General features: G+C 45.8%; 1 protein-coding gene across 1 annotated transcript; it reads right to left on the minus strand.

The window, feature by feature from the left end:
- Positions 1-82195: 82195 nt before the first annotated feature.
- Positions 82196-119870, minus strand: OLFM4 (olfactomedin 4). The gene is made up of 5 exons (XM_048494540.1): positions 119766-119870; positions 114928-115080; positions 104984-105196; positions 102684-102840; positions 82196-83854 (listed from the first exon to the last, which is right to left on the minus strand). Exons 1-5 carry the CDS (start codon positions 119859-119861, stop codon positions 83049-83051), a joined length of 1425 nt encoding a protein of 474 aa, XP_048350497.1. The 5' UTR covers positions 119862-119870; the 3' UTR covers positions 82196-83048.
- Between the last annotated feature and the right edge of the window lie 24309 nt (positions 119871-144179).

Consider the following 144179-nt stretch of genomic DNA (forward strand, 5'->3'; position numbering starts at 1 on the left):
GGACCAATTTTTATGGATGCAAAAAATACAAACGTCACACAATCATCATAGTTCATACCTCTTTCACGTGATACCATGTGTGTTCAAACCCCATTGGTCAGATCTGTCTTTGGTCACAGTAAGACAGCCCCTTATTCTACGTCAAACACTACATGCTGTTAGTGCGTGCTGTCTCTCTGTGCATATACAAAGGGCAACAATAAAGGTAGCTTGTTGTCTTCAAAAAAAACTTGTTATTCTTGGTTTACTCCCAGAGAGAGAGCTATGCCTCTAGGGCATGCAGGCTAACATATTTTTGGATCATAAACCTTTCTTTACCATTTAGAAATGATTTAACTTCAAATGATTTACAAATATTGATTCTAACAACAATTATACCTTTGATTCTAAGACAATAGAATTATGATCAAATACTAATACATGTGAATCACTTATTTATCATTTCTGTGTTCATTCCTTATTTAATTAATCACATTGATTTTGCTATCCCTTATTGCTGGCCCTAACCCACAAAAACAAGGTAATAAAATTTATATGGCTTCTGTCATATAGTAACCTGTAGTTACAAGATTCCAAAGATGTTATCTGTAGTTGCCTGCATTTTCACTAGCAAGCTGGTAATATGCAGGCTTGCTGGTCACTTACACAGAGCCATTTTGATTCATCAATCCTTGGTTCAGGCACTTGATTAAATACAAATTTTATACATTCTGGCCCATCTCCACACTATGAGTAATCCCATGTTACTATGAGTAATCCCATGTTCACACAGAGAAATTATTGGCCATATCCACACAAGTCCTCTGAAGATGCCACAGATGCAGGGGAAACGTCAGGAGAAAATGCTACTAGGCCATACAGCCTGGAAACCACACAACATCCCTGTTATATCATGATTTAAAAAACAAACAGTATACTCTAAAGCATTTTAAGTTGCTAGCTGCATTTTGGGTAGCTCTTGATAATGAAGTTCTTAGTTCATGCTTAGTTCATGCTTCAGTTCATGCTTTTAAAATATGTTTTTCATCACTGTTTTGATATGTTTGTTTAAGAGAAACAGTTAAAAGGTATTTGGTAACTTTTCTCCTTTTATTTTTGAAATATGTATGGATGCCCTGAGGAAACCCAATGTGAAATGCATGAAGTTATTAACATACTAGAATGAAATTTTCTTCCCATGGCACCGTTGTTCTTTCTCTGTCTCTCTATATAGAATAACAGCCTTCCCCAAAATTGTAAGTCAGGTATGGGCTTGGTATCGGACTGTGTAAACTGTGTAAACCGACAATATCTACAACTACCTGCTGTTCAGCATATGGAAACAAAGCCTGCATCTCCTGCAGGGAACACAAGCTGGCTGTTTATTAAGGGCAGGTGCCTTAGCTTACACAGTTTACACAGACCCATGTTGTCACAGAGAAGTTATTGGCCATTTCCACACAAGTCATTGAAAATGTTTGCAAAATGTCTGCAATTAGACTATATCTGGGAACAAGTGACACTTGATATTTTCAGTATATTATCCAAAAATAAGTCGCGGCAAGATAAACAGAATGAAATTTTGAAGATATGGATAATATACATGGACTGGATGAAAGAAGCTCAAGTCGAAGAAATACGGGAGAAGAGGCTACAGAGAATGAACTTACTGCTGTTTGTGTGACAAAACTATGAAGAAGAAGTAGTGGAGGGAGAAAAGGGGGGGAAAGTATCGTTTGAAAATGTATGAAGAAGGAAAATACTATAAACTGTAAAATTCAAATGATACAATAATTTTTTTTAAAAAAAAAAAGCAAAATGTCTACAAAACATTTTCAATCTCCCCCTCCCCTTTGTTCACACTCATCTCCACGAAATGATACCTGCTGCCATTGTGAGTTTGTTCTGGGTTGTTGTTATTTTTGACGTCTCCGTGGATTCAATACTTCATGCTGTGATTCATCACAGCTTGTGTAATCAGAGCTTCAAAGAAGTAACCCTCCAATTTTTAAAAACAAACCAACCCAGAACCAATGAAATAAATAGGTGAGACAGTCAGCACGAGCTCAGAAAATGGCACCAAGAAGTAAGTCTGAGTACCGCGGAGAAGCGTGAGAAATATTTTAAAAAGAGATGAACAACAAATGAAAACGGTGTGAAAACATTTCAACAAAAGAATCGCTTAAGAAGATGATGCAAATGAAACATTTTCAGGCTGAAAATAAAATGTTTTTTGGGGGGGAAACCATGCAGAATTCCGTGGAGGAAATGTTTTATTTCCTGCCTCAAAACATTTTACTTTGGTTGTGCGGAAAGGGCCGTGTCTCCCCTTGCTGCTCATTTTGCTGCCTAGAAAAAAATGAAACGCGACAGAGAAAGCAAAATGAATGGTCTGATCAGAAAGTCTGACCCCAGCTTTTAGGATTCGACATGTTTACTACCATATTTAGAGACTGGAAGTTTAGCTCTGATCTTGATTAATAAAGTTTTAAGATGGGAACATGAGATTTCTGCCATATTATGAAGTGATACTATTTTCTTCCCCTGGCATTGTCAGAGGGATGGTATCTGGGTGACAAAAGTGCATTCCTAACACTCTGTAACTGATTGACATAACAAACCAATGCTGCTTTGAGATATATGTAACCACTGCCATATGGGCATTCTTTCCTTGATCTTTACTTTATGGCTTCACACACTTTGTGGGAAACTAGGCCTAAAAGGGACAAAAAATGTCAGCTTCACCAGAACTGGCTTTCGCCAAGTTTGGTGCTTGTATGCCTCATCAATAAACACTGCTGACTGATATTCCCGAGTCCGTTTATTGGCTTGACCAAACAGGTATACAATACAATATTTATGCCAGAAAAAAACAACTCCTTAAATTAACCCAACAGCTCCTTAAATTTGTTTATAAACAATAATAATTTAATATCCATCTCTCTCTTTATATTGGAAACATCTCATTGGATTTTAAGATTCACACATCAGAGTGATCTTTTATGAATCCTTTGTATTTGAATTTCAATCCTGGGAGAGAACATCATTTTACAAAATTCACATCACCAGCTTTGTCTCCATGAACACTAGACAAAAATCAAAGTAGACACTTTATTTCCATTACTTTAGCACATGTATACTGCTATCAGTCAGCTAGAAAGATGTATATTGCATAACCACACGGCTGTGGTATGAACGTCAAACGAACCGTTCAGGAATATTTGAAGCGCAGGCTGACTGACTAGAGTATTGTCAAGTTATGAGTCCCACAGAGCAAAGCACACATCCATAAATAAGGGCATTCTAAATCCCTCTGCCAATCTGAATGTGTCTGACAAATGATTTTAGGACTGGAGAATTCAAAAAACTCTTTGAGTGTGATATTTGCCTGCAGTATTCTTCTGGGATTCGCTGTCAATGACATTTCTCAAGCATCTGCCACTGAAATTAAAGGCCAGGACGTTCAATCTCTTTGAGCAACCATGTTGCACTTACCTGTAACTGTTTGTTCGTCGAGTGGTCCTCTGTGCAGGCACACATGGGACAGCGCTTGCATGGGCCAGCCACGGAGACTTTGAGGTAGCTATTTTGGTGTGTTAGCCAACCAGAGGGTGCTCCCCTCCCTCCAGTCATGTGCCTGGCCAATGGATTTTCCCACCCAGAGTCATGTGACCAAGGGGAGAGGTGCACTCTCTCCCTCCAGTTCTCCCATTGCTGCTGTGTGGAGCCATCACTCATGCTCTTCAAGGAAAGGAGTTAAGAAAAAATGGTCAATGGGACAGGAGTAGGCCTCCAGCCCTTCGGATGCTACCCAAGTGGCAAGCCTAACTCATTGCTGAATAAGATTTTGGGGTACAGGGCTTCCTAAAGGCAACTCATTCTGCCACAAGCTCATCCGGTCAGCCGGGCATGTTGTGATAAGCCAGGCCATGAGGTGAAGAGAGGAAACATCATAATAGCAAATCTGCTTGATGCTCCGGAGGTCAGGGTTCAGAGGAAGATGCACCTGCATCCCCTGAACAAGGTCCACAAGGGAATGAAGCAGAGCCAGATAGCAGGCCCAAAGCAGGTCAGACAGGGCAATCAGTATGAGAGAGGCGTTGCTCGGCATGGCCTTGGCAATCACCTGATAGCAATAGTGTCAGGGAGATTGTATCTAGGGCTCATTCCGCACATGCAGAATAATGCACCTTCAAACTGCTTTCAGTGCTCTTTGAAGCTGTGCGGAATAGCAAAATCCACTTGCAAACAGTTGTGAAAGTGGTTTGAAAACGCATCATTTTGCGTGTGCGGAAGGGGCCTAGGTGATTGAGATGCATTCCTAACTCAATGTAACTGCTATAAGATATATGTAACCACTGCCATACTGGAACATTCTTTCCTTGATCTTTATCTCATGGCTTCACACACTTGGTAGATAAGTAGGCTGTCCACTGACACTTTGGTCTCATGAGAACTGGGATTGTTTCCATTATCTTGGGGGGCAAGATGCCAGGAGGCTCTCTATCTCTTTAAAAAATGTTTTATTAATCAAGCAAGATCAAACAGGTACTAACAGGTATAAGAAAGAAAGAAAGAAACAAAGAAAAGAAGAAACAAAGAAAGAAAGAAAGAAAGAAAGAAAGAAAGAGAGAAACAAAGAAAGGAAGGAAGGAAGAAAAAAAGAAAGAAAGGAAGGAAGGAAGGAAGAAAGGAAGGAAGGAAGGAAGGAAGGAAGGAAGGAAGGAAGGAAGGAAGGAAGGCAGGCAGGCAGGCAGGCAGGCAGGCAGGCAGGCAGGCAGACAGACAGACAGACAGACAGACAGACTATGGTGTGCTGACAGCATTGTTTCATGCAGTTAGTACTGTATGGGTAGTAGTCTGAATCATTGTGTTCAATGAATTCATTAAGGTCCCAAAGGTCTAGGATGGACCATTCTCCATCATCCTTCTCATGCACCAGGAACAGTGTGAATAGGAGAAAAAAAAAACTTCTCCTGGGAAGCAGGGTCAACCTTACTGATATCACCTTTGGGCTCAAACGCCCAATGCAGAGGTGTAGCGCCAATGGGATGGGACAGGGCGCAATGCACCGTGCACATGCCCCTGCAAAGGCGTGGTGGGGCATGGTGAGAGCAGGGCGGACGGGGCTTGGAGGGGCGCAGGGCATACACGCGCACTGGGCGCACTTCCCCCTCGCTTCGTCCCTGGCCCGATGCCAAGGCATCGGATCCAGGGGAGATTGGATGAACTCTGGAGAACAAAAAAGGCAGAGAACTGAAGTACAGTTATGTAACAAATGAAACAACCTGCCATCAAACTGAAGGAATTCACCAACATTGGGTACAGGTAGTCAAACAGGTGGCCTTTCTACTGATCAAGGAAGTTTTCTCTGGAGACCCATTCTGTCTATTGTCCACGCCCCTGGGCTGGTATGTGCTCTCTTTATACCAAGGTGGCCCAGGACTAAGCCAGTTCCCCAATCATTGGGCATACTGAGGGAAGAAACCATCCTGAAACAGCTTCTCAGGATGGTATCTCTGACCAGAATTGTACCTGAAACAGTACACATTTTTATTGCATTGTACTCCCATGCAAATGAATTGCATGGAACACTGAGGGTCTTGAAGGGATGTGCACGTCTGGATGTGACCCACCAGCTCAGGGAAGCATGGATGAGAATTGTGATATGGAATAAATTTCAGTGCACATCTTAATTAGTCATGCACACACAAAAAACTTCTTTCCATGCATGACTCTCCTTTACTAGAGCAAAGCAGAATTGTTTACTTTACTGCAACCATTTTTAAAATTTTAAAAATAGACTTTAGAGTCCTTGACCTTACAGCACCTCTGCCTATCAACATAAACAATCCTGAACTAGACAGACTCCGTCATGATAAGACAATCTCAGAAGTTGATAGGATGGCTTGTATAGGCTAGGTATAAATTGCTAGGCATAGATTTGTTTGTTTATTCTTTGATTTATATGTCATCTTTCCTTGTGGCAGGCGCGGGGCAGCTTATACCCAGTTTAAAACCCCAATTACAGTCCTTAATAGTGCCATAAACACATTCTAACTAAAGGGAATGAAGGCAACTGGGAAGGGAATGGGAGAAGAAAGTTAAAAGGAATAGGGACAGATCTGATGGAAAATGCCATTGGTGTCCTAGAATAGCCTGGTGGAATAGCTACCTGTGGAACTGAGACAAATCCCACAAGGTCTAGATCTCATTTGACAGAGTATTCCACTACACTGGAGCCAGAGCTAAAAATCCTCTGGCTCTGGTCAAGGACAGCCAGATATCTTTTGGGGCAGGGATCACCAACAAGTTGTTATCCATGGAGCAGAGTGCTCTCCTGGGGGTGTATGATAGCGTCATAACCATTGGTATATTATGGAACCGGCTACATCTGCCAAAAGATGGCTTGGATCCAACCAGCTTTTCCACTGGTGAGAAAGAGATCCAGAGGTCCCCTTTGAAGACCAAGACAACTGTAATCACACCGACATGGGGTAGAAAATGTTGACAGAGAGAAATTTTTCTCTCTTTCTCACAATACTAGAACCAGGGGGCATTCATTGAAAATGCTGGGGGGAAGAATTAGGACTAATAAAAGGAAACACTTCTTCACGCAACGTGTGATTGGTGTTTGGAATATGCTGCCACAGGAGGTGGTGATGGCCACTAACCTGGATAGCTTTAAAAGGGGCTTGGACAGATTTGTGGAGGAGAAGTCAATTTATGGCTACCAATCTTGATCCTCTTTGATCTGAGATTGCAAATGCCTTAACAGACCAGGTGATCGGGAGCAACAGCCGCAGAAGGCCATTGCGTTCACATCCTACATGTGAGCTCCCAAAGGCACCTGGTGGGCCACTGCGAGTAGCAGAGAGCTGGACTAGATGGACTTTGGTCTGATCCAGCTGGCTTGTTCTTATGTTCTTATGTTCTTAAAAGCCATGTGGGACAGAGGTCTGTAGTAAAGAGGGGAACAAGATGAGACTGGGTGTGGTGGGAGGGAGGAATGGCTGGATCCAATCCACTCTTCCCAGTCGTGTCTCTGTTGAACCCAAATATTTAAGCTTGTGCATTAAATACATCCAACACTCCAAAAATATTAAAGATTTGACATCATCTTCTTTGAATATTATAAAATCCCTTTCTTCAAGAAGAAGTATCTTACTCTTAGTGTGTGGTATACCAGTGTAAGTCCACTGGCATTGCTAGAAATATCGCTATGAAAGGAGTTCTGTGCATACTGTCAGGATGGGCCCCTTGGCTCATCCCCCCTCCCCCTTCTAGCCTTCCAGGAAACAAAATGCAGCCACAGCTCTCCAAGGTGTGGCCAAGCCCTGTCTTTTATAATGTTAACTCTGTATTTAAATGTTGGTATTCTTCCCTTTGTTATCTTACTGTAACTGTAACCGGCAAGGGGCGGGCCAAGGGCAGCAGGGATTTAAGGTCTTGTTCTTTCTATATTCCTCAGAATTCATCTATCTCTCACATGCTTCAGTTCTCAATAGAGTCTTACGAGGTTTTTTTTAGAAAAACTACAGGTCGCTTTTTTGGGGGACTGTGGTCTCACACATACAACCTGTAGCAATGAGGATCTGAAATCAATGGGCTTCATTTGGGGAAACCCCTGCAAAGGACTGCACAGGTATGTTATTATTTTATTATGTCCAGTAATTGTTTCTGCATCCTTTTAGTGGCAGCAGATTACGCAGTATAAATCAAGTGAGCACATTACAAACATATTTTGGGCAGCAGGTATTTTGATCATCTGTATTTTAATCCAAATAAGGCTACAACGCTTCTGAGAAAAGACATTTGCTTACCTGATATCATTTATGAATGCACAGACATCAAGAGGGGCTAAAGGAACATGTGATGCTTCTCCACCAGTTAGGGTTCCCAACTTCAGTTTGGGAAATTCCTGAACATTTGAAAGGAGGAGCTTGCAGAAGGCAGAGTTTGGGGAGGTAGGGGAACTCAGAGGGGATGTCATGTCATAGAGTCCACCTCCCAAAGCTGCCATTTTCTCCAGCGAAACTGACCTCTGTAAGACTGGAGATCAGTTGTAATTCTGGGAAAACTCCAGGCTTATATGAGGCTATTTCTCCAATGCAGAGGTGTATCTTTGGGGGTCAGGGGGGTCTTGCGACCAGGCGCCATGTGCCTATGTCACATGGGGTGCATTTGCCTGCCCTCAGCCCCACCCACGCCAGATAGAAGGGCTGCACAATAAAGTGAGCCATGCTTCCGCCAAAGCCTCTGATGCCTGACTGCCTTTCCTCCTTGACTCCAACCCCTCTTAAGTGCAGCAAAGGCTTGGGCAGATTCTTGGCACCTCCATTGTGGAGACCTGTGTTTCAGCACTTACAGGGAAGTGCTGAGTGGTACTGGGATGGGGAGGGTTAAAAAAATCTCTTCAGCTGACCCAGCTCATGCGTGACAAAATCCATCAGCCCATGTTACTGATCGATTCAAAATGGAGCTCCTGCTAACCAAAATTAGTTTCTGACTAGGAGAGATATGTCTTGCAGAAGATGCTCAGATCCTACTGGCTAGAGATGACCCAAGACCTGATAAATCTGTGGCTAAATTTCTATTCTCTGCAATCAAAATGCAGGCTGAGTTCATGTCCATTGTATAAATACTTGTCTTCTAACCATTATAGTGCCATTCCTGGGGGAGGGGAGTGTTGTGGAGTTCATGTGACTTCACCACCAGCATCAGTGCCAGTCCAGACAACATAAGCGGCACCTATATCATCAAGAGGGACACTTAATTTTGGCAGCAGGACACCTGGGCACACAGGAATGCTGCCGCTGTGCCAGCCAGCAATGACACCAATGGAGCATTCCTGGGGCATTCCTGGGGCCAGAGCCAGCTTTAGTCAGCTTCCTGTGGGCCTCCAGCCTGGGAATGCCCCCTTTTGCTGCCAGCAAAAATGCCAGCCTAGCTGATGCACAACAGTGAGTCCCCAGCAGCCTTGAAACTGTCATGAGCCAGCCCCTGGGTACCTACCAGGACACAGAGGACTCTGAGGCAGAATTTGAGGACACAGAGCAGCCAGAGGGGCTGCTCCAGAGGAAGACTTGGCAGCAGAGCCAACTCCCAGCCCTTCCCTGCTTGATGACGTGCAGGTGGAGGATCCTGTAGATCCTTCTAGGGAACCCAGTGATGAGCCAGCTGTGCACAGGAGTCTAAAGCAGAGGTAGCTGCTTCAGAAGCAAAGAAGGAGTGCTCGTCTGGCAGCAAGTTATGGGAGAACAGAAGTCTCTGCATCTGATGAGGATTAACTCCTTGCAGAATCCCAAACCCCTTGAACAAGGCTCTATATAAACCTCGCTGTGAGCTTGCTTCTGTCTGGGTGCAACAAGTGTGTTTCCTGTTGCTTCTGTGTGCCTGGTCTACTGCTGAGCTCCAGTCTGTTTGCCTGATCTCCTGTGCCGTGACCTGTTGGACTGTGACCTGACTATGCCTTGTCTGCCGCCTGCCTTGACCTGTTGGACTGTGACCTGACTACACCTTGCCTGCTGCCTGCCTTGGCCCATTGGACTGTCTTCTGGCCACGCTCTTGTCTGCTGTTCTGTCCTGCGGGACTGGACCTGACCACACCCTGCCTGCCTGCCTGCCTGCCTGCCTGCCTGCCTGCCTGCCTGCCTGCCTGCCTGCCTGCCTGCCTGCAGCACAGAAACTGTGCCACCCCCTGTGGACATTGCTGTAAAACTCCTAGTTATTTTCAAAGGATTTTTACAGGTATAAGGTTGATGCACCAATGGGTTGTAACCTTGTCTTAGCATCACATGACCTTCATTCTTGAACAAAGCTGTTTGGGTTGCTCTTCTGAAAGTTTTTTTAAGCCTACCCTCATCTGCTGACACAGAAATCTGACCAAAAATTGGTTGATTCTACACACACTGCACTAAGAACTTCCAGATTAAATAGATCACACAAACGGAGAAGAAGAGAATGATTACTAACCACAGTTTGAATTCCAATTGGGATGGGAACCTACATAACAGGTGCTTGAGTAATCTGGTCCATCAGTTTAGCCTAGATTTTAGAATATTATATTTCAGCATTTGTGGTTCCACATAGTCATTCGTTTGGGAATCACCACAAATTGTTCATTCTATTTTTATGGTGGGTCTAGAGGATATCTGGTCAGACTATTGTCTTTCAGCATTTTCTCCACTGTTGAACATCTTTTTTCCAGATCTAGAATGTTGCCATTTTTCATTACAAACATAATTTCTATTCGAGTCAAAGCTTTGATGAGTGATCTCAGAGTTAGTGGTGCAAAGTGCCACCCAGTCACAGCTGATTTATGGTGACTCTGTAGGGTTTTCAAGATCTTCAGTTGTAGTTTGCCATTTCCTGCCTCTGTGTAGCAACCCTGGATTTCCTGGTGGTCCCCCACCCAAGGATTAACCACAGATGACCCTGCCTAACTTCCAAGATCTAATGAGATTGAGCTAGCCTTGGCCATCCAAATCAGGGTAGATAAGTAGAGGTGGTTTGCCTTTGCTTGCTTCTGCATAGCAACCCTGGACTTCCTTTGTGGTCTCCCATCCAAGGATTAACCATGGCTGACCCTGCCTAACTTCCAAGATCTAATGAGATTGAGCTAGCCTTGGCCATCCAAGTCAGGGCAGATGAGCAGAGGTGGTTTGCCATTGTCTGCTTCTGCATAGCAACCCTGGACTTCCTTTGTGGTCTCTGATTAACCATGGCTGACCCTGCCTAACTTCCAAGATCTCATGAGATTGAGCTAGCCTTGGCCATCCAAGTCAGGGCAGATGAGCAGAGGTGGTTTGCCTTTGCTCGCTTCTGCATAGCAACCCTGGACTTCCTTTGTGGTCCCCCACCCAAGGATTAACCATGGCTGACCCTGCCTGACTTCCAAGATCTAATGAGATTGAGCTAGCCTTGGCCATCCAAATCAGGGCAGATGAGCAGAGGTGGTTAGCCATTGCCTGCTTCTACATAGCAACCCTGGACTTCCTTTGTGGTCTCCCACCCAAGGATTAACCATGGCTGACCCTGCCTAACTTCCAAGATCTGATGAGATTGAGCTAGCCTTGGCCATCCAAGTCAGGGCAGATGAGCAGAGGTGGTTTGCCTTTGCTTGCTTCTGCATAGCAACCCTGGATTTCCTTTGTGGTCTCCCACCCAAGGATTAACCATGGCTGACCCTGCCTAACTTCCAAGATCCAGTCAGACTGAGTTAGCCTGGGCCTTGTTTTCATCACAACACTTTAAACAGAAAGTAATTGATTAAGGACCAAGGAGAATGGTAATTAATTAAGCAATATGGAGAACTGAACCTGTTCTAAACAACAGAGGTAATGAGGATTTAATGGTGAAGGTTAAATCCTCATTGTCTCTGTTGCTTTCAAATGACTTCTGATTCTTTGGAGTGCTTAACTGATTACCTTCTTTTTAATTGTGGTACTCCACAGACCTAAATGTATTCCTTTTGGCAAAGGGGAGGTGTGGAATGGGAAGTTTGAATTATTGCATTTCTTCTGACTGCAAAGTGGGCTTGTTTTATTTCTCAGGGTAGTAATTGCACAATTGGAAGAGAGGTGGCCTGCTATCGCCCGACCTCGCCAGATCTTGGAAGCTAAGCAGGGTTTGGCCACTAAGCAGTGGTGATGGCCACTAACCTGGATAGCTTTAAAAGGGGCTTGGACAGATTTATGGAGGAGAAGTCGATCTATGGCTACCAATCTTGATCCTCCTTGATCTCAGATTGCAAATGCCTTAGCAGACCAGGTGCTCAGGAGCAGCAGCAGCAGAAGGCCATTGCTTTCACATCCTGCTCATGAGCTCCCAAAGGCACCTGGTGGGCCACTGTGAGTAGCAGAGTGCTGGACTAGATGGACTCTGGTCTGATCCAGCAGGCTAGTTCTTATGTTCTTATGTTCTTAGGGTTGGTTCTTGAGGAGAGACCACCAGGGAAGATTCTGCAGAGGAAGGAAATGGCACATCACCTCTGCTTCTTACTTGCCTTGAAAGCCCCTGGCTTGAGTCGCCTTAAGTTGGCTGACTTGACCAGACTTTACACACACACAACTGCACAGTGCCAACTGGAAAACAATATTTGCTGCAAAGGCAAAAAAAAATGAGTTGTGAAAACCTCCCCCTCCACCTGCTCAGCTAAACGAGCCACCCTAAAATTCAGTGACCCCAAACTCTGAAGATAGTTTCAGAGGTTAGCCATGTTGATCTGACATAGAACAGATAGAATTCTGCCCACAGATGACAACTCTGCCCCTTGAGTATCAGTCACAAGACCACGCGATTCAGTTGCAAAAAGGCAAATGGTTGAAAAATCAGTGAAAGTTTATTAAAGAGCTCTTAACAGTTAAGCTTAACTGGGTCCAGGACCCTGTTTCACAGCAATACATTTGGTTATATAGTGGTACGTCAGCAAGCAGCATTGGATTAATGATTGGTTAATTGATATTTCACCTCCTCCTTCCTCCTGCCTACGTCTTGTCTAAATTTGGATGGGGTTCACCTTACACAGAGACGAACAAGCTTTCCAGGGTATAAAATGTCAAGATTTAAAACTTGACGTCCGATGGAAAAAAATATTTGATTTTCAAAAACTTATTACTTCCAAATTTGTTGTGCCACCGCACTCAAATCAAGCAGCCCAAAAAGCTGCTGAAAAATCAGTTTTAAATTACTGGGGGAAGTGAGATGATTATAAAGTGCCATCGAGTAGCAGCCAACTTATGACAACCCTGTTGGGATTTCGAGGCAAGAGACATTCAAATGTGGTGGTAGGTCCTTGCCCATCAACAGATGTTTACAGAGAATCTAGTATCATTTTAATTCCTCATGCAGCTCAATGCGGAATGGCCACAGAACAGCTGCGCATTCTGCAGCTCGCGTGTTCTGCTGCTAAATTCTAAATGGCACCAAGAAATGTTCCCATTTTGCTCAGTACCGGACCCACGTGACTGAATTAATTATTTATCGTCATCGTCATTATTATTTCTCCTGGGGACTTCTCAGCTTGAATTGCCGAGGCAAAAAACAAGCAGCCCAGCGCCTACACTCAATTACAAAATCCTGCCGGTGCTCAGCTAAAATATAAATTCACTGAGTTGGTAGAATGGGCATCAATCAAAACCAAATTGCTTTGGGGAGGCTGAATGACTCGCTGAATTAGGGATGTGATAGAGATTCTTTCACCGTTGCCCTAGGTCGCTAATTGGAATCCATCTCAGATTAGTCAAAGTGACCTGAATTTTGGAACAGGAGCAAGTGAAGGCTGGCTGGTGATCTTTAAGGAATTAGTAGGCAGTCCAACGGGGCCTTGCAGTTAAATGCCAGTTGGAACACTCGTTGCAAAGTTTTGTAGGAGAGGTTTTAACACTGCCTGAACTGTAACAGGCTAAAACAGGCCGGCCTAACTGTCCCATCAATCAGAGAAACTCATTTGGTGGGTACATGAGAGTGGGCCTTTTCAGTAGCAGTCCCACATATATGGAACAACCTCCCCAGGGAGGGTCCCAGAGGTGGGATCCAGCAGGTTCTCACAGGTTCCCGAGAGTAGGTTACTAATTATTTGTGTGTGCCGAGAGGGGGTTACTAATTGGTGATTTTGCCAAGTGATTTTTGACTTAGTTATGCCCCTCCTCTCAGCAGTAGCGCGCAGAACTTGAAGCAGTCTAGCAGGAGTGCATTGAATCCCACCGGCGCAGTGCATTGCGCCATGCTGGCAGGGGCTGATGGGAATTGTAGTCCATAACATCTGGAGTGCCAAAGGTTCACCACCATGGTTCTAGTCCCTCCTGGAGGATGATTTCCCTACTCATAGCAGAGGTTTCTTGAGGTCACAGGGGGGCTTGCTGGAGAAAGGGGTGCAGTGGGTAAGATTTGCTTCTGTGATTTCCTTCCACTCATGCTTGGCCAGGTCCAGCCCACAGCCTTCAGGGGTATGAAGAGAGCTTATTCCTTATTCATTTTCCTTATCCATCGTGTTTGTCTCTGGCCAAATAGGTTTGGGGGGGATTTTTTGAAGCACTCTAAAATCTGTCCACCTAGAGATGACAGCGGAAGAAAGATAAGCGAAGACACCACAAGCAACGATCATTCCGTTGTCAGGTTCTGAAAAAAAACCTGCCAACTGTCTCCATCCTTCCTGCTCCAAACTGTGATTTGTAAATGCTATTGCTTCACTACAGAAATCAGAAGAGAGCTTGTTTGAAATGGAATGAACATTCTAGCCATGCAGGTGTTAACATCTGAATTACAAATATGTAGAAATGTAACAGATGTTGAAAGGTGTTTGTGTCACTTCTGTGCTATTGAACTCACAGAGATTAAATCAGCTTTGGTTCAAATGCCTCGCTTTGGAATTGGCGGACTGGATTCAGAGCAGTTTCGGGAGGAAAACTGAGAGCTAACACAATCTGTTAGCTTGGAATGTTTGCCATTTTGTCCTTCATTTGCATTCTCATCTAGAAGCCATAGATCAGGCCAGAGTCAACAATTATCTGTTGGGAGTCCTCAGAGGGTACAGCCAATGCTGTTAGAAGTAGGTGCTAAAAGATATGAATGAGTCCACCACGGGGCTTATAGTCACTGGTACTTCACTAGCTCCTTTTTCTAGGGCAGTGGTCGCGAATTTATGGTACGCATGCCAGTGTTGGCACTCAGAGCCCTCTCTGTGGGCACGCATGCACAGAGTTCATCATGCGGGGGAGGGGCAGAAAATCACACACACACACACACACACACACACACATTTAGGCTGGCCTGGACCGCTGGGCATGACATGCGCTCACCACAGCAAACAGGGAGGACTCGGCTGGTGGGCCTGGTGTCTGTGCTCCGAGTGGCTGTTGCCGGGGGCAGAGGCAGAGGAGGCAGAGATGCTAGAGAGGCACAGAGCAGTGTGCGCAGGACTTGCTGGAGGCTAGAGCAGCCTGGCCCCTGCTCAAGCAGGTGGGGTGGAGGCAGAGGGGTAGGGCGGAGGTGCTGGAGCAGCGCAGGGCAGAGCGGCGGGTGCACACAGGACCTGCTGGAAGCTGGAGCAGGCCGGCTGCTGCTGCTCGAGGGGTTGAACAAACAAAACATGTGCCTTTCCAAACACTGGGGAAACACTCAGACCCAAGTTTTTTGCCGATTGCCTGGGCAGATCAAGCCTAGGGTGAAGGAACCGAGATCCATTTAGGATTTTTTAAAAAGCACACCAAGGTCTTTGCTAGAACTGCTCTTATTTTTCTGTTCCTGTTGCATTTTTGTGGGAAGTCAAGTGCTGTGATGACATGTGAAGGAAAAACTGCAGATCAGATGGCTGCTACGCCAATTTACCTTTCCTGAATTTATCCCACCCTTTGCACAGCAATCTTGCTTAAGATTGCCTTCCTTGACTGCCTTTTTACTTCTATTTTGTGGTGGGCAGTTTATTGGGTTTCGGAAAGTGAAAGTTGTACTTCCCTCTCCCCGCCAGGCCCCCTGTGTGATAATAGTGTAATTATTTTAAGGAGATTATTAGCATTAAACCTAAGACCTAGTTTTGGGGAAGCAGTGTAGGTAACCCTGTTAAGCACTATTAAACCCCACTGATTTTCATGGGAAGAACTAAAGCACAATCTTTTACCTGGGAGTAAGCTCGGTTGCTAGAAATGGGGCTAGCTTCTGAGTAAACTCTCCTAGGTTCATGATTTACCCGTTAGAAGTGTTGCATGGTTGCTTCACCAAGCTTACTCCTGAGTAATGTGTGCCTCAGAGCCAACCATTTTTTCTAAACTAAAACCTCAGTATTCAGGCTAAATTGCTGTGTTGGCACTTTGGGATAAATAAGTGGGTTTTGGGTTGCAGTTTGGGCACTCGGTCTTGAATAGGTTCGCCATCACTGTTCTAGGGCATTCTCAAGTCCCAAGGAGCAATAGGTGGAAATCAGCAACACTTTACATGTAAATGCTGATGCCTTCATTTGTTTGTTTGTAGAAAAGGCTCTGGTCCACCCTTACACTGTTTTATTGTGTAGGCCTGTGCTGAATGTAGGTCTGTGCTGGTCAAAGGGCTCTGGGCCAAACCTGACTAGCAGATAGCAGATGTTTAGATATGGCTTGGTTCCCAGCTGTCAGTAGTTTGCATGATAAACAAAGGCTTATGGGAAATGCATTGGAAGAACCACCATGACTTACAGAGGGATGGAAATGACTGTGCTAATCAGAGGTGTAATAAGGGTGTGGCAAGTCAGGGCTCTTGCCCTGGGCACCAGTTGAGCAGAGGCGTATGAAGGGGAAATGGTGCCTGGAGACAAGCCTTCTCCGGGTGCCCCCCCCATGTGCCTTGGGGCGGGGCTCAGAGCCCCACCCCCACTCCCGGTCTTCTGCCCTCCCTAGAGCCTGGGGAGAGCAGAAGCCATTGCCAGCCTCCAGAGATGTGCAATTAAAAGCATGGGGAGCGGGGGTCTGGGTCGTGGCCCCAAGCCCTCTCCCAGTAGCAGGAATTGGGGTGGAACCACATCTTTAAGCCCCATCCCCACCCCCTCCCCACCTTCTGTCCTCCCCAGAGCCTGGGGAGAGCAGAAGCCACTGCCAACCTCCGGAGACGTGCTTTTAAAAGCACAGAGGCTGGGGGTGGGGCTTGAGGACTGGGCCACGCCCCACCCCCTCCCTTCAGGGGGCAGTGCTCATGGTAGGGCCACTCTCTCAAGCCCCACCCCCAGTCTCTGTGTTTTAAAAGCACGTCTCTGGAGGCTGGCAGTGGCTTCTGCTCTCCACAGGATCTGGGGAGGACAGAAGGTGGGGAGGAGGTGGGACTCAGGGGTGAGAGGGCCTGTGCCCCCCCCCCTGAGTACCTGGAGGCCTGCTCCTGCTCTCCCCAGGGCCTGGGAAGGGCAGAAGCCAGCTCATGGTCTTCAGGCTCCCTTGGCCCTGTCCAAGTCATTGCTCCCACGATGTGGACGAGGTCGAGGGGGCCTAAAGATCATGGCCCTGCTCTCATTGATGATGACATGGGGGGGCCGAGGGAGCTTGAAGACGACGAGGCAGCAGGATGTCTGCTGCCTTGTCATCTTCCCGAAGTCATCTGGTCACGTGTGGAGCTGATTTTGCGCTCGCCCCCACGAGACCAGATTGGTTGCGCCCAGGGATAGGGGTAACCCCTTGTCCCCAGGCAGATACGCTACTGGAGGTGAGGGTCCAGGAAAAGCCTGGGGGCGCCCCAGTCTACTCCCAGCTGCTTGCCTCATTGTGCACTGCCTCCGCTTGCCTCGCACTAAATTAAAGGAAACTAAAGCAGCCTTACGGCTTCAGTGGCCATGGTATGTGCCATGTTTCTTTCCTCTCGCACTGCCGCCACAGCCAGAAGACAGCTTTAATTTCCTTTAATTTAGTGTGAGGCGAGTGGCCAGGAGGCAGGGGAGGAGGGAAAAGGCCATGTGTGTGTGTGTTTCCCTTCCTGGCCTTTGCTCTGCCCCCCCGATCTCCTCTCAGTCACTTGCCATGCTGTCATCTCCTGGCCCAGACTCTAACTAAAAGAACTCAGCTTGGCTTCTGAGGAGTCCTGAGTCCTTTTAGCTTCCTGCCTGCCCCCCAACTCTGCTGCACTGGGCAGGGCGAGAGGGGGCACAATTTCCCAGTGCTTGCCCTGGGTGCCATTTTAGGTAGCTACACCCCTGGTGCTAACAAAAGGGGGAATAAAGAAGATGAGAAGAATACCAAAGACAGTATTTTTGGACTGCAAGACATCTGGCAAGCTGTGAAGTCTGTGAGGTGGGAGCCAATTCTACTGATAATGGGCGACTGCTGGTTATTGGAAGGAGAGATGTGACTGAGCTGAAGTGAGTCATAACTGGGAAAAGTTAACCACTTTCTTCCTAAGAGTTGATTCACTTTCAGAAAAAAAGGAGTAGAAATCATAGTGAGCTAAACCTAAGCTCCTCAGAGGCGGTGTTGGGTCCTGCACCCTAGTCAAGAGCTGTCCAGAGGTGGGATCCAGCAGGTTCTCACAGGTTCCCGAGAGTAGGTTACTAATTATTTGTGTGTGCCGAGAGGGGGTTACTAATTGGTGATTTTGCCACGTGATTTTTGCCTTAGTTACGCCCCTCCTCTCAGCAGTAGCGCGCAGAACTTGAAGCTGTCTAGCAGGAGGTGCACCAGCGTGCGTGGCAGCCTGCGCCTGTGTGCATTCGTTTCCCGCCCAAGGACCGGCGCAGCGGCTGCGTCCTTGCCACAGCCCTGCCCAGGAATGCCCCACCCCAGAATGCCCAGCCACGCCCCCGTCGTGCCCCGCCCATCCCCACTGGCGCTACCCCACAATTTGAATCCCACCACCTTGGGAAGCTGTTACTAAAATTTTTGGATCCCACCATTGGAGCTGTCCCAGTTTTTTGTCTGGCAGGAAAGGGGAACAATGAGGCAAGGATGAAGATTCCCTATGTGGCCTTTGTAGGAAGAGTTCCTGCCTGCTGAAGAGGACACCTGGGGCCTCTTGGATCACACGCAAGGCCTAGAGCTTCCGGAAGGATTCACTGTGCTTATGACTTGGACAGGGTGGATTGTGAATAATAGCACACTCTCCTTCTAGAAGACTGTAACTTGTACTAGTTCTTAATGAGCCATTTTGACATTTTACTTGGATCCTGGAATGTTCTTTGTGTTAATTACATTATATTGGAATCTCTGAAACAACCTTACCATTATGAGGCAGTTGAAAACTACATTTGCTTATGTTTTCTAGGAGTCCTGAATTGTAAATTTGGGTTCTTATTTTTTTAATGTATTTAATGTATTTTATCTGTGTTCTAATGAATGTATTTTATCTGTGTTCTAATGAAGGTCTCAGTTTCTACAGCCTGTTGCTGGACCTCCAGAGGAACTGGTTGGTCATTGTGCGAGACAGGAGGCTGGACTAGATGTAGCACCGTGGTGGCGAACCTTTGGCACTCCAGATGTTATGGACTACAATTCCCATCAGCCCCTGCCAGCATGGACAATTGGTCATGCTGGCAGAGGCTGATGGGAATTGTAGTCCATAACATCTGGAGTGCCAAAGGTTCGCCATCACTGATTCTAGCATGCTCTTCTCATGTTCTTACATAAGGCTGCTATCCTAAGGGCACTTTCCTGGGAGTAAGCACCAATGGCTAACATGAGACTTCTGAGCAGACTTGCCTTCTAAATAATTTTTTCACTGAAGTGCTCCATGACAAAGTGGTGTTTCAATCAGCTGCTCCCCTCTTTAGGTAAGAGCTGGAGGGGGAACGAATTTGTACCTTTTAATCAGCTGCTTCCAGTAGCTGAATCGGTGCTTTCCTGAATACTCTGGGGTGCTTCCGAAGCGGCGTTCCTAATCATCTTGCTCTCTGATAATGTGAAGTGGGGCCTCTGTGGTTTGCACTCACATATTTCGGCAGCCGAGTGCTTTGCTGTACTTGCATTCAATTCATGCTGTTTTGTAATTAGCACCTTTTGATTAAGTAAATGTTAGTTGACTATTCAGAATCTGAGTGTCTATCCTTAATTTTGCTGACCCCCCCAAAACCTAAACTGTAATAACCATATTAGTGGAGCATGCAGCTGGTTTCCCTCTATCTGGTTTGTTTTGGTCAAGCAAAACGAAAATGGCCTGGCACCCACGACACAACCAAATTACCCTCATTGCCCCTCCCACCTACGCTTTGGAAACTGATTGGCTGAAAGTTGCAATTATTGACAGCTCTGCTGTGGTTGAACTTTCTGCATTTTAAGTAGATACGCTCCTGAAGAGGAAAGAGCACTCTTCACCAACTGGACTGAAGCACTCTGGTACCCCAGCTACCCCACCTTGTCTTGTTTACCGGGAGAAAAGGGGAAGGGCAGCAACCACGCTCGAAGACTCATCTAGTGTTTTTCCAAGAAGAGATCTTTTTAGGACTCTGCCCCAGACTTGGTTTTAAGCACACACAGTGGTGTGTCTGCCTTCTGCAAAGGGCTGTGAAGAGGTCTCTGCTATAAGACAAGGATTAGTGAACCAGTGTTCATCTTTTGGGAAATGTGTTCACAAGTCTACCACTCATCTTTACAGGTCAAAAGAAAACACTATCCAGAAGCCCTAAAATATCTCTGTATCTAATTCCTAACTGTGTCCCCAGCCTGTGGATGCATACATCTGCAGATAGAGGTGCAGTCTGTATTTTTAAAAAAAAACAGTTTTAGGTCTAGGTCTGATTAGTAGATCACAGAGATGTTGATAGACTTTAGGTGAAAACAGACTAGCATATAGCTGATATGTGTGTAGGCTTGTGGTAATCTGCATATTTAGCAAAGGCTCATGGGGTATGCTGTTGAAATTATCATCATAGGTCAATTCCCCACTGCGGATTAGATGTGTGCTCGTCACACAAAATATCCAGGTTTCCAGCAGAACTCCCCACTGCACCAGCGCCGAACACGCTTTCATCCTGTTTCTGGTGCCCGCCCCCCAGCTCGTGTTCTTTTAGAATCTGGAAGAAAGTAGACCTTTTCAAAAAAACGCGTGGGCAATTTGGAGCAGTGGGGAAGTTGGGGGGGCAAATCCAGATTCATTTTTCCCGTTTCTGGTAGTGATGTGGAACCTCCCATCCAATGAGAACGCAGTGGGCTGTGCACAATGTGCGTGCAGCCTTTTTTTTTTCACGGACTGGAGATACACGTTTTGACTGATTGACTGAGTAGAAGACAATATAAAGCAGTGCTACACATCGTATCCACGTGGATCCGACTACATGGAGGTGCACGGAGGAGGTTACAGAGGGCACACTGGCCCTCAACAGATGTTTCTGCAGAGTTAGGAGACCCCTCAGTCCTACAGAAAAATCTGAAATTTAAAAGGAGGGTTACATCCCCCAAATCTTGCCATGTTGGCTACTGGACCACATCAGCCCATGTTGGCAGCAGACTCCAGGAGCAGCTCCCAGGCTACCCACAGCTGCAGCTGCTATGCTGGGGCCTCTCCAGGCTTTTAGGTAAGTGAGTGGGGGAGAGATGGGATTCCTCCCCTTGTAAGTTGACAAGAGAGCAGGGGGGGGGAGGGAGGGAGGGGGGGAGGGAGGAAGGGAGGGAGGAGGAGGAGGCCTCAACATGCTTGCCTGGAGCAACACCAAGTGAGCTGGCAAGGAGAAAACCTGGAGGCACAGTGTGGGGATGGGATTCCCACTGGCAAGATTCACAGGCCCCACTTGTACCACTAATTATTCATAGTGCCTAGATACAAAGAACCACACAGCTAGGTCCAAGTGCCCAAGAGCAGTTTAATCCCTTCCCAAGTTAGAGTTGTCAACCTCCAGGTAGGTTCTAGAGAACTTCTGGAATTACAACTGATGTCTAGGCTACAAAGATCTTTTATCCTGGAGGAAATAGCAGCTTCAAAGGATGGGCTCTATACAGTGGTGTAGCACCAAGGAGACAGGGGGGGCGTGACGCACCAGATGCACGCCAGTCCTGGGGGGTTCCAGGGGCGAAGCGGGGGCACAGGGCGCACGCGTGCCCCAGATACAATTCCCCCTCATTACGGCCCTGGTTCTATAGCATTATACTGTCTGAGGTTCCTGCCCTCCCCAGGCTCCACCCCCCAAATGTCCAGATGGCCACACCCTCTCCCCAAGTGTATGTTAAAAAACTGTTTTGAAATAGATAGGAATTTTATATGCAGTTTACTACATGGCTGGGGAAAGCATGAAACTAACAGCAAAAATTCCAATGGGCCTCCCCCACAATGAAGTTTGGTGTAATATAGTTCATGCATATTGCTATGCACATTTTGAAAACGGTACATATTCATTACCCATAGCCTGACCAGAACAGGAAAAGTGCAGGAAGAGAATATTAACAGTTGAGGTCTTCAGGAAGAGACAGTCAACTTCACTGATAGTAAAATTCAGTAACTGCAACAATTTGCAACTGGTAAGATCCTTACTGGCTGAATGGAGTCAGGAGAGGGGATCCAAAATGGAGGCTCCCACCCACCCACACACACACACACACACTCATGGGGTCTGGTAACCCTGACTCACATACCTGTTGATTCCCCCTTCCTTTCCCAAAACTCTACCCGGCCTAACCCGTCATCAAATCTCCAGGACTTCCCTCATCAGAGTTTGCAACGCTATGCTAATCCTTTTACTAAGGCCAACTAAAATAATCCCACAAGCCTACAAGTTCTCCAGAGCTCAGGTTCAATAGAGGGAGATGTTTCTACTGACTATTTTATATGGCCAGAGAGCTCTTTTGCACCATGCAATATTAGAAGGAGGAGGAGGAGGAGTTTGGATTTATACCCCACCTTTCTCTCCTGTAAGGAGTTTCAAAGCAGCTTACAAACTCATTTCCCTTCCTCTCCACACAATAGACACCCTGTGAGGCAGGTGGGGTTGAGAGAGTTCCAAAGAACCGTGACTAGCCCAAGGATCCTTGAAGAACCTTATCTTACACACTGCTAGTTTGTCAGAGTGACAAAGATTTTTTTTAAGTATTGCAGAGAGTTAGCCTACCCAGTCTCTTCTGGGTGAATGGAAGATAATGGAGGCCCAGACCAGCGACGGTGAACCTATGGCACACGTGTCAAAGGTGACCCACCACAACATTTTGGGAGGCACGCCAGCATTCACCAACACTCGACAAGAATTATTCTCTCTGTGGTTGAATCATTTTTAAATTATAATACAAAGCACCACACATAATTAGGCTGTATTTTTAAAATTAAATGAATATGAAAATAATTGTTTCTGTTTTGTTCAGGGCAGGGGGATGACACACCAGCAGAGTCAAGTTAGACATTTTCCAGATTTTTGACAAGCTAAGTCCAAAAGGTTTGCCATCACTGGCCTAGACCAGGTGGTGGCCAACCTATGGTGCTCCAGATGTTCATGGACTACAATTGCCATCAGTCCCGGCCAGCATGGCCACTTGGCCATGCTGGCAGGGGCTGATGGTAATTGTAGTCCATGAATATCTGGAGCACCATAGGTTGGCCACCCCTAGCCTAGACAAAACATCTCAAGCTTCCTCCAACAGGAGGGAGCCAATCACGAGGCAATGAAGGCGTCCCATTTCATGACTGCCGCTCTCCCAATGGCCTCCCTCTTGATCCCGGCATCTAGGAGTCTCTTTGCATTTCCAGTGATGTAGCTCAATTTATACCAAGCTGGCATTATTCTGTGGTATCTTCCACTGAAAGGCCACCCCAGCTGGAGGGAGCAGCTGGTTGAGACTACAGAGCCCTTTCTCTGTCCTGTCACAGTGGTGATACGCAAATTCTCCTCTGCGTTGAGCCTTGTAGAGAGAAGAGAGCTTCAAAGTTGTCGCATTGTTCTCAGTGGAATTGGAATCAGAAGAGACTGCGGCACCTGTGAAGAATGATGGGTGAGAACCCCAGGCATGACAAGCTGACAGGTGAGGAAAAGTTGCCAATCAAGCAAGCCTTTCATTTTAATTTTTTCTCCATCGTGCCAGAAGCCTCTGGTTTCCATGCAGGAGCAACGAGGATTGTATTTCTGTGACAACCGCAACTTCTGCCTGTGTGGAGAACCTCTGTCTTGGCCTTCAGACAGAGGAAAGGGAGCAGAAATACACCTAACCTTGCCTTTCTTCCTCACTTAGATTTCAGGCATGAAGACAAGCTCCAGAGTCTTTTTCTTGTCCTTGGCTGGAGGGTTTCCATCCCTTGAAATGCTGCTTCCTGCCCAATATTCACTTCCGGGTTCCTTACTCGCTCCCTCCTGACAGCCCTCTCATAACCAGGAACTATGTCTCTGTTGCCAGAGAAGGGGACTCTGTTTCCCTCCCAGTCTGAACTGTAGGTTTCCATCCTCCTGTTTATAGCTGGAGATCTCCTTGGATTACAACTGATCTCCAAACAGAGATCAGTTACTCTGGGGGAAATGGCTACTTTGGAAGGCGCACTGTATGGCCTCAGCTCCCATTGAAGTCTCTCCCTCTTCACATGCCTCATTTACATTCCATGCCCGAAATATCCAGGTATTTCCCAGACCATGGCTGGCAACCCTGGCTCCATGGCATTAGAGCTCCTTCTCATCCCCAGACTCTGCCCTCCCTAAGCATGGCCCCCAAATCCCCAAGGCTTTCAATAGCTGCAGTTGGTGATCTTAATGGCCTTCTCTGGCAAAAGGCCTGCAGGATCCTGCCATGTTCACAAATGTTAGCACAATGAATCCTGGGGTGCAGACAGTGACGTATCTGCCTAGGGACAAGGGGTAGCCTTGTCCCCAGGCGCCACTCTTCTAGTCACGTGGAGGACGCAAAATCGGGCCCCCACCTGACCAGGAAGTCCTGCTGTCTCATCGTTTTCGCATGCCTTGACCCCGTCTGAGGCACGCAAAAAACGACAAGGCAGCAGGACTTCCTGATGCCTCCAAGAGCCCTCAATCCCACCCTGGACTCCCCCCTCCCTTCCTTCCCCCCCTGCCGGCTGGGCTCCCAACCTCAGAGTCGTTCTTTTATAAGCACTGAGGCCGGGGGTGGGGCTTGGGTAGCAGGAAGTCCCACCCCTTCCTGCTCCCCAAGCCCCACTCCTTGGCCTCAGTGCTTATAAAGAAGGTCTCCGAGCTGGACTGCAGTCTCTTCTGGCCTGCCCGGAGGGGAGGTCAGAAGAGACTGCAGGCTGCTGGCTGGGAGCCCAGCCGGCAGGGGGAGTCTGTGTGGGGGGGAGGTGGGCACTCTAGACCTTGCCCATGTCCATGGTGACATGGGCGGGGTCGAGGGCAGTGGAGGTGGAGCCTGGGGCATCAGGGGGCAGAGCTATGGTGGTGGGGGGCAGAGCCTGGGGGTGGCAGAGCCTGGGGGGCGTCCTAGAGACAATTTGTCTCCGGGCGCCATTTACCCCTGGTACGCTTCTGGGTGCAGATGAGCTCTTGTCCACGTGCTCCGGCTCCACATGAGGAAAGGTATCCATCTAAATCAGACGCACAGATGGCAAAGGTACCTTGTCTAATGTCCATGCACACCAGCATCTAACCCAAAGCAGACCTGGGCAATTCTGTCTGCAAAGCAAGTAGCAAATTGATCGCAGTGGGCCACTGTCTGGTCAGAATCCTGTTCCCTCAGGCTGGTGTAAAAGTCCCCAAACCGAATGAAGCAGATCAGTTGTTTTTTTCACCAGCATCACTGCCACAGAATGGGCTCTAATATCAGGTCTGTGCTTTGCTCGACCAGCAACAGTAAGAGTTTATTTTCTAATCTTCCTCCCAGATTCCTTCTGACTCCAACTAATGCACACATACAAAAGTGAGGGCTCCCAACACTCATGGGGGAGGATCCCATTTCCCTTCCACATTACAGCTCCAGGCCGCATCACCTACTTTTATCCTTCACCCCCCCCCCCCACACACACACACACAGCTCTTCTTTTGACATGACCAGGGGCTGCTACCAGACCCCACCTTCCTCATTTTGGGCCCCCTCCCCTTGTGTTGTTCAACCAGCTGTCAGGAGTCCTCAACCAAATGATAAGTGCATTTCTGCAAAATCCTTTTTTAAAAAAATGGAATTTAAACCCCTTGTTTTAGTTTGCAGATTTTTCTGCAAACTTGAGGAGTGTTGCAAGTCTGAAAAAACATCTGTTGGGATCAGAGATCCCCTATCTGTGGATATCTGAAAGCAAAGTATCTGAAAGCAAAGGTGGGAATTATATATATTGTGCAGTGAAGTTGCTGCTGATTTATGGTGACCCTAGAGGGGTTTCAAGGCAAGAGACATTCACAGGTGGTTTGCCATTTCCTACGTCTGCATCATGACTCTGGACTATCCTGGTGGTCTCCCATCCAAGTTCAAACTAGGACCAACCCTACTTAGCTTCTGAGAGTACCTGGGGTACCCTGATCAGGTCCAACGAAATCACCCTCCATAAATAGTGATGGGCTGTACTTAAAAGCATGCACTATGATAAAGCCAGAAGCCTCATTCATCACTGAAAATGTGCTCTCTCTCTCTCTCTCTCTCTCTCTCTCTCTCTCTCTCTCTCTCTCTCTCTCTCTGATCCTCAGATTATGGAGATGAGGGGATGAACGTACATCAGTAAGATTCCCTGCAGAGATAGCTTTTCACTGTTTTCAGTAAAAGAAAGATCAAAGACGAAGTGGCTAATTAACATACCAAAGGAGACAAAAAAAAACCCCGAGAGCTTTATCGTCGTTGCAATCCGATAATAAACAGCCAAGTACAAAAAAAGATTATTTGATAATGACATAGAGTATTGAAAGCCTTTGAAATACCAGCTTCTGGAAAAAATATTTTTGGAAGGGAGAAAAAAATATCTTTAATTATACAGAATAATGCCAAAACACTGGGGAGCAGCTCTCAGTCCCTGGGAGAGCTTGCTTGTAAAACAACTTTGCACATCATGAACGCCAGCCTAGATTGCCTTCGTCTTGTTTTCTTTTCTTTTTTTTAAGGAAACAACAAAATACTTCAAATTCCTTCTTGAATAAACATTCTGCTTTTTCATATGCCAAAAATTAAACACAAGAGGGGTTCCCTCCCCCTATTTTTGTTGGGGAGAAAGAATCCCAACACCCTTTCTCAGATCAGCCTTTACTCAGAAAATCTGATGATCTTGGGTGCTGTGTGGTTTCCGGGCTGTATGGCCATGTTCTAGCAGCATTCTCTCCTGACGTTTCGCCTGCATCTGTGGCTGGCATCTTCAGAGGATCTGATGTTGGGAAAGCAAGTGGAGTATATATACCTGTTGAAGTGTTCAGGGCCAGGACCCACCCTGGACACTCCAACAGGTATATATACTCCACTTGCTTTCCCAACATCGAATCTCTGAAGATGCTCAACCAGGCTCGAAAAAATGCTGCTAATTAAACCATACAGCCAAAGCTACCACAGCACCCAATGTTCAACCCGTGAAAGCCTTTGACAATACATTAAATCTGATGATCGATACATTTTTGGAGTTTTAAGTTAACAACAAGAAAGCTGGACAACTTTTGGGGAAACTGAGTAAATTTCCTTTTTCTCCTCAGGGACGGAGATCAAATTTGGGCTGGCAGCACCAAATATTTGGTAACTGGAGTGTACAGGTAGGTTTATATAGGGCTTTAAAGGCATCTTGAATTAAGTGTGGAAACAAATTGGAAGCCAGTATAAACAAAGTAATGCTGACCCTGCTACGACCGACTCCTGTTCACGCTCCGGCTACAGCACTCGGTATCACATGTAGCCCCAAATCTTCAAGGGCTGCCCCACATGGCAGCAATTCGACTTCAGTTAAAATAGAACAGAACAGAAGGGCATAACCCAGCCAAGGGTAAGAACTTGTAACATACTTCACTTCCTTTTGCTGAAACTGATAGGATTTAAAATGTGTTAGCAACTCAAGTTTCTAGCAACAATAAGCTTGAAAGTTGCCTGGGTGATGCCAAATGAATGTCAAAAACCAAAGCAACGACTGGCTGAAATATCTCGCAGTCAGCAGGCAAGGCTACAGTCAGGGGTGAGATCCAAAAATTTTAATAACAGGTTCCGATGGTGGTGGGATTCAAACAGTGGTGCCGCTGCACACACACACCTCCAGCCCCTATGGGGAAGGAAGGTTGCTTTAGTAACCCCTTCTCGGCACTCAGAAAAAATTAGTAACCACTTCTAGAGAAGTGGTGAGAACTGGTTGGATCCCACCTCTGGCTACAGTGCCTCATAGAGCGCCTCTGGGTTCCTCCCCAAAAGAAAATTGATGGCATAAAGTCCACCCTCTGGTACTGCAGTTGTCTTTTCCTAATGCTAGAGCCAGGCCATACCTGGAGGTTGAAAGCCCTATTGAGGATCTTGTTTTGTCTCCAGTTCCTTTGGGGGGGAAGCGGGATGTACAATGTGGTGGCCAAATCATAAGTCCGTGGTGGTGAACCCTTGGCACTCCAGATGTTATGGACTACAATTCCCATCAGCCCCTGCCAGCACGGTCAATTGGCCATGCTGGCAGGGGCTGATGGGAATTGTAGTCCATAACATCTGGAGTGCCAAAGGTTCGCCACCAATGTCATAGGTGGTGCACATGCGTAGACATCCAGAATTATTTGGACTCCCGGGGCCCCAGGCAACCTGGGTGGAGATTTGGAGATTATTCCAAAAGAATAACGGTGAAATGTGAAAGGTATAATTGAAAGGATGCATATCAATTTCTGATAACTTTGGTGACATATTAAATATTCTACTGAAAAGGGGGTTTACGGGGAAATAGATTATTAATCACACTAAGAAAGATGATAATATGCCATTACAACTTCTATTTTTTTATACTAGTAACCATTTATTAGTGCTTTTATCTATTTCAGATGATTAGAATTTACATCAATAAATGCCTTTACTCGCTATTGTTTTTTGAAAAAAAACAATTACATAATATTATACACATAAATGTGTTTCCTCTCTTAGACTTTAGAACAGATAGTAACTATGATTTGATTCTTTTTTTGCTGTTCTATTAATTTTTATCTATAAAAAGGTTTCCGGGTGGAGCCTGGGGAGGAATGGGGCTTCAGTGGGGCACAAAACTACAGAGTCTACCTTTCAAATCATTCATTTTCTCCAGCGGAACTGATTTCTGTAGTCTGGAGAGCAGCTGTAATCCCCTCCCACTCTCCCCTCTCCTTCTTCCCAGGGTGAGTGGGCCACAACCAGACACCGGGCCCCTCCACCTCCCCTCACTCCCCCTTCTCCCCAGGGTGGATGGGCAAGGACCAGATGATGGCCCCCCTTCCCCTCTCCCTGGAGGCTGGCATCCCTAGCTATCTGGGGGGAAATGGCTGCCTTAGAGGGTGGACTTTACGGTATTAGATGCCACTGAGGTCCCTCCCCAAACCCTTGCCTTCCCCAGACTTCACACACACACACACATCCCAAACCTCCAGGAATCTCCCAATTTCAAGTTGGCAGCCCTAGTGCGGGGGGGCGGGGGGGGAGGGTGGCAGGCCAACCATTGGCTGCAGGAAGTGCTGTTTATGTCTTAATCTATTTACCTCGGCTATGCCTCACCTTTCTCCCCATCGGGGATCCAAAGCAGCTTAGTTCCCTTCTGCTGTGCTCGCTTCCTCTCTTATTCTTTGGTGTGGGGGGAAGGGACCCTGGGACCAATCCTCAGATAAGTGGCTGTAATGGAACTACATATGAAACTTAAAGTGATTTAGGAGGCTTAGCTTTTAAGTAGCTGGGCCAGAGAGTGAATGGATTAGGAAGGCAGAACGCTGGAGGCACATCTGAATGTTATTCCTAGGCAACCGTTTGCAGCCATTTGCCTCCCTCCTTTAATTTGCATTGCATGTTATCTTTTTTCTCTCCCTCCCGTATTCACTATCTCTCCTCAGCTCCGTTTGATTCACTGTATAAGCAGTCTCCATGAAGTGAGTCTGCCTTCTGTTTCAAGGACTGGTTCCTATCAGATCCCTCGTGGGTCCTGACTTCATTGTCTGCGCAACTTGAGTATTGCCACTCCTCAAAAAAGTTGAATAATCCTAGCTGAAATACAGAGTTGGCATGCCCCACTGGTTCACGGTCACCCAAGGTGGGCAAAATAGACCACCAATTAAGACACCTTGACATTCAGTCAGCCCACGGAGATAGGACTCCCCTCCCCGGGTTTTGAAATTTCTGGCGATTTTGGGAGTGGCGCTTGGGGAAGGAAAAGACCTCAGAAGAGTATAATGCTGTGGCGTTCACCCTTCAAAGCAGCCATTTTATCTAGAGTAGGCGTGGACAATCTAGGGTGTTCCAGATGTTCATGGACTACAATTCCCATCAGCCCCTGCCAACATGATGGGAATTGTAGTCCATCAACATCTGGCGCATCATAGGTTTGTTGCCCCTGATCTAGGGGAACTGTACTCTGCACAGCAGTGTAATTTGTGGGGGGACTGTACTTCCCAGGAGACCTTGTGAGCCCCAAGGTCTCCCTGGGAACTGTAGTTCCTCAGGCCGTTTTTACTGCAAACAGGCCTTTTGCAGCCTGAAAAAGTTCTGAAAAAGGAAAGGAACTTCAAAAAGGTAAGGTGATGGTGAAGTGTGGAGGCGCAGCGGAGGGGCAGGGGAAATAGAGGGAGGAGGGGGCCACAGCGGGGCGATTTTCTGCACCCCCAGGCGTGCGCCCGATGCACAGCGCACCCCCCGTCCCCTTGTAGCTTCGCGACTGTTCTTTGACAACTGGCCCTACAAATAATTTTGTTAACTCACCATCCCCATACTAAAAGCTGAACTAAGATTCATTTCTGGCTTTCTCGCCACTTCTGCTTTGTTTCAAACCCTTCCCTCTGTCTTCGTGCTTCCCTTCCTGCCACATTTCATCTTTCAAGGGCTCGTCTTTCCAACCTTGAAGTCAGGAGGTGTTTAAAATGCACATCATTCCTCATTAATCCAGTCACGGCCCAGCTCAACTGCCACTAATTTTGATTCCGTTTTTTCTTTTTTTGCAAGCGTTGAAAAGCTCTGATGTCATTGTACATAATCATGGGAGGTTACGTCTACCCTTTTTAATTTGCTTCCTCAAATAAGAATGAATTATTTATCGTGCAAGAATGGCATGCTTTGCCTCCCTTTTTTTAGAGTTATTTTTGCTTCGCAGCTCATTTCCTTTTAATTGTTTGAGCGAGTCTTTCGTGAAATTTTCTTGAGCCGTTGGAGATTCTTTGGAAAGATCACATTGCTCAGAAAAGCTTCAAAGCGAGTCTGGCTTCCCGTGAAAAGGGACATCATCTAAGGCACACTCTGTTCCGAAGTCCGCCTGGAAGCAGTTGCTGATCTACGTTCTGCCTGTGGCTTATCTCTAATTAGCTGGATTGTTTTCCTAGGAGTCTGCGGGGGGGGGGAGGGGGGTGCAATTAAAAATTAAGGAGGCAGAGAAAAGCCCTAGGCATGGCTTAAGAAAATAGCCAGAAGATCTCCTCCAGCTTTCTCTGCCTCTCTTTGGGAACATCTTCGTACCCAAGTTTGTGCGTGTCTACTTTTCAAGAGATGAGTACTTGAACGAAACTTTCCTAATCCATTTCTTCACAAAAGATTTTGTTGCGCGTTGTTTAATAAATGTAATAGGAAAATCATTGATTTAATCCAGGGGGTGGCCAACCTATGGTGCTCTAGGTGTTCATTCCCCTACAATTCCCATCAGCCAATTGGCTGCTGGCAAGGGCTGATGGGAATTGCAGTCCATGAACATCTGGAGCACCATAGGTTGGCCACCCCTAGTTTAATCTAATTGTGCTTGCTTTGATGGGCAAGATCTAGGGATGCTAGTACTGGGGATCCACAGGAATTACAGCTCATCTCCAGAGATCATTTCCTCTGGGGAAAATGGATGCTTTCCTGTGTGGCACGATGGCATTTTACTCCACTGAGAGGACCTGTCCTCACCAGGCCCCATATCCAAATCACCAGGCGTTTCCCACCTGGATCGAACAACCCTATTAACCCCCAACCCCTGCTGGTAGCCTGGGGGGATGTGGTAACTCTAGTACAGGGGTCTCCAAACTATGGCCCTCCAGATGTTCATAGACTACAATTCCCATGAGCCCTACCACTTGGCCATGCTGGCAGGGGCTGATGGGAATTGTAGTCCATGAACATCTGGAGGGCCATAGTTTGAAGACCCCTGCTCTAGTAAGACCATCAGAAGACAAGAAGAGCCCTGCTGGATCGGAACTCAGGACCTATGTAGGCCAGCATCCTGACTCACACAGTGGCTGACTGGAGTTCCAACAGCAGGGCATGGAGGCCAAGGCCTTCCCTTCACGTTTCCTCTGGCACTGGTGTTCAGAGTGCGGAGGTTCCACTTAATCACCATGGCTAGTAGCCCCTGATAGGCCTATCCTCTATGAATGTGCCTTTTAAAGCTGTCTATGGCTATAGCCATGGCTACGTCCCCTGGCAGCACATTTCACATTGTAACCACCTGCTGTGTAAAGAAGTGTTTCCTGTCTTCCAAGATTTTGGGGAGAGGTCTTTAAGCCAAAAGTTCCTCCTAACAGGAGAGGCCAGGGATCGAACTCGTGCTCTGCAAGCAAGTCATAACCGCTTCCACAGAATGAGTTAACCAATCACGCAAGAGTCTTTCCCTGTATCTGAACCATTCACCTGCCGTAGGTTTTTATGTGTTCCAACTGGAGGAGTAATTTATAGATGCCGGAAAAGCTTTCCGCATTTTCCACTGTTCCAAGACACTGCAAGGGTTTCTCCGACTCAGAATTAGGCCAGCAGGCCCAAATGAAGCCAGGGCCTTCAGGTCCCTCCACAGATGTGAATTAGTGAGGCATTCCACCCAGCCAGAGGATAATAGTCACTAATGACTTCAGACAAGAGCCAGATTTGAACAAGCTTCCTTTAAACACTGTGCAAATGCTTTCTACTTCTTCCCTAATCCCATCAGCCATCAAGCCTGCTCCAGTTCAGTTCTGATTTAGATCCCTTTTAATTAATTGTTTCCTGTATAGACTTTGTCTTGATTTAAGAGAACTGACATTGAATGTTAATTAAGAATCGCTGGAGCTTGAAAACATGCGCTGCATATTTAAATCAGCATGCCTCGTCAGCTGGATTTACACAACCAGTCTGCCGGGCGTGCGATCTTGTGCGGAGCTCCACAAATCTGTGTCCCGCTTCCCTCTCCTAGTGGACAAAAAAAGGCTGTCGGGTTGTCACGACGTGGCTGAAATACAACTTAGCAGAAATCAGATATTGACTTTGAACTTTGGCTTTAAAACCTGATTTGGTGAGAGAATTTTCGATTTCATGAGCAGTCGCCTGATGATAAGAATGTCAGAATTTAGGAAGAGCCCTGCTAGGTTAATCCCATGGTCCACTCAGTCCAGCATCCTGTCTGGCTCGGTGGCCAACCGTTTCCTTTGGAGGGCCAACAACAGGTCTCATGTGCTGTGGGAGAGGCAGGGTGCAGCAGTGCGGGAGAGGGCTCTCATGCCTGGGAGAGGCCAGGCATGCCAGCAGGGGAGGGGCCTCGTGCACCACAGGAGAGGCTGGGTGCACTGACATGACCTCCTAGTGAGGGATTGTGAGGGATTGTGCCGGCGCCCGAGGCCGGACCCAGAGGCCTCTCCCCCGCTGGGTATCTGCAATGGCACCCTGCCCCCCCACTCCATGCAGGCCGGCTTCTGCCCTGGGGAGGACAGGAGACGACCTGCAGGGAGGTAGGGAGGCTCAGACGAGCTCTGCAGCAGCAGGTCAGCACAGGAGCCAGCCAGCCAGCCTGCCACTATGATGCCCATCTGAACCAACCCCAAGCGCAGGGGGAGCCAGGGGAGTGTCCGGAGCAGGTGTTGTCCCCGGGCAGCATTTCACCCCGATACGCCTCTGGTGGGTGCATAACTTTTTGTGGGTGGGTCTAGTGGTCTAGAGCAGCATTTCCCAAACTTTTTTTTCGCACGGCCCCACTGTTTTAATACCTCTCCCCTGTGACCCCCTAAAATTTTTATTATCTGCACACGGCGGCATCAGGGAGGCTCCCCAGGGTTCTGCTTTTGCCACCACCTCCCTCACGGCACCAGCATCTGCCGTCAGCTGCAGCTCCGGCCCTGGCCCCTTTCTGGGTGGTTGACTGCTGGGGAGGAACCCTGAAGCTGCTGTATCATCCTGGCTTGTCCGGCTCCAGGTGGGTGGTGCCCTCCAAGCCAGGGCCGGGGGGTAGAGGTGGATTTGGCCCCTAGCCCGGATATTAGAGTGCCCAACATTTTGCTTTCCTTTGGCTGAGTGCTGGGTCCCACGACCCACCACCTGCTAGAATGCTTGGTCTAGAGTTCAGAAGCAGTGGAGCTGAGATGAGCCACCAAGTGTAATGCACGTGTTCCCCAACACCCGGGTCAGGGCACCCACATGACCTCACTCTTAACCATATCTCACGGTACCCCTGCCGCCACCCTCCACCTTCCCCTCCCATTGCCCCTGCCTTTCTGGGTGGTTGACTGCTGGGGAGGAACCCTGAAGCTGCTGTATCATCCTGGCTTGTCCGGCTCCAGGTGGGTGGTGCCCTCCAAGCAAGGACGGGGGTGGGGTGGTTGGCCCCAGCCCCGGATATTAGGTGCCCCAGCATTTTGCTTTCATGGCCCAGTGCTGGGTCACGACCCACCATTTGGGGAATGCTGGTCTAGAGGTTAAGAGCAGTGGAGCTGAATGAGCCACCATAGTGTAATGCAGTGTTCCCCAACCTTTTCGAGGTCAGGGTACCCATGACCTCACTCTTCATATCTCACGGTACCCCTGCCGCCACCCTCCACCTTCCCCTCCCATTGCCCCTGCTTGCCACACCCCCACCTTCCCCTCCCCAGGGGTGAAGGGAAGCACTGAGGGCCTGCTGACCTTGTGGGCCAGCTCCATGTCCTTGCAAGCGCCGGTGGGGGACACCACAAAAATGAGGGGGGAGGGGCAGTAGTGTTGCCGCGGTACCCCTGGGACATGCTCACGGCACCCCAGGGTACCACGGTACCCTGGTTGAGAATGGCTGGTGTAATGGTTAAGAGCAGCAGACTCTGATCTGGAAAACCAGGTTCAATCCCTCACTCCTGCTCATGAAGCCTGCTGGGTGCCCTTGCGCCACTCACAGTTTTCTCAGAAATCTCTCAGTCCACACAGAGGAAGGCTATAGCAAACCTCCTCTTTCACCTACCTTGGCTTGAAAAGCCTGTGGGGTCGCCATAAGTCAGCTGTGACTTGATGACATACGCATGTGTTTTTGCAACCACAGTCCTCTTCCTTTTGAGCAAATAGGGTACATCTTCCCATTTCCTGGGCAGTTTGGATGGAGAAGCTGGATAAAGCCAATAACGTGACCAGAGTCTTTCGTATAAGTGACTAGTAAAGATGAGGTCTGATTTGAGTGCAGAGCTTGGGTCATTGATTGTGACATAAATTCTATCCCAGAAGGGTTCATCTCTTTAAGACAGGGGTCTTCAAACTATGGCCCTCCAGATGTTCATGGACTACAATTCCCATCAGCCCCTGCCAGCATGACCAAGTGGCAGGGGGCTGATGAAACCAACAATCCATGAACTGAAAGAACCCTATGAATTTTAGATCTAAGATGTGTCTGGTTTTAAATGGGATTTTATTGTGCTGCAAATCCTGAAGATATGGCAACATGTAAGATGAAAGAAGTACAATGAAAGACGAACAAATATAACCAAATGACCACTCATCAGAGCTCTGTCCCTAATTAGGTTATTTGAACAGTCATGATATGTTAAAGTCCATGGAGCAAATGGCTTCCAGTCTTGCCAAACCTTCCACGTCCAGGGTCCAAAGAACCACAAGTCGTGCCTCACTCCCAAAGAGCCTTCCAGCCTCTGTTTCTCAAACAACTGCCTCCAATTTTTCATGACGAATTAGTTTTTGGACCTGCGGGGAGAGTCAGCGACAATATGCTATGCCGGGAAGGGTCTGCTATTCAAAGGGAAAAGGCAGGCCCAGATTCTTGGGGACAGATTTGAAGTAAGTCTTTCAGTCCTGGCCCCTATGTGGAAAAAAGCCATGAGATTTATTTTTATTTCATTGTATACCCCACTTCTCCTCAACCAAAGTGGACACAAAAAGTAAATTAGTGTAGTGATTAAGAGCAGGTGGATTCTAACCTGGCAAACCAGGTTTGATTCCCCACTCCTCCACCTGAACCTACGTTCCTGCTTGGTGACCTTGGGCTATTCACAGTTCTTTCAAACTCTCTCAGCCTCACCTACCTCACACGGCAGTGGTGTACGGCCTATAGGACCATGGGGTCACCCATGTACCTGGGCCAGTGGCATAGCACCAATGGAGCGGGGGTGCAATGCCCTGGGCGGAGCCACGGCGGAGGTGTGGCCAGGATGCAGAGGGGGCGTGGTGGGGTGTTCTGGGGCAGAGGTGAGAGGCACCCCAAGTGGAGTTTCCCCTCGTTCCGCCAGTGGGGAGGTGCTTCTGAGCCACCTGTTGGATATTATCAACAGCTCTCTTGAGCAAGGAGCTTTCCCAGGTCGGCTTAAAGAGGCAGTGGTCTGCCCACTCCTGAAAAGACCGTTGTTATATCCTGAGGATCCGGCCAATTACCGCCCAGTTTCTAATCTACCGTTCCTGGGTAAGGTAATTGAGCGAGTGGTAGTGGAGCAGCTCCAGCGATTTCTGGATGAAGCACACATGTTGGATCCCTTCCAGTCTGGGTTCCGGGTTGGCCATGGGACCGGAAGCGGTGCCTAATTTACCGTCATGGACAGAGCCACTGAGTTTCCACTTGCACAGAGGTGGAGTTGGCGCTGCTGGTGCTGTTAGATCTCACCCGCGGCGTTAGACGCGAAAGGTAGGAATCCGCGACCTTTTGGTCCATCGCCTCGCTGATACTGGGGTCTGCGGGTCAGCCTTGGATTGGCTGACCTCATTTCTGTGAGACCGGGGACAGCAGGTGAAATTGGGGGGGTGAGAACTCCAGGCGCTACCCCATTGAATGTGGGGTGCTGCAGGGAGCGATCCTCTCCCCGATGCTTTTTAATATCTACATGCGCCCCCTGGCAAGTTTAGTCCGGAGTTTCGGGCTGCAGTGCCATCAGTACGCTGATGACACCAAGCTCGTGTTCACAATGGAGGGCAGCACATCTGTGGCCCCTGGAGCTCTCCAGTGTTGTTTGGAGGCCGTGGCTGGTTGGTTGAGAGCAAGTCGGTTGAAGCTAAACCCTGCAAAGACGGAAGTCCTGTGGTTGGGACGAGGGGAGAGACCGGTAGACTTTTGCTTGCCGTCGCTAGATGGCAAGGCCTTACAACTAACCTCAACAGTTAAGAGCTTGGACGTGACTTTGGACCCTACATTATCGATGGAGGGCCAGGTCACTCAAACTGCCCGAATCACTTTTTATCATCTGCGGCAGGCACGACAATTGGCCCCGTATCTGTCCCGTTCTGACCTGGCCACAGTGATTCATGCAACGGTCACCTCTAGGCTGGACTATTGTAACATGCTCTACACTGGCCTGCCTCTGTCGGTGATCCAGAAATTGAAACTCGTTCAACATGCGGCAGCCAGACTACTTACAGGAACAGCTAATTGGGACCAGATTACTCTGGTCCTATACCATCTACACTGGCTGCCCATTGAGTTCCGGGCCACAAGGACCTGAAGTGCTCGTCTTGACCTTTAAGGCCATCAGCGGCATTGGGCCTACATATCTGAGGGATTGCATCTCCCCTTACTACCCTATTAGGGCGTTCTGCTCTATGGAGGAGCACCTACTGGAAATCCCTGGCCCAAAAAAGATCCGGCTGGCCTCAACAAGGGCCAGGGCTTTTACTGCCCTGGCCCCTACCTGGTGGAACAGGCTCCCTAAGGAGACCAGGGCCCTGCAAGACCTTCAGAGTTTCCGCAGGGCCTGCAAAACGGACCTGTTCCACCAGGCTTTTGGCCAGCCGGGATGACCATCTGACCCTCATACCACCTAGGTCTCCCGTGGGCGGGAATGGGGTTGGAATAAGTCGCCATCTGCAAATTTTAAATTGTTTAAATTCTGTGAATTTAATATTGTTAGTAAATTGTTTTTATATTTGTATAAAATTTTATATTTGTATAAACCGCCCGGGGGAGGGCGGTTTAAAAATGGAATGAATGAACGAAACAAACAAATACAGCAGATTCTATTTATCCTTAAATCTTTCTAGTTTTATCCTTTTCCAAGAGGTTATAGATTTCACTAGCTTTAAAAAAAGGTAGGTTATACATTTCACTAGCTTAAAAATGTCTCAAGGTGGCCAAGGCCCTTATTGTGCTGTTTAAAAACATGCAATTTCTTTTGGGATTTTATTTTTTGGTCATTTCCATTCATCCTTTCAGTTACTTCTAGTTTACGTGTGATTTCATTCAACCAGCAGGTGCTAGCACTTTTTGGTCAATAGCAAAGTGACAATGGATTCAGAATCATCAGCATGGATTTACAGTTCCAGGTCTCATTTTTGGCACCGTGAACAACTTGATGCCCTCGTGAGATTGGTATTCCAAGCACAAGCAGGAGTGAATGGTTAGATTAAAAGGATTGTTTTTGCCTGTCTAGAATTAACTTCCTCCAATAGAGTAAAACAGTAGCTCACTCCAATACAGTAAAACCAAATTTGATGCTTGTACCGTCCGAGCATCAAGGGGCAGCAGAGTTCAAGCCCATTGCAACCAGCAGTCAGGGAAATTGTGCTTTCTGGGAATATGCATCAGCCAGAACTGAGTTCTGAAACATTATTGCAGAAGAACAGCCATGTAAGTTTGCCATGATCCTGAATAAAAACTCCTTGGGGTCAAAGTAATCAAAGTAATGGAAAGGACAGCAGGAAAATTGGATATTGAATTCAGGACTGAGAAGACAGTACCTGGCATTTATAGAGGATATCACCCAAATGAGGAAAATTGATATTAAATACCAGATTTTATAAAGAGCATCTTTTTCTTCCTTCATGTGATTTGTGGCTCCAGGAGAGACTGCATTTTGTTGAGTGGGATAAATTACTTTATCGTTTTCAGAGTAATAGACAAAAGTACTTTTAAATTTAAAAATACCTTTTAAATTTAAACAGAAATTAGATCTGCCTTTTTTTGAAACTTTACGCTTTAAGGCAACAGTTTTTCCAGCAGTTCGTCCCTTTTGAATTTTTAACTCGTTTTTATTTATTTAAATAATGTATTAGCTGCCTTTCTGTCCTTCATGGTGACTTACAATATAAGTAAATTTAAAAAAAACACCTGGAGACCACAATTTAAAGTCACCAATTAGGACGTCCACAAATAAAAGTAAATTAAGGGCAGAAAGACAAATCCTGGGACTGAATGACTCAATAAAAGAAATGCAGTCCTAAATAAAATTGTCTTCAACTGCCTCCTGAATAGGCCAGACACACCTTCCTAGGAGTTTCTCCCATGGGAGTTTCTGCCACCAAATATGCCTCCTTTTGTGTGCCCACCAGGCGAATGTCTTCCTCCCAATCCGGAATTGATGCCTGGATCTCCCCATTTCTAGCCCCCTCATTCTAAACCTCTGCACGACATCTGTGGGGAACATTTGGTGCCTCACGCGCTTTTCCGTGGGCATTCCTAGCGATTTGGAGTTACTCCCCACATAGCAACAGGAACAATTCCTGGAGATTTGGGGGGTGCGGCTGGGGAACACAGGTGTTGAGTAGGGGAGAGACCTCAGTGGGGTATAATGCTATAAAGTCCACCCCCAAAAGTAGTCATTTTTCTCCGAGGGAATTGTTCTCTGTTGTCTAAAGGTGTGATTTTGGGAGATCTTCAGGCACCATCTGGAGGTTGGCAAACCTAGCAGCTATGGCAAGCCACAGGAAGCAAATGGGGACATACCCTTTAGTATGCTGACCCTTTATTTGTCAGCATCAAGAACCTGTGATGACCTGTTCACATTTCAATTCTTCCCTGGTTTTTGCCACGGGACTTTGGGAGAGGACCGGGACAGGTGGCCACGTGGGAACCCCTGCTATTAACTTTCTCCCCTCTGGGCTGGCTAGCAGTTGATCTTATCGTTGGTTCCACTTTAAAGTCTCTACACTGCTAGAGCACATTGTTAGTGATTTCACCCTGCTGGGATTCCATAGATGGTAGTTACAGGGATGTCTGGGGAAGGAATATTAACCAAGAAATGTTGTATTGGAAGTCAGTTCCAGCAAAAGCTGGCTTGTATCTGCTCACAGGGTTCCTATTCAATAAACCAGTGTCTGCATCCAGGAGTCTGGTTATTGCAGGGAGGTCTACAAAACTTGCCAGTCAAGAAACATGATTAGGATTTGTCACATACTCAGCCTCCATGATGACAGATCACCTGAGAAGAGCATCAGTGCTACCCTTTGTGAGGCCGTGTGACTCAGAAAGCCATTCTAGAAAGCAAAATGTCACACATTGTAATGGTCTGAAGTACCTTAATCTGATATAGAAGTTGCTGTTTAAAAGAAAGGTCACATCCAAAGAAAAGGAAGGAACGGAAGGAAACTCCTTGCTGTGAAAAAGCAACAATTCAAACTATTCTGTTTATCCCTCTATAAAATACAACAGACTGGAAAATTATTAGCATAAAAACCACAGGACATGTCTTATGAAAGTACTTTGCACATTTAACATCATCATCTCTGCATACATTACAATATTTTAGCAGAAAACGCCTGCTAGCTAGTTAGAAGGGAAATGCAAATGGAAGAAAACATCTGTTCCCATGACCGGCAATTCTCTCCGACCAAGTGCTTCTTTGCACCCCTGATGTAAATGACAGGAAGGAAATCACGCACGGCCCCGCCAAGCATGGCCAGATTCCAAAAGGGTGTTTTGGTGAACAAGACGCATGAAGTAGTACATTTATCATGCCTCTTTGATTTACATATGACATTTGCTTCATTTACAAGCAACATTTTTTTTTTCCTGCAGAAAAAGGCAGCTCTGAAAAGCCGGCAAGCATCTGCATGAGTCAGACTACCCCAGGTTATTTCCCCATGACAGTAATTTCACCCAGGGGAGCGCCTCGCCACTACATGAACAAACAGTGTCTGGATTTCAAAATTAGCTGCACCTTTTCTTCAGAAGATGTGTTAGGCCTTTTGATATTCTTTCAGAATACGCATTCCACACTGAAAATACAAGATATTTGTGCAAAGAAAAGGGTGACAAATGAGGAAGAAGACAACACAAATCAGATGACAAGGGAGTCCATGTCCCAGGGTTTCAAATGCAACCATGATACCATTCAAGAAACATGCCTTCTGAAAGCTGTCCTTCGTCACAAGAGCATGCCAGTAAGACATTAAGGTCTTAATGCCCATGCCTCGGCTATATCACTTGAGACAATGGTCATTTCCCCAATCACCTTTTGTTGCGCAGTAGTTGCGGCAAATAAACCGGGGGCCTGCTGCATTCCCCACTACCTAAGCAGCAGCAATACAGCAACCCCGACTCTGCCGCTCTCTGTTCTCCTCAGTGCACATCATTTCTCCCCCTGGATGGTCGAGCAACATTTCTGAAAACCCAGTGGTGACCGCAGGGGAGAGGGAGGCAGTGGGGAAGCCGGGGGTCACTGCAGGTTTGAATTCCCCACCACACATGGTGACGTGGACCAATTAGGGCACTGCGGGGGGTGCGCAATGCGCACGCAGCATTTCCTTCTGCCATTTTTTTAACCAGGAAATCAGTCATCTGCGCGTCGCTTCGAGTGCACACGGACACAGCTTATTTTCATTGTTCATTCAGAACATTCATTGTTCATTCATAACACTGGGTTTGGCCATTGTCATAAGTCGCCTTTGGCTTCTGGCGACATCCATCTCAATGGATGAAGGAAATGGTTGCTACAAGGTTCCCTTCCATGGATGAGGCCACGTCCCTTGTCTTTCGAGAGGTGGGACAGAATCATTTGGGAGGGACCGCCACTTCCTCACCGGGATCAGCTGCTGGCATTTTCCTAAAAATCCCACAAAAATGGTTGCAGCATGCATAATATTGATATAAGGAATACCAATATTACATTTAAAGAGCTAAACCCTCCCTCCCCGCCCCCCGATGGCAACTTTCATTCTTGGCTTGGATGGAGGAGCAACCCAAAAGAGCAGGCAGACAAGCCACACAAGCTGCACAGCGGGCAGTGGAGCACCTCCTCACTTGTAAACAAGAAAATGTGAGGAGACATTCATCTCATGAAATGGAGGAGAAAGGAAAGCGGGCACTTCCGTGTTCCGCAAATTTTCGCTCCGCAGTTCAACAGCCAATCAGAAACCATTTTTAAAGGGAAAAAAGGCATTGTTTCAGTTTGCGATGACAACTGTGCGTGTCAACGTTTAATCAACGATTTCAGGTGTGTTTTTTTAACCAAGTTCCGCCCACAAACCGGAGCTCCAGCCAATCGGAACAGAGAAGCGCCCTGCCAATGACCACTGAACGTGCAGTTGTGGGGAATGCTGCGTGTCATGAAGCTCGCGGCTGCCGTGAGGTTTACAACAAGGACAAGCTGCGGTGGGGAGTCAGACCTCGTGCTCAAAAGCACTGATTCAAAGGAGCACGGTTTGGCTCAACCTTATTTTTTAAAGTGGGGAAACGACCAATGAGACTTTATTCCCTGCCTGGTTGTAGAAAATGAGAGGCTAAAGAAATGGGGGCTGTGCCAGCCTTCTCCTGTATAAACTGGTTTTCTACACAGAAGAAAAGGTGTAGGATATGAAGCAACCTGAGCAGGGAAACCGGTTGAAGCTGCCATAGTGCAGGCACACAACTGTTCAACATGGAGTCCAATGTGTATAAAATTTTACTGAGATGCTCCAGTGAAGGGTTTGACTCGCATATAAACAAGCTTTTCAATCCTGGCAAGTTTGAATACCAACAGCATTTATGTTGAAGTCTAAGGCATCCCTGAACTGGACTACCATAACAAAACAAGACAGAGACAGTGTTGTTGGAAGTGGGTAAAATAAATGTGTAAGGAGTGGTGAAAGAGATTTAGAAAGGGAAGAGCAGAACCACCTTTGCCCAAATGAATCTTCAGGACTTCAGGATCCCAGGAACACAGAACTCGTGAAGGTAAAATACAAAACCTTGCCTGATCATCCAGGAGGCTTCCACAACCCTCTCCTTGCCCACTCTGATTGGACCTGAGTGATGGGAGAGAAATGTGAAAAGAAGGTCTGTTGGATCGTTGGAAGCTTAATTGGAGATATGGCCAATGGCCTCTAGTGGTTACAGCAGGAAATCCTGAACCTTTTCAGCCTGTGCACATTTTTGGAATTCAGACAAAGCTTTGATGATGCAGCCACAAAATGGCTGCCACAAAATGGCTACCACATGACGCAGAGCCAACCACAAAATGGCTGCCACAGCTTACATTCAGTCACACAGTAAAGATCTTTGTGATGTGGTAGCAGTGATGGCCAACCATTTTTTTAAAAATCTACACAGCCAAGGACATAGGAAAGGGGGGGTTCATGGGCCCCCCCACCCGCCCCTCTCCCTCCCTCCCTCCCTCCCTCCCTCCCTCATCCCTACGGGCTGGGCTCCCAGCTGGCAGTCCCTCCTTCCCTCCCCTCTGGGGAGAAGAGACTGCTGTCCCCGGCCTCAGAGAGCTGCTTTTATAAGCACTGAGGTCAGGGGACAGGGATTGGGAGGTGTGGCTATGTCCCCACCCACCCCTGGGGGTGTGGCCATGCATCCCAAGCCCCACCCCCAGCCTCAGTGCTTATAAAAGCCCCACTCCCAGCCTCAGTGCTTATAAAAGCAGCTCTCTGAGGCCGGGGACAGCAGTCTCTTCTTCCAGGAGGGGAGGGAAGAAGGGACTGCCGGCTGCCGGCTGGGAGCTTAGCTGGGGGGGGGGGCAGGCAGGGGCAGGGGAGACTGCCATCCCCAGCCTCAGAGAGCTGCTTTATTATTATTAATTTGTTTGTTTGTTTGTTTGTTTAATATGGCGCCCACCCCTGGAGGGCTCTGGGCGGTGTACAAGATAAAATGACATAACATAGCAGGAAGAGCACAACAGGAAGAGCACTGAGGCCGGGGGCGGAGCTTGGGGAGGTGTGACCATGCCCCCAGGCATGGGTGGGGCATGACTATGCCCCCGAACCCACCCCATAAAAAATCTATAGCTACATCCCTGTGCACAGCCAATCAAATCTCCAATGGCCAATCAGAAGCATTCTGGACAAAAGCCCCAACCTGGCCTCGCCCACTTTCTAAAAACAATTGGTAGGCACCAGGAAAGGTGTTGGTGGGTGCTATGGAGCCCTTGGGCACCACGTTGGGAACCCCAGCCTAGCTGATCTTCAGCCTCTCATCGCCAGTTGTCCCTGGAATTATCCATGGAAATGCCCAGAATCCCTGCTTTGCTGTGAAGCTCACTTGGGTGATCTTGGGCCAGACTCTTTTGTTCATGTTCACCTGCCTCCCAGAGTAATTTTGTGATGATAAAATAAGGGGAAAGAGGACCAGGAGGAAGAAAAGCAGGGTTTCACAAAGCCAATCAAGTAAATAAATGTTTTTGTGAGGAGCTATATTGAAGTCTATCTCTGAATCTATAAAAAGTGCCTCAGAAATTCTGAACCTGTGGAAGTCGAAGCACATTCCCAGAACAACTCCATGAATATAATAAAAGGGTCCCGTCCCCCCCACACACCAGCAAGAGCTCTAATTCAACATGACAGTTATTTGAATATTTTCTCCGCAAAATATTGCTGTTCATTATCCACTTTGACATCAAGTTGGTGCTGTATGTCTGGCCTGGAAAAAAACAAAATAAAACATTACCCAGCCACATGACTGAAATAGCAAATCTCATCCAGGGCACGCTGCAGGCAGTCCTCTTTTCTCACACGGAGCCCCAACTATATTCTTGTCCTAATTTTTTCCCCCCACTGTGGTCTAGTGAATGGCTGATGGCTAATATGTCACATCAAATATGATTTCCTCTTTCCTTGTCTAACATTTTATTGCAAAAGAATTAGAGCAGGGCTTATACAATATCAAATTTCAAACTGTGTCAGCATTCCTTTATTAAACTCCTATTTTATAGGTCTATTAATTGAAGGGAGAGGAACAGCTAACAGTAATCTCACTGGTAAAAACTGTAGGTTGAATGATCAGGGTTGGCAAATATTTGTCTTTGTAAGACAAAGTGACTTTGGAACTTTCAGATTATACAATGTGGCATGCAGAAATGGAGCTACCAGGGGCCGGGGTGTGCACGTTGCACTGGGCACGCGCCTGGGGGTGGAAAATCACACACACACACACCCCGCAGCTCTCTCACACACACATACATCTCATTCTGGCGTAGTGAAACAATGCGGGGTTGAGGTGGCCGGTTATTTCAGGCTCGGTTCGGTGGGAACTATACTTCCCAGGAGACCTCGCGAGCCCCTGGGTCTCATGGGAAGTGTAGTTCCCACAAGGTCATTTTCAGCCTGAGGGGAACAGGCCACTTGTCCAGCCTGCACTAAGGTATGGGATGAAGGGGCGGGGCACCGCAGACGGGGGTGGGGCAGAAAACACAGAATGCACATTGGGCACACTCTGGCCCAGCTGTGCCTCTGATGGGATGCAACTGTTGTTGGTACTGAAAAACCGAGTTTTAGACCTAGGTCTGATTAATAGATCACAGATGTTTTGGAATCACTTCTCAGCATTATGGCTAAGATCAAGTGTACTTTAGATATCTTTGTAGACTTTAGACCAGAACAGACTAGCAGAAACTTGATATGTGTATAGGCTTTTGTTAATTTTCATATTTTAAAAAAGGCTCATGGGTATGATGTTGAAATGATCACCATAACACTTCAAGGTGGTCTAAAGTAGGACTGGGCTAGCTAAAAGAGCAAGAGGTTGTTAATTGAGAATCTCTGACTGCAGTCTCCTCAGATGGGCAAAGCCTGTTTTATAAGCTTTGGAGATGAAAAAGGACAGAACAGAAAGAGCCGCGTTTGTTAGCTGGAAGAACAGAACTATCTTCCATGAGAACTGCAGAGCCTGGAAAGAGCTGAGCAACCCTTCTTCAGAGCAGAAGTAACTGGAAAGAGGAAAGAGTAGAATTTGCCAGAGCTGAAGCACCCTATAGGACACAGCTGTCCCACCTTGTCTTGCCAGGAGAAAAGGGCAACTGCTTCTAGGGCAACAACTAAGCTGGAAGACTCATCTGGTGTCTTGCCAGGAAGACTTCCTGCTGTGGCAAGAATTTTTTTTATTTTTCTGTAGGCATGGTCTCAGGTAGGACATGCAGTGTCATCTGCAAGGGAGCGTGAAGAGGACTTTGCTACACCATAGTGGTTAGAGAACCAGTGTGGATATCTTTGGGAATGTTTTCACAAATGCTTTTTGTTGTAGTTTATCACATTTGCTTTTTATTTTGAGTTGATTAGAATTACTTTAGACTTTGAACCCAGACCTTGGGCACTCAAGACTTCTCAGCAGCTTCAACTCTCAAAATCCAGCATTAAACTTCATCTCCCAGTCAGGGCTTCTGTGTATCAAGGAGATGCTTGATTGCAGGGGGATCTCACATCCAGACCTCATCATTTTTTTTCCTGTTTTCACTTCTTTCTGAGTGACAGTGCCGGAATTCAGTCACCATCATGAAGTAGCACGTTTCTCATGGAGTGCAATGAGTGATAGGCCACAAAGTCAGTATCCCACATTCTTATGAGCTAGGGTGGGAAATTCTTGGAGAGTTGGGGGGTGGAGCATGGGAAAGGCAAGGTTCAGGGAGGGAAGGGACATAAAACAGGGTATAATACCATAGAATCCACTCTCCAAGGCAGCCATTTTATCTATGGGGAGTTGTTGTCTGGAGAAAAGGCTGCCACCCAGGTACCCCCTGGCAACGGCAGTGAGTGGGAGGATAGAGTTGCCAAGTCCAGGGTGGGAAACTCCTGTAGATTTAGAGACAGAGCTAGGGAAGACTGGGAATTCAATGGGGTACAATGCCACAGAAGCCACCCTCCAAAACATCCATTTTCTTCAGGGAAACTGATCTCAGTAGTCTGGATATCAGCTGTAATTCCAGGAGAACATCAGATTCCATCTGAAGGACAACAACCCTAATTTATGGGGGTAACATCACTGAAAATTCATTACTACTACTACAGCAGTCATCCAGAGATCCATAGAAAACAACATGGAGTTATTTGGTTGTTGTGGGTTTTCCGGGCTGTGTGGCCATGGTCTGGTAGATCTTGTACCTAACATTTCACCTGCATCTGTGGCTGGCATCTTCAGAGGTGTATCACAGAGAGAAGTGTGTTACGCACTGTGTCCAGTGAGAAGGGAACATTTAGTGGGATATATATGTCCTGTGTCTGGTTCCGATTTGTGGATGACACTTTTACAATCTGGACAGTTACTATGTCAGACTACACAGGGAGACTATTGAAAACCACAAACACCAAGACAACTTCAACAAACAGGAAGATACTCTGAGAATTAACAAAGCTTGGCTACCAGTACTTAAAAACACTAGAATCAAAGGCCAAGGGCATGATAGGTTCATGGACAATGAACTCCGCCAAGACACAGGATTTGTATTCACTAATACTGTTGCTACTGCAGGGAATGCAAATGTAAATAGACTGAAAACCCCACCCACAATATAATGCAGCCAACCACACCTTTGCATAGCAAGTTCCACCCAAAATACTTACTGAACACCCTGGGACATGAACAATATGTACCCCACTAAACATTCCCTTCTCACTGGACACAGTGTGTAACACACTTCTCTCTGTGATATACCTCTGATGATACCGGCAACAGATGCAGGCGAAACATTAGGAACAAGATCTACCAGACCACGGCCACACAGCCTGGAAAACCCACCACAATATGACCATGAATCAGGCCGTGAAAGCCTTCGAGAATACGTGGAGTTTTGTTTAAGAATGCAAGATCAAAGTCCCACAAGACTTCAATACATTAAGGGAGGGGGGGCTTCATTTCCCCTTGAATGCAGATGTTGAACTGGAATATTGGTTAATTGGTAATTAACAAAATAGCCAATTTATCTGCTGATGAAACATCGAAGTTTGCCTTTCAAGTAGATTAAAAGTAATTCAAATATAAGTGTTTCATCAGCATATGAAGCTGTACCGCTAAACTAATTCTCTATTAATTACTTGCAAATGAGTTATTTTTTTTCTGTCTGAAGCCTCAACAAATACTCTTAATGAATTAACTTATAATGAAAGTCTTTTAAAAAGCAAATCAGATACCAGTTTAGCATTCTTCAGCGGTTTGTCCCTCCTATCCCTTTTAGAGGAAAAAGTTGGACTGGGGAAGAGAGAGGTCACTCAATGGGGCTTTCCCCACTACAGAAGGGAGCTAAGGTCGACTCGGTTCCCTTCAGTGGAGGGCAATTCCAGGCTGTCCCCACAGCAACTGAGTCGGCCCCCTGGAACCGAGCTAAGTAGGCGGGATCATCTTGGCGCCTGTTTCGCTCCTCGATCGTGATTGGTGCTTGTGTTACGGTGGGAAATGGGAGCGTTCTTTTTTTTCCCCAATTTTTCCAGTTTACAATTTACAGTTAAATGCCTGCCACAACTCTTCCGTTCTGCGCATGCCACAAAAGCGGCTCGTGATTGGTTGAATGGATGAGGTGTCGTTTAGATGCTTCCCCACTTCGAAGCTTTGAAGCAGTATCAACCTTGTTCCGGCAGAAAAGTGTAGTTCATAACTGCAACAAGGATGTCGCAGTTCTGAGAGGGGGGGGGGGACTGAGACAAAACAATGTTGAGCTCGGTGGCAGTGGGGATTCACTGAGGCGAACCTAGGTAGAAACCAGTTCAACTCTGTCAGTGGGGAAAGCCCCTTTGTTGTATCTTCCTTTTGCCATCAGTTTGAAGATGCACAGGTTTTCATAACTATCTTGCTCCAAGGAAAGCTCTTCCTTTTCATTTAGGTGGGAGACTTTAGAGTTCAAATCAGTCGGAATTATTCTCATTCCACCATTTATTTTAAGGAGTTCACTTTATCTGCAGCATAAATAATCCTGTCACAGAAAGACCAGAAGAATGTCTCCTTTGCGAGGAGTGCTGCCATCTCCAGGTTGGGAAATACCTGCGGGCAGCGACTGGAGTCCATGGAAACAATCTGGGTTGCTTTCGTGCCTTTGCATCTCTCTTTTTAAAAAAATTCTGCAACTCATGCATAGCTGCGCAGGCATATAGAAATTAAGCCCCGCATATGTGCAACATGCAAAAGTTTTTTTTTTAAAGAAAAGAAAAAGGGACCTCCTTGCAGCAGCAGGGCAATAGTGAACATGTTGCTGTAGATTGGTCATTCTCTTGCTGCCCCAGGGAGAAAACACGCCTGGGCGACTTTTTGTGCCCTCAGAAAATCCCTCAGAGAATCTGCCCACAACCTGCTGGGTGACCTGCACGGAACGACAGGCAGGCAAATTCTCCCTGATGGTGGATGGTGCAAAACTTACAGTGAACAGGGGGAAGGGGGAGGGGGAAATAAAGTGTCTCCTGCCCGGCATCTTCTGCAACCCAGGATTTGCAAAAACATCGCTGATCTGATTTTCAAAAATCTTGGGTTAAGGGAAATAAAATTTGTGCAAAGACACCCCCCCCCCCAAAAAACCCCTCAGTTTGTATTGCTCCCTACACCCATTATATTTGCCCTGTGAGGAATCCACCTTTGCCTCCTGGAGACCAGTTAAAATAGTGAGAGATCTCCAGTCACCATTTGGAGATTGGTAACCCTAAGTTTTATCCACCACACAGCACTGCCCCTAAGTCTGTGGTGGCGAACCTTTGGCACTCCAGATCTTATGGACTACAATTCCCATCAGCCCCTGCCAGCATGGCCAATTGGGGGGGCTGATGGGATTTGTAGTCCATAAGATCTGGAGTGCCAAAGGTTCGCCACCACTGCCCTAAGTTATTGCTTCACCCACCCGAGAGCTAAAAGTGCGCCCCTTTAGACCGGATCATGGCTCTATGCTGCTGATCCACATAATTATCATTCAGTCAACAGCAGCTGCTTCACACCGTTATAAAATTTTGGAACACTTGAAATCCATTTATTTGAGACTAGAACACCCTGAAGCATAGCATTGCCACAATTCTATTAGGATATGTGAATGATTATTAAAAATAGAAAAAATACATCAAAAACAAATAATGTTTCCTACTCCCACAAGCTAGAAGACAAATTACTAAAACCTGAGAAACGCCCTCAGATGTCCCCATGAAGAAGTGATTTGGAAAAATTTCAGAGACTCAAGTATAAGATAAAATCCCTTCACTATTCAAGGAAACACAAAGTTTTTCATGTAATAAAAGTAACAAAATATATCCTAATAGAAGCCAGAGAGTGGCTCCTGTTTCTGACTTAAATTTAGCAATTTGGTGCCTTCCGGAGAGGTTGAAATCTATTTATACTTATCAGTCTTGGAAAAGAGAGTTGCAAAATTAACAAAGTAACCACAGACTTATAAAAACAGCTGAATTTTTTGCATCTTCATTCAAAAAGTTATCCAATGCTTTCATTTACCCAATAAGTTCTGTTCCCTTTTATTCAATTCGTAGAATACCAACAATGTGGTAGTTACAGGACAATTGTGTATATCGCCTACTGAGAGCATTCTATTTTTCTATTGTTAAAAATTTAAGATTAAAATTAACCAGGTGTGTGTGTGTGTGTGTGTGTGTGTGTATATAAACCTTCAATGGCATAATTAAAACAACAACAGCAAGATAACAACAATGGCAACACCAGCATGATAAATACGATCTCCAATACAGTTATGACCATTTGCTACTAACAGAGCACAAAAATTTAGCCAACGCTACCAATACTCTTTCAGATCCACAATCCAACATGGTTACCACAATTGATAGATCAGTATAATCAATGGGGGTTCTTAGCCATGGGTTTAGATATTTATTTCTAGCTAAGCTATGTAACGGGCAATATAATATCACGTGTTGGATCAGTTCTTCTTTGGCTGAGCTACAGGGACAAAGTCTTTCGTTAAAGGGCACTTTCTGTATTCTACCCTGAGTGGTAGCTGAAGGGAGAATATTGCACCTGGCAAGAGTTAGAGCTCATCGCAATTTGGGTTCTAAAACGAAATGGAAATATCTGGCCATGGTGTACGGTTTTAACGGTATGCCCAAGTGCAAGGGTGAGCAACGTTTATTTGCCTGCTGCATCAGGTAGCTATACTCGAGATCAAATAGTCTCTTTTTGATGGTCAGCTTTAACTCATTGGCATTCAGTAGGGCCAGTGCATCCAATGATAGACCCAGTTCATAAATTTTCGCCTCAACAAAGGACCATCATTCAGTTTTGGTTATAAGAGAAAGAGCCTGATAAGTGAAACTCTAATCGCAGTTGTTAAAGCACAATTGTATCCAAAATTGGAAAATCATGCACCATGCTCTTGTATGGAGTAAGTGTTGGCCCACCTCCAAACAAACCGCAGCATGTGGGACCAAATGAGGTAAGCCAAGTGTGCTATAGAGAAAGCATGATTGAACTCTTTCCATGTCACAGCTCCATGCTTGTATCCACAGTGGGATTCCGTATAGTAGTTGCCTGGTGATTTTAGCATTAAATGCCTTAATGGCTGCAGGTACAAATTCATGGCCTTTGGTGCGAAAATAGCGACTGATGGCCTTGCAACTAAGTTTGCTTGAGTCAATAGCCAATTTCCTTTGGGTAACCCAAGAGGAATTGTAATTAAAGTGGAGACCCAAGTATTTAAAATGTTTTACCTGTTCAAGATGTTCATTGTTTATTGGCCAACTGAATGGTCTGCAGGACCATTATTTTTGACTTTGCAAAATTAAGCATCAGGTAATTATGACTACAATATTCAACACATCGTGCCAGTAAACATTTCAAGCCAGCTTTTGTACGGGAGAGTAATATGGCGTCATCAGCATAGAAAAGTAAGGGTATGTTCATATGATTTAAAGTAGGGCAGTGAGAGGAATCCTCCAGCAGAAAGGGAGCCAGATCGCTTAAAAAGAGATTAAATAGGGTCAGGGTCAAAATTACCAGATGTCTAGCTATTGTATCCCAGCCCATTCAAAGTGCCTTTGGAAAAGTTCTTGGAAGACTCCTCGGTATCAATATATCAAAATACTGCTGCAACCTATGAAAAAGGTTTTGTTTAATCTGAAAATGGCATCTGTTTGCAGCCTAACTCAGTTTGGAGCAGGGGTGGAGCAAGGGGGAACAGCACTCGGGGTGTGCGCGCACCCTGCATCCCTGCTTCAGCACCACCTACCCCAGAACGCCCCAGCCATGCCCCGTGGGTACTATGCTACTGGTTTGGAGACCCAATTAAAATAAATGCAGAAGACCAGCAAAGAACATTTACAATCAGGTGGACCAACAACTTCCTGCCAGCGGCAAACACACTACTTGCAGTGAATCAACAACCTGGAAGTTAATCTTTCAAAGAGCCCTTCCAGATTGCAAGCTCTCTGATGACGCGAGTGTTGTGAGACTGGGAATTCTGTCCTCAATGGTACCACTGCCGCTCTCATAAAAACAATTGCTACTACATGAGGTAGCTATAATCCACAATTGTTCCTATCAAACTTTATGTAAAACTACATCGGGGTCAGTTCCCAAAGTAGTATCTATAGCTGATATGATGCCCGGCAATGCTTTTTCTGGTGCTTCCAGGAAGGTAGGGCTTTTGAAAGGCTGTGTGGATAAAAACACATCCTGTTAAACAAAGCTTCTTCCTGGAATGTTGAAGAATTACTATTAGAGTTACACCCTTGTTCCCTGATATTTTGTGGTTGGCTCCGCTTCCCATGGCAGCCATCTTGTGATTGTGCCCACTGCCATGTGTACAAGTTCCAAAGGTACTCAACAAGCTAAAAAAGTTTGGAGACCCCCGATCTACATCTTTCACTCATGTACTTCAGGTGGATTGCAAGGTTATATACCATACAAATGTCCCCCACCCTGATGGAAGACTTTGCTAGCACACCATGTGACACAATATGACCAATCCATGGTGCCTTGCAGAAATCCTTGCAGCATGGCATGACTAACTTCTCTTGGTCAGCTGGGAGAACATTTCAATGACCCAACCATCCCATCCCATCCTATGCTTTTTCCAAACCACATCAGCCTTGTACTGATTCCGTGGGAGCTGATTCCGTGGGAAAGATCCTGTACTCAACAAGTGACTAAAATGTGGAATTTGCTGCCAGAGGATATCATGAGGTAGCTATAATCCAGGCAAAAACAGATTTAAAAGGGGATTAGAGAGACTACACAACATTCAAAGGCCTCTATGCCCTGTTTTTGGCCGTCCAGAGGAACTGCTTGACCACTGCATGAGACAGGACCCTGAGCTAGTGTAACCTCAGCTTGTGGGTTCTGTGGGGCAGAACCTGGAATGAGTTTGCAACAACAAAATTTTAAAAACAAAATGGTTTACTTTCTTAACATATAACATCAACATTTAACATCACATTTCAAGGTCCTGTTCAGGTTGCATTTTCAAGTCCTTATATTTACAGTCTTGTAATGCCAAGTCCATTTCTTCTTTGCAAGTGGGTTGGCTCCTTTAGACTCCAAGGGCTTGATGAACAGGCTTCAACATGATGAAGGTTTCCAGGAGAACTCTCACCCATTACAACCATAAAAAGAAACCCTTAACAAGGTGTTAAGGGCTTATAGAAATCAAGGTCCGAGTCTAGTAGCCTTGTCTCCTCCAACTACATGAGGTCTGCTGCCTCGTTCTGCTCTGAGTCTCCACCCCTTACTGGGTCAACCCATTCTGAGCATGGGGGTTACACTAGATGATGACCAATGGTCTGATCCAGCAGAGCACTTCTCAACCATTGTGGGAGGGCTATTCACAGGTAAGTGGCTTTCACGTGGCTGGAAGAATCATTAAATGCACCACTGTGAATGGAGGATGTAGGTGTTGCTTAGAGCACTGGGGCCATGAAAGAAAGTTCTAGCCACAATAATACATTAACTGGCCCTCAGTCTGGGCCATGCAATATTTGTTCCGCATTGCTCTGACTTTCACCTTAAGCCCCACGTAGCTTTCTGTCCACATGTAACAAGCTGTTCACAGTCAGCAATAAGTGAGCAATTCCTCGTGCATTTAAAGCCATCTGTCTTGCCCATCGCTTGGAGTCCTGCAGAGCACCTGCTCCAATATCCTTCCATGTCTGATCTGGTGGACTCTATCTTCATAACTTCTTTTAATATTTCACTTTCTAGTATAGGCTGCTCTTCCGGGTGACTCACAAGGCTTTCTGGGGGGGCTCTATTACTGTGTGCTTTTTTTATACTCTGCAGAGAAACTGTTATCACTCGTGGTTGCTAAGAGAACATTTTAAAGACTCTCTGCATCCCTTTACTGCTTTAAAGAATGTGATTTTAAAAAAAGAAAAAAGAAACACACCACCACTATTTGGTCTAAAGGGTCCAAGCCACTGTATGAGAAATGAAAACCTTCTATGAGAAGCATCGAATTGCCTTTAATGAGCTCAGAGTGAGATGGCAAATTAAAAACCCTATGTTGGGAGAGACTATTAGAAGCAATTTGGCATTTATTGAACGGCAGATGGTGATTAAAAGCATAAAACCGAGAGTGTCACAGTAAGAAGAAAAATAACCTGATCGTTCCATTTTCCAAAATTTAACATTTCAGTGCTGGTGCTGCGAGGTACCCAGGAGGAGCGAAGGAAACACCAGGGCTTCCCTCTTCCTGGTAACCAACCTCCAGCTGCAGCCTGGAGTTCTCCCAGAAGTGCATGTTGTCTCCAGATTACAGAGAGCTCCACAGGGCAGGGTCAGCCGCTCCCTCTCTCCACAGACTCCCCCTTCCTCAGGCTCTGCCCCCAAATCTCTTGGAAATGGCCCGCCTGGAAGGGCCAGCCCTATCTCCTGCTAAAAAAAGATAATGAGTTATCAAGTAGTAACCAGAGGTGGGATCCAGCAGGTTCTCACAGGTTCCCAAGAGTAGGTTACTAATTATTTGTGTGTGCCGAGAGGGGGTTACTAATTGAGGTGATTTTTTTGCCGGTTTAAGCTGCTGATTTTTTTTTTTTGCCTTAAGTTATGCCCCCTCCTCTCCAGCAGTAGCCATGGGAACTCTTGGAAGCAGGTGTCTAGCAGGAGGTGCACCGGCGTGCGTGGCAGCCTGTGCCTGCGTGCATTCATTTCCCACCCAAGGACCAGCGCAGCAGCTGTGTCCTTACCACAGCCCTGCCCAGGAGTGCCCCGCCCCCAGAATGCCCAGCCACACCCCCATCGTGCCCCGCCCAGCCCCATTGGCGCTACGCCACAGTTTGAATCCCACCACCATGGAAACCTGCTACTAAAATTTTTGGATCCCACCACTGCCTGTACCATGTCTATCACTTGACCCACATATTCCCTCCCTGGCTACAGACCTATATATTTACTTTAGTTACACCCAACCCACCCACCTCCGAAGGGGACCAAAGGCAGCTTACATCATTCTCCTTCGTGTGATAGCACATCTCACAATGGTTGCCACCAGAGTCAGCGCTGAATGGAATACCTCCCTCCTCACACCTCCTAGGAAGAAGGAAACCCTGAAGGGGGTGGAGTTACACACTGACTAAGGAAAGTTCAGGTGCCTACCAGTCCCTCCTTAACCCTTGAGTCCCCAAGGGCCAGGTTCAACGTCTAGGACGATAATTCTCATACACTGAAAATGTAAATCCAATTTATTAAAATATGACAGAAAGCACTTGTGAAAAGATTCCCCAAAGAATGACCACTGGTTCAGTGGGCTTTGTCTTATAGTAGAGCTCTCTTCACAGTCCTTTGCAGAAGACGACACTGTGTGTTGTTCTTCAGTACAAATCTGGAACAGAGTCCCCAAAAATCCTTCTTGCCACACCAGGAACTTCTTCCTAGAAAGACACTGGATGAGTCTTGGAGCTTTGTGGTTGCTCTAAGTAGAGCAGTTGCCCTTTTCTTCTGGCCAAACAAGGTGGGGCAGTTTCGTATTAAGATCCTGCTTTAGACCATCTTTTCTTGTTATGGTGATCATTTCAAAAGCATCCCCCATGAGCCTCTGTCAAATACGCAAATTGACACAAGCCCATGTGTAACCTCAGCTTGTGGGTTCTGTGGGGCAGAACCTGGAATGAGTTTGCAACAACAATTTTTAAAAACAAAATGGTTTACTTTCTTAACACATAACATATAACATCAACATTTAACATTTAACATCACATTTCAAGGTCCTGTTCAGGTTGCATTTTCAAGTCCTTATATTTACAGTCTACTGATATTGCCAAGTCCAATTCTTCTTTGCAAGTGGGCTGGCTCCTGAAGACTCCAAGGGCTTGGTGAACAGGATTCAACATGATGAAGGTTTCCAGGAGAACTCTCACCCATTACAACCCACAAAAAGAAGCCCTGAAACAATAAACTCCAACATTTAGAACATAGCAAAAACAAACAACTACCTTCCCACTAGTTCCCAACAACATTGCAGTTACCTTAACCAGGTGTTAAGGACTTATAGAAATCAAGGTCCGAGTCTGGTAGCCTTGTCTCCTCCAAACTACATGAGCTCTGCAGCCTCTTGCTGCTTTGAGTCTCCACCCCTTACTGGGTCAACCCATTCTGAGCATGGGGGTTACACATGCACATGTCAGCTAGTCTGTTCTGGCCTAAAATTTAGCAAAGATCTGTGCTCTACTAATCAGACCTAGGCTTAAAACTCTTTGTTTTTCAGAACAGACTGAACTTCTGAGGCTCCAGTGAAAAATCCCTTCCTATAAAGGAGAGAGAGCCCTGCCTTTCAAAGGCCACGCCCACTTACTGAAAAGCTCAGTCGGTGCCAAGTACCAAGTGCTCATGGGCACCATGTTGGAGAACCCTCTTCTAAATAAATGAAAATAAATACAATCACCAAGCAGGGTACTGCACGTGAAGTGCTGCAGGTGCTCAAAGGAAGAGCGTAAGAGTTAAGGGCTATCATTGCTGTTGCAGAATAACAACCCTACCCAAAAAGAAAAAAAGAAAATCCAGGTCTCTGCAAAGTTAGAAACACCCCCGCAATAAACCCCAGGTGCTTGCAAAGTTAGAAACCAGAAAGGCAATTAAATGAGGAGAAGGCGGGGCTGGGGGAGAAAGAGAGGAGCGTTTTTACTTTCCTCTCTCCTTCAGGAGTGCAGATGACGTGGCCCTTAGACTGAGGTACCCCTGATGGTCTCTTACAGCTGGAACAACTGCAATGCCGTGAGTATTCCTGGAGGACTCGGGGCCTTTCATCAAGGCTGTACTGATTTTAAGTAAGTCACACCAGAGCTGAAGTATTCTCAAGGCGGGGGAGCATAAAAAACCGGAGCAGCAATTTGCTAGCCTTAATCACTTCTGAAATCTGTGCCGAATGGCTCTCTGGATGTGTGGAGAGACATTTCCCAGGCGCTTGTGCGTGGCAATGGAAGCCTTTGTCATTAACATCCTGTTTTTCAATTTTCTCTGCAGCCCTGTTTGCGAGAGGAGTGGCTCTTCGGCGAGAGCTGCCAGCCCTCCCCAAAAAGGGCAAAAGGAAGAAAACTTCTGGACAAAATTGGATCGGCAGAACTGATGGTGCACTGGATGGAAACAAGTGTTACAACAGGTAAATGAAAAGGCAGTTAGGGAGGCTGGCGTCAGCTTGTTGTAGGGGTCAAGAGCAGGTGGACTCGAGTCTGGAGAACAGGGTTCGATTCCCCACTCCACCACATGAGCAGGGGACTCTAATCTGGTGAGCTGGATTTGTTGCCCTGCCCCTCCACGTGAAGCCTAGTGGATGATCTCGGGCTGGCCACAACTCTCTCCAAATTCTCTCAGCCTTGCCTGCCTCACAAGGTGCCTGCTGTGAGAAGGGGAAAGGAAGGGATTTGGAAGTGGCTTGAAGACTCCTTATGATTGAGGAAAGTGGTGTTAATAAGTCAGGAGTTAATAAATCAGGAGTTAATAAATCCAGACTCTCCTTCTTCCTAACAACTTCACACTAATATCAAATTGGTCATACTATAGTACTGCTATATATGTTAACTTCCATCCTGTACTGTAACACATGAATCCCTGGACTGTCAGCAGATGCTAGCACGGCCAGCTCTGAATTGGGAATTGCCTAGGGATGCCAGCCTCCAGGTGGAACTTGGGGACCCCCCAGAATCACAGCTCCTCTGCAGACTACAGAGATCAGGTCTCCTGAAGAAAATGGCTGCTTTGGGGGGGGGTGGACAGTGAGGCTTTGGAGCCCACTGAGGTCTCTATCCTCCCCGGACTCCATTCTTAAATTGCCAGGGGTTTCTCAACCTGGATCCGGCATCCCTGTCCCTTGCTGGTAGCCAGGGGGAACTTGGCCACCTTAATTCCAAACCCTTCTGGAGTGCCTGGCTTTAAAACCAATGCCATCTGCAAGCATGCAGTAGATGAGAGCAGCAGCCAAGTAGTTAATGCTGAAGCCGAGGAAAACGGACTCGAGAAAATTCCAGCCCTCCCCCCAAATAAAAATAAAATTGCCAGTTTGTACCTGGCTCTTTCACAATGCGGTGTTCATTTGTGGCCGCATTGTGCTATCCATCCGAGTGCATTCTCCGAGGTCTCAGCTGTGCGACTCCTATTAATTTTAATAGAAGCCGGGAGAGTAAAATGCTGAGCGAAGCACTTTGAAAATGCGCTCCATTCTCGGGAATGTGTTGTTCTGCTTTGTGCCGTGGGACAGCTTTAGAAAACAGGACAGAATGCTCCAGCTTTTCAATTGCTCTGCGCTTTCGTGCCACCTGCAAACAGTGCAGGTCCAGGGCTGCTGGTATATACCACTTGAGGACAATAGACTTAATGACCGAGCGAATGACTTCAGAATTGATTGACTTGGAACTGACAAAAATCAGGAGATACTCATGCTATGACATCTGCATGTGTATAGGAAACCCAGAAAAGGAAAACTTGGGCAGTGGAAACTCTAACAATGCACTCTCGAGTAACCCCGTACTCATCACTATGATTAGTGTGGCTTAACAGCCTGATAGACAGTGGCTGAACAGGTAATTCAGTGGGAATAAAGATGATTGACTTGCCAGATGAGTTGGCCTTTCCACATTCAGTCTGTAGGAGGCACCATAGCATAACTTCACCCACCAATTCACTCTGGTTCACACATGCCTGCATGTACATTTAGGGCTGACCTAATTTGCTGTGGGTTTGATTTTCATTGTAATGTTGCTGTGGGTTTTGGAGGGGGGTGTGATCATCCATTCTATTGCACATTCTTTTCACAGCCATATTTCCCGGATATGCTCCAGACCTAATGTTTGCCAGCTCTGGTTTGAGAAATACCTGGAGCCTGGGGAGCAGGCGATTTAGGGAGGGGAGGGACCTTCACAAGGCTATAGCGCCATAAAGCCCACCCTACAAAGCAGCCATTTTCTCCAATTGAGCTGATGTCTACCATCTGGAAACCAATTGTAATTCCAGGAGATCTCCAGCCACCACCTGGAGGTTGGCAGCCCGATTCAGACCTTTTGTTTGTTTAATTGAAAGGGTTCCACTGCATTATGCCACCAGTAAGGGATTATGTAGTGAATATGATTCTGTCACATAAAGGCAAACAGAACTTTCCCATTTCCTTCATCTTGAACTGGAGGGAGGAGAAGAAAATACTGACTGCCTGGGTTGAGGGGGGGAAGAGTGATGGAAGTTATACCCCCAAACCTTGTTTGTCTCTAAGGTACCACTGGACTCAAATCCAGCTGTCCTACTGCAAACAAACATAGCTACCTTCTGAAACTATCAAACATTTGTTATTCGCTTGTTCAGGAGGGGTCATGGTCTACCAAGCTACTATCAGCACAGAACAGATCTGGGACTTTCCGGAGAGGCTGTGGGTGGTCTTTGACTTGGTTTTGAGATCTTTCCTTGAGGTTTTTAGTCTTCAGTGATTTCAGTGTCTCTGCCAAGACCCCTTTCCTTGAATAAGTCATAAGTCTAGGGCTTCTATGAAGGCCTAGGGGCTTCTCTATAACATCCTGATGCCCACACCTGTTCTTCATATTCTTGATTAGCCTTCTTTTCTGATGTAAGCTTGCTCTGGTCCATAGGTGTCAAACTCGTGGCCCTCCAGATGTTGTGGACTACAGTTCCCAGCATCCCCTGCCAGCATCATGCTGGCAGGGGGGATGCTAGAGAAACTATACTCCTCTTTATCTGGAGAACTTCTAGACTTGACACCTGTGCTCTGGTGGATGTGAGTCATTTAGATGGTCTGCTCTTAAAGTTTGACTGTCAGATGCCAACCAGTTTATCTCTTCAGTCCTTAAGGGAAGAGAAACAAGAATATATCAGAACCAGTGAAGCCAACTACCAAGCCATCTTATCTGCGCAGTTCCTTACACAAGGGAAGCTCTTCCCTTCTTCCCAAGTCTGAAAGACGTTTGAGGCACATGGTGTGGGAAGTAAAGGACTCTGTGCTGTCTCTTAGCCTCCAACTCTAGAGGAGGAGGACTGTCAAGATAAAATCTATCTTCAAGGAATTTTCCAGCTTAGTTCACTGTTCCTTGACTCTTCAGGTGTTAACCACACACTAGTCAAGACATCTTCTCAAATGGGTCAATTAGCTCACATGATTCAGCTGTGAATCTGGGGTGGGGGGGGGGACACTCACTCGTATCATGTATACTGCCCAGTGATTGGTAGAAAAGGTCCTCCTACCCCTGCTTGCTATGCAGAAAACATTTGCATTATGCTCTGGAAATTCTTTGCCTTATGAACCAACGACACTGTGTTAGGACTCCAATGAGCAAGACTGTCAGTTTTGTTATTTTGTTATGCATTTCACTGGCTTGTTTTAACATCTTTCTTAAATTTCTTTAATAACAGCTTTGGCTTTATGAAATGCGTTACTCAGAGAGTTACTGGCACCAAACCCAGTTAAACTTGGCTATGTTACTACACCAAGAAAGGGCCATGGATCATAAAGATTCAGAGTGATTGATAAGCCAGGACTTGTGACCCCTTCTTCTCTACTGATCTGATTACCCCTTTGATGGGTAGATTGTTGTGCTCAGGGAATCTTACTTCCAACTACCACCTTCTCTCTCTCTCTGTCTCCATCTTGCAACCATGAGGACAGGATGTGCTTTCTTGCATTTCCATACCCCCTCCCCTCCCCCCACCCTTCCCCCCACCACCACCACCCTACTTAGTTAGTTAGGTTAGGATGCTGTCTCTGCTCTATCCTGCCTAGAATGCCGTTCCTTAAACAATAAAGGACTCTCATTCATTTGCTAAGGTACAAGAAGAGCTCCGTTTGACCTTATTTCCTCAAGCAGGTGGCCAAGGTATATGCTGGACTGCACAGGTGCCTGGCACAATCTGGGCCTTTCCCCATTCTCTTTGATCCCCCCTATGCCACGCACTTCTCTCAGCGCGCGGCATCCCTGGCGCGCGCCTGGGCGTCCCCACGACCAGCTCTGCGTGGGAGTCATCAAAAGGCGCCGTTAAGAAGAGCACCAGGGATGCCGCACGCTGAGGAGGCACGACAGCGACAGCGTCGGGGCAGCTGCGCTGTCACTGCCCCTGTCATGGGGAGTGCTGGGGACCTAAGCTGCTCTCCTCCAAGTAGCACGGGGCTTAAAGGTAAAGAGGTGAGGAAGGCCTCTCTGTTAATCCTGTTCTGTCCCAAGGCTCACCGAAGGTCCCTCTTCTCTTCCCACCCAAGGGCTGGCTCATAATGCTTTTTTTCTCCACAAGTGTGGCTCACACAACAATCAGTTTTTAAGCACCCTATCAAACATATTTTGCTCCTGTTCATCAAAAGGACCCCGTGGGAAAAAGTGGTCAGCTTGCAGTTCTGTAGTCAAAGCTGTGCTCACGACCAGAGTTCGATCCTGAGAGAAGTCGATTTCAGGTCACCGGCACAAGCCTGACTCAGCCTTCCATCTTTCTGAGGCTGGTAAAGTGAGTACCCTGCTTGCTGGGGGTAAAGTGTAGACGACTGGGGAAGGCCATGACAAACCGCCCTGTAAACACTGTCAGCTTAGTAAACTTCAGGATGTGATGTCACCCCTTTAGAAATCTTTAGAGGAAATCACAGAGTCTGGCCTTTGGTGCAGTTGTGGCTTTGGGTGAATTTTCTCCTGCCTGTAGCTATGTGATAGGAATGGGAAATGTCTTCTGACTGGGGCACCGGATGCTTGCAAAGGGGCCTGACTACCTTTGCCTTTTATGACTGTTGTGTAGGGAAGAAAACATATTGGGTATACCTATCTCTGAGATCAAGCTTGATCCTCCTTGATCTCAGATTGCAAATGCCTTAGCAGACCAGGTGCTCAGGAGCAGCAGCAGCAGAAGGCCATTGCTTTCACATCCTGCACGTGAGCTCCCAAAGGCACCTGGTGGGCCACTATGAGTAGCAGAGTGCTGGACTAGATGGACTCTGGTCTGATCCAGCAGGCTAGTTCTTCTGTTCTTATGTTCTTAAGCTAGTATTTGGACAGCAGGTGCAAGTGTAGGATATAGGGTTGCCAGCTCTGGGATGAGAAATACCTTGAGATTTGGGTGGGTGGAGCCTCAGGAGGGCAGGGTTTGGGAAGTGGAGGGACCTCAAAGAATCTACTTTCCACAGTTTCTCCTTTGGGAATGATCTGTGTAATGTGGAACTCATTTGTAATTCTGAGAGATTCCCAGGATAAACATGAAAATTGGCAATCTTAAATATTGCCAGTGGTCGACCAGACGTGTTTCAGTCGCGCTTGGCTCCAAAGGTTGTTTTCCTGCATTGATCTTCTCTGCTAGTTGCACCATAAGAAGTCCCTGGACTTCATAAAACACTCACATTCAGGAAAAGAAAGAAATGTGTTATCTCCGGGAGCTGGAAAACAGGTCCTTGCTCACGCACATTGTAGATTTAAGGATGAACTTATGAAATTTAAACATCACATTATGCGAATGTAGCTATTGAAAATGCAATTTCCAGCAGAATGTTTACACAGTTGTCTGGGAGCACATTGTGCGCAGTCTGGAGACATTTCCCATTCTGCTCACGTAGCTACAGACAGGAGAAAATTCACCCAAAGCCACAAATGTCGCAAAGGCCAGACTTTGTGATTTTCTCTGAAGCGAGGGTCTGCTGACTGAGCGGTGGATGGGCCAGCTGGTCTAGGGATCCAGGCCAAAAAGAGGAAGGGGACACCCAGTTACTGCACACCTCCACCCCAAATTCTTCCTCCTCCCTTGCTCTCTAGCCATGGCTGCCCAATAGAGTTGCCAACTCTGGGTTAGGAAATTCCTGGAGGCATAAGGATGTGGATGGTGCAGTCTGGGAAAGGGAGGAAGTTCAGCAAGGCTGTGATGCCATAAAGTCCATCCTCTGAACCTGCCATTTTCTCCAGAGGAAATGATGACCTGTCACCAGGGATCCGTTGTAATTCTGAGAGCACTCCACGCCCCACCTGGAGATTGGCAACCCAACACCCAGCCTCCCATGTCCTCAGAAGTCGAGGGGGGAAAGGCATTCCAAGTCCTCCTCCTCCTCCCTTCTAAGTTTCCTCCTTATCCATTTCAGCTGCTGGGCTTCCAGTGGAAAAATCCAGAGATTGGAGGAACAAAATGGTTGCCACAACCCTCCCCGCCCCGCCCCCCAAACTAAGAGTTAGACCTAGCTATCTGCTAGGTCTAATTAGTAGATCACAGATATTTTGATAAGGACTTTGGGCCAGAAAAACTAGCAGATAGCTGATATGTGTAAAGACTTGTGGTTATCTGCATATTTAGCAAAGGCTTGTGGGTTATGATGATGAAACAATCACCATGACACCAAAAGGTGGTCTAAAGTCGGACTGGGTTTGCTAGGAGAGCAAGAGGTGGTTGATTGAGAATCACTGAAGGCAGCCTTCTCTGAAGGGCAAAGGTGGTTCTGCAAGCTTTGGTGCCGAAAAAGGGCAGGACAGAAAGAGCTGAATTTGTTGGCTGGAAGACCTGAACTACCTGCCATGAGAACTGCAGTGCTTGGAAAGAGCTGAGCAACCCTTCCTCAGAGTAGCAGTGACTGGAGAGAGGAAACAGCAGCATTTGCCAGAGTCACACTCTTCAACCACTGTACTGAGGATCCCTATAGTACACAGCTGCCCCACTTGGTCTTGGCTGGAGAAAAGGGCAACTGCTCCTAGGGCAACCACCAAGCTGGAAGACTCATCCAATGTCTTTCCAGGAATAGTTCCTGCTGTGACAATAAGGATTGGGGTGGGGGGACGGTGGCAACTCTGTTCCAGACTAGGTCTCAAGTAGAACACTTAGTGCTATCTCTACCTTCTGCAAAGGACTGTGAACAGGATTCTGCTATAAGACAATGGTTCATCTTTTGGGGAATGTTGTCACAAATGCTTTCTGTTGTATTTTAATAAATTGGATTTATATTTTGAGTTTATTAGAATTACTTTGGACCTTGGGGACTCAAAGGCTTGCATTTATATTTGCCGGTATTACTGATGGTGGTAGTGATAATGAGTTATTACTTCATTCCCTTCAGTTAGTATTGATAATTGAAGCACCATAGCATGTAGATTGAAACTGGTTTGTTTAATTGATATTTTAGTGTTGTAAGCCACCCTGACTCTGTTTATGGGGAAGAGCAGCCTAGAAATAGAATTATAAATTGATTAAATGAATAAATCCTGGACTGTGGTGACAGACCCTTGTGCTGTGGTAATGGCTGCTGCCAAAGTGACCTACCTATTTAAAAATCTGCACAGACAGTCAAAAGTCTTGCCCGGTAAAATCCCCATGGGGCCCTACCCACTTTATCAAAACTAGGAAGCTTGTCAGAGAACACCATTGCACCCACAGGCACCACGTTAGGTTGATTTGGCCCAGATTTATCTTTTCTGGACATGTAATTGACATTCCAGTGGGCTGCCTCCACTTCTTTATTCACAGAATTAGAAAGGGGAAAGGGATAGCTGCAGTCATGAAAAGTGGACCTTGGATCTTGTCTACCTCATGCTGGGGGCCATCAAATGATTAATTGCAAGGTAGTTCTTCAAGGTGCCTGTGCTCCTTTCTTTCTCTGCTGTTGAATACTATTGTAGCTTCAGGCCTCAAAAATGCTTTGAGGTGTTTTTGTTCCTCTCACGACCCCCAAGTCTAATCTGCCCAGTCAAAGGTCACTTAAACCTGGGGTTCTGTATGGTTGTGTCAGGGGGATGTTATCTAAGTGATTAAGATGCATACCTAATTTTACATAACTGATTGAAATAACAACCCAATGCTGCTCTGAGACAGATGTAAGCAGGCAGCTATATGTAACCACTACCATCTGTGCATTTATAAACTTCCCCTGCGGAGCCCTGCAGGGATGAGGGGACATGCCCCCATGGCCATGGCAACTCCTCGGAGGTTGGAGGGCAGGAGGCGTATCCCCTCATCTCTGCAGAACTCCGCAGGGAAAGGGAAGTTTACAAAACAGAGGTGCCTAAAAGCAGTGCCTCCAACCCAATGCCATTCACTTGGCCCCGGGTGCAAAGACTCGCTAGTTTAGTGAGTCAGGGAAACACCGTTTTCCCACTGGTTGAGGGGAGAAAGCATGGTGCTGCCTCGATTCAGAGGCGGCAGCCATGCAAAGTTCTCCCCCCAACCAATGATTTCACCTGCCTTGCACCGGTGTTTTTGGCCTGTGCGGAGTGAGCCTAGGACCTGAATTGGCCCAGGCTAAACCTGATATTGTCAGAACTCAGAAGCTGAGCAGGGTTGGCCCTGGTTAGTGTTTGGATGGGCTACCTCCAAGGAACACCAGAGTCCTGACACCTTGAAAACTCACGGGATCACCATAAATCAGCACAAAATGGCACAAAAATGGCACAAAATGGCACAAAAATGGCACAAAAATGGCACAAAAATAAAAAGATGCCACTGGGTTTGAATTTATCTTTTCTACTTTGGGCCCAAACTGCTACTTCTGAAACTAGCTGATCTAGCTACAGTGGAACCTTGGTTTTCAAATTAAAGCCCTTAGCTTTTAGTTAAGTCTCGGTTTTTCATCGATGCGCCTGAGGCGAAAAAAGTTGACTTCGAATTAGGTAGATGATCGCCTAGAGTTTTACATTTTCGTCGATTTCCGTCACCTGCTGTCCATCAAAACCGCATCAATAAAGGGCGACCCAGTACTGCAAGATAGGTGGTCCTATGGTGCCTCGGTTTTCTCCAGTTTTGGTTTTCGCCGGCTCCTGCCGAACGGATTACCGACAAAAACAGAGGTTCCAGAGGTGTAGTGGTTAAGAGCAGTGAACTCTACTATGGGGTTTGATTCCCTACTCCTCATCATGAGCATCAGACTCTTTATCTGGTGAACTAAATTTGTTTCCCTGCTCCTATACATGAAGCCTGCTGGGTGACCTTGGGCCAGTCACAGTTCCCTCAGAACTCTCTCAGCCTCACCTGCCTCACAAGGTGTCTGTTGGGGGGAGAGGAAAGGAGTTATTAAGCCCCCCTGAGTCTCCTTACAGGAGAGAAGGGGGGGTATAAATCCAAACTCTTCTTCTTCATTAAGTTAAATTGTCTCCAGAATACATAGAGGCTCTAGAAAATTTCCTATTTAGAAAGTAGACTATGAAGATTTGGTGTTTTGTTTGACATTAATTGTTTAAATTCTTGCGGTATCCGGGGGATATTCAGAATTTCCTTGGTTCTTCAATTATTCTGTGTATCATAGCAGCAAAAACCTGATCTAAATAACATGGATTGTCAGAAGAGTATCAATTCTTTAACAGAAATGTATCAGCCAACTATGACAAGAAGCCGTTTCATGGTGATGGGGCGGGTGTTGTTTTCTTTTTCCTAATTTGAGCAGTGGTCCATGGAAGCAATCGGCTGCCTTATTGCCTATTTGAAAAGATCTAGGCTTGAATGAACAGAAAGACCTTGTAACTTCATGTGCCTCAATTAATGAAAGTTGCCTTCTGTAATTAGGTATTTCGTGGAATAACTCAGACTGCAAATTAGACTTGTGCTTATTTCCAAGTTCTTTTGCGTTACCTTTAAAAAAATTCAGTCTGGTTTTAAATGGAAGTGGTGTCAATTGCTGACTTTGATATCCGAGCTAACAAAGGAGGTGTTATGAAAATTATACCAACCCTTGAATTACTTTGATGTGGGAGAAAATAACTTTTGAGACGGGATTGAAAAACTGTCACCAGTCTGTCAAATGACGATCGTCTGGTGCTCTAATGTAATTCTTCAGTAATTGAGAGGATTCAGACTTCATGCTCACTTTTTCCTTCTAATTTGGGATTCATCACTTCAGCAACGAATGATTCACCTTCCAAAATGTAAAAGATTATTTCAAGGAGTGTGGAACAAAATGCCGCTTTCCCCACATATCCGGCCCAATGTAATTATTGCAGTTTTCTATTTCCTTTTCAGTCCAAAGAAACAATGTGAATTTTAGGATTGATTAATATTGGAAATTCCCTTGCCTTAGGTGGGAAAGTAGATACATAAATCTGTCTCTAGCTGATGAAGATAATGTATAGGGAAGGTTGGCGCCACCCTAAACAGGTCCCCAGCCCATGTATATTTTCTTGGTGATACTGCTGGCAATGGCAGATCCAGTCTTATTTTTATCTGCGGTGCCCTGGACCCTCAGGCCTCACCCAGATGTTCTTCAACTCATCAGCTTCATTGCATTACCAACCATGGCTGTTAATCGGTACATTGCTATCTATGACCCACTGGAGTCATTAGAACATAAGAACGAGCCTGCTGGAGCAGACCAGAGTCCATCCAGTCCAGCACTCTGTTACTCGCAGAGGCCTACCAGGTGCCTTTGGGAGCTCACATGCAGGATGTCAAAGCCATGGCCTTCTGCTGCTGCTGCTGCTCCTGAGCACCTGGTCTGCTAAGGCATTTGCAATCTGAGATCAAGGAGGATCAAGATTGGGAGCCATAGATCGACTTCTCCATAAATCTCTCCAACCCCTTTTTAAAGCTATCCAGGTTAGTGGCCATCACCACCATGGCAGCATATTCCCAAACACCAATCATGCGTTGCGTGAAGAAGTGTTTCCTTTTATTAGTCCTAATTCTTCCCCCCAGCATTTTCAGTATATGTCCCCTTGTTTTAGTATTGTGAGAAAGAGAGAAACATTTCTCTGTCAACATTTTCTACCCCATACATAATTTTATAGACTTCAATCATATCCCCCCTCAGATGTCTCCTCTCCAAACTAAAGAGTCCCAAACGCTGCAGCCTCTCCTCATGAGGAAGGTGCTCCAATCCCTCATAAGGAAGCTGCTCCAATCCTCTCCTCATAAGGAAGGTGCTCCAATCCTTCAATCATCCTCGTTGCCCTTCTCTGCACTTTTTCTATCTCTTCGATATCCATTTTGAGATGTGGCAACCAGAACTGAATACAGTACTCCAAGTGCAGTCGCACCACTGCTTTATATAAGGGCATGACAATCTTTGCAGTTTTATTATCAATTCCTTTCCTAACTATCCCCAGCATAGAGTTTGCCTTTTTCACAGCTGCCATGCATTGAGTTGACATTCCCATAGAACTGTCAACTAAGACGCTCAAATCCCTTTCCTGGTCTGTGACTGATAGCACTGACCCCTGTAGTGTGTTTGTGAAGGGGGGATTTTTTTGCCCCTATGTGCATCACTTTACATTTTGCAAATTGAACTGCATTTGCCATTTCTGAGCCCACTCACCTAATTTATCAAGGTCCGCTTGGAGCTCTTCTCAATCCTTTGCAGTTCTCACCACCCGACCTAATTTGGTATCATCCGCAAACTTGGCCACCGCGCTACCCACCCCTACTTCCAGGTCATTTATGAATAGGTTAAAGAGCACTGGTCCCAATACAGCTGCTTGGGGGACACCACTCCCTACATCTCTCCATTGTGAGAACTTCCCATTTACACCCACCCTTTGCTTCCTGTTCCTCAACCAGCTTTTAATCCATAGGACTTCCCCTCGCCCGTGTGTTGAGTGCAAAGACCGGCTTTGTCACTCTTGTGATAAGTTTTCATCTGATGCTCCTAACTTGTTTCTTCTCGCATTTCCCCTTTTGTGGCCAAAGTTGTACCCCTCTACTGTGCATGAATGGGCGTGAGAATAATGAGCAGATGGCCCGTTCAGGTCTAGCCACCAACTTTTGGTATAGATTCACAATCACGCTCTTGTCTTCAATCCTTGTGCTCATCCCTGTCTCCTTTAACTTTAACCCCCAAACTGCCCAGTATGGTGCTTCGATACCTCATCAATAAACGCTGCTGACTGATACTTCAGAGTCTGTTTATTGGCTTAAGGTTCCAAGACCTAACAATAAGCACACACACTGGAAACGTCTCGCAGCAAACGCTGTTAAACCTTAAAAGTAAAGTTATGCTCAAAAGTAAAACGATTTTCAAGTGCATTTTATGAACTCAAAAAGCACACCTTAGTGCTTGACAATTGAATATTATTGCATAAACCACGATAGTGTTTTTCAGTAATTACAGGGAATCTATACAAATGCATTCATCATTCTACTGCCCACTAAGCTTGAGAATGGTTTACTTTTAGTGCTCTTTATTTTTAAGGTTTGACAACTTTGGATAAAACTTCCGAATGTAAATGTGGTAATGGACCAGTGGTGGGATCAAGAATTTTAGTAACAGGTTCCCATGGTGGTGGGATCCAAACTGTAGTGTAAGCATGTGGGGCTGGAATTTACAATGGAGTGCGTGGCGGGCATTCTGGGGGGGGGGGCATTCCCTGGGCGGGGCTGTGGGCCTTGGCTGCTTTCATGGATCGCGGAAACGATGCACAGGCACAGGCCACCTAACGCACACCAGTGCACCTCCTGTTAGACTGCTTCAAGTTTAGCACTACTGCTGGGAGGAGAGAGCTAAGGCCAAAAATCGCATTAGCAAAATCACCAATTGAAATCAACCCCTCTCGGCACACACAAATGGTGGTAGCCTCGGAACCTGCTGTGAGAACCTGCTGGATCCCACCTCTGGTGTGGACCCTACTCAAAGCAGCTCCTCCTCCTTGGGATGGTTTGTCATTTTGCTTCTTTATTATATTTCTAGCCTGCCACATTTCTATGACCCTGAGCCAATCATAATACACATTTTAAAAAGACCACATATAGATGCAGGTCCCCATAAAGAGAGGCAGTGCTATAGCAACACGGAGAAAAGAGAAGCTGCCGGGTCAATCAAGACATTCTTCTGCAATAAGTTGAGGCGAAGGGACAGGGAAATCTGGCCTTTATCTTATTTTAAGAGGGAGAGTGACTGTGAGAGCCTTGGCAACAGTCCTTCAGTGAGAGGCAGAGGCGCATGAACATGTATCCCCCATGCTCAGAATGGGTTGACCCAGAAAGGGGTGGAGACTAAAAGCAGCAAGAATAGAATAGAATAGAATCTTTATTGGCCAAGTGTGATTGGACACACAAGGAATTTGTCTCCGGTGCATATGCTCTCAGTGTACATAAAAGAAAAATACATTTGTCAAGAATCATAAGGTACAGCACTTAATAATTGTCATATAGGTCTAGTAAGCAATCAGGAAACAATCAGTAGTAATGAAAACATAAAATGTAAAATCATAAAATAAAATAAAATGTAAAATAAAATGTCGTCACAGGCTATAGTCATACAGTCATAAGTGGGAGGAGATGGGTAATAGGAATGATGAAAAAGTAGTGCAGTAATTATATAATAAGTATATAATAAATAGTTTAACATTATCGAGGGAATTATTTGTTTAACAGAGTGATGGCATTAGGAAAAAAAAAACTGTTCTTATGTCCTAGTTGTCTTGGTGTGCAGTGCTCTGTAAGCACGGCGTTTAGAGGGTAAAGTTGAAACAGTTTATGTCAGGATCGCGAGGGTCAGTAAATATTTTCTAGCCCTTTTTGACCGATGCAGTATACAGGTCCTCAATGGAAGAGGCAGGTTAGCAGCAATTGTTTTTCTGCAGTTCTGATTATTCTCTGAAGTCTCGTAATGGATCTTGTTGGGTTTGCAGGGAACCAAACCACACAGTTATGAGAGGTGCAACAGACTCAATGATTCCTCTGTAGAACGTATCAGCAGCTCCTTGGGCAGTTTGAGGCTTCCTGAGGTTGGGGCAGAAAGAACATTCTTTCGGTGTGCTTTTTTTTGATGACATTTTTTGATGTCCAGGTGACCATTTTGCGGAGTCGCCGAGATATGATGGAGCCCTGAAATTTAAAGGTCTCACCACTATTGATACTGTGTTGTCTAGTATTGGCCGAGGGTAGGATGGGAAGGTTTCTCCTGAAAATCTACCCGCCATTTCTCACCGGTTTTAAAGTGTGTGTTCAGTTCTAGATTGTTCCGAGTGGCACCCGCGAGGGCTAGTTGTTCAACCTCCCGTCTGTATCGCGGTTTCGTTGTCGAATGAGACCAATCATATTGTATCATCAGCAAATTTCAGTATTTTAACAGCCGGATCATTTGCTATGCAGTCATCGGTATACAGAAAGAAAAGAAGTGGTGAAACTACACCGCCTTGAGAGGGCCCTGTGCTCATTTTACAGGTGTCTGATGTAATTTTTCTAAGCTTCACCTGCTGTTTCCTATCTGTTAGGAAGTTTGTGATCCCACTTACAAATATACTCAGGTACTGCCTAGCTGGTTGGATTTGGTTAGAAAAGATGTCAGGATCTGATAGTATTGAATGCTGAACTAAAGTCAACAAAGAGGACCCTTGCATAGGTCTTTGGCGATTCAAGATGCTGTAGGATATAGTGCAAAAGCCAATTAACAGCGTCGTCTGTCGATCTGTTTGCTTTCGGTATCCGCAAATTGCAAAGGGGTCCAACAGTGGATCGTGATGGTTTTTCAAATGGTACATCACTAGCCTTTCAAAGTTTCATAGCTACAGATGTTAGAGCAACTGGTCATATGAATGGATTCAGTTCCTTGATGGAAGGCTTCTTGACTTTTGGGATGATAGTGGAGTGTTTGAAGCAGGAAGGAGTAGCACATCTCTAGTGATTTGTTGAAGATTTGGGTGAAATGGGGGGCCAATTGGACAGCACAGACTTTTAAGCAGAAGGTGTTATCTTGTCTGGGCCTGAAGATTGCTTTTCCAGGCTTCTGTCTGTGAAATAAGGTCTTTTACACTTACGCTTTTCTGAAATCACCAGGGTTGTAAACCCAATGAAATGGAGTTCAGTTGTAGGAAGTTTGGCTATTGTTGAATTAGCGTCTGAGATAGAGGTTGTGGAAAGGTGACTGTAGATTGTTTCAAACCTACAGTAGAACACATTCAGGTAGATCTGCCAATTGCTGATTTCCTTCAGCTTGGGAAGGTGGTTTCTTGCTGTAACCCGATTGATATTTTTTGAGAGTTTCCACATGTTTGCTGTTTTGGATTTTGGTGAAAAACTGATTTTTTTAGCTTTCAGAGTAGTTTCTTTTGCTGCTCTGATCTCCTTTGTTAATACATTTCTGGCCTGATTATACAGCATTCTATCACACCCTTTCTGTAGGCCTCTTCTTTGGAGCAGCGTAACTGCTTTAAGTTAGCTGTGAACCAAAGGTTTGTTGTTACTATATATCACATGAAGTTCCTGGTTGGTATACAAAGATCTTCACAAGAAGCTGACATATGATGTTACAGTATCTGTGAGTTCATCAAATCTGCAGAGGTGTCTTTAAAAAATATTCAGTCTGTACAGTCAAGGCAAAATACAGCTTTAACTTTGCCTCTTCAGTCAAGTTCTCACTGATTTAGTTATTGGTTTTGTGAAAACAAATCTTTGTTTTGCTTAAGCAGGTACAAGGTGAATCATGCAATGATCAGAATGGCCTACAGCTGCTAGAGTGGTAAAGACCGATAAGCATCTTTCAGTGTTGTATAGCAGTGGTCTAAGATATTCTTGCCTCTGGTGGGACGAGTTGACATGCTGAAAGTATTTTTGGTAAGGTCTTCCCTTAAAGACTAGCATTTAAAATCTCCCAAAATAATAACCAGTGAATCAGGGTATTTGGCTTCAGCCTCCATAATCTGATCGGCTAGAGTTCTTAATGCCTTTTTTACAGACGCTTGTGGATGAACGTAAACCAAAAAGAACAGAACTGAATTTATCTCTCGAGGGGAATAAAAGGGTTTGCAATTAATAAGTAAGGACTCCAAGTTTTCATCACAGAATTTTTGAATTTTGAAAGAGGCTGCAGAGCTCATGTAGTTTGGAGGAGACAAGGCTACCAGACTAGGACCTTGATTTGTATAAGCCCTTAATGCCTTGTTAAGGTAACTGCAATGTTGTTGGGAACTAGTGGGAAGGTAGTTGTTTGTTTTTGCTATGTTGTAAATGTTGGAGTTTATTGTTTCAGGGATTTTGTGGTTGTAATGGGTGAGAGTTCTCCTGGAAACCTTCATCATGTTGAAGCCTGTTCATCAAGCCCTTGGAGTCTTCAGGAGCCAACCCACTTGCAAAGAAGAATTGGACTTGGCAGTATCAGTAGACTGTAAATATAAGGACTTGAAAATGCAACCTGAACAGGACCTTGAAGTGTGTTGTTAAATGTTGATGTTATATGTTATATGTTAAGAAAGTAAACCATTTTGTTTTTAAAATTTGTTGTTGCAAACTCATTCCAAGTTCTGCCCCACAGAACCCACAGATAGAGGTTACAAACACATATCCTTTCTTCCATTTTTCTATCTTTTCTGCCCCTCCTTTCTTAGCATTGTTTATTTAAAAATATTTTTTAATTTTTATCAACAAAATTACAGGAAAAGAAAAGACAGTTTTAAAAAAGTAGATAAAAGAGGGAAGAGATAAGAAAGACTAACGAGGAAAAAACAAAGAAAAGGGGAGGCTCTTTCCAAGGACTCAACAGTTCACTCAAACTGCTGATTCTGGATTTTTTTTCAGAACTCATAGGTCCAAAATCCAGAGCTTTCCAGTTCACCTGCCAAATTTAAGGTCCCCAATACCTGGGGAGACGAGAGCTAAGAAAAGCTTTCTCTACAGTCAGCAAAATAGCCCCAATCAACAGTGTGCCGTTTAGGAGCACTCGGAGGCTCAACCGGCGTGCAATGCCATTCTACCTTGTTTGTACCTTGTTAATTATAGGAGTTTATTGTTTTAAAGTCGAATCTTTAGTTGCCATCTGGATTTATAACTGCTTGTTTTAATTCTGATTTTACTATGTTTGCTATATACTAGAAGCTGTCCCGATCAGTTCTTTGAAAATATGTTTTTTCTATTTAAGCCTTGAAGTCTGTATTTCTCAGGGATCTGAATAACACCCTAATGAGTCTTGCCAACCTTTGAGGCCTTCTCAGGTCATTAGACTCTTTGTAGAAGAAGCTCAGGTCACAGGTGTCACTGGAATGGTCTCTGAATGTCCACAGTAGCACTGAAGCATTCAGAGGAAGCTTTCTGGGAGATCTCCAGAAGATCTCCAACCTGGAATCACCAGTTCTCTCTCCCACGATCCTTCCAAATCACTGCTCTCTTGCATTGTGTCTGGTTGGGTGGGGGGCAGCGTTTAATGTCCATGGCTGAAACCTGAGCCTTTTTCTCTATTCCTTCCACAGACCCACCACCACCATATACACCCTTTACTCATTACAGATGACTAGTACAAGCAAAACCTCAGTAAGGGTACTCTCATCGATTGCTTATAGAAGCTCTTATAGAGCTTATGGGAGACTTATAGAAGCTCTTATAGAAGACTGCTTATAGAAGCTCTTAAAATTTCCAAGTAAGTGCATGGTTAACTTACTTATGCAAAAGAAAAGACTATTTAGTTCCATGGCACTTCCTTTGCCCGTTGTTTCAAAGATCTGAATATTAGATCACTTTTATTGAACAAACAGAAAGCTTTCTTGAAAGCGGGCAAAACTTTGAATTGTGAAATAAAGACATCATCAGCTGACTCTCATGCCTAAATAAACTTATCAAACTTAATTGACCTTATCCCTGAGACAACTGAAAGTGAACTCATGGACTTTAATTACTGTACTTCAAGTGAAGAACTGTCTGGGGCAAAGGCCAAAGGACAACAAAACCTACAAACTGGTCCCTCTTCTCCTCAAATCAGCACAGTACCTACAACCGATCAGTATTCCAACCAAACAAGTACTTTAACTGGAATATCTGATGCCCTGCAAACTACGGCATGCATTGTGGTGGTGAACCTTTGGCACTCCAGATGTTATGGACTACAATTCCCAATTAGCCATGGTGGCAGGGGCTGGTGGGAATTGTAGTCTGTAACATCTGGAGTGCAAAAGGTTCACCATCACGGTACCTAGCACAAATGCCCAAAATGATCTGGAAACCTATTTTACCAACTCACAACAATTAAACAAGGATTATACAATACAAAACAATCATGAACCTGTTTTCAACCCAGGCTCGCTTTCTACAATAAACAATAACATTCCATACTGACCTGAAATCCATAGGACTTCCAGTGACAAAAGAATAAATGGCTGTATATTTCAGGATAGTGGAGATAGTCTAGATCAGGTGGAACTCCTTCAGATGTTCAGGAACTGGTTCCTATCAGCTCTACCAGCATGGCCAATTGGCCATGCTGACAGAGGCTGATGGGAATTGTAGTTCCTGAACATCTGGAGAGCCGCAGGTTCCCTACCCCTGGTCTAGATAGACTGGAACAGCTAGATTGACTAGGCTCCCGACCCACTTCCTCAAACTCAAGCATCAAAATTTTGGCATGGAAGATCGCTGGTTGGAACTCAAAAAAAGGAGACAATGATCGAACAGACTAGTTAGATTCGATTGCATACTACTCCAAGAAACATGGGCAGTCGAAGCTCCAAAACTAAAGGGTTATCTCTCCTTTCATTTACCAGGCTTTAAAGCCAAGATAAAAGGCAGATACCAGGCTGGCCTCTGTTTCCTGATTAAGGAAACACTAAATGCCTCTTTGCAACATCTAGATTCCTGCAGTCCACTTGCGCAAGTTGTCCTGATGACCCTGAACAAGAAATCACTATTATTAATAAACACCTATTTACCTCCAACAGACACTAATATTGACCTTAGCACCCAATGGAGTCAGCTCACGGATCATATCACCTCTATGAAGCTGAAAACTTCAAACAATCTTCTCCTTATAGTGGGCAACCTTAATGCCCAAATAGGTCACGACGTTGCTTTGCATTTAGCCCAAGAAGAAGAAAATAATAACTCAATGCTGTACAACCAAGGAAACATCAGAGACATTAAAAACAACAAAGGGCGCAAGCTACTAATTGACTTTTGTCAATCTCAAAATAAAATCATTCTCAATGGCTCAAACCAATTCTCCACCTTAGGAGGCTATACATACATCTCAACTAGGGGTTGTAGCACCATTGATTTTGGCTTTTGCTCTTCCAAAAGCCAAAAAGCTTTTGGCTTTTGGACTATATTTACTCCTTTGATACAGACAATCGAACAGAGAGTGATCATCTGCCATTAATCATAGAACTTCGGAAGTTAAGACCAAACATTCTTACCAATACTGAAACATCTACCCTGTTTCCCCAAATATAAGACAAACCCAGGAAAATAAGACGTAGTAGAGGTTTTGCTAAAGTGTGAAATATAAGGTATCCCCCAAAAGTAGCAAAGTTTTTGTTTGGAAGCATGTCTGACGAACAGAACACAGAAAAATAAGACATCCCCTGAAATTAAGACATAGCGCATCTTTGGGAGCAAAAATTAATATAAGACATTGTCTTATTTTCGGGGAAACAAGGTAACAAGACAGACAGGGTAACTTATAAAAGGATCTATTGGACTACCGAAACAGCTAACTCCCTGACAACGCTTTTAAACTCAATGGCCTTCTCAGATATGAGAGAAGCGATAATTAATGACGACAACTCCCTTGTGATGGATTACTTTACTAAAATCACTACTGGACTATTCACCTTGGCCCGACCTGCTCTTGTGAAGACTGGAGCTGGTTGGTTTGATGATGAATGCACTCAATCCCAAAGACGCCTTCAGAAAGACTTCAATAATTTTTCCTCAATCCTAACCATCACCTTACCCTGGTTTCTTACAAGGAATCAAAACAACCTCACCAACAAATTATTAAGGAAAAGAAAAAAACTCTATCAAACCAAACAATGGCATATATACCTCATGAAGCCCTGAATTCCAACAACTATAAGAAATTTTGGTCAATTGTAAATGGCTCTAGCAATCAAAATTACTGTCACTGAACTACAATGGACACTGCTCTATTCAACCCTTTTAACTGAACCCAGCATTTCCATTGATGTGTGGAATCAACCACAATCAATGGACTTCCCAATATGCGCCCCTCCAGATGCAAATGTAATATCGACCATTATAAGAAGTCTTAAGAAAAACAAGGCACCTGGACTGGATGGGATCCTTGGCTGACTGGATGGGATCCCTGGCCTGTCTGAACACATTAACTGGTGGACCCCAATTTTGGTTAAATTGTTTACTTACATCGATCAATATGGCACAAGTCCAGAGACATGGCTATTATCAATAATAATACCAATCCATAAAAAAGGATCTACCAATGATCCTGGAAATTTTCGACCAATTAGCCTTCTGTCCATTATTGGGAAGATTTACACTAAATACCTCAAAAGTAAGCTAAAAACATGGATGTCTGAAAACAACATCACAGGCCCTGAACAAGCTGGGTTTAAATCTGGAAAATCTACCACGGATCATTGCCTGACTCTTTACTCTTTGGCAAATAAATATCAATCCAAGGGCCAAGGGAAATTGTATGCTGCCTTTCTAGATTTGAGTAGCGCATTTGATACAATTTCCAGAAGCATCCTATGGTCAAAATTCACTCATCTCCAAATGGAGCCACGTCTACTTATGCTCATACGTAAATTATATAGCAATACTACTTGTCAAGTAAAATTATACCAAACTGGTACACTATCCAAAAAAAATTCCAATCACCAGAGGGTCAGACAGGGTGGTTTATTGGCCCCTCATCTGTTTAACATCTACATAAATGATCTCCAAAATCATCTTAGTAAAGTTAATGGCCATCCTCCTAAAGTTGGAGAGTGTTCTGTCCCACTCCTTCTCTGCGCCAATGATGCTGTTATTTTATCCCAAATGCCCATTGGACTTAAAAGGTACTTGGGAGCTTTTCTTGACTACTGTGAACTCAACAACTAAAACTAAATAATGTGAAGTCAAAAATAGTTGTATTTTCCAAAACCTAGTGTCCTCTTTCCTGGAAAATCAATAATATTGAGATAGAACAGGTATAATCCTTTAAATACCTTGGGATCATTTTCCAATACAATCTTAAATGGTCCCTTCATAGATCCTGCTTAATTTTATCAACCAGATGTACCATGTCTGGTATAATTCAATTCTATTATGGAAAGGGAAACCAATCAGTAACAGCCGCTCTAAAAATCTTCCAAGCAAAGCTATCGCCTAAAATTCTCTATGGCATCCCAATTTGGTTCAGTGACGTTCAATCTGATATTGAACAAATCCAAGTACAATTTCTGAGAAGGATCTTGGGAGTCCCGAATAGTGTCACATATCCAACCTTATGTCTTGAAGCTGGTCTCTCACTTGTCGAGGCAGAAGCCTGGATTGCCACCATAAAGTATTGGCTTAAATTACATTTTAGATCATCTGCTGGTGACATAAATGTAAACCTTTTTAAAGACAAGTTTCAATTTTGTTGGTTTAAAGTCATTGAGGACAAAATCAGAGCCATGGGGATCGATTTGGATAATATCGAGGTATCTGTATATCTTTAACCAAATCCAAGAAAGACTGAGGGATCCTGAGCATCACCTTTTTTATCCGACAAAGGCAGCTGTATGCTCCTCCCGTCCCTTGGAATACAACCAAGCTACAGAGCAAGAGCTAAATATCTGACATCTCCGTCATCCTTTAAGCAACACCATGCATTTATGTTAGCACGCCTCAACAGCTTCCCATCAGCTGTTACTTGCGGGAGATACCTCCGAATTCCCAAGCAACAGACACTATGCTGTTGCAGATGTGGATCTCCTAAAACCATATCTCATATCCTTCTGGAATGTCATCTTCATAGTAACCTGCACATGATTTTAATCCACCCTTTGTTGCTTCCAAGGCTTAATTATTTCTAAATTTCAGACCACTCGCTTTTTGTTAAGTGATTGCAGCCCATTGATTACCTTGGCAGTGGCTAAGTTCTTGGAAAACATTTTAAATACCAACATTGAAATGTTCTAAATGTAAATATATTTGCAATTTTATATGCCATTAAAGGCTGAATTGAATAGTACAAGCAAAAGTATTTGACTCTTTCCCATTGGATCTGGATTATGGGAGACCAATTGCATGCATACTGCAGCTCCCAGTCCTTTATGGCATTTTAGGGCTTCCTTTCATTCCTGTATTTTTGCAAGGCAGAGTGTATTATATTACCTTCATCATGGGAGGCTTTAGCATTATTAGCTAAATCTCAGGTTGAGATCGCTGTAGCTATTGCTGCTGCATTGTCTGGATTTTTAGATTTAATATGTCAACCGTGGTCTGCCACCGATAGCGTTTGTTGGCCACTTTATTTTGGTTGGTCAGGACTGCCTCACACACCTGTTCAAGCTGCTGGCATAGACTCCCTAATGGATCCTTTTCCTTTCTTGGCTGGGCTAGTTTTTTATCTGCATCTCCTCTGTATTCTCACATGCCTGCTGCCATTGTTTGCACAGTTCGATACCTGAGCAAATTTCTTTTTGCTTTTATTCTACTGCCAATCTCCACAGCTGGCTTGCCTGCCAGCAAGGACAAACAAAGGTTTTCCGTGGTCCCACTTAAGCGGCTAGAGCAGCCCTAGAGACTAGTGTTGCTCACAGACCAGAGCCACTGCTCCTGTGGAATCAGGGGGTCCTTCCCAGCAGGCAGGAAGTGGAAATGCTGTGCAAACAAGGATTGTTTGGAGCAGTATTATTCAGTGAGGACATCAGTACATTCTTCTGGTTGAATAATGTCTCCTTCAAGCCCCTCATTGCCGAATTGCTTTCTCTCTTTCACCTCCCTCTCTTGTGCTTTGTGGACCAGAAATATCACATATAAAGCAATAGGTAATGAACAGAGGCTTAATGGCTTTTCATCATTACTTCTGGATGTTATTGATTTTCTGATTCAGAGTTGCTGTATTTAATGAGGCCTATTCATATTTTTAGTTTCTATCCAAATGCACGCCCCCTGGCGATCAGTACTTTTCAAGACCCTCTTGAATAATCCAGATCAAAGATATTCACCAATCTAGGTAACAGATTGCAGTGTGCACTTGCTGATTTTTGGCTCAACATCCCTCCAGTGGTCCAATGGTGTGTGACCTTCCCTCTTGGAGTGACATTTCTCCAAGCTACCTGCCTGCCTTTTCCCATTCCTGTTATCAAAAACAATGTCAAGAGCCAGAGAACTCTCCATTTGGATTTTTCTTTGCATAAAAATAGTTTATTGCACAACCAGATACCTGATCACTGGAACAGAGCCGCACTGTTCATTTTCTGTAACATGGAAGCGCACATTCAGTGCCAAGGAAATACGAAATCTGCATTCTGCATGAATTATGCAAAGCCTTGCATTTTATGCAAATACACTTGCATTTCCCCAGCGAACTCAACTTCTGTGTTTTATTCTGAACCCAGGTGGGGTTTTTTTTCTCTTCATTTCAGCATTTGAAATTTTGGCAGGAAACCGAAGTGCCCTGGCAGGAGCAACGGGCAGCAGGGTAAAGGAGTCGTAGCACATAAAGAGGAGAATATGTCCGGAGGCTGTTCAAGGTGGGTGGACAGGCAGCCCTGCTCAGCTCCAACCCATTTCCAGAGCACTGGCAGCCTTTGCAAGCTCTGCAGGGGCATTTTCAAAGACACCTCCACAGGAGAAGGACTTCGGTGTGTACTCATTCTGAAAAGGAAAGCTGAAATGCACTATAGAATTTAAATTCTGCACCAGATATCAGGTCCCAGGATATCAGGAGCCTTTCAGCTATCAGGAGCCTTTCCCCTTGAATGGAAAAGGGGCAAACAGCTTTGGCCCCAACCCTTCTTTGTATAAAATGCTAACCAGTGGTGGGATCCAAAAATGTTAGTAACAGGTTCCCTCGCCAGCCCCCCCTCAGCAAAGGGGGCAGAGGCGTAACTTGGCAAACCTGAGCCCTGGGCAAAACCTGAGTTGGATGCCCCCCCATGGGCAGCCACCCCACCACAACCCCCCAAAAAAATTTTGCACCAGGTCATTTCTAAATCATCACATTATAGAAAATGCCCCAACTCACAAATCTGAACACAGCAATGGTGAAACACACAGGTTCTTTGATAGAGACTGGTGAGATAAAAGGTACGAAAGGCTGAGAATCAATGAATTGCAGTACCTGAAAGGGATTCACCCAGTTCAGGGAGTTACATTATTAGTCACAATTGCTATATGGAACCTTCACGTTCAAAGGCAGTATGCCTCTCGGGGAGGCGAGGGCGTGGAGATGGAAAAGCGGACCCAATTAGTAACCCCCTCTCGGCACACACAAATAATTAGTAACCCACTCTCAGGAACTGGAGAGAACCTGCTGGATCCCACCTCTGATGCTAACCAGTGAAAACAGTAGGTGTGTCATGTACAGATAGGGTTGGCAACCACCAGCTCAGTGACCCAGCAGTTAATGGCTCTTTGAAGCGTGGAGGGTGCATTATACCCTGCTGAGTTGCCCCCTCTCCCCAAACACCACCCTCCCAAGCCACATCCCCCAAATATCCAGGAATCCCCCCACCCCGAGCTGGCAACCCTGTACCTGGCTGGCAGGGCTAGGGTTAGGGTTATTGTCTTTTTGACTGAAAAGATTAACAAGTTGCTAATTGTAAGGGATCGATTGGTTCTTCAGTTGGTTGCAAAGAACAACACAAGCCGCTCACCCATCCTAGATTAAAACAGCTCAAAATTCTCTGTCCTCCAGGAGTGCCCCGATCCAGCAGCCCCTCAAGTGCCCCCTGCTTCTTGAAATCTACAGGCTGACACTCATTCCAACAAGGGTCAAGGAGGAGAACTTGCCAGCACGGGGTTTGCTGATGGGTTATCCACAAGATCCCAATGGTATTTTTCTTGGTAGTCCTTTCACAGCCCCTTCTGCCATAGCTGTGCCTGTAACTTGTGGGGAGAGGCTGCCATGATGCACAGCAGCTAAATGTTACTAAGGGGCATTCCCCCCGCCCCCCACCCCCCGGCCACCTTTTCCCACCCAGGACCAGAGGAGGACTTTTGCAGAACTGTGAGTCGACTTAGTGCATTTTGTTTTTAGCATTGTCAACAATCCATTGTCAGTGCTCGTTCACAAGACTGGAAGAGGAACATGTTCAATTAAAAAAAATTAATGAAACTGTAGAAGACATGAAGCTGCTTAGTACAGAATCCAACCCTTGGCCCATCAAGGTCAGCAATTTTTCCTCAGACTGAGGGACTCTCCAGGGTCTTGGTTTGAGCTCTTACCTGGAGATGCCAGGAATTGATCCTGGGACTTTCTGCATGCCAAGCCAATGCTCTACCACTGTGCTACAGGCTTTCCTGGTTGTGAGACACTGTGGCAGAGAGGTAACATGGCTTGGGTACAGATATTAAGGGGCAGGAGGATAAGAAGCTGTGTTACCACAGAGACAATCAAGTTGGTGGTTATAACCTCTCAGCAGCAAAGGGTGTGTTGTTGGAAAAACAGGATCCCATTTTTCCCATCCATGACCTATGTCACTTTCAATTATGTGAGATAACCGAGGAATGAAGGGAAAACACACACAAAGTGTCAAACTGTGCATTTATTTCATAATCAGATATTATCACAATTTATTTCACAATCAGATAATATTGGAAAAGCCCAGAAACAAAGATGCAGGCGAAACATTAGGAATAAAAACTACCAGACCACAGCAACACAGCCCAGAAAACACACAACAACCAAAGATGGTTTTTATTCTCCCTCATCCAGAAAACAAGACTATTTTCACTTTTATGATAGGTAAACAGCATTGATCACAATTGGTCTGACACAGTAAAGCAGTTGTACCCAACCTTTATGAGCCTTCAGGCACCTTTGGGATTCTGACACAGCATGGTAGGCTCAGGCACAAAATGGCTGCCCAGGAAGTTGAGCCAGTTACAAAATGGTTGCCATAGCCTACGTTCACTCACACAGGGAAGATAATTATGATGTGGTGGCAGTTACAGGGCAAAATCAACATTTTAAAAATCTGTACAACCAATCAAATCTCCAACAGCCAATTAGAAGTCCCACTTTCCCCCACCCACTTTCTAAAAATGGGTGCCAGGAAAGATTTCAGCGGGCACTGTGGTGTCCAACCGTGGGCACCACATTGGGGACCCCCACAATCAAGTCTAATTGTCTCAGTATGACCTAACTAAAGTTTGCACCATACTGATTTCAACAGCAAAGTTAGGCATCAGCTTAATTCCCATTGAAATCAATGAAACATTGAAAAGTTTGGCAGAAGCATTAAAATCATTTCCAGGGACTGCTGGTGCACCCATTAATATATCATAAATCATACCCCCAAAATACAGAAATGTCATTTCTCTGATTTCCCAGCCATGCTCCCTCCTGAAGACGAGCATTGTTAAATCTCCATAGAAAATTATAATGATGCAACGGGCTGGAAAAATAGATTATACCGCAAAAGGTAGGCATCGTTGTACACGTACAGTTTCTGATCTCCGGGGCTGTAGTTGATGCTCTGAATGGTTTCCATCACTTTATCTATAATGATGCTCATTCTGCCTTCGTTCCCTGTGTTTGTGTCGTAAGTGTAAAAGATCTCCTCTTTCCTCGTATTGACCGGCCTTGTGGCGTACAGCACCCCACACACAATGAAAGCGCTCGATACAGACGGCCTGTACTGTCTTGTTTGCCAGGTATCGAGCACATCCAGAGTTGTCTCATTGAGTTTGCTGATCACAATGTTGCCAGTGCTAGCTTCTGTTGAGTAAATCACCCACAGCCCACTCTCATCCACCGCAAAAGACATATCTTGCCAGGGTACGCCCGCGTAAGAGAACCGATTGTTATAGGCAGCACCCGGAAGAGTTTTTCTCACCACAACCGTGTTTGTGTTTAAATCCAGCTTACTCATATCTCTTGAAGCATGTGCATTAAAGTACATGTAATTTTTGTAGACAGCAGTACCACTTCCTTCCCCATACTGAATTCGATACTCCTTCGCATTTTTGTAGAGCAGCAAATCGTCATAGGAACGGTAAAATCTGTAATATTCCAAGTATCTCCCATCCGTATTCAGGGGAGCCACCCAGAAGAGATCCTTCTCGGGCGAAAGGGGAGAGTAGTCTCTTCCCCAGGCTCCATATTTGAAGGCAAATCCTCTCCAGTTCAGCTGAATCACATAAGGTTGGCTGATGTTCAGGATTCCACCATGACCGCAGCTTCCTGAAATTAATCAAAACCAGACATGTTTTACATACAAACGTCATGTGAAGGAGGAGTTTAAGAACAGGACCATCTGAGGCACAAGCACAACGCAGTTCTCTGAATCAGGGGTTAGCCAGGAGATATCTTTTAGATTTCGACACAGTGTGGTGGGCACAACAACAAAATGGCTGCCACAAAATGGCTTCCAGAAAAGGTGACGTGAACTGCAAAATTGCTGTCATAACTCATCTTCAGTAACAGTGAAGATGCTGCTGCCAAAGTAGCGTTTTCAAAAAACTGGGCAGCCAATCAGACCTTCAGTGGCCAATCAGAAGTGCTGCTGGACAAGAGCCCCGGCTAGCCTCACCCACTTTCTAAAAACACTTGGTGGGCAGCAGGAAAGTTGCTGGCGGGCACCATGGGCCCATGGCCACCCTGTTGCATACCTCTGCTCTAAATAGATTGTCAGTCCTCCTGAAACTTCTTCCCTACTTTGACCCCTGGCTGCAGAGGTGAGATCCAGCAGGTTCTCACAGGTTCCCGAGAGTAGGTTACTAATTATTTGTGTGTGCCGAGAGGGGGTTACTAATTGGTGATTTTGCCATGTGATTTTTGCCTTAATTACGCCCCTCCTCCGCTCCTCAGCAGTAGCGCGCAGAACTTGAAGCAGTCTAGCAGGAGGTGCACCGGCGTGCGTGGCAGCCTGCGCCTGCGTGCATTCGTTTCCTGCCCAAGGACCGGCGCAGCGGCTGCGTCCTTGCCACAGTCCCGCCCAGCAATGCCCCGCCCCTGGAATGCCCTGCCACGCCCCCGTCGTGCCCCGCCCAGCCCCATTGGCGCTACGCCACTGTTTGAATCCCACCACCATGGGAACCTGGTACTAAAATTTTTGGATCCCACCACTGCCTGGCTGGTTCAATTATTCCTACTTCACCCTTCTCTCCAACCCTCGTCTAACTACCCGCACCTCACATTATTCACTCACATGTCTTCCGAGCCTTCAGAGAGCCCTCTCTCTAGGCTATTTGCAAGTTATATGTAGACAGAAGCTATTGTACAGTGATATTTTTAAGAGATTACACGACTCATTCCAGGCAAGAATGAAAGGAAATCAATGTGGGATATCTATGGCATTATTTATAGTTGTTCCCTTGCAGTGTTCAAAAGATTGGCTAATAAACTGGGCAGATAAAGGAAAAATACGGCTACTGCCAAGTGATTATTTTCCAGGGACTGACTGACTAGGGGAATTCACCCCCTCCTTCCAAAGAACACATATTTGTTTCAAAAGTAGCATGTAGGTCGGAACCCCATCGGTTAGACTTAGCCTAGGGCTGTCATTTGCATACCCCTGCTGCTCCAGCTTGATGTCTTCAACCCTAACTGAAATCAGGTCCCAAGCTCAGATTTCAGTACCTCAGCCTTCCTCCCTAAAATCTCTCAAGAGAAGATGTTAGATCAGTTGTGGTGGGTTTTCCAGGCTGTGTGGCCATGGTCTGGTAGATCTTGCTCCTAACATTTCGCCTGCATCTGTGGCTGGCATCTTCAGGAACAAGATCTACCAGACCACGGCCACACAGTCAGAAAGCCCACAACAACCAGGTCGTGAAAGCCTTCGACAGTACATTGAAGATGTTAGAGACGAAGCTCAGGATCTACAGCGACATCCATGCTGCCTGGGTTGGAGTTGCAAACCCTCCCCTACAGCAAGGAACGATGGCATTGTCTGTGGTCTACAGAGGATCAGAATGATTCATTCAGAGTATCAGATTACCCCAGGTACACATGCCCAAAGCATCTCTTTTCCAACTCTATATAGTAGAAGAGATAACCAGGCTGTTCAAATGATCCCAAGTGCAGTAATGGCTGGGATTCCGATGCAGTGGTGGCGAACCTATGGCACTCCAGATGTTCATGGACTACGATTCCCATCAGCCCCTGCCAGCATGGCCAATTGGCCATTTTTGTGCTGACCCAGAAGGGTACAAGCGGAAATGGAAGTGATTGTAGTGGTGGCGATGGGAGTTGTAGTCCATGCACATCTGGAGTGCCAAAAGTTCGCCACCACTACGATCACTTCCATTTCCGCTTGTACCCTTCTGGGTCAGCACAAAAATGCCAGCTCACCAAAGGATGTTTCCAGGGCACCCCAAAAACACCCGTTGCGTATCAAAGCCACATGCAGATTATTGTCATGGTCGCATTTTAGCAAACACCATAAACAGAAGTATTCACCTTTACCGCTGTGTTCTGTAAATGTGAGATTCTAATGCAGGTCCTGAGGACAACTTGCCTCCCACCCACCAATTTCCTGGTACCCACCCAGTGTTTCTAGAAAGCAGGTGGATCCAGTTGAGTTTTTGCCCAGCAGAGCTTCTGACTGGCTCTTTAGATTTTTTTTTTTAAGCTGTTTTGGCAGCGACTGCCACAACATTATGAGGACCTCCACTGTATGACTGAAGGTAAGTTGTGTGGCTACAAAAGCAAACTATTTTGAAACAGTACGTTCATTTTAAAAATCATCCCGTTTAAGACCCCTTATGCATGCAGTATTTTCCTGGGGGCTTTTTGCTGTGCCGTGGCGTCTCCTTGCTTTTCTCTGTTTACACGCGAGGAGGCACCCCACCGCCTGCTGCGTGGCTTGCCTGCCCCCCACTTCTAGATCACTCCCAGTCATTGCAAGTTTGTCGACTTTGTTTTTAAAGCCCTTAAAAAAGTATATCAATATTTCTATGCTATATTGATATTTCTGTGTTATATCAATATTTATCTGTTATATCGATATTTTTGTGCTTTTCACAAAAGCCATCCCTCAGAAATACCTATGAGGAGTGGGAGGGGGGCAGACCAGAAGGAGCAGAAACCCCAAAGCGAGGGAAAACATCTGGGTTCTCTGTTCTCACTAACCATGGGGCTTCCGAGATCTGTGGCACCATTACACAAAGCACATCAGTACAGAAATCTCTGTCCTAAAGGAAAGGTCCCCTTGCTGTGGGGCACAGCTGGGTGTGTATTATCAGCCAAAGAGACCTTCTGCCTGAAATTCTGAAGAATTACCATTAGAGATTGATATGTCCTCGATCCTTGACATTTTGTGGTTGGCTCCATCACCCGTGGCAGCTATTTTGTGTTTGCACCCACCACCTGTATAACAATTCCAAAGGTTCCCCCAGGCTCAAAATGGTTGGGGACTCCTCTTCTGCAGCCATTATGAACTCACTTTGGCCCATCACGAATAGAATGCTTACCTCAGGGCTCTTCAGCGTGTAGTGGGCTTCCAGAAAGGTCTCCTCACATGTTTCTGTTTACACTGAAGGAGTCACTCTCTGCCTACCCCGAACCTAGCTTGCAGTTCTCAATGGACCTCTGCGGCTTTACCTGTTCCTCTTAACTCTGCCCATCCTCTTAAAGGCACAGATCTCATCACACCCGTAGCTGCAACATAAAGGGTTTGTTAAAGCCCTTTAAATGGCATTTATATTGTCACAAGCAGCAAAGCCCATTGCAGGGGAGATGCAATAGGCCATAGGAAAGGGTGGAAGAGGCTTTGCTGGGGCTGTAGCTCCCCTCTTGCTCCCAGCATGACACTCAGTGCTTCCCACAGCAACCAACCACCTGGGCCCCAAATCAACTGATGGAGTCCCCTTGGAGGTGGGAGAGGTTGGAGAACTGCGGCTGGGGGTAGGAGGGAAGGTGAGGATAGGGCAGGGGTCTGGAACCTGCAGCTCTCCAGATGTTCATGGACTTCAAATCCCAGATGTTCATGGACTAGCAAGGCCAATTGACCATGCTGGCAGGGGCTGGTGGGATTTGTAGTCCATGAACATCTGGACAGCTGCAGGTTGCAGACCCCTAAGATAGGGGAAGGGTGGAAAGGGAGTGGCTAAGGGTGGGGGAGAGCAGCACAGTGAGGCTTGGGGTGGCAGAAGGATGGAAGGAGACCACTGGGGTGTGGGGAGGGTGGAATGAGGAGGCTTGGGTGGGGAGAGGGTTGGAAGATGTGGCTTGGAGGGGGAAAGGTAAGACTTGGGGTGGGAATGGAATGTCAAGGTGATGCTTGGGGTGGGGGGAGTTGAATGGAAAGGGTTGGGGTGGGAAAGGGTCAGAATATGTGGCTTGGGTGGGGCAGGGTGGAATGGAGATGGTTGGGGTGGGGGGAGGCATGGAGCCCCAATCCTCCTTGCTGGAATCAGTGCTCTGTCCAGCAAGCAAAATGGGGCTCCCATCTCCCTTTTGGGAAGGGGAGTGGTGGGAAAAGGGGGCTCCATCCTGCCTACTGGACTCAGTCCAACAAGTGCACTGAGTTCAGAAAGCAGGAGACACCCCTGCCCACCTCCCTTACCCAGGCTTGCAAGCCTTGGGAAGGGAGGTAGAGGCAGAAGGGGGCTCCATCAGTTGATCTGCGGCCCTGGTGTTGCTGTGGATGGGGAGAAGGCAGGGAGAGCTCCGTGGGCCCTCAGATCAGCTGATCCGCAGGCTGGGGAGGTGGGGAGGTCTTGCACTGCTTCTGGATATTTGCAGGGGGAGGATTGATGGCTTTGCCGGGCCACAGAGCAGCTGGCAATGGCCTATGGGCATGCAAGATGCACAGGGTTTGGGTCCCTGACTGTGTGTCCTGCACAGCAATTGGCTAAAGGTTCATCATCGGTTGTTTGAACCCTTAGCCACTTATGTCTTGTAAGATACCTGTGATAGCAGGTATATTGATATTGTAGCTCCTGGCACAACATAATGGCCCCAAAAGAGCAGGCTTTGGAGAGCAAGATGGCAACAAGACAGAAATGCTGCCTCATCTGCCGCAAATCACCTTAAGTTACGTCTTTCTATCTAATCATATGGATATTATATGTTGATATTACTGCTCTGGGAACTAATTTTAACCAAAGTTCTTATTTTAAAATTTTTATTCTATTTTAAATATCTTATCTGAACCTCCTTTTAATATATATGAAGACTTTATTTTCATTGTTTCAGAAGCTAGTCGGAAGCTAGTTTTCCCAAAGTTCTTATTAGGTTTGGAAAGTCTTGTTTTATTTTGTCTTAGGATCTTATTTGAGCCCCTCTTTTATGCCTTTTATACAGAGACTCTTTGGCTTTTATTATGGAACACTTTGACCTTGCAAGCTCCAAATGCAGAATAGCTGGGCAAAAGAGAAGTGATCAGGGAGGTGGAAGCAAGAGTCAGCCTATTATTTTACCTGTGCTTCTGAGCAAACTGTTAGCAACTGCAAATGATTGGTTGGTTGTTGGACATTGTAGCTAGTACTTAAAACTGGTCATTTTTTTATCTTTAACCCGCTTCTGAGACTGTTACCCTGTTTCCCTGAATATAAGACATCCCCTGAGAATAAGACGTAGTAGAGGTTTTGCTGAAGTGCTAAATATAAAACATCCCCCGAAAGTAAGACATAGCAAAGTTTTTGTTTGGAAGCATACCCATCGAACAGAACACCAGAGCATGCAGCTGTGGAGCGGAAAAATAAGACATCCCCTGAAAATAAGACATAGCGCATCTTTGGGAGCAAAAATTAATATAAGACACTGTCTTATTTTCGGGGAAACACGGTATCTGGCTTGAGGGATTGCTAATTAGAGTTGTAACCTATGCGTCAATACTCCTCTGTTTCCTTTGAATTTAACAGCTTGCTAACAATCATGACCAAAAGTAAGAATAGAATAAACTCACCAACTGCTGCTAGTCCTCAACCCAAACAAAAACAGAGTAAACTGGATACTTTTGTTACTAAGCAATCCCAATGTCTCCAGACAGACTTTTTAGTTCCCAACTACAAACAGGTTTACTCCTCTGGAGGGAATAGTGGAACCGGAGTCTGAATTTGGTCAGCTGGGGAATATAGCTGTACCTTCAACTCCGTTCTGTGACCCTTTATGAAATGCTCTGGAGAAAGTGTTTTAGTGGATTCTTCATCTTCCTCTGATCATTTCCTCACGAGATTGCTTGTTGAGCTTGCAGATCAGTGGTTACTGACAGCAAGGATGCCAGAGGCATAGCAAGGGGGGAAGCGCCCGGTGCACTGGTGCATCCTCCTCCCCCCACCCTGGAACGCCCCCACCCCGGAACGCCCCCACCATGCCCCTGGAATGCCCTCGCCACACCCCCACAGAGGCACGTGCCTGCTGCGTCACGCCCCCCATGTCCCCTTGGAGCTACGCCTCTGAAGGACACTTCAACATATTGAAGACAGAGCAAGTGTTTAATCTAATTAGCAATCACACAATTAAGTTTTTGAACGTATCTGTCTCCCCTCAAGAAAAACCCCTTGCCTACCATCCCTAAAAAAATAGCTAACAATCATGACCAAAAGCAATCGGAGCAGCAGTGGCGTAGGAGGTTAAGAGCTCGTGTATCTAATCTGGAGGAACCGGGTTTGATTCCCAGCTCTGCTGCCTGAGCTGTGGAGGCTTATCTGGGGAATTCAGATTAGCCTGTGCACTCCCACACATGCCAGCAGGGTGATCTTGGGCTAGTCACAGCTTCTCGGAGCTCTCTCAGCCCCACCTACCTCACAGGGTGTTTGTTGTGAGGGGGGAAGGGCAAGGAGATTGTAAGCCCCTTTGAGTCTCCTGCAGGAGAGAAAGGGGGGATATAAATCCAAACTCTTCTTCTTCTTGTAACACAGCAAGTGATAATGCCCTCCCTTCTGCAGATGGAAATTTCAAAGTAAATTCCTCAGAGGCACAAAGCATTGTCTGTAACCAAAAGGAGATGAGTTTGCTCCTAGTACCATCACAAGCAGTTCTTGAGGTTTTTCCATACAACGGGCGGATAACTTGCTGGAACTCGATCCACGGAGCAACTCACAATTTAAATCAGATTTTATATAAAGACTTTTTAAAAAATCACCTCAGTCGAGGTTCTAACTTCTTCAGCCCAACATACCAGGCTTTTAGAGGAATTTTCTCAAGCCTCTATGGCAAATCTTTTATTGAAAGAAAAAAGACATTTGCAAACCTTTGGAGTGTACCCCACATGAATGTTTAAGAATCAGACTGTCAGACCTCTATTTGAAATGAAAAGAAATGCTAATAGAGAGACTGTTCTAGAAGCTGTGAATCAAATTGTGAACAATTTCCCGAGACTATCCTTGTCAGCTCAGAAAACGGGGAAAGCAAAACTCCAGTGGCTTGAACATACCACCATAGGAACACCAAAAGTAGCCCCTGAAGTCCAACGACTCCCTAATTGACCTAGAAGCAGAACTAACTACACATCTGCCCAAAATGAGGATCTAATCCCAAACAAAAAGGCTAGTGCATCTGAAATTAATTCAGCTATCCGAAACTATGATGTTTTTGACCCTGAACTTGATTTATCACATCCATTGAGTAAGGGAATGGTTGCAGTTACAGAACCAACAGCAAAATTCTCTTTGGAAGCCCCTTGTAACATTCTCTCAAACACTAACCTGGAGGACAAGGCTGTGGTTGACTAGTCTTTGGGAGAACTGGAGGGGGGACTTGCTGGGGATAAAGGGGTTCAGAAAAGCCAGATTTGGCAGAACTGGCTTTCTTAAGAATCCAGAGTCTGTTATTGGCTGAAGTTCTGAGATCTAACAATTGTCTATTATTGGAAAAAAAATGTATGCTAAACATCTAGAGAAAATATTGAATGCATGGGTAACATCAAATTGCATACCAGGGAAAACTACTGAAGACCATTGTCTGATATTAGCTACACTGGCGGAAAAATACACAAGAATCGAAAGGGAAAAATTATACGTGGCTTTTTCAGATCTAAAAGGGGTGTTTGATGCTATCCTGAAGGATCCTTTGTGGAACAAACTTCACAAAATTGGAATAGATCCACACCTACTTATGTTAATGCAAAGACTACATTCCAACACGACTTGCCAAATAAAATATAACATCAATGGTGACCTAACAACAAAGATCTCAGTTAAGAAAGGTGTAAGATAAGGTTGTGTCCTTGCTCCCCATTTATTCCACTTATACGATCTAGGCCCCTGCCTGGAAGAAACTGATGGTCTACCACCAAAACTGGACCATGACTCTATACTTTTACTCATGTATGCTGATAACACAGCAATCTTAGCTCGTATGCCAACTGACCTAAGACAATATTTACAAGCCTTTATTAACTATTGCCAACAAAACAATCTCATTATTAATTTTGAGAAATCAAAAATCATGGTCTTTGCAAAAAGATGGCAAAAATACACATGGAAAATTGGCAATGTAACCATAGAACAAGTAAAGTGCTTCAAATATTTAGGTCTGAATTTCTATTACAATCGGAATTGGACGCAACATAATGCTTGAGTAATAAATCCGGCAAAATGTGCATCATCGGTCATTGCATGATTTTATTTCCATCAAGGGAACTAGCTAATTCTGGTGGCAGTTTGAATTTTCAACACCAAAGTAGTACCACAACTTCTCTATGAAATACCTGTGTAGATACATGCATTGTCCACTGAAATAGAGCACATCCAATCCCAGTTTCTCTGTCAACTAGTACATGTACCGAACTGTGTTATATATTTTATCATCTGTACAGAAACCAGCCAATGGCTACTGGAGACCAGAGCCTAGATTATAACTATCAAATATTGGCTCAGGATTCATTTCTAAGCTTCAACTCCAACATCTTATCTGTTAGAGAATACCCATTGATTTGAGTGATCCACAAAAATCCAGGAAAAAATTTCTATATTGGAATCGATTTGGACTCTTTATCTAGATGAAAGTTCCATCTTGAAGATAAATAATCATGTATGGTCATGAGATCCAGAAGAGATTCCCTGCAGACCCAAAAATCTGATCTCCATGCTATTTTGGAGTAAGACCAACCGAAAACTTCTGCCCAAACTACCTAACAACGCTAGACAATCCTAGACTCAGAAGAGCATACATGCAAGCCAGAACAAACACTCGACCCTCAGCAGTCTTAACTGGCAGATTCTAACGAATTCCATATTAAGAGAGACTTTGCATCGGTGGATGCAGGACCTGTCTCATATTTTGTTGGACTGTCAAATGCATAAAGACTTCAGGGAGAAATTAATTGAGACTGTAGCACCCTTCTACCAGAGACTGAACAAACATGAGCTTCTTCCTCTCTTATGGATGGACTGCGATTCAACAGTTACTTTTGAAGTGGCAAAAATTTTATCAGCGGTTTCTGATCAACGGTTATCTAGTCTTACTAATAATGCTAAGTAATGACTATGATTAATGTCTAACAGAGACTTCGATGGGCTGAACATTATTTTTAATGTAATGATTTTATGCCATTAAAGGTTGTCTTGACTCTTGACCCCAAAAGAAAGAGGCAAAGCCATTCCCTGGACCATACGCTGCTGAAGAAGGGGGCAGTGTGGTAGATTCCCCGCCCTTTCCCTTCACATACTCTCTCTCTCTCTCTCTCTCTCTGGCTCTTCATAAAATGTGCATTTTCAAAACCACTTTCACAACTGTTTTGCAAGTGGATTTTATTCATACAGCTTCAAAGAGCACTGAAAGCTTATTTGAGTGCATTATTCTGCATGTCGCGGAATGAGCCCGCTGCATAAAATGTACATTTTCAAATCCCACTTCCACAACTGTTTGCAAGTGGTTTTTTACTTTAATCCTTTACAGCTTCAAAGAGCACTGAAAGCAGTTTGAAAGTGCATTATTCTGCATGTGCGGAATGAGCCTCTCTCTATCTCTCTCTCTTCCTGTCACTGCTGCAGCCAGGAAAATTGTTAAAAATATAGTCTTGTCTGAAATAAAGCTGTAAAAAGCCCTCCCAATCATGGAGGAGGGCGGGAGCAGAGCGGGGGAAGGTGGGGTGGCGACAAAAAGAGCCCCTGCTTGTGCTATTCCTTTTTAAAAGCCAAACAAAGAGGGCTGTTTTTAACATTTCTTTTAAAATGTTTTTAATATAGGGTGCAGCCAGAAAGAGATCTTGCTTGTGTTGTTCCTATCCATGTAGCAATACAAGCATTTACAGAGGCAGTGGGGAGGGTGAGAGTAAATGGGCCTGGCTGCAGGGAAAGAGAAGAGGTCCGGGGCAAAGCTGAGCCCACTGGCAAATCTGCCCACTCTGGCCTCAAAGAAAAAACTGAATTCGTGCTAGAAGTGATCTCGCTCGCTCGCTCGCTACAGGGAGAACAGAAACTGAAAGCGGGGCTTGAGGAAATACGTCCATACAAGAAATCTTTCAGTGACACACATTTGCCCCCATCGTGCAGCCGATGCCTTTATGCACTTTTTAACATTTGACCCGAATAGAGTCTTGACAGTGGAAGTGAAATATACACATTTGGCAAGCAACTTTTACAGTAACTAGCAACTGGAGAGCAACTTGTGTCAAAGCTCTTTGCCTGGCCCAGTCCGTTCACATCTTTGTTGTATGTGTTGGGGGAACTGAACAGCCAAAATGGCCAAAGATTCAGTGTGATTCCAGAAGGATGGTTTATTATGCCTGGGCAGGTGTAGCAGCTAACAGGCAGATGACCTGGAAAACTCATCAGTGAATTATATAGCCATTTACTGCAGGTTTTTCTTCACTTCCAGTAAGTATCAGATCCATCAAGTTTAACTGATACCTTCCTTGGCTAAAGGGCTGGTAAGCCAACTTCGAAAGCAATTGCCATTTCAGAAGTATGTATGTTGGGCTTTCAAAATTGTGATTTACCAGGCCAGACAAGCCATGACTTGTAAGCTCAAAAAGTGCTTGATAACTCATCAAGGGAGCAGCAGTGGCGTAGGTTAAGAGCAGGTGCGCTCTGATCTGGAGGAACAGGGTTTGATTCCCAGCTCTGCCACCTGAGCTGTGGAGGCTTATCTGGGGAATTCAGATTAGCCAGTACACTCCCTCACACGCCAGCTGGGTGACCTTGGGCTAGTCACAGCTTTTCGAAGCTCTCTCAGCCCCACCCACCTAAGAACATAAGAAGAACATAAGAACAAGCCAGCTGGAGCAGACCAGAGTCCATCTAGTCCAGCTCTCTGCTACTCGCAGTGGCCCACCAGGTGCCTTTGGGAGCTCACATGCTCACCTCACAGGGTGTTTGTTGTGAGGGGGGAAGGGCAAGGAGATTGTAAGCCCCTTTGAGTCTCCTATAGGACAGAAAGGGGGGATATAAATCCAAACTCTTCTTCTTCTTCCAGGCAGGCAGCAAAGAATTTAACAAGTATTTATTTATTTAGTTAAAACATTTATTTGCTTCCTGGCTACCTTGCAGAACTGAGGGCTGCTTACCATGCAAATAAAAAGATGATAAAAAAACACATTTCGAAAACCACAATTTAAATCTCTACTAGGACTGCAAATGAATAAAAACTGATTTCGTCAAATGTGGGTCAATTCCCTACTGAAAAAATGAATGTAGATCCAAACCGGTTTGGAAAGATTCGGCACCTTTTGATCATGGTTCCATGGTCCCCACTGCAGCTTGTCACCCCCAAACGATCCTTGTTCCCAGCACCAAAGCAGCAACGCAGGACTCCCCACTGTTGGCGGATCAAATGCACAATCCGCTCAGCGGCTTTCCTGATTGGCTGCTGCGTTGTGGATGAAGGCGAGAATTTTAATTTTTCCATCTTGCAGAATCCACGTCTGCTTGCTTGAGCATGCATGGAAACGACTCATTCGCAGGAGAGCAGAAGAAACAGAAGCGATTTGAGCAAGGCAAAGCCCTGTTTCCGCGCGCTTCCATGGAAGATCAAAGATCCATGTGGATCTGGCGTGTAGCACTGCTTTATATTGCCTTCTACTCCAGTCAATCAGTCAATGGACCGGCCCCTTGTTTGCTTTGCTTATCCTTGTGGGATGCCTCCAGTCCAGCGAGAATAAAAAAAAAAAGGCTTCTGCTTGGCGCACATAAATTGCACAGCCCACTGCACAGGTCCAGGGTTGCTATGCAGAAGTAGGCCATGGCAAACCACCACTGAACATCTCTTGCCTTGAAAACCCCTTGAGGATTTGCCAGGAGTCAGCAGTAGCTGGAAAGCCCTTTACATACAAGTATTTTTAGGGATCACTCCCAAAGCAGGTTTTTAGCACTTGGCTGATTTGTTCCTATAGACGGGAAGGGCCAGCAGCCTACAACAGCCAATTATTTTCCTCTTTTAATAAGCAAACAGTAGCAAGCAATGCAAACCCATGTCCAAAAGTATTCACAGAGAAATAGCTAGCTCAGGGGTCTGTAACCTGCGGCTCTCCAGATGTTCATGGACTACAATTCCCATCAGCCTCTGCCAGCATGGCCAATTGTGGCTACATGCTGGCGAAAGTGATAGGGATTTCTCAATCCATAAACATCTGGAGAGGCACAAGTTGGAAATCTGATAATAAAAGGAAGGTAAAGGCAGAAGCAAAAGAACATCAGAAGATCCTTGCTGGATCAGACCAGTGGTCCATCTAGTCTACCATCTGGTCAGCTGACTAGTTATCCTTAAGGGCATAAAGGCAGAGGCCTTTACAAGAACACCAGATTTGGGGATGTTTATGCCTTTATCATGCTGAACTGGACAGCCCAGGCAAGCCTGATCTCATCAGATTTTGGAAGCTAAGCAGTGTTGACCCTGGTTAATGTTTGGATGGGAGACCATCAAGAAAATCCTGGAAAGCCGTAAGTCAGCTGGGACTTGATGGCACTTTCTACTACATACCTTCATTAGCATAGGACAGAAAAGCCAATACTGATGATAATGGTTTTATGAGCTGGCTTTATTGTTCGGTGCCTCACAGTTTACCTGCTCTCCGGATCAATGGAAGTTCTTCTCGCAGCAGAGATATCAAATAATGTTGCCGCTGCATTTTATAGTTTGCCCTAAACTGATGACATGTTGTCTGAATTAGCACACCTATATCAGTAATGGTTGTCATTCAATTAAATGCTTATGTGCATAAATATGCAACTTGGTTTTTTTTTTAAAGTGAAAATAAAAGGATAAAATGTCACTCGCCAGGCACAGTGAGACGTGGCTTGAAATAATTTCTCGTGTCATTAAACCAAGCACCAGGCTAGCTTTTGTTTTAATAATTCATGAGGAGCTTCATACATAAAAACAAGCCAGTATCCAGCCAAGGCTTTCCTGTAGCAGAGAAGTACAGAATTCTTTCTCTTTTTAAAAAAAAGAGAGATCTTTCTCCTGAACGCTCGTTTGTTTTTAATTTAGGAAATAACGCATGAATTATTAAAGCTCAAAGCAGCTTTAGTTTTGTCACGTCAAAAATACTTTGAGGGAAGGCATCCAGTTGAGGCTCCATTTAGAATTAGAAAAAAAAGATCGTTGATGAAACACACTTTTTAACATATATGCAATAGTACAATTGTCGGGAAGGAAGATTCGTTTCTTGATCAAATTCTGAAGCTTGTATTATTGTTCTTTTTGGCATTTATTTCATGTAACTGTACTGTCTGCAGTGGGGGAAGGGGTAGAAAATAAAGTAATGTCTCATTTTGTAAATATCAGAAGGTACATTAAATGTATGTGTCTCCATTATTCAGAGATGGGCCTTTTTTCATGACGTAAGAACAATTTACTTTTGTGTGCCTGTGTGGTTTTGTTTAGAGGAACCTGGGAAGTGAGCACATCTCATTCCCCTCTCCTCTGTGTTATCACTCCACAACAACAACCTGTAGAGGTTAGATGAAAGGAACTAACAGATCTGTATGTGACTGAGGCAGAGTCACCCCAGCAAGCTTTTGTGGCAGAGCAAAGATTTGAACCTGGGTCTCCAAGATCCTATTCCAGTGCTTTAACTGCTACCCCACACTGGTTCTCAATACTTCAGAAGGGGGAATTAGTAAATCCATACAGGCAGAGGTGGGATCCAGCAGGTTCTCATCAGTTCCTGAGAGTGGGTTACTAATTATTTGTGTGTGCTGAGAGGGGGTTACTAATTGGGTCTGCTTTTCCATGCCTCCCCGGAGGGAGAATGTACTACTGCTGAAACGTGGCGAGAGAGAAAGGTTCCATATAGCAATTCACGACTAATAATGTACTTAACTCCCTATGAACTGGGTGAATCCCCTTTCCAGGTACTGCAATTCATTGTTGATTCTAGAGCGACCTTCATTACCTTTTATCTCACCAGTCTCTCATCAAAGGGACACCTGTGTGTTTCGCTGCATTGCTGGAGTTCAGATTTGTGAGTTTAGGGCGATTTTTCTATAATGTGATGATGATTTAAAGGAAATATTACCTGGCTTAAAAAAAAAAGTTGCCGGGGTCGTGGTAGGGGTGGCTGCCCATGGGGGGGCATCCAACTCAGGTTTTGCCCAGGGCTCAGGTTTGCCTAGGTACGCCTCTGCCCCCTTTGCTGAGGGGGGGCTGGCGAGGGAACCTGTTACTAAAATGCATACAGGACATGGGTCTGGCACCGAAACGGCATTGGTCACCTGAACAGAAGATTTATGGCAGAATAATCAATGCCTCTTGGCCGTTGGCTTATGGGGGAGGGGTCCAAAATCCCATTTTGTCCCCATCCTCTTGTACCACATTCTATCACTAAGTGCTGAGAACTATCGGGGGGTGGGGAGGGTTTCTGGGTTAGGCAGAGTTCAACTCCCCCAAAAAGTGTAAGAATGCATTTGGGGGATTTCGTCATTGTCTTCAGGGAGACAGATGGGATGACTAGAAAGAAGGGTCATGCTCTGGTCACAGTAGGGCTACCAGGTCCAGGGTGGGCAACTTCTGAAGGCTTGGAGATGGACCCTGTGGAGGACAGAGACTTCAGTGGGGTACAAGGCCACAGAGTCCACCCTCCGAAGCAGCCATTTTCTGCAGAGGAACCAAGCTCTGTCATCTGGAAATGAACTTTAATTCTGGGCAATTCCCAGTTGTCAGGGGGATGTCATCTAGGTGGTTAAGATGCATTCCTAATCCCATGTAACCGACTGAAATAACAAACCAATGCTCCTCTGAGATTTATGTAACCAGCCTGCTATATGTAACCACTACCATCTGCACATTCCTTCCTTGATCTTTACTTTATGGTTTCACATGTTTTGTAGGAAACTAGGCTTCCCTTAGCACCTCTGTCCCATGAGAAAAGAATTACATCCATTATCTCATAGGGGCAGGAAGCCAGGTGGCTCTCTCACTATCTGCCGCTGACCTTGGGACTGTCTCAGCTCCAAAGACTGTTATTCACAAATTCTTGGGAAAGCGGGGCAGGGGGGCTTCCAGCAGGGAATAAAGGGTACTGGAAATGCCAGCTTCACCAGAACTGACTTTCGCCAAGTATCGTGTTTTGATACCTCATTAATAAACGCTACTGATGGAAACTTCAGAGTCTGTTTATTGGTCTAAGGTTCCAAGACCTAACATTCAGGTCCCACTTGGAGGCTGGTATCTCTAGCTCATGTGCTTCAGCGAGTGACAAGGAGCCTGAAGTTCACCCAAAGGCACCTGGTGGGCAACTGCGAGTAGCAGAGTGCTGGACTGGATGGACTCTGGTCTGATCCAGCAGGCTAGTTCTTATGTTCTAATGTTCTTATGTATCCCTGCCTGTTACTGCTCTCCCCAGCAGGGCTACAGACACAGGCTTGCAATATTGTCAGCAGTGGCAAAGCTGCAACGGGGCAATTCCGGGCGCGTGCCATTGGCATCACGTAAGGGCGAAAAAATCGCCCCCCATTCCCACCTCCCAGGCTCAGTTTCCTCTCCCTCCATCCCTGATTGTCAGCTGCAATTCAGGAGAGGAAGGACAGTTGGAGCAACGGGTTTTGGTCGATAAAAAAAATGGGGAAAAGCACACGCACTCACATATTGCTTCTCAGCTCAACACTGCAGTCTTCTGGGGCTGCATTTCATTAACCCGTCTAGGCTGTACTGGATGCAATTATCTATCATGGTTGCTTTGACCAGGAGAAGCAAAGCCAGTTTACTAGCCGCTCCTCTGTCTCACGTGATCCCTGAAGAACTCTTTGCTACTATCAAAGCTGAAGTCCTTTTGAAATGGAAGGAGAGGAGATGCTTCAGGAGAACATACTCTTATGCACAATAAATCAAAGACAAATCTTTCAAATACTTTGGAAACTTTCTCGCTATTTCCTGAAAGAGGCTAATGTCCTTTATAAAGCTTGAAAGAAAGGTTTGAGGGCCAGAGGGGGTTTTTTTCCCCCACTTGACCCAACAGACAAAAGGTTTCTCATCCCTCCAACCGAAAGCGCAGCAGTGCTGACGAGGCATGAAAGTACAAGAAGGTCTCTGAACAAGGATTACTTTGTCTTCTACCATCTGTATTTCTCTTTCTAAGGAAGTATCAGAAGGCCTGGCACCGAAGGATCGGCATGCGGGGAAGTTGCCTGTTCACAACAAATGCTCCTTCACACAAAGTTTCCTTAAAACACAAAACACTCTGGCTCACTTCATAAATTAGAGGACAATGTACAATTAGGCAGAATTGCCCTGTAATGAAGCAGTGGGCTAAGGTTGTTATCAGCCATAGAAAAAAAAATTAACCTGTTGTGGCATCTTGTTGGTCTATGCAAGTTTCAGTTCTTCAGTCATGAAAGAGTTAATGATGCTGTTTGTTAGTAAACAGCTAGCTTAGCATAGCCAGTGGGGCATCGAGTAACTACCTGCATCAATGAAGTGATCCATTGATTGTCATTGGCTAATCAATATATTGCCATAAACAATGTGTTTCTAAGCAAGGACACACTTGAGAGGAAGTTGTAAACTTATTTGTTCTAAGTCAGTCGAAGACACACCTTCTCAACATATAGAAGAAGCAAGTGGTAAAGTTTAGTCAAGCAGCATCTGTGATTATTTACTCTACTAACCAACTATTTTATATGTTTACACCAACACATCTGAACAGGTACATTATTCTAGGAACAATCTGGAAATGATGCAGGATAGCTCTAGGAATGGTTAGATTAGAAACTCTGTGATAAATTTTCTGGCAATTCCTAGACCTACTCTATGTCACTTCCGGATTGTCCCCAGAAGTGACAACATAGCACAGATGATGCCACCCATGACTCCACTCCTGACACTCTAGTCGGTTGCTTCACATAGCCTGGCAGTCCTACAGAGAGCAGCTGTTTTTTGTTTTGTTTTTTAAAGTTAACTTGGGGATGCAGAGGATTTAAACAGAGCCCCCGGGGCTTGACCAAGATGATCACAGCCAACCACTTTATTTTGGACACTGAACTCTGTGTGGCAGAAAGCCTCGGTCCCCTGCTGTGTGTGAAACTGCTGGCAACAATCCAGTGTGGAAGTGGGTGGCTACAGAATCCTGCTCTTTCCTAGTCCAAGAGAATGCCTTTTCCCCAAAGAAGGATCCAAGGGGGTGGGGGTGGGAGGTGAAGAGAGGGAAGGAAGAGTCCAGCAACCTCCCCCATTACAACCTCCCACACTCCCTTTGGTCATCCTCTAGGGTCCCTTTGCAGGTGACTGATTGCAGGATGGCTTGGTCACCTGCCACCAGGTGAAAGCCCTTCTTAGGCTCCTGTGCCCTGCTGAACCTGTTCAGCTTCTGCAGGGGCCACCAAAGCTGCATTGTTTAGGTTGAACTTTGGGGTATAATCCACAAGTTTGGGCTGTTTTGTTTGCAGAATGGAGTGACATATTTTAATAATTTAATATTTTATATTTGTTAGCTGTCTTTTAGATTGGTTTTTAACTCATTTAAACCATTTCAATATTGTAAGTCACCATGGCTCATTCCGCACATACAGAATAATGCACTTTCAAACTGCTTTCAATGCTCTTTGAAGCTGTGCGAAATAGCAAAATCCACTTGCAAACAGTTGTGAAAGTGGTTTGAAAACGCATTAGTCTGCATGTGCAGAAGGAGCCCATGAGACCATTGGGGTGAGCGGGACCAAAATCTAATTAACAAAGACACAAATGAAGTGGAAGCTGGAACAGCCCAAATAGAGCTGCATTGTGTGTGTTGGGGTGGAGGGGGATCTCTCTGTATATATACAACATCTTTTAATACGGAATTAATGGAAGCCTTCCTCCAGCAAATCTATGAGCTACCTGGTGCTCAGAACCTTCCTGTGGGACACCGCTCCCTAAAAGGTTTGAGACAAAACTAGACAGGTTTTGAATGCTGTAGAGGAGAGCCAGCAAGTCCCAGGCAAAGGTGCATCCAGCAGCCCAAAGGACCTTGGCAAAGGGCCCTGCCTCCTCCTGCTACAACACATCCTTTGTCTGATAGCAGTCAGAGGTACTTCTGAGCTCCTGTTTGTCAGCTGCATTGCATGAGGGCTCCCCAACGGACAGAGGACCCCCACCCCCAAGAAAGCAGTCCACCAGGATTTTCCCCAGCCAGGTAAGCAGCCAATCCACCTATTGTCCCAGGAACCCTATGACTGGAACGGCATCCATAGACTGAGAACAGAGTTCTGACAATTACTGACCTTAAAGAGAGCCTTAAAGCAGGGGTGGCCAACCTGTGGCCATGTGGGCAGGGGCTGATGGGAATTGTAGTCCATGAACTTCTGGACGCCACAGGTTGGCCACCCCTGCCTTAAAGAGATGTGATCTGGCCAAACTTTGATCTGGGAGGCCCAGGTTTGAAACCCCGCTCTGCCACAGAAGCATGAACATAGGTCAGTCATATATTCTCAGCCTCGCCTACCTCACAAAGTCGTTGGGAGCATAAAATGGACCAGAGGAGATTATGTAAGCTGCTTTGGGTCGCCCCAGGATATAAATTAACTAAAAAGGACATTTGCCGGAGGAAGGGGCAGATAAATGTGCATCGCACTTACAGATTCCAGAATGCACATTTAAAAAGACGCAGAGGAATTGTTCACCAGCTCTCATCACTTACTATGCACCCTAAGAAAGGATTTATACACACTCTTCTGTATGTTTTCATTTAACAAACGACGCAGCTGCTTACCAGGTGGGAAGTGAGGGATGCTGCTGGTGGTCTGGTTTCTGTCTCTTTCGCACTCCTTCAGTTTACCCTGGAGAGCCACCATTTCTCGGCGGATTGCCAGGATGTTGTTCTTGTCCAGGGATTCCAGCGTATTCACCATGACGCTCAGATTCTTAATCTAGGTAAGGAGAACGATGCAGTTTGGCTTTGTCTACAAGAAAGGCTTGCAAGTTTAATGATTGGAAAGGCGTATTTATACATCTTCTGCTGTTTGTTTGTTCCCTCCTCTGATCACTTTTCAGATAGTCGGGGGTAGGTCTCAGTGGTGGGATTCAAATAATTTAACAACCAGTTCCGTTTGAGCGGGGGGGGCACAATAGCCGGCGGGCCCACAGATGTTGTGCCTCCCCCGGCTGCTGAAGCCCCCCTGGTTCAAGTGGGCCACGGGGGTGGGGGGCATAGTGGTGGGATTACAACTGGTTCACTTTGTATACTTCCAGACAAAAAATTAGCTACCTGTTCTACCGAACTGGTGCAAACCGGCTGAATCCCACCACTGGTAGGTCTGTACTGAACGTAGATCTGTGCTGGTCAAGAGGCTCTGGACCAGACCTGACCAGCAGACAGTTGATGTTTAATCATGGCACTGCTCCTAGCTGTCAACACTTTCCATGATCAGGATAAATATTTAGGTATTGTTTTTCAATACATATGTACGTTCAGTTATTCAATCAGAGCAAAAAAGCGTACGGGCAATTCCGAGACTTTTTCATGCACAAGGAGGTGGATTTATACCCCCAGTGATTAAATTGTCCGTAGCCAAATCCTTGGCCCAGCTCACTTATGATGCTCAGCTAGAGTGAGTCTTAGCTTGGTTCGTTAGAGCTCTGTTTAATATGCCAAAATGTACCCCCAGTGTTGTCCTCAGGCAAGAAGCTGGGCTTGTATGTGTTGGGTCATACTTTTGGAGGTTAGCCATTAATTATTGGCTTAAAATACATGCTCGGCCATTGGGTTTACTATCCCTGCTGTTGGCAGCGATGCTCTACCCAGTCTGGGTGGAGAAAATGATCTTAACATTTAAACAGATTGGGCTTGATCCCGTGTGCCTTCTGGAACACGACAATACAAAAGCAATAGCTCTTGTTCATCAACGTCTCAATGATGTTGATCTGCAAACAAATGTTGTCATGTTACCATCTTTATATGAACTGTTAAAGACATGGACAGGCTTCTCAGCAGCCCCTTCCACCATAGTGACAGGGGAATATAGATGGGCTTTTTCCAGGGCCCCCTTCGACACTTTTCTCTCAGCTAATTTATCGGGCAGATCAAAAAAACAACCTCTATGGCATCTGAGAACCCGAGAACTTTGTAATATGGGGGAAGTGGATTCCATGACTCACATCCTCTTACATTGTGAACTTCATGTGGGAGAAAGGAATTCTTTAGTTCTTCCCCTGCTATCACAATATGCAAATTCAATCATGTCTGATTTGGACACCTTTTATACAAAAATCTTGCTAGAAGATAGATATTCTTATGCATCTCAGCAGGTGGCAAAATTCTGTATTATGGTTTATAAGATACAGAAACTCCTGCAAAGGCAAGAAGTTGCCAAAGACTCATAACTGAACTAATGGCAATGATGTTGATTGGACGCTTTCTGCTGTAATTTGCATGCAGAGGGTTTTTCTGTATGCTGGGAACGGAATATGGATGTTATTGCTGTTTTTCTTTCTTTTCCTTGCTGGCCTTTATTCATCCATGATCAGGAAAGGCTTATGGGAAATGCTTCGGAAGAGCCACCCGGGCTTGGAGAGGGGTTTTAATGAGTGGACTGTATTGCAGTTCTGGTTGGAGAGGGCACAAAAGGGAAGCCGTAACTCTTCTCTGGTAGGAGTAGGAGAAGAGCAATAGGACATCTGGGTTCACCATGTCACAGTGATGGATGAAAGACTGGCAGTTATCGGACACTGGTGGGACACCATCAGGTCAAAATATGAACATGCTTGGAGACTCTGGATTTGCTCCCAGCTGTCAGTAGTTTGCATGCTTATGAAAATGCATTGGTAGAGCCCCCAGAGTTTGGAGTGGTACCATAAGGAGAGGAGTGTGCTAACTAAAGGGAGAAATAGGACAAGAGATGTAATCAAGAATGTCAATAATGTACTCTTCTACTTCACGGCCTTTCACAAGTCTTAGTGCCTTTTAAGGGGGGGGCAACTCTACCCTCTGCATAGGAACAAAGCGCAGGACAGTCTGGGGAACCCATTCCCCTAGGGTCAAGAACTGCAGGGTGGGCAACATTTTAACCATACCTCTTCGTACAGCTGCTCGACAATCACATTGCTCCCAGTTAGCGTGCTCTTCAGCTGAGAGACCAATTTGTCCATTTCAGCGATTTCCAGTTTCACCAGCTGGAAGTCCAGTTCAGTGTAAGAAATGCTGGTTTTCTCCATGGCCTCAACCTTCAGGGTTAGATTCAGGATCTTTTGCTCGTAGATTTCGACGGCCTTTGTATACTTCCAGACCTGTAAACACACAGATGAACGCATTCCGTTTCAGCAAATGTTTTAAATGCCCCTTGCATAAAAGATCATACTTCTTTTCCACTGTGCCTTTCGGCGTCTTGTCCCGATCAACTACGTTGCGAATTAACGCGGGTACAACAGAAGTCGCTTAGCAGCTAATCTCCAACACTGTATCGCTTTATTTTTGAAACTCAGAATACTAGAGCCTAGAATTACCAGATAAGAATTTGAGCACAGAATAAAGCAAGATGTCTGCAGGATGGGAGACGTGTAATTGCTAATCAGCCCTCTTCTTAGCAAATTTTACTGAGTTGAACAAGAAGGTGCCTAATTGTGAAATTTTAGCAGAGAAGAAGACAAAGTTGTTGCCAGAGCGTTACAGGAAAATTTTGAGTGGCTACCCAAGAGAAAAATTAAGAGGAAAATTAACACTTTGTCGGCTTACAGGAAGTTCTGACCATAGAGTTCCAGGTAATTCCTAGAGCTACATTTTGTCACCCTTTCATCACAGTACAGTCCTATTTACCTGTGCACAAAGTTCTTTTTGGATAATTACATGGTGCATAGTTTACAGAAAGCCAGGAGAGTGGGAGACTTCCTAACCTTGTCAGGGAAGCCATTCCATTAGATTGGAGGGCACAACAGAGAAGGCACCAGTAATGGGTGGTTATCAACTTCGTCTGTCTGCAAGATGGTACCTGCAGAAGACCCTGCCCTGATCAGCGAAGCTGTTGTGGCAGAGTGTAAGGAAAGAGGCAGATAAGAGGGGCCAGTGCCGTGAAGGGCTTTGTAAGTGATAGTCAATACCTTGAATTGAGCCAGGTAATTGATGGGCAGCTGATGGAGTGACTGTGGACTGCCTAGCTCCCGATAATAACCTCGATGAAGCATTTTGAGCTAAATGGAGTCTCCAAATTGACTTCAAAGAGAGAGCTACACAGAATGCATTACAGTGGTCTTTTCTCAATCGTGGATTCTGTATAGCATAACTATAACAGCCTGAGCACATTATAAGAACCACACAGCTCTCTTCCTCAAAACGACTTCAGCCCGTTCTAGTTCTCTCAACCCGGGTTTTTTGAAAATAGCTAAACTAGTGATCTTCTTCCAAAAACTCGGCTTGAAGATGCTCCCATATGAACACAACAGTCAGGGGATGCTTTATTTTTCCTGGCAGCCTGCCAGCCAATTCCCCCTTCCCTTCCACTCCTCCATCCTTCTCCTTTCATATTTACCACCGTCTGCCATGTCAGGATGATTCTGCCCACCCGCTATTGGGTGTAGTTTGCCCAGCATGTTGTAGGTGTATTCTCTGAGAGTCGGCCAGTTTACAAAGTCCCCCAAGCACACTTTCTCCCCGTAACTGGGTTAGCAAATGTCAGCTGAACACCATCAAAATGGGAAGCACAAGGTCATTCAAGACGTCTGCCTTCCCAACCAGAATCGCTTCCATCTTGTCTGGGTTTAATTTTAACTTTCAGTCATTTGACTGCAGCAGTCAAGCAGGACCTCCACTGCAAAGCTGGGTGTCATCCACAGATTGGTGACATCGAGTTCTGAAGATATTAATGATTTCTCTGATAGGCTTTACATAATTTTGAACAACATGGGGGAATAAGGAGGCACCATGAGGAACTCGACAAGGTAATTCTCAAACTGAAGACAGAGGGTCTCCAAGGGCAACATTTTGAGTATGCTTCTTGAGGAATGTTCTAACTCAATCCAAGGCACATCCCCAGATACTTGTTTCTGCCTCCTAATACCTCAGTGGGATGAGACGGTCTACTGCGTCAAAGGCTTTCCGATGAGCAACAGAAAGGCATGAACTTTGTCTACGTTCAAGCAGAGATCCTCCCCTGAAGCCACTAGAGCAGATCTGTCCGGTAGCCTGGCCTGAAACCAGATGGGCAAGGGCCTACGACAACCTGGGAGTTATCCAGGAAGACCTGGGGTTGGTCTGCTCCAGCTCTCTGTATCAGAGGAGGAGATCTGGAGTTGGTCTGCTCCAGCTCTCTGTATCAGAGGAGGAGGAGGCCAGGCAGCAATTACCAACTTTTTTTAAATCTAGGGATGGTTTTTTGAGTAGTGGAAGGAGAACTGTTTGAGTGCCTGAAGAGGAAAGGGCTGTGAGTTAGTGACTGATACATGAAGTCATTAAGGGCTCATTTATGTGAACAGGGAGCTGATTTTTCAATGGCCCGTTCAACTGTTCATTAGCTTCTTTATGGCTTTTCCCACCTGCACATTCTCACACAGCCAGGTCGAGTACTACAATCCCCACCCCCCCACCCCCAATGTAACCACTCCATTCAGCAGGTAATTGTTTGAATAGACAATTAAATCAGACACCGATCATGGAGATCAGACATAAAAAAAGTCAGAGAGTCAGTGTGGTGTAGTGGTTGAGGGTGTCAGACTAGCATCTGGGAGGACTGGGTTCAAATTTTCATGGAGCCCAAGGAAGAGAAGAAGAAGAGTTTGGATTTACACACACACCCCTTTCTCTCCTGTAAGGAGACTCAAGGCGGCTTACAAACTCCTTTCTCTTCCTCTCCCCACAACAGACACCCTGTGAGGTAGGTGGGGCTGACAGAGTTCAAAGAGAACTGTGACTGACCCAAGGTCACTCAGCAGGCATCATGTGTAGGAGCAGGGAAACAAATCCACTTTCCCAGATTAGAGTCTGCTGCTCATGTGGAGGAGTGGGGGATCAAACCCGGTTTCCCAAATTAGAGTCTACCCATTGGGGATGCCTGCTTTAAAGGATCAGGTGTTAACTCCGCAGAGGTAAAATATCAATGGGCCTCTCCCAGTGCTGGAATCCAAAAATTTTAGTAACAGGTTCCCATGGTGGTGGGATTCAAACTGTGGCATAGCGCCAATGGGGCTGGGTGGGGCACAATGGCACGGGGGGGTGTGGCAGCGGGCATTCTCAGAGGCGGGAGGCATTCCTGGGCCGGGGCTGTGGGCAAGGACGCCCAGTCACTGCACACAGTCGCTTGGGCGAGGAAATGAATGCACGCGAGGGCGCGGAAGGCGCTGCCATGCACGCCGGTGCACCTCCTGCTAGTCTGCTTCAAGTTCTGCACGCTACTGCTGAGAGGAGGGGCGTAACTAAGGCAAAAATCACGTGGCAAAATCACCAATTAGTAACCTCCTCTCAGCACACACAAATAATTAGTAACCTACTCTCAGGAACCTGTGAGAACCTGCTGGATCCCACCTCTGGCCTCTTCCAAATAGACTTCCCGGTCTCTCCGTTCTTGCCTGCTCTCACAGTGGGAGAATTTGGCTGAGGCTGGACCTCTCTCTGTTCCAATATCCCCCATCTATGTCCTTGCAGTATCCACCGTTTGCACTCACAGATCCAAATCAAATGAAAACAGTATAGTTTGGCGTCGACAGACCCACCATTTACGGCAACAGATTGCCACAATTGTCAAGGGAGGCGACCTTTCCCACCATCGTATATTCATTCAGCAGCCAGAATGATTCGATAGGGACAAAGGGCTTCAAGAAGATTGCTTTTGAATTTTATCACTGATTTTTAGTGGCACAGAAGTCACAAATGTCAAGTTCCACAGCCTTTCTACAGTACTTGTAGAGGGTATGAAGGATTCCAGCTGGACAGGATGGCGATGTCATGTCCCTTTGATAGAGGTTTAATGCGAGGAAATGGGCCACTGGAGCTTTTCGTGGTATGGACGTAAATATCTTCACCTGACAATTGGCTGTAGCTCAAACTGCTATTAAAGAGACAGTCTTAAGAACCAGTTTAAAAATTGGTAGTCCTATGTCTGGAAACAGGGCACTTTAACCTTTGTTACCCTAAGTGTGGAAATCTGAAAAGAGCTATAAGAAGACTGGATGTAGGCAAAGGAGTGCTTTTACATTTGCCCCCCTACATTTGCCAGCATGGTGTAGTGATTAAGAGCAGGTGCACTCTAATCTGGAGGACCGGGTTTGATTCCCCACTCTGCCACTTGAGCTAGGGAGGCTTATCTGGTGAACCAGATTAGCTTGTGCACTCCAACACATGCCAGCTGGGTGACTTTGGCCAAGTCACAGCTCTTCAGAGCTCTCTCCGCCCCACCCACCTCACAGGGTGTTTGTTGTGCGAGGGGGGGGGGGATGGGAAAGGAGATTGTAAGCTCCTTTGAGTCTCCTACAGGAGAGAAAGGGGGGATATAAATCCAAACACTTCTTCCTTTCCCTCTGCACAAAATTATCACTGAAGGGCCTGGGTTGGGTTTTATAGAAAGCTTCACCATGTCGGAGAACCCTCTTCTAAATAAATGAAAATAAATACAATCACCAAGCAGGGTAGAAGAAGAAGAAGAGTTTGGATTTATATCCCCCTTTCTCTCCTGCAGGAGACTCAAAGGGGCTTACAATCTCCTTGCCCTTCCCCCCCCCCCAACAAACACCCTGTGAGGTGGGTGGGTCTGAGAGAGCTCCAAGAAGCTGTGACTAGCCCAAGGTCACCCAGCTGGTGTGTGTTGGAGTGCACAGGCTAATCTGAATTCCCCAGATAAGCCTCCACAGCTCAGGCGGCAGAGCAGGGAATCAAACCCGGTTCCTCCAGGTTAGATACATAGGTTAACCTCCTACGCCACTGCTGCTCCCGTGGCACGGAAGGCAAGTGCCATCTGTCCTATTGATTCCATCCCGAAGAAAGAGTTCTTTCTCACACCTGATCTCCATTTTGATGGCCGCCATTGCCACATGGAGCAACCCAAAGACTGGCTGCCTTGAAAGAGACCCCACAGTAGTGGAAACATTTACGCAAACTATAACTTACTAGTTAAAGTGCCTGCCTTAAAACAAGACACGCATAGGGGCATGCAGAGTGAGAGACATGGAAATTGAGTATGTATACCTTTTTCTGCACTTCTTGCCCCATCCGTTGCTGTGCAGAAAGTATGTGTGTTGACTTTTTACTTCTAATAAATTCTTTAGTATTTTAAATATTGAGTAGTTCCGCATATCACACAGACATCCGCAGATGGGCACCAGAGGAAAGGAGGTGGTCAGTTGCAACATAGGGTTGATTGAGGGTGGGTGGGTTTTTGTTTTTGTTTTTAATTTAGTGGTGTAGTGAGATTTTGAATGTGCTTGCTTTGGCAACAGCTACCACAATAGCATAAGGCTGTGACTGAAGGTAATCTGTGCCTCCCATGGTAGCCATTTTGTGGCAGCACCCACCATGCTACGTCAGAATTCCAAAGGCACCCGCAGCCTGAAAAAGGTCGGGACTTAAGCAGATTCCTGGTATTTTGATGGAAAGGAGGCCAAGGAAGGGGGGGAAAGATTCCGTTCTCAACACCCACAGCCCAAACAACCTCCAAGGTTTGCCCCGATTGCCTGGAACTTGGGCTAAGCTAATCTAACTGCAACAACCTTCTAAGCTTCATTTGTTGGGCTTCACTGCTTTCAGGTCTCCTGTAAATCATGTTGAATGCCCTGTGGCATGTCCCTCTAGACCAGGGATCTGCAACCTGTGGCTCTCCAGATGTTCATAGACTACAATTCCCATCAGCCCCTGCCAGCATGGCCAATTCACCGGGGCTGATGGGAATTGTAGACCATGAACATCTGGAGAGCCACAGGTTGCAGACCCCTGCTCTAGATCAGTGGTGGCGAACCTATGGCACTCCATATGTTCATGGACTTCAATTCCCATCAGCCCCTGCCAGCATGGCCAATTGTAGTCCATGAACATATGGAGTGCCATAGGTTCGCCATCATGGCTCTAGACTAACCAACCACCTGGTGGGACCTGGAGATCTCCTGGGATTACAACCGGTCAGTTCCCCTGGAGAGAATGGAGGGTGGATTCTATGGCATCCCAAACCCTGCCTTCATTAGGCTTCACCACCCCCAGCCCCAGAACTGAGGCAAGAACTCCAGCTGATTAGCAGAGAGGTAGATTTCGAAGGAAGAAATTAGAGAAGCTGTGGTCAGTTCCCACAACTGTTTCCTGTTTTCAGATTTTTCTCTCGCTATTGACAAAGCCAGTTCAGAGCAACCGGAACAGTGGAAAGGGGAGTGAAAGACTTACAGGGAGGGGACAAACATGCAATAAACTGGGGCTGTAAAGAGGAGGTGGGAGGAAGCTTGCCTCAGGTGAGACTGGTCCCTCTAGTCGTATCTTTGATATCAGTTTGATCTGCAGCAAATGGCAAGGCAGTTATTTACCTGCACGCCACAGAAATATTCTGATGTTCCTTTCCATACATTAGGCCTCCATTAAGGAGATACAACATTTTTCTCCTAGAAAGTTGGCAACCCTAAGAGAGCGCGCCTCATAATAATGAAGAAAGGACGGCTAACTTGGGGCTTTAAAAGAGGGGCATAAGAATCCGACTACTGGACGATCTGTGGTGGAGCAACTCAAAGGCAAGTAGAGAATCGCCTGGCAGGGTCAGCCACCATAGATACTCCAGCCCTCCTGAGCAACTGAAGAGGTCAAACCAGCCATTCTGGGTGCTTCTGCACACATAAAGATCCTTCAGGTAGGTGAGAGTTAAGTTTCCTTTAAGTTTCCTTTCCTTCAGTTTAGCAGGGCCAGCAATGAATTGAGGGGCTCGTGAATCCACCTGGACGTTTCTGTGAGCTAAGGGTGCCAATTTCCAAGTGGGGCCTGGAGAGTGCCCAGAATTGCATTTGATCCCCTGCAGAAAATAGTTGCTTTGGGTGGGGTGGCCTCTGTGGCATTATTTTCCCCAGGCTCTATCCCCAAATCTCCAGGAAATGTCCAGTCCAAAGATGGCAACTCACCCAGGGAGTCCCCTTCAAATTAGTAGAGTAAGGCTGAGTTCCACAGGCATGGGGCCTATCAGACAAACTTCAGCTGGGATATTTGGGTCCAGGACTCAGTGAAGGGATTCAAATAATTTAACAATCGGTTCCGATGGTGGGATTTAAATAATTTAACCACTGGTTCTTTACAAGCACCATTTTAACAACCGGTTCTACCGAAGTGGTGCGAACCTGCTGAATCCCACCACTGGCCCAGGTGAGGAAGAGAGGGCCGTTCATCCCCTCTTGCTATTTTCCCCCCAGGGAGACGGTTTGCTGTGTTTGCTCTGTTTATATCACTGGAAACAAATTAAGCAACAAAAATGTTTCCTGAAGTCATCTTCTTCACCATCTCCCAGTTGTTCTATGTTTTTCACTCACTCACACACACACACACACACACACACACACACTTTCTCAACTATATTATGGGAAGGTTTATGAATATTTATGGCCAGAATTTATAACATAGTGCTCTGTCTTTGCTTCTGATTAATTCAAGGACTCTTCATTTGTTAAGATGTCTGCTTCCTGGAGAAGTAGCATTTCTCCTGGACACTTAATTGAAATCCTGCATATTTTGCACCGAGCGACTCTGGCTTTTGACTGTTTTTATATTCCCGAGATCACAGAGGTTGAGGGTTATTTATGGTTTTTGCAAGAGAAATGAGAAGCTGAATTCCTATTGGAAACGACCAAAGCCACACAAAGCGAGGGACTTTGTTTTAAGTGGAATAATAGGGATTTCCTCTCACATTTTGGGGGACACAAGAGTGATCTGGGAGGATCCAATAAACCTGTTGCATCCATGAATTCATTCCATTCACCTTTTATTGGGTCCCAGAAGACACTGCAAACCATGCAGCAGCTGCTCGCAAGTGCTCAAACCATGTCCCTAAAGCAGGGATATCAACTGATCCAATAATTTCTGTGAGATGGATCACCTGCCTTTTTGACCAATTAATTAACCAATTAAATTTAAATGAATTTGGATGAAAAACTTAACCCAGGTGCATATTTAGATATTGAAAGAAATATAAGATAGGGTTGTTTAAGACAAGATTATGACTTCATTAACTATAGCTACCATACATGGGTGAAAGGAAAAAGCATTTTTGATTTTCTGTACCGTGTTATTGGAGCTCACCAGAGGCGTACCTGGGCAAACTGGAGCCCTGGGCAAAATCTGAGTTTGATGCCCCCCCATCCTCCTGGGGACATCAGATTCTCCCTTTAAATCCATGCCAAAGGGGATGGATTTAATAATAATAATAATAATAACAACAACAATAATAATAATAACAATAACCACCTTTATTAGGCATTGAGAGAATAAAAGAAAGAAAGAAAACAAGCATTGGCAGGAAGGGGGTGGATTTAAAAGGAGAATCTGGGGAAATTTAAGGGGTGCCTGCTGTCAGGGGTGCAATTATTAAGGTAGCAGCACCAAAATTTCAGAGTATCTTCATGATACCCTACTGATGATACCACCCAGGTTTGGTGAAGTTTCGTTCAGGGGGTCCAAAGTTATGGACCCTCAAAGGTGTAGCCTCCATCTCCTATTAGCTCCCATTGGAAACAATGGGGGATGGGGCACTCCCTTTGGGAGTCCATAACTTTGGACTCCCTAAACCAAACCTCACCAAACCTGGGTGATATCATCAGGAGAGTCTTCCAAAGAATCCCTGAAATTTTGGTGCTGCTGGCCTAAAGACTTCGCCCCCTGCAGGCCAAAAATGGAAAAAACACTGAAAATTCAAAAAATCCCACAAACAAAGCTACGCCCCCCCCCACAAGGCTACGCCCTGGGCAACTGCCCACTTTGCCCAATGGGAGGAACACCTCTGGAGCTCACTGCAACAAAAATTGCCTTGTCAAATGAACACAGAGGCTATCAACAAACACCCCCCACAAGACTATACAACAGTGCATGGGATGATCAATGAATCAATTAAATGGATTAAAGTTTCCAGTCCTAATACAAAGAAGTCCCGGATAGGACTCCCCAACCATTTTGAGCCTGCAGGCACCTTTAGATTTCTGACACCAGCTGATCCCACTATAAAGTCCTTGTTTACACTGGCAGGAGTGGAGATCTGAGTCTTTTTCCCCCACAAGAAAGTGGGAGGGGTGTTGTAAAGAATGCTTGTGAAGGATGAGTTTGTGTGCAATGAGCCATCAAGTTGATCAGACCAGAGTCCATCTAGTCCAGCACTCTGCTACTCGCAGTGGCCCACCAGGTGCCTTTGGGAGCTCACATGCAGGATGAGAAAGCAATGGCCTTCTGCTGCTGCTGCTCCTGAGCACCTGGTCTGCTAAGGCATTTGCAATCTCAGATGAAGGAGGATCAAGATTGGTAGCCATAGATCGACTTCTCCTCCATAAATCTATCCAAGCCCTTTTTAAAGCTATCCAGGTTAGTGGCCATCACCACCTCCTGTGGCAGCATATTCCAAACACCAATCACACGTTGCGTGAAGAAGTGTTTCCTTTGATTAGTCCTAATTCTTCCCCCCAGCATTTTCAATATATGCCCCCTGGTTCTAGTATTGTGAGGCTGACAGAGATTAACAGAGGAGGTTTGCCACTGCTTGGCTCCGCATAGCCACCTTGGACTCCTTCAGTGGTCTCCCAGCCAAGTAGTAACAAAGGCCAACCCTACTCAGCTTACAAGAGCTGGTGATGGTGGTTTCCCACTACCTGCCTCTGTGTCCTGACCTCAGACTTCCTTGGTGATCTCCCATTCAAGCCAATCCTACGTCGCCTCCGAGACCTGTCTGGGCCATCCAGATCAAGGCAAAAGACATTCAGAGGTGCTTTACTGATTGCTTGCCTCTGAGCAGTGACCCCAGACTTCCAGGGAGGACTCCCATCCCATTGAAATTTCTTTGTTGGAGGACTACTGCAATGCAAAAGGCAGAGCCACTTACTTTAGAGAGTTCCTGCTCAAATTTCACGGAGAGCGTTTGGGCCAGAATTTCCAGCCTCTCCACCTTCTGCACAGGGAACGTGGTGTCCGGCAAGTATACCGAGCATTGGCATACTCCGTGGTCGTCCAAAGAGCCGCTGACAGTGGTAAATGGCTGCAATGATAAAAGAGTAAGGAAAAGGTCAGTCTACTGATTGCCTGGTAGCATTTCTCTCTGATGGTAGAGCCATGCAGAGAAAAGAACAAGGAAACACTGCAGTATTGGGCATTTTCACAGGCCGTTCATGAAATCAGTTGTGATAAAGCAGCCTTGCCTGATCATTGTTGACAATTTCTGCTTGACTCCTGCATTCAAAGATTGATGCCTGGTTGAAAAGCAGAAGCCAACCCCCCACCCCCACCCCACACACAATCCCCACTCACTGGATCAGTAAAGAGCAACTCGCCCCTGAAAGTATCTGTGTACAATGTATCTGTGTAAATGTTTCTTTTGCATTCTTTTAATGTTTGATTTAAGATAAACAGAAAGCTGTCTTAAGGTGGGCCAGCTGGGTCAATTCCACCTTCCCCAGGTAAAACAGGAAGCTGGAGGGGGCAGTTCTGCCACACCCTGTTGGGTGATCAGTATGTTCACTATGGTCAGTGGAATCTGTTTTTAGGGGGGGAAAGGCAAGCATCTGACACAGACTTCAGCCCTGCAAGTCAACTTCACAGGGCAAGACTTTCCCTCTTCCTCCTCCTGAGGCACGGACACAGCTTCACCAAGTCTTGTTCTGGGCAGGGGGCATTCAGAGGACTCTCAGGAATAATGTTCGGTTTGCAGGAGGGGGTGGAATTAGCAGAAATTGCCTTCTCTGTGAAGAGAATCACAGCTGAGATTCTCACCGTGTAGCGGAAGCTGGCGTCCTATCATATGATTAAATCAGTCCAAATGTCCGTGCATTTCGGGGGCCAAGCCCACCCACCAGCCGCCTCAAAGCAAAAAAAAAAATCCCTTCCTGTGCCTCCCAACCATCGGTTTCTCAAGAACTGCTCAAAAACTACCACAAATGCCCGGCCTTCTGCATTCATTTTCCCTGCTCCTCCTTGGGATTCTTTGGGCCATGGGGGTCGGGGTGGGGGTCAGCCTTCCTGTCCTGACCCTCGGCCCTCGTTCATCACTTCCACCATGGCTCAGTTGTGCCCCTGCTGTTGCTGGGGTGGCCAGAACTGCACGACCCCCCCTCTGAACACTGTCCTCATTTGGCCTCCATTCCCTGTTGGCTCTCTAGCAGAACCGGTTGGCCACTGTGTGAGCCAGGATGCTGGACTAGGTGACCACTGGTCGGATCCAGCAAGGCTCTTCTTAAATTCTTATGAAGGCCTTGGCCTCTATGGCCTGTTGTTGGACCTCCAGAAGAACTGGTTAGCCACTGTGTGAGCCAGGATGCTGGACTAGATGGTAGCTCACTCCTCTGATCCAGCAGGGCTCTTTTGAGGCTCTTACATTATTTCATCTAATAATCAGCTTGAAAATTGCTCTGGTTCTTTCTTTTCTTCCTGTGGTAGTTTTTGAGCATTTCTTCTTCCACATTTTCTAGGTAGTTTTTGAGCATTTCTTTTCCACATTTTTCTAAGTGCATGCGTTGCTGAGGCAATTGTCCTTCTTATCACAATCCACAACCCACACAGATGTCCATGCAGGTCCAATGATCCCCAGCATAGCCTTTTGGGGTGGTCAAATGGAATCCCTCTTTCCCTTTTCAATGCACATTGTTATATGGTGCTGTCTTGTTTTTTAGTATAAGGTAACCCTTCCCACTCCACAACGGAACTGTCCAGAGTGTGAATCCCGCTGTCCATGAGGCTGGTTGACACGCACAGTCCTGGCTTGGGTAAGGCAGAAGTGGGGCAAGCAGGCTATCCCAGTCAGGCAGCAGAGGCAGGGGTGGTGGTGAGGCGCTCAGATCAGGGCCAGCTCCCCTGGGTTACGTAAAGGGCCGTGGTTGATGCAAAAGAAGCCGGAGCCGGTAGGTGTGGAGTTAAGCCCCGCCCACCCAGCGGATTTTCTTAGAAGAAAAGGCAGAACTCCAGCTCACTCTCTTACAGTAAAAGAGGCTGCTAAAATGGCGAATATGGGTGGCGAGGAAGTGGGTAAGTGTGGTGGTTGGATGTGAGGGAGGGCAGAGTGAGGTGTGCTTGAGGATGAGCTGGATGTGTGTTGTGTGGTAGCAGTGGGTGAGGCACAGAGAGTGAAAGTTACCTGCGTGTGGGGGGGAACTCCACCTGACGTCTCACACGGCAAAGTGTGTATGTGTTTCACTTCCATTCGTATTACCTAACAGTATTACCTATTTACTGTTTCCACTGCTCATCTCTGCCCATCTGCACGAACATTCTAAGCCCTCATACCAAGCCCTCAGGCCACAGACAGACAGGCTGCACGAACATTCTAAGGGTGACAGTTAAGCACAGACTGCTTCATGGCCTGGTGCGCCAGGAAAAAGATATTTTACCTGGCTTAGGTATGGACTTTCGGTGGTTGGAAGGTCCGAGTACCTGCCAGCAACAGGGAGGGACGTCCTGTGAAAATTTGGGGGCGATACACCCAGCAGCTTCTGAGGGAGACCATCAGGGACAAACACACTGTTAGATTTTTATATATATAGATGAATACACAAATAACAGTAATATTAACACAACAGTGGTTTTAGTCCTTATAAATTTCTTCTTCGCCCTTCAGTTCTGTGTGCCAGTGGTCCTTGTAGTAATTTTGTTCCTAACCCAGAGTTGACAACCAAAAGGAGGGCAGCTTTTGCAGGCAGAGCCCTTGCGAAGTTGGCAGGCTGCTTCCGAGCTGGGTCGGAGGAGGGCTCTGGTAGGACTGCAAAAAAAACACCTCTCAGAAATCTGCAAAGGGCTGTGAACGAGGCTGAGCATTGACACTCAGACCACTGATTTGCTACAGGCTCCCTCCCTGATTTATTTTTCTTCTTCAGGCAGGCCAAAAATTGTGTTACTGTGACTATACCACAGCAGGCCAAAACACCAGGCTCCGTGTGGGCGCCCAGATCTCAGGCTTCTCTGCTGCACCCTCAAAAGTTAGGCAGTGGGTTTGGACAAGTACTTCTTCATAGGCCACCTCATTTGCTTTCAGAGCGCATGACCACTGGACAATAGTTCCATGTGCTTAGCTTTATGGGGGGGGGGGGTCCAAAGGGCAGCGCTGCACCATCCCATCTGCTGTTCTCGGGAGATCTCATGACTCCCTTTTGAAGGAAAGACTTCTGCAAAATCTAACTTTCCCAATGAGGCTGCAGTTAACTTTCCTGGTTAGGTGAAGCCACCATGTTTAGACATGGGGAAGAAATGGATAGGAAAATCAGGACTTTTTCACTGCCTTCCATAAGTAGCATATTATTGCTATAATGCTGTAGAATTCTCTCCCCCAGCCCAGCTCTTGGTCTGCATGGGATTGTTATGAGGCACCTGGGGAAAGGGGGTGCCCACTTGTAATAAACACCCTTGCTAAGTAAATTACAAATACCATTTAATTATTCCTTGTCCCTTCCCCAGAGTGATGTAGTGGTTAAGAGCATGTGGACCCCAATCTGAAGAACCAGGTTTGATTCCCCACTCCTTCAAATGAGCAGTGAATTGTAACCTGGAGAACTGGGTTTGATTCCCCACTCCCCTCCACATGAATGGTGAACTCTAATCTGGTGAACTGGATTTGTTTCCCCGCTCCTACACATGAAGCCTGCTAGGTGACCTTGGCCCAGCCACAGTTCTCTCATAGCTCTCTCAACCTTGCCTACCTCACAAGAGGTCTGTTGTGTGGAGAGAAAGGGAAGGAGTTTGTAAGCTGCCCTGAGTCTCCTTACGGGGGAGAAAGGTGGGGTATAAATCTAAATTCTTCTGTTCTTCTCAGAGGAGATGACTGCAACATAACTTAGAAAATCCACCAGGAAAATCCTGGTCAGATCAAGAAGAGCCAAATGAACAGAGTCCAGGACACTGTTTCTTGGGGGAGCAGGTACCACCTTGCCACTGATTCTCTGTCTGTCTGTCTGTCTGTCTGTCTGTCTGTCTGTCTGTCTGTCTGTCTGTCTGTCTGTCTGTCTGTCTGTCTGTCAGAAGACGATGAAGAAGAAGAGTTGGATTTATACCCCCCCTTTCTCTCCTGCAAGGAGACTCAAAGGGGCTGACAATCTCCTTTCCCTTCCTCCCCCCCACAACCAACACCCTGTGAGGTAGGTGGGGCTGAGAGAGCTCAGAAGAACTGTGACTAGCCCAAGGTCACCCAGCTGGCATGTGTTGGAGTGCACAAGCTAATTTGATTCACCAGATAAGCCTCCACAGTTCAAGTGGCCGAGTGGGAAATCAAACCCAGTTCTCCTGATTAGAGTGCACTTGCTCTTAACCACTACTCCACGCGGGCTGTCCATCTGTCTGTCTGTCATATGAAGGTCTGTCTGATCCTTGCCTTTCTCCCCAGCGGGAACCCACAGCAGCTTACATCATTCTCCTCTCATTTGCGTTCACGACAACTCTGGGAGGTAGGCTGGGCTGAGAACGTGCAGCTGGCCCATGGTACAGATTTCATGGAAGAGTGGAGATTCGAACCCGAGTTTCCCAGATCCTGGTCCAACACTCAAGCCACAACACCACTTTTTATCTTTGAATAGACATTTCTTGGGAAAATGTCTCTGTGCACCATGGCTCTAAGTGAGGCCAGAAAGCTGCCACGGACCTTTACTTGGACCCTGGGAATACCGAGGGACTTGGGTCCCAAACAGCAGGAGCAAGTGAGGTCCAATATTTGGAGCTGCCAGTCAACCATCCTGGGGCATCTCTTACCTCATATGCGGTCTCTGCTACAGTGGTCTCTGCTACAGCGGAGGTTAAAGCATTTTGGAGGAGAAAGAGCAGCCCGACAGCGCTGGGCAACTTCATCTTCACCGCCTGGAGGGATGCAGGGGAGGACGGGCAGGGAGAGCCCTTTTATGAGGAGGCATGGGAATTCCCCTGCGAGGGGGCCTTGCGCTCAAGATGCAATTGTGCAATCGCACCTGGCATTTCTCACGCAGGTTGATGAGCCAATCGGCAGAGTGCCTGAGTCACCTACCAGCAGGAGCAAACCAGAACAATGCATCGTCTGTGCATTACGTCCCAGCGGGCCCAAGTTTCTTATCAGAGGCGCAATAAAACTGCCAATCGCAATAAAACATCCCAGCTTTGGTGCCTACTTTTCAATTGCTGTTTCCAAGGGTGTTATTTTTAAGACTCTATATCCATTTGTGTAGATAACCTAATTTAAATCATACTCCCCAAATCCCAAAGCTCACCCCGCTCTTCTTATCCACCTGGAATTCCATCTAGCATCGCCACTCATTCATAATTTCCATCCACAGTTTATCTTTCTGGAGAGCTGTTCATACTGTGTGAAAAAATACAGAAAGAAGGTTCCTATTTTTCTGTGAAGTAGAAGCGGAGGTCTAAAAGGCATCAATCAGAGCTGTCTCCGGTTTCAGTCTCAGCAATAAAAGGAACTTTTTAATAGAAACCAGAAAAAGGAATGAATACCGAATACCAGTCAATTGTAAATATACGGTGGTGTGATTTGGCTAATCTAATTTTGTGCCACTAAGGTAGCCTCACTAGCTGACGTGAATTATGTCCCAAGAATTTTTTCAGGGCAAAAAACAGGATTTGAGGGAGCTCCTGCCATCTCCCCAATCCCGCCCCCCCAACATGTCTGTTCTTCACTAGCTGTTCATATCTTCGTCTCTGCACCTTCTAGGGTTGCCAAATCTGCCCTGGGAAATTGCTGGAGATTTAGGGTCTGTTCTGTTCCCCAAGCAAAACTGTTTCTGGTGCCCTGTGTCCGGCCAGAACAGAGTGGGAGAGTCACAAGCAAGGTTTAACAGTTCAAACAAAAGGTTTAATATTTAGAAGAATGGAGACCCCAACTCCACCCAGGGTCTGTCTAAAATAAAGTACTTGCTTGACGACAGTAGAAGCTATAGACATTTGTTCTTTCTTGACTCCTTTCAAGAAAGTCCACTTTGTCTTTGCTTTCTTTTGGTTCCTTGAGTTTTTTATCTGCATACTAATCTCGGTTAACCTTAACTATATGCTCTTTATACACCTTTGACATGACAAAATACTGCTGATTCCCTAGGCACCATGTACTGAACTGAACTGACTGCACAGGGGGATTACTGGGTAATAAAAAAAGACGGCCTCTTGGGAAACCTCTTAAAGGGATAGGGGCTAACTAAAATTCCCTCCCTTTGGAGACTATACAGAGGACTAAACCCAGTGGTGGGATCCAAATTTTTTAGTAACAGGTTCCCATGGTGGTGGGATTCAAACTGTGCCATAGAGCCAATGGGGCTGGGCGGGGCACGACAGAGGCGTGGCCAGGCATTCCGGGGGCAGGGCTGTGGCAAGGACGCAGCCGCTGCACCGGTCCTTGGGCGGGAAATGAATGCACGCAGGCGCAGGCTGCCATGCACACCTGTGCACCTCCTGCTTCAAGTTCTGCGCGCTACTGCTGAGAGGAGGGGCGTCACTAAGGCAAAAATCACGTGGCAAAATCACCAATTAGTAACCCCCTCTCAGCACACACAAATAATTAGTAACCTACTCTCGGGAACCTGTGAGAACCTGCTGGATCCCACCTCTGACTACACCCATGCTAGTTATGGGGGTAACTGATAATAATGAAAATAATAAAGGCTTCTGTGGGGGCATGACACAGTCAATTCTGGGGAGTGGCAGGTGTTTGGGGAGGGGGGGAGGCAGATGAGTGGGGATGTGATCTCACTGTGACTCTTTCCACACAAACCTTTTTAAAACATTTCCTTCATGGAGTTCTGAATTGTTTTTACCTCCAAACTGTGGTGTAGCACCCACGGGATAGGGGGCATGACACCCCAGGCGGAGCAACAGCAGAGGCGTGGCTGGGCCAGCAAGGGGGCGGGGGCATGTCGTGGCATTCTGGGGGTGTTCCGGGCGGGGCAGGCGATGCTGCAGCAGGGGCTCAGGGTGCGTGCCCCGGGCACGGTTTCCCCTCGCTCTGCCTCCAAATGCTTTATTTGCAGCCTCAAAACTTTTCAAATGAATCCCTTTTCAAAACAATTGTATGGCTGAAATGTTTTGCAAACATCTTCAGTTGCTGTGCGATCTATTGGCTATGCTGTCCATGCTTCTCTGCTTCCCTGAACTTCCTCCTTAGCACCATTTTCTGAGCTCACTCCATTCCCACTCGACTATTTATTTGCAGCATTTCTCTGTTTGTTCTTTTAATTGGGGGGGGGGGGCAATCTTTGAAGCATTGGTATATCAGGAGTAGAAAATTGCAGCACGAAGCTGTGAAGCACTGAAGCATTGATTCAACACAGAGCTCAAAAAAGGGATCGTTTCAAGAGGGTGAGTCCAGACAGACATCATTGTAAGGTGGAGTGCAGACAGATATCATTGCAAGGTGGCCAGGGAGTTTCAAGAGGGTGAGTACAGACAGACATCATTGTAAGGTGGAGTGAGAATGTTTTAGAAAAGTTTTACAGGATTTGTGCAGAAAGAGCCAGCATCCACCCAATGATACAGGTGTGGTCAGGTGTGGTCAAGTGATGCCTTAGAATTACCACTGTTCCTCAGACTTGAGAAATCAGTTCCCTTGGAGACGATGTCCCTTCTGAGCTCCCTCTCCAAACTCCACCCTCCTAGATCTCCACCCTCCATGGCTCCATCCATTTCCCAACCGGTAGCTGGCAACACAACCTCTGAAGCTGCCATTTTTTCCAACGGAACTGACCTCTGCAGTTTGGATGTCAGTTGCAATTCTGGCAGAACTTCAGCCTCGTCCCCCTGGAGGCTGGTAACATGAGAATCATAGAGTTGGAAGAGACCAGAAGGGCCATCAAGTCCAACCCCTTGCCATGCAGGAACACAAAATCAAAACACTCCCAACATGATCATCCAGCCTCTGCTTAAAAACCTCCAAAGGAGGAAACTCCACCACTGTCCGAGGCAGTGAATTCCACTGTCAAACAACCATGACAGTGAGAATGTTCTTTTGAGCTCCTCCTCCATTGTAGGATGCTGGACATAAGAAGAGCCCTGCTGGATCAAACCAGTGCTCAAATGAATACGGCGTGCTGACCATTCAGACAACCAATGAAGGAACACCATGCCCCACTAGGTAGCCAATCAGATGGACCCCCTTGCAGCCGGAAGTGCAGAAGTATGCCTGGTTACCTAGCTGGTGCTCCCTGTTTTCTGCAGCTACACTATAGTTGCCCTGACTTGGATGGCTGCCATGGAGCGTGATGTGAATGCCTTACAACCAATCAGTGTGTGTGGTGCTGTTCTTGTAAGAGCATGAGAGAACGAGAACCAACCAGAAACTAGGGCAGAGGGAGATGTGCTGACGTGATAAAGTGAGCACGTTTTTGCGGGAGAACAAAAAAAGGTCCCGCCCCAAAACGGCACAACAGCCAATCAGGAGAGACCCGCCAAGCCGATCACATGGTAGTGGGGATTGTTACATTTCCTGAATCCAAGATAGGCCTAGATGTCTTCACTGGAAACATGCTGCAGTGGGGAGGTTGAAAAGGTGCAGTTTATTTTCAAACTTGGTTTGATCTAGATTGAATTTCCTGGTGGGGATTTGGCCCAGGAGGGGGAGCCTTTCACAGCCCTGGAATGGGTTTGTTTTGCTGTTATTGCAGCTATGACTCAATCCACTGAAGGACCCTCCTGCCTCCAATATTGTAGCCCAGGCTAGGTGTAGATGTTGGGGTCCTTGGGCAGAGAGTGTCCAGGGACCTCCGCTGCCATTTTCTTGCCTGCCCTCCACAAGCCTTCACTTTCTTGCACAACCTTCCTCTGCCCACTTGCAAGCTCTCTCATCACCAATGTTACCTGCATGCCTTTCCCTTATAATGCCAGATAGTGGGTGCATTTAGGTGTGCCATTGCTACAGCTAGAGTTGCCAGCCTCCAGGTTGGAGCTGGAGGTCTCCTGGAATTACAGCTATCTGCAGCCTACTTGAATCGCTTACTTATTTATTATTTGTTTGTTTAGAGGGTTTATTCCACTCCTCCAGGAGAAAATGGCTGGTATGAGAAGTGAACTATATATCATTATTCCCTACTGAGGCCCCTCCCTTCCAGGCCCCACCCTCCAATCTCTAGAAATTTCTGGCAAACCTATCCACAGCTAGGAGAGTCATCATGGTGCAGTGGCTGAGAGTGGCAGTCTCTAATCTGGTGAACTGGTTTCCCTGCTGCACATGAAGCCTGCTGGGTGACCTTCTTCTGCACATGAAGCCTGCTGGGTGACCTTGGGCTAGTCACAGTTTTCTCAGAACTTCCTCAGCCCTAACTATCTCACAAGGTGTCTCTTGTCGGGAGAGGAAGGGAAAGGAGTTTGTAAGCCCCCTTTGAGATTCCTTATGGCTGAGAAAAGTGGGGTATAAATCCAAATTCTTCTTCCTCTTCATTAAGTTCAATTGTCCAAAGAATACACAAAAGCTCTAGAAAATTCCTGTCCTATTCAGATGATAGACTGTCAAGGTTGGGTGATTTGTTTGGCCAGATTTGTTTCCCTGCTCCTCCACAGGGAGCCTGCTGCGTGAGTTTGGGCCAGTGACAGTTCTCTCAGAACTCACTAAGTCCCACCTACCTCACAAGGGGTCTGTTGTGGGGAGAGGAAGGGAAGGAGTTCGTAAGCTGCTTTGAGACTACTTACGGGGCATAAAGCAGGGCATAAATCCAGACACTTCTTCTGTCACCCACATGCCCTTCTCCAGCAGTGCTTTGCAACTCATGCAGCTGGCAGCAGAGGTGACAAACTACTCACACAGCAGTCAGGGAAAGGGTATTAGTGGCGGCATTAAATGTGTGTCTGGGGAGTCTGCCGCAGCAGTGGGCCGCACCAGAAGCCAGGGGGGCTGCTTCGGGGTATGGTGACATCAGCCCTCCTATATTTCCATCCTTGCCTCTTTCTCTTCTTCCCACTCGTATTAGAATGCACACAGGTAGACAGTGAGACCCCCCCCCCCCCCACCGCTCACTGCCATGTACCTCAGGAAAAAAAATAAGACAGGGGAGAACAGGGGGGGACGGACCTCTGAGTGAACTCAAGAAGAAATTCTTCCAAGGCACAACAGGCCGGAAGTGGCCAAGATGTCACAACATTCCTCGAAGAATCATAGGAAACAGAAGACGTTGGCTAAGACCGTTGCAAAATTTTCTCCATGGAGGGTGCTGCAGAGCACTGGGGACAAAGGGTGCTTTGTTGGTTTCCTCCTGACACGGAGAGTAGCCTTTTATTGAAAAATCCATCTGTGTTTGGCAGACCTTCAGTCGCATCAGCTTACTCAGTGATATCCTCAGGGAGGAAAAGTTCAGGAAACTGAAAAGAAACTGGGGCCAATTTTTCACCTCGAAATGCCCCGGGGTAGATCCGGGGAGCATGCCTGCCACGGCGCTTTTTGCCGCACTGTGGACTCTTCACTGCTCCCCAGTTCTTCGTGGGATTTGAGGCAGGGCCGGCACATTATGCCCCAAATGTTTCTTCACAAGACTGCTTCTCCATTTGCACTGCGAGCTCTTCCACAATGTCTTCCACACATGTGCAGACAACCTCTGTTTCCCATGTTCTGATTGGCTGAATCCCCCCCGTTCCTCCCACTCAGTTACACTATTTTAATTGTAAATGACTCTGAACACAAAACAGGCGCCGAGAATCGGCGCCCTTCCCTTCCCCCCGTCTAAAATCTTTGCGTGTACGATGGAATTGCCGTCCTCCACCCCGCCATCCATCTAAAATCTAAATCTGAAATCCTTCTGAATGCAAGAGAATCGCCATCCTGTTTGTGGCCCTTCACAAGCCGCTTTTCTGCCCAAGGTTTCTCCCTCCTTTCTAAAAATCAAGGCTTCTCTCTCTCTCTCTCTCTCTCTCTCTCTCTCTCTCTCTCTCTCTCTCTCTCTCTCTCTCTTTTCACTGCAAGGTGGGGGGGAGGGCACCGATTCTCAGTGCCTGTGCATTGGTCAAATTTAAGGTCCCCCAATATCTAGGGAGGCGAGAGCTAAGAAAAACTTCCTCCACAGACAGTAAAATAGCCCCTGTCAGCAATTTGTAGTCTGGGAGCAATTGGAGGCTCGACCAGATTGGAACACCATTCCACGAGAAGTTCTAGTTGGGTTAGATTTTAATTTGCGATAGGTTTTAATTGTTAAAAAGTTAAATCTGTGGTGATATAAATTTAATAAATAAATAAAATAGCTAAATAAGTAGAGCATTTGCATTTTCACTTGGCTTATATCCCAATTTTTTCCTCAACAGGGACTCACGCTGTGTTCTTCCATCTCCCCTCCATTTTATACTCACAATAACCCTTTGAGGTAGGTTGGACTGACAGCGTGTGGCTGTCCAAAGGTCACCCAGCAGGCTTCTGGGGTAAAGTGGGAGCAGGGCACAGTTGCTTGGGAGGAAGTTGGTAGCCCGCTGAGCAATGGTACCCGGGGCTCCTGCCCCCTCTTGCCTCCCTTCCTTACGCCACTGCAAACTGTTCTGAGATACAGGCAGAGGAAGAGCACTGAAAGAAGTGCACCCATCAGGCATCTCCTTCACAAAATCAGCCTTATGTCTTGTTTCTATGGAGAATGAATGTTCGCATGAAAAATGGATGCTGACAAATGATTTGCAAACTTGCATGTGATACAGCTGCTTGCCACAAAGGGCTCCTGGGTGCCTGTGGCACGGAGCTGCAGCAGAGGACTTCCATGGCTATGTGGTAACCCCAAGGGTTAAAGCTTGTAAAAGAAAAGAACCAAGAAAAGGCCTCAAACATCCACTTTCCTGGGGCTGCTGCTTCATAGAGGCCCTGCCTTGTCAAACTCTTCAAGGCTCAGTGCTCTCAATAGCTGGCACCACACCTATAGGAGTGGCTTCTCCCATATGGACCTTTCAGGTAGAGTTGCCAGGTTTGCTTTAGAAAATTGCTGGAGGTTTGAAGGTGCAGCCTGGGGAAGATAGAGTTTGAGGATGGGGAAGACCTCATGTGAGCATAATGCCATCGAGTTCACCCTTCCAAGCAGGCATTTTCTCCAGGGAAACTGATCTCTGGAGATCCATTGTGATCCTGGGAGACCTCCAGGCCCCACCTGGATGTTGGCAACCCTATATTTAGGGGCGGCTCTGCTCAGTTCTGGTAGAGAAACACTGGAGATGTTAGGGTAGGCAGGGCTTTCTCAAGGTGGCATTCTCATTATGGATACACCTTTACCTGGAGGTCCACTGGGTCTGGTTTTCACATGCTTTTTGGGGATGGCTTTTAAAAATGGCATTATGGATAGATTGTGAAATCTTCTACATTGTTGCTTTTCTTTTGAATAGCATTTTCAAATTTTTGAATAGCTGTTTTGATGGTTTTTATACTGCACTTCACTTTGTATATTTTCTAGAAGGTGTTTCAATAATGTATTTCAATAACAAATAGCAGCAACAATAATAATATTCGTATTAACACTGAGTCTTGAATTCTCTTGGGACTACCATTCATATGTTATGAATGAGTTATTTATTTCTGTCAAATGACCAGCTCAAAAATATATAGATTATTGATTAAATTAATACAAAACTAAGCTAGACTCTACCAGCTGCACATAATCCAACTTTGTTATATAAACTTCAATGTTTCTTGCATTCACTAACAATATAATACAGACATCCTACCTGTGTCCCCTCATGTGTCTTTTCTTCTATACTGAATACCTACTGGAAAACATAAATCAGATAGAAATTAATTTCTCTTTGCTAAGTTTCAACTTAACACATTTTCAAGCTTTTTAAAAAATATATTCTTGGAAATATTAAACAAGAGGATAACAGGCACAATCGTGTTTGGTTTAACTGCCCAAATTTTAAACTAAGAAAGAAAGAAAAGAATTTTCCATCTGAATTATTTACATGCCGCTTATCCAACAAAGCCAAAAATAGGTAGTATAAGATATGTTATTTTAAGACATGATGTTGAGGGATCCTGAGTCTCTGCATATGAATCCCAACTTTGACCCCATTTCAGCAAAATCTATTCGTTTTAGTATCCAAACTTCTGGCACAGGTATTCTTCGATCTTTCCCTAACTGAGCTTATAAATACCTGGCCCCTATAATCATATATAATAACAATTTGTCAAGTTTCTGAATTCCAGTTATTACCATATTTGAACAGAAATATTTGAACAGAAATATTTCTGGCGCAAAACTTAACTTCCCCCTTAATTATGGTTTTAACCAATCCGTCAATCCCTGTCCAAAATGTTTTAGCTTGTTTGCATAACCACCATCTGTGAAAAAAAGAATCCACTGTATAAGAAATGTTTTTTTTCTTATAAGAAATGTATAAGAAAGTTTTCCAGAGTTAAATAAATTCTGTAAAACATTTTACAAAATTTCTCTTTTAAGTTTCACACAAACAGAAATTCTAGGTCCATTATTCCAAGCTCTCTCATCTTCTATAGCTTTTTAATCTATGGCCCCTTCCACAAACGCAAAATAATACGTTTTCAAACCACTTTCACAACTGTTTGCAAGTGGATTTTGCTATTCCACACAGTTTCAAAGAGCACTGAAAGCAGTTTGAAAGTGCATTATTCTGCATGTGCGGAATAAGCCTATGATCCAAAGAGGCTGATGGTATAGGAGGAGAAAGGTTCCTTGGATTTAGAAGGAGTTTTTGGAGAATAGTAGGAATCAAATTATGTCTAAGGTCTGAATAAAAAGTACAGAGCAATAGAACACTGTCCCCAACCCATTTGAGATTGCAAATTTGCAAAAGGACAACGTGCTTCCTTGGTGTGATACTCCACAATATCACCCTCCCTAGAGCCCAGAGAGTAGGACTTTAACACCAAAATGACTTCCAACAAATTCAGATCCTGATGCAACGTGGACATTGTGATACAATGTGTATAATATTTTCCAATTGTGTGAACAAAAATTGCACAGCCCTGAATGAGAAAAACGATTTCTTGGCATAACCAATGAAAGAAAATGGTCTGCTTTTTCCTGCTAATAAATGATAAGCCTTGGATCAGTCAACATTTTAATTGCATTCTGCCCTTGTATATTTATTTGATCCTGTGACATCACAATGCTCGCACATATGTCTCTCCCTCCCTCAGTCAAATATTTTTGAACCAAGGACACCCATGATGCAGTAGCAGACATCAAAGGACATGATGTGCGGACTGGCCAGGCGTTTTTTTTTTAAAAAAACTACTCTGATTACATTTCTCAGGCTAATAAGATCGGTTCCTTTGATTACTGGATCAGCGGGTTGTGAAACAAGGAAACTCCACCACATTTCTCAACAGGTGGCAAAGCTGACACAAAGCTAACCCCTCACTTCCTCCTTGTACTGTTTGTCACCCAGATGCCAAACGTTTTGTAAGTTGTACTGCAAAGAGCTGGATTATGAAACCTGTCTTCAATAAATACATTCAGGGGGGAAATGTTGGAGCATGCACATATAGGCTGCACGTGTATCCCTGGAAATAATTTCTATTGATATCAGTGAACGTAGGCCTTTAAAGAATGTATCAACAGTACAACTGGAAACCTGCAAGAAACATGCAGGATGAGAAGTGGGGTGCCTGCCCGAGGTACCGATAGGGACTTCCCCAAATGGGGTGACGCAGGGGAGCTAAGGAGTCCTTCCTCAATAGAGAAGGAAGTCGCATAGTTGTGCCCTACAATTCTTTTGAAATAGGGGAAATGTATTTTTCGGGTTTTAAGCATTTTTTCGCAAACGTGAGGAGTCTTCCAAGTTCACAGGAAAATCTGGTTTGTGTCAGAGTGGTCCCAATCCAAAGATTTAGAAATTCACAGATAGGGCCATACTTGACTATTAGAATGGGAACAGGGCAGCAACGGGGATGGGGGGGGGGGGTTGCACAAATATCAGGAAAACAGAAGAACAGCATCCAGGGCTTATGTGGCCACTCCTTTATCCCTCCTGCCCTCAAATTTTTCAATGCCAAAGTCGCCTCGAGATTGCTTTACGGAGTCCCAATTTGGATTCAAGCTATCAACCACTCCCTGAATTCTCTTCAATCCAAATTTTTTCACAAGATAACTGGACTCCCAAATTGTGTGCCCTATGCAGCCCTTTGTCTAGAGTTAGGTCAAAACTCCTTGGAATCAGCCGCTTGGCTGAGGACTTTTTTAGATTTCTAGCTCTGAGAATACACTTTCTCTCGGACTGCCAATTCCCTGGTCCACTGTCTGCTCTCTGACACCCATTTCCAACCCCTGGTTTTCCATGAGTGAAGAGAAAAAATTGCCTCCATTGGACTGTCAGTGGATTCACTTTGCCCTTTGTCCTATTCCAAAGCTTATAGGAAGTTAAAAGGTCAACTATTGGATGAGAGGAAGTTCTCTACCCTACACATAGCCGAGCAAACGTGCTCCCCCGTGTACTTTTCTCTCCCATTTGAAGCAGGGGCCACTTGGCACACTACCTGTATTGCTTAATAAACCCTGTTCAAAGGAGAGCCATAATGCTCGCCAGGTTTAATGTAATGCCCTCTGCCTTGTTACATGGCAGATTTAATAAGCTCTGAAAGGCCCGAAAAGGTTGTGCCCATGTAACGATGGCTCAGTTGAATCTCTGGCCCACCAATTACTTCACTGTCTCAGATTCAAGGAAATCAGATCCAAGTATGTGAATCTCACTCCCTTACATTTACCCTTTCTCCCCGATTTAATTGGATTACACTACTTGTTGAACAACCCTGATCCTTCTCTCTGTATGATAGTGGCAGATTTTCTTCTGGAAATTACTAAATGCCAGTAGATTTCCTTCGTCCTATCATGTATATCCTGTTTTGTATATGCTTTTTAATCTGTTTTTATTATTGTTGTACTGCTTTATGCCAATAAAGGCTTGCTATCTATCCAGGGCTTAGAATGCACCGCCTGCCTTGCAGAAACCAGTGAAGCAAACAGTTGTGGCTAATTGGGGCCCCCTTGTTTTTAACAGGACAGAATCAAAACTAACTTTGAGCTAGAGGCATCCAAGGTCCTACCAGTTCGGCTCACATCACGATTGCCAGTTGTAAATTGACTCGGATTGACCGTCGGATGGAGCAGTGGCACATCTAGCTCAGCAGTATGGCTATAGGAACACATTCAACACATAATTGTGCATGGGCACCGTGTCACACTTGAACGGATTAGCAAAGGATCACGGGAGATCTTTCACACCCAGGATTTTCTTCCTGTTTGGGGCTTCCATCGCTGCAGTGAGAAGATGGTCCCCCAAGTGCCTGGTTTATTAATTTCTTCCTAATTTAGCATCTGACAGCTTCCTCCCCATCCCCACGGCTCTTCGTCACTTTATACAATGAAATTCTTTCCATCTGGAGGGAGGGAGGTCTCTATTTCTGGGGCAGAAAGCTTCTCCCAAGTGAATTTCTTATTATTTGGGGGGGGTGTATTTCAGCAGTGGGAAGATCCCCCACTCAGTGCCTACTTAATGGATTCATCCAGAGATGGGATCCAGCAGGTTCTCACAGGTTCCCGAGAGTAGGTTACTAATTATTTGTGTGTGCCGAGAGGGGGTTACTAATTGGTGATTTTGCCACGTGATTTTTGCCTTAGTTACGCCCCTCCTCTCAGCAGTAGCACGCAGCACCCAAAGCAGTCTAGCAGGAGGTCACCGGCGTGCGTGGCAGCCTGCGCCTGCGTGCATTCGTTTCCCACCCAAGGACCGGCGCAGCGGCTGCATCCTTGCCACAGCCCTGCCCAGGAATGCCCCGCCCCCGGAATTCATGGGCCACGCCCCCGTCATGCCCCGTCCAGCCCCATTGGCGCTACGCTACAGTTTGAATGCCACCACCATGGGAACCTGTTACTAAAATTTTTGGATCCCACCACTGGATTCATCCTAAATAGTCACACTATGAAAGGTACCCCCAACTGTGTTTCACTACATGATGAAGTTCTTCCCACTTGGAGACTCCATTTCTTGGGTGGAAGCTCCCCTCCCAATAGACTAGTTATCTGATTTTGAATTGATTTATTAGATTCAATATATCTCTCCTCCCCTTCCGGCTCAGTGCAACTCACATCATATATAAAACATTTAAAATGTCTAGTGAAACATCCAATATAAAATATAAGAAAACATCTAACAATAAAATATAACAAACATCTAATAAAAAGCACCTAAAAGTATAATAAAACGCAATAACCTATAAAATTTCAGTTCAGTAAAAAGTTAAATAAATATACAATAACAACAACACTAAGGGGTCCTAATGGAACTGACTAATAAGTTGATGGTCAGAGGTTGGAGGTTGAACAGGAAGGACTAGATGGTTAACTGTAACAGTCTCAACCATATGCCTGGTGAAACAGCTCTGCCTTATGGGCCCTGAGGAACTGTGTAGGGTCCTGCAATTCCACCAGGCTAGGGCCAGAGCTAAAAAGACCCTGGCCCTAGTTAGTTGGCCCCAGCAAAAAACGGTTTTTATAATGTCCTGCAGCCTGCATGGCATCTACCAGTCATTCATTCAAATTGTTACTGGGCAGAGCCAGGATTTTGACCTCTCTTTAAAGAATCCCCACATGTCCTGTGGCCAGAGACACATGAGCCTGCATTTTGCTGCATAGCTGCTTCTCCACACATATTGCATTCAGCTACCTTTAAAAGATAGGCAGAGGGGTATGTGTGTGTGTGTGTGTGTGTGTGTACAAGCATGCGTGTGTACGTGTGTGTGCATGTGTGTGCGTGCATGCGTGCGTGTGTGTTTCTTTGGGTGCATCTGTGCATATTTATCCATTTCCATTATCATTCTCATCTTAGTCGATGCGCGGGTGATAGAAAGGCATGGCTATATTATATCATTAATCCTACATTGTTCTGACTGCCATCCACCATCAGAGAGAAACACAGACACAAATGTTTCTATATTTATGGAGACATTGTGGGTGGTTCAGATCGGCACTTTATATTCAGCTCTGCTTCCCCCCCCAACCCACCCTTTTTCATCCGTTCCAAACAGAATTGCAAATCATGACAATAATGTGGGATTTCTCCACTGAGCAGGAGAATGGTAAAAAGGCTTCCTCTGAGCCTGGAGAATCAACAAGCAAAGCACAGAGGCCAAGAGATTGCCTCCTCATGCATCCTCGCAGTGGGTCTTTACTGCCCCTGAATGGGGATATTCCTTTCACTCACTGCAGCTAGTAGCCAAGCAGGCTGAATCCCCACCGGGAAATTCAATCTAGATCAAACCAAGTTTGAAATCAACTGCACCTTTTCATCGAGGTTCAACCTCCCCACCACAGTATGTTTCCAGTGAAGACATCCAGGCCTATCTCAGATTCAAGAAATGTAACAATCCCCACTACCATGCGATCGGCTTGGCGGGTCTCTCCTGATTGGCTGTCGTGCCGTGTTGGGGCAGGACCTTTTTTTCTCCCTCCTGCAAAAACGTACTCACGTTATCATGTCATCACGTCTTCCCTGCCCAAGTTTCTGGTTGGTTATCGTTCTCTTGTGCTCTCATGAGAACAGCACCGTGTGCACTGATTGGTTTGTCATTTCCCCACTGAAAAAATGAATATAGATACCTCCAGGTTTGAAAATTATCGGCACCTTTTGATCGCAGATTCGTGGTCCCCACTGCAGCTTGTGGCCCCCAAATGATCCTCAGTCCCAGCAATGCAGCAGAAACACAAAATTCCCCGCTGTCAGCAGATCTAGAGCGCGATCCACACAGGGGCTTTCCTGATTGGCTGCTGCATTGTGCTGGGGCGGGATTTTTTAAAATCCCTACTGTGCAGATCCACATCTGCGCAAGCATGTGCAGAACATCTATACGTGGAAATGCGGAAACGGGCAATTAAAGCAAAGCTGTGCTGCTTTGTCCCCTCATATCCATGTGGATACAACATTTAACACTGTTTTGTATTGCCTTTTACTCAGTGAAACATTTACGTATCCATGTCAATCTCGGGTACGGGAAATGAAAAAGGGATGCTCGAACATGCACAGAGAAACTCTACAGGGAAACGGACGATTAAGGGCAAGCCCCGTTCCGTGCTGCTTTGTCCCTTCATATCCACGTGGATATGATGTTTAGCACTTCATTGTATTGCCTTTTACTCAGTGAAACATTCAAAACTGCCCCCACATTGTTTCATATAGACATGGATCTTAGCTCTGCGGAAAAAAATTTAAAGGGCTGCGCGCGCATTGCGCACAGTCCACTGTGCTCTGATTGGATGGGAGGCTCCACGTCACTCGCAAGGGCAGGAGATTCGACCCCTGATCCTCCCCACTGTTCCCTTTTATCCTGGATTGATCACGGCGTTTTTAAAAAGGTCTACTTTCTTCCAGGTTCGAAAATAACACGTGCTGGCGGGGAAGCGCCAGAGACGGGATGAGTGTGTGTTTGGCTATCAGGCAGTGGGGAGTTCTGTTAGAAACCTGGATATCTGGAGTGACGAGCACGCATCTAATAGTCAGTGGGGAATCGACCGTTGTAAGGCATATGCGTCATGCTCCATGGCGGGAAATTTGAACCAGGATTAGACTCCCGATCCTCCCCTCCAAACTGGATCGAAGACGTGTTTTTTGAAAAAGTAGTACTTTTGAGAAGGTTCGGCAAAAATGCGGGATAAGGGGGAGAATGAGCGCCAGAACCGGGATGAATCCTTGCTCGTCGATCAGGCAGCAGGGAGTTCTTCCTGAATACTTGATATTTCGCATGAGTATCACGTGATTAATTGACCGTAGCGAATTGGTCCTCTGCCAATGGCTAGGGGGGACCTGGCAACCCTACCACATTGCCACTGTCCATGCTTAGTAGCCCAGTAAAAGCAAGGTGCTGGCTGCATGCAATGTCACATGGATGTGTTCTTCTTGACTCCTAGGATCATCATGAAAGATCTACCCCACAGAGCTGTAATGCAAGAAAATGGGAACAAACGGGTCCCGTAAGTGGGTGTGTGGCAGGATGCACATCCAGACAACATCAGAAAAGACCAGAAGGCCAGAATATTACCAGTTTTGGTGGTAAGTATTACACAATGTTTCAGGGTGAGATTGTGCATGGGACGACAACCAGGGTGCAGGACTCAAGAAGATCAATTTCCCTTAAAGTCACTGAAGGTTTCTTCAATGGTGGCTCGTTGTTAGATGGTCGCACATTACATCTCTGAAATCTAAAAAGAACACTATAAGTGCAGGAAACTATAAGTGCATGGCGTAGTGGTTAAAAGCAGGTGTACTCTAATCTGGAGAACCAGGTTTGATTCCCCGCTCTGCCACCTGAGCTGTGGAGGCTTATCTGGTGAACTAGACTAGCTTGTGCACTCCAACACATGCCAGCTGGGTGACCTTGGGCTAGACACAGTTCATCAAAATTCTCTCAGCCCGGCCTACTTCGTAGGTTGTTTGTTGCGGGGGGAAGGAGTTTGCAAGCCCCTTTGAGTCTACTTACAGGAGAGAAAGGTGGGATATAAATCCAATTTCTTCTTCTTCTGATTTCCAGAGAGGATATTTCTTCATTCAGGTGTCCTTAAACTTTGTTCTTGATAATGTTTACCATTTTATCCACCTGGAAATGACACCTAAGTTTATTAGTACTTAGTAGGCTGTCAACAAAGAGAAAGATGGTTGGAGCAAACTCATGAGACCCCGTAAAATGAAACCCCAAAAGGAGGTCATGGGCCATCACTGATGTTGTATTTTGTAATTCGCATAACAGCCATTGCTTGATTCATTATTGATATCACAATGTAGTAATCTCCACAGCTGCCTCTTGATTATTATAATGGGAAGTGTGAACATATAAAATCAGGTTCCCTTTTACTTGGAAAATAACATGAATATTTATCATGGCTACCATTCGGAGCACAGTCTAATCAGCACATCCAGAGAGATTATGAGGTAGATAGACAGACAGGCGGGCAGGCAGGCAGACAGAGGATGCTCAGTGTTCTCTGCTCTTCTTTGCTTAATCTACACACAATTGATAAGAAAATAAATCCATAATAACAAAAGGATCTCCTTGCCTGTCCATCCATCCATCCATCCGTCCATCCATCAGTTTGTGGCAGGCATAATTCATCAGAAAACGAAGCCTGGAGTTTCATAGTTGGCCACTGGCTTGGGGATAATTATTGGCATGCCTGTGCCAAAAATGAAGGGAGTTGGAACAGCCTGTGCAGGTTATCACTTGCTGATTAACCTTGGGCCGGTCACACATTCGCACTCTGACCTACCTCACAAGGTTGTGAGCGTGAAGATAAAATGGAAAGAGAAGAGGGTAGTCTAAGCCACTGTGAATCGACATGGTGAAAACAGGTGGAGCATAAATGAATTAAATAATAACAAATTATAGCAGAAGGATGTACTTGTCTATATTTGCAGAACCTTTGTTTTGCACACAGGCAATAGTATAATGTATTGTCGAAGGCTTTCACGGCCGGAATCACTGGAGTGCTGTGTGGTTTCCGGGCTGTATGGCCGTGTTCTAGCAGCATTCTCTCCTGACGTTTCGCCAGCCTCTGTGGCTGGCATCTTCAGAGGATCTGATAGTAGGAAAGGAAAGCAAGTGGAGTATATATACCTGTGAATAAAGGTCAATAGGTGAGGGCATCTGAATAGGAATGGCCTGGCAAGTGAGTAACAATGAAGTGTAGCATGTGAGTAACAATGGAGATAAGTGTAGCATGTGAGTAACAATGGAGATAGCAAGGTCAATAGGTGAGGCATCTGAATAGAAGTAGTCTGGCCTTTGTTCCCTTTGATTGTTTATTGTCTATAGTCATCCTGCGTTTGTGTGGAGCTGATCAGTCACTGTCTTGACTCTAGTGTTTTTCAAAACTGGCAGCCAAATTCTGTTCATTTTCATGGTTTCTTCCTTCCTGTTGAAATTGTCCATGTGCTTGTGGATTTTAATGGCTTCTCTGTGTAGTCTGACAGAGTGGTTGTCAGAGTGGTCCAGAATTTCTGTGTTTTCAAATAATATTCTGGGTCCACATTGGTTTATTATGTGTTCTGCTATTGCTGATTTTTCTGGCTGAAATAGTCTGCAGTGCCTTTTGTGTTCTTTGATTCGTGTCTGAGCTCTGCATTTGGTGGTTCCTATGTAGACTTGTCCACAGCTACATGGTATGCAGTAGACTCCTGGAGTAGCTAGAGGATCCCTCTTATCCTTTGCTGAACGTAGCATTTGTTGAATTTTCTTAGTGGGTCTGTAGATTGTTTGTAGGTTATGCTTCTTCATCAGTTTTCCTATGCGGTCAGTGGTTCCCTTGATGTATGGTAAGAATACTTTCCCTCTAGATGGCTCTTTATCTTTGTTCATGTGGCTTGTTCTTGGTCTTGCAGCTCTTCTGATGTCTGTAGTAGAGTAACCATTTAGTTTATTTAAACTAAATGGTAATAATAACAGTATATTTATTGTAGGTCCTCACAGTAGTACAATCAATGCAGCAAATAAGGAAACGTGTGATCCGTTCAGCGGCTATCCTGATTGTGTTGGGGTGGGATTTTTTTTAAAAAAATTGCGGAGCCACATCAGCACGCGCATGCGTGGGTCAACTTGGAGCAGAAACGGTAGAGTGGCTTGTTTAAGCAAAGCTCAGTTTCTGTGCAGCTCCAACCTTTCGTGTCAATGTTTAGTTTAGTTCTGCCTTATATGTGGCTTGGTGGAGTCAACAAAATGGTCCACATTGCTCCATTTCCACGTCGCCTCTGCAGGCGCAAATAAAAAAGGGCTGCGCACGCATTGTGCACAGCCCACTGCACCCTGATTGGATGGGAGGCTCGACATCACTCACAACGGTGGGAAATTCAACCCCCCGATCCTCTTCATTGCTCCCTTCCAATCCAGATCCATCACAGTTTTTTTGGAAAGGGTGCACATCCATCCAGGTCCGGGAAAACCCTGTGATAAGGCGGACAAGGAGCGCCAGAACCGTGATCGGCAGGAAAGCGGTGGGGAGTTTTGCACGAAACCTGGGTATTTTGCGTGAGTATCCCGCGTTTAATCGTCAGTGGGGATTCGACCAAAAATGCCTCGAGCAGAAATAAGGCATCCTGAGGATGCCTTTTCTTAGGTTCTCAGGACACTTTATTGGTGCTTTGCGGAACTGACCCATAAGTCAGTGGCAACTTGATGACACTTTCCCCCACTTCGCCTGTCACAGCCCAGAGTGCCCTGACCCTAGATGAGGACAGACGGAAGAGGCGCACCCCAGCAGAGAAAGGGAAAGTGTAGGACAGACCTGCAGGGGTAGCTAAAGGAAGGTCCAGCATTGGTTCCCTGTGGAGGAAAGACTGGAGAGGTCTCCTTGGGAGAAACAGTCTCTTCCACAGTCAGTTGAGAAAGGCAGGAATTGGATGTGGCTGGCAGAAAGCTCTGGGAGGAAGCAGTGCCTAGTAGGCATAGGCCAGCAGCTCAGGAAGTTCACAGCTAGTTTTGAAACAAATGTTAAAAATAGAACAGGCAGGCAAGTGCAGCAAATCAGTTGTTCCGATTGGGAGAGATATATGTATATGCCAACTTTAGGGGGCAGATTAATCAGGTTATGCTGTAAACTCAAAGGCACTTTGAGTTGTAAAGTGCTGAACTAATGGGAAACTAAGAATAACTGTTTTTTAGAGTTCAGCTGTTTAACGGCCGGGGTTAAACGGCTCTGCTATCTAGATTGTCTCCATGTTCATGAATAGAGAGAATTTCTCATCCAAGTAAATGTCTGGATTTTATGGCTGGATGAAAAGATACACCTTTGTATGAAGAAGAAAAAAAGAGGAAGCTTGAAGCCACTTGACCCCACGTATTCAAGCAGACTTTGGCCTAATGGCTGATGACCCAAATGCCAGCAAAGGTCAGTTCACAGTTGCATGTTCCTTGCCTATTCGCAGCATGCATGTGTGAATAAGCCATCATGAAAGAAAGACAGAACTTTCATGCCACTTCCTGTCATTTTTCATTGATCTTTCAGCAGAGACTGACTGTACATTTTCCTGAGAACTTTGAGCCTGTGGTCAGAGTTCCAAACCAGCTCTATAAACCAGTGGTGTGCCAGTTAGAGTGCCAGACTGCAGAGGCGTAGATACCATGGGACTTGGGGGTGCACGGTGCACCGGGCACGCGCCTGGAGGGTGCGCAAAAAATTCAGGTTCGTTTGTGGGGTTTTGTATTTTTTAGTGTTTTTTTCAGTTTGTGGCCTTCAGGGGGTGCAGTTTTTAGGCTGGCTAGCAGCACCAAAATTTCAGGGATTTTTTTGGGAGACTCTCTTGATGATACCACACAAATTAGGTGAAGTTTGGCTCAGGGAGTTCAAAGTTATGGACTCCCAAAGGGGGTGCCCCATCCCCCATTGTTTCCAATGGGAGCTAATAGAAGATGGGGGCTACACCTTTGAGGGTCCATAACTTTGGACCCCCTGAACTAAACTGGTGATATCATCAGGAGAGTCTCCTAAAGATACTCTGAAATTTTGGTGCTGCTAGCTTAACAATTGCACCCCTGCCAGCAGGTAACCCCCAAATTTCCTTTTCTCCTTTTAGATCCACCCGCTTCGGTATGGATTTAAAGGGAGAATCTGAGGTCCCCAGATTAAACATTGAAAGTGATGCTGTTTCAGGATGGGGGAGAATCCACCCCAAAACAGCATCACTTTCAATATTGCTTTAACTGGGGACCCCAGATTCTCCCTTTAAGGTGGATTTAAAAGGAGAATCTGGACTTCCTAGTTTAAACACCATTGAAAGTGATCCTGTGTGGGGGTGGATTCCAGCATCACAGCGGCCGCCCATGGGGGGAGGGGACGCAAAACTCAGATTTTCCACCCGGCTCCATTTTCCCTAGCTGCGCCTCTGCCAGACTAGGATCTGGGAGACCCAGGTTCAAATCCCCGCTCTGCCATGGAAGCTGGCTTGGGCTGACCACGCACTCTTGGCCTTCTTCACAGGGTTGTGCTGAGAATAAAATAGAGAAGCGGAGAATGATGTCAGCCATTTCAGGTACCCGTGTGGGAGAAAGGTGGGGCGTAAATGAAGTGAATGACAAATAAAATTAACGGTAGTTCCATTTGCTTTTTATTTTTGTGGGTTTTTACTTGTGGCTTTATTGGCTTGTACTATTGATTGGTTATTTGAGCTGTCGCTTACTTTGTATGGATTAAACCTGTTTCACTGCTCTGTTCCCTTTTTAATTGCTGTTTTGTATGGGTTGATGTTTAAATTTTAACTGGTCTCGAGTTGCTTTTATAGTGCTGCTTTCGTTCTTCTTCCTGTTTTAGTTTTTGGCCAGAGATTGGCCATGTCCAACCACATACTCTTCCAAGGGGCAGCAATTTTTCCCCTATTCCACCTCCCACTGATGGCCTCTGCTAGTCTTTCCTGAGAGTCTACTGACGCCACGTTCCAGAACAACATTTTAGGGGACTCAAGGCTATTCATGAACATGGAGCAGTCCCTGCTCCCAGTCACCTCAGTGGTGCACCCCACTGATGTTCCTCCCTTCCTCAAACCCCACTCTCCCCAAATTCCACTCTCTTAACCTCCTGGTATTTCCAAGTTCACTTACTTACTTTGCTTACAGTCCACCTTTCACATCCAGACTCAAGGTGAACTGCACGCTAATTAAGCAATTAGGGTAGTGCGACACATAAAGCGAATAATGCAGTAAATTGGGATTGCAAAATTAGAGAGCAAATGAAAGAGCGCTAAGAACAGGCCCAGATGTTTTTATTTGCATCTTGATTTGGTTCTAAACTGGCCCAAGGACTTTCATGCTGAAGGCAGGATAAAAAACGGTGAAAATTCAAATAAACAGTCAAACTATCAGTCCAGCCAAACTTTCTAAACAGGGCTTTTTGCAGTGCAAGGGAATTAAATCAGAGAACTGAGTGCTCTTGTTCGGTTCCAAGACAGAGTCTTGCTTAAAATCACACATGTGTAAACACACACACACACACACATACACACACACACAGAGGAAATGCCCTTGAGCTGTTAGAGGAAATGTGGCTAATCTGGAAGCAGAGAGGAAACTCCTCAGTTTGAAGCCTGCAGGCAGCAAGAGTCGGCCAGCCCCAGCAGTGTCCTGTTTTCTGAACAGAGCCAGAGCTCTCCAGAAATTTGTACAAAGTACAGTGGAACCTCAGTTTTCATTGCCTTCGGTTTTCATCAATTTCGGGTTTCATCGATTTTTTCAGTGAAAAATTTCTCTGTTTTCATCGATTTGCCTCGGTTTTCATCGATTTGCAGCAAGGTGCAGGGGTTTGTGGAGAAAAATCACCCGGACAAAGCTGTTGCAGGCCGTGTCTGCAACTTGTTTCATGACAATGTCTTGCCCCATTTCAGAGAAATCATAAAGAGGTGTCAGAAACAGACCTCTTTGGACAGCTTTCTGGTGTGACATTGGTCCACTGGCTCTGAAGCTGGTCCTAGTGTTATTGTTTGTTACTGTTTTCAACATTAAACACTATGTTTATTCACCAAAAAAATGTGTTTTGGGTATGTTTTCTGGAGTGTGTTTTTGGTATGTTTTTTGGAGTGCCTAGAACGGATTAATTGGATTTACATTGATTCCTATGGAAAAGTTTGCCTCGGTTTTCATCGGTTTTTATCGATTCTTTTCAGATGGATTACCAATGAAAACCGAGGTTCCACTGTACTAATGGGATGGATCCAAAATCTGGTCTGTGTTTTTGTTACAACTGAAGTCACCTTGTTGCTTTTTCAATTAGGGCGGCGGGAAGTGCCATCTAGATGCAGTTGATTTAGGACAATTCTGCAGGGTTTTCAAGGCAAGAGAACACTTGAAAGTAGTTTCCCAATGTCTGCCTCTGCGTAGCATCCCTGGCCTTCCTTGGTGGTCTCCCATCCAAATGCTAACCAGTCCAGACCCTGCTTAGCTCCCGAGATCTCACAAGATTTTGCTAACCATGAAGGTTTGGGTTTATACTTCACCACCACTCTCCCCCACCCAAAAAAGGGTACATCATAGTGGGCAGAAAGCCCTTGCTTGGACAGCACAAAATGACCAGTTCACTTGATACAAACTCCTGCTTGCAGCTTTCAAGAGGCTTCTGGATCACTTGCATGCTGGGAGTTCTGTGTTTCCCAAGCACGTGGGGACCCGATTCTAATACCGAGGCAAGCACAAGGAGGGGTTTTAGCCTTCCCCCTCCCCATTTCTCTGACCTGAAACTGCCGAGGGGAGCTGCTATTAGTTCTGCTGGGTAACGTGAAGACGTAGCTCTTTTCCTGCAAGCAGAAATAGGGCTTTGTGGTGGTGTTAATCTATAGGACTACTTAGTACAGTTTACTCCATATTTTTTTAGTGGTTCCAGGACTGATGTAATGGTTTTTCCCTTTTTTTATATATATATAATATTGTGTTTGGAGCTTTAAAACCTCATTTTAGACCATGTGACCTTCTTTTTGACATCCGGGTGTTGTTAATATTTATGTGATTCCAGTAAAGGCTATGGAATGAATGGAATATATAGTAGGAGCATATTTAGCAACAAACAAAATACAGTAGCATCATCCGCAGTCCTGACGAAAGAGTTTTCTGAACCATTTCTTTATAATGCAGCCCTACGGCTTGAGTTGTTTTTTTTTTTTTTTAAAGCTCTGTTGAATCATTCAGCTTTTCCTAGTTTGAGTAAAGCCAGGAGAGTGGAGTCTTCCTGGCTACTTCAGGCAGGCAGTTCCGTAAGGTGGGGCCCCCCAACAGAGCATGCGTAAGTGTTTGAGCCGTAGCTGATTTTGCCCATTTGCAGGGTGGCACCTGCAAAAGGCCCCACTGGGGAGCAAAGCTGTTGTGGCAGAGCATAAGGGGAGGGGCGGACTCTGCAGATATGACGGACCAAGGCCATGAAAGACTTTTTATGTGATAGCCAGTATGCTGAATTGAGCCTGGGAACAGGCAGGCAGGCCGCCGATGGAGTGAGTGCAGAATGGGAGTAAAATGCATGTTACATCCAGCTCAACTGCACCAACCCGAGTCTCCCAGTTGACTTCAAGGGGAGACCTAAGCAGAGGGCATTACAGAAGGCTAGTCTCAATGTTACCATGCCATAGGTCAGAGGTGGCACCTATGGTGCTCCAGATGTTCATGGACTACAATTGTTCATGGACTACAATTGGCCATGCTGGCAGGGGCTGATGGGAATTGTAGTCCATGAACATCTGGAGCACCATAAGTTGGCCACCTCTACCATAGGTTCTGATGGCCAGATCAGCTATATCAAAGTAAGATACTTCTGGGCTAGACTAGATGATAGGAAGGTTTTTCTTTTTTCTTTTTTCTTTTTTTTTTGCAGCTGCAATCATTTGCTTCTCCAGTAGCGCTTGTGGCTCCAAAATGGTCCTCACACTATTCACCGAGTCAGCAAGGGCTGAACCCCATCAAAAGTGGGAAGCTTTCATGTAATAATGGTTATACTGTATTAACACAAAAGGAGGACAACCCTGAATGTAAGATGAATCCCTTAAAATGTTACACACAAGAGAAGAAATATTACTGGACATAATTGGAACACATGTGCAAACAGAAAGCAACCCTCATTTTTTTTTTCCTGATGACACACATTTGGAAAAACAAGGTTTTGCATTTGAGTAAATATGGTGTACAGTTTCCAAGTGGGAGCAAAGGGTGACTTCCCAAGGCTGTTTCAAGTTGTTGGGGGTTTTTTTGGAGGGGGGGAGCTTAAGATAGATAATCCAGGGTGCCCAATACACATCAGTGAGTCCTCATGGTAGGAAGCAGGAAATCCCAGCAGACGTGTGATCCAAAATTCTTGTGGCTGGAGGCCATGATGACTTTGTAGGGTGTGAATCATCCGTGGGTCCCAGAAATCAAGCAACGTTTATTTCTTGCCATAATTGGCAGATGAAGTGTGCTGCAGGGAGGCAGGAGCTCAAGTGTGGCCAGGAGAGCCAGAATCAAGGCAGGCAGCAGGCACAGGTGTGGTCAAGACAGTCCAAAGTCAGGGCACAGACAGGACATCAGGCAGGCAGGCAGCTGGAGGTCAGAGAAAGACCAGGAGCTTACCAAGAGGCATACTCGATGCACCCAGGCAGAGCCACGCTCAAGGCAGGGTTTATATAGGGAGTTCTCATTACTGAGGCTGGGACCCTGCAAGGACTCAGTCCTCCCCAGATGCAGATGCGTCCATTTCGCAGAGCCTTCTGCCAGACCTGGCACCAATGTGA

Source organism: Sphaerodactylus townsendi, linkage group LG04, assembly GCF_021028975.2.
Source record: "Sphaerodactylus townsendi isolate TG3544 linkage group LG04, MPM_Stown_v2.3, whole genome shotgun sequence".
NCBI classification, from domain to species: Eukaryota; Metazoa; Chordata; class Lepidosauria; order Squamata; family Sphaerodactylidae; genus Sphaerodactylus; species Sphaerodactylus townsendi.

What these genes read in the sequence shown, in the direction of transcription:
- OLFM4 (XM_048494540.1), bottom strand. Translation starts at nt 119,861, where the DNA reads ATGAAGTTGCCCAGCGCTGTCGGGCTGCTCTTTCTCCTCCAAAATGCT. An exon ending in TCGAGCAGCTGTACGAAGAG is followed by an intron (nt 102,841 to 104,983) that starts GTATGGTTAAAA and finishes CTCCTTACCTAG; the next exon opens with ATTAAGAATCTGAGCGTCAT. An exon ending in CATCCCTCACTTCCCACCTG is followed by an intron (nt 83,855 to 102,683) that starts GTAAGCAGCTGC and finishes GATTAATTTCAG; the next exon opens with GAAGCTGCGGTCATGGTGGA.